Source organism: Citrus clementina, unplaced genomic scaffold, assembly GCF_000493195.1.
Source record: "Citrus clementina cultivar Clemenules unplaced genomic scaffold, Citrus_clementina_v1.0 scaffold_2, whole genome shotgun sequence".
NCBI classification, from domain to species: Eukaryota; Viridiplantae; Streptophyta; class Magnoliopsida; order Sapindales; family Rutaceae; genus Citrus; species Citrus x clementina.
The window spans coordinates 11,555,635-11,663,044 of record NW_006262688.1 but is presented as its reverse complement, the minus strand read 5'-3'; the positions used below and the strand labels follow the sequence as shown (position 1 = coordinate 11,663,044).

Here is a 107,410-nt window from a genome sequence, read left to right as displayed (position 1 = left end):
AGGAAAAAATAATTAGATTTAATCAGATTATTTTTGGTAATTTGTAGGGTGAAATTATAATTTTCATTTTGGGGGGTAAAATTGTCATTTTTTTAAGTTTCCGTTAGTTTTCTTAACGGATTCCAAACGGAAGTGGAAAAGTGAAACAAAACGCAATTTTAGGTGGATTCCAGCAAAAAAAAAAAAAAAAAAGAATTGTGTATTTTTAAAAAAGTTGAAAAAAACTAGTGGATGATGGATATTTTCCCTCATCAGTATGAATTTACAGGCAAATATGTACACGTAACTGGATCAATTATGAATTCTATAATTTGAGAATCACAATGTAGAGTTCTCCAACCTTGATATCTTCATTCATAGTAAACTCTAAGCTCACACCATTCTCTCTATATAAAGATAGTTCACAATATATTTTTGCTGATAACTCACACTTAAATTCTTTAAATTTTGCAATTGTACAAACATCTTGAAATTGTTTTTCAATGGCATAATGACTCATACAAGTAATCTCAGAATTGAAAGAATTAAAATCAACTTGATTCTCCTTTTCCACCTTATCCTTCAATGCGATCTCATATCGTTCTATAAATTATTTCAAGGTCGTTCTGGAATTTACATAGTTGTCAAAAAATGCATGAATGCTTTCACTATGTGGAGTTGTAGACATTCATGCCTAAAAAGAATTTCTCAAAAATGATGGCGCCCAATGTCTTCTTTCATTGTACAACCCAATCAACCACTCATAACTTCTCATATTATACGTTTTAATGAATTGATCCAACGTTCTTCAAATGCAGCAAGCATTAATGAATCATACATAACATTTTGTAGAATATGCTTTATTGAATCATATTCCTTGTAAGCTCTTAATTTTTTAGGTAGTTTCTTCATTATATGCCACAAGCACCAACTATACTGTGTATTTGAAAAGACAACCTCACTTACTTTCTACATAGCATTAACTGGATCAATAATTATTGTTTCTGGGGCAATACACATCATACATTTATGCCAAAACTCAAAAAGTCATATGAAAGTATTAGTATCCTCATTGGAGATCAATCCACAATCTAATAACGTTGATCGTCCATAATGATTCACCACCACAAAGGTAGCAAAAGGCGTATCATATCTGTTAGTTAAATATGTTGTATCAAATGTAATAACGTCGCCAAACTCCTTATAGCAGCCCTACTCCTTGCATCAATCCATAAAAACATTTTTTAATCACCCTCTTCATTTAAATCTATAGCATAAGAGAAATTTGAATTGTTGCCTTGCATTTTTATAAAGTACTTTTGAATTGCAATGGCATCTCCAACTCCAAGTTGTAAACGTTTTACTTTATTAACATGATTTCTACGGTCTCTCTTTAAAATAGATAAATTCTCCCGTCCTGCTTCAATTGCTAAAGAATTAAAACTCTTATTCATTCTTATCCCAACTCTATCATTTAACTCTAGCTTCCTCTTTACATACGTCTTCAATATTATGTTGGTCTTTAAAAATCGAGTTTTCTCAAGAGTAGTAAGTTCATGATTGTGGTCAAATATAATAAAACACACTTGCCACTTTCTATCATGTCATATAGACGCACCAAGTTTTTCTTTGCAATCAATACTTTTCAATGGAGGCATTTTGAAGGCATTTGCAGACTTCAACCTTGGTTTGCCATAACGCGAACAACACATTGTCACAAATTTCAGTTGCCCGTCATCTCCCTTTCTTGAAGATCTAATAACACTTTCTAACCTTATACTTTTTTCATATTACTTGTGAAAATAAAAAACACCCTCAAAAGAATCAAAAACCATTCCAACCTTAGGTAACTCAATTTTTTATTTGGACTTATTGTATCTTTCATTTCCTCATCATTATTGTCCTAATATACATGGTATAAAATCTAAATAAAAATTAAATTGATAAACAGTAAAAAATATAATAATATAAATTTATCTCAACAAGATGAGAGTTTGAGAGAATGTCTTTGACAGGTTTCAACTCAGAGTCCTACAACTCTAGTATTCAGTAATCAATAACTATATTTTAAAAGGAAAAGTATCGTAAATAGTTTAAAAACTTAAAAAAAAATGTTACATGAATTTTGTTTAAACAAAAATTTTCTTCAAAATCATGTGTTATTTTTCCCGTTATTTTGTTATAAACTAATCCTGAAATTTTTCCCATAATTGTTGTAATAAATATATGATTGAACCTAAAACTCCAGATTGTTCAACTACAAATTTCCGGATCAATTACTAAGCAAAACTCTATTTTTGTTCATAAAGATGAGGAAAAAAAAAATTAATTGACAAAGTCTTTGTTGTAGTAAATATATTATTCAAATTGATTCTATTTGACTTACATGCTAAAAGGAATTGATTGATTTTCAAATAGCAAAAGTGAATTCAACCAAAAAAAAAAAAAATCACTTTGAACAAAATTGAAAAGAATAATGATAGGACATGGAAGATTGTAAAGAAAATACTCTCAATCAACTTGTCAGTGGTATGGTTTTAACATCATTAACTTTGAGCCACTTAACTTAGTGATGTGGCTAATGCCACATCAGCCGCCAACTCGCGTTGTATAAAAGAGTTTGTACAATAATTTGTGGTTATATCACTATTGATAATAAAATGATGGGGAATGAATTTATTACATAATTTTAAAAATTTCAAGTAAAGTGGGAACATAAAGGGAAGCAAAAAGATTCTCATTGAAAAAGTACTAAGAAAGTTTTGTACATTTAAATTAAGAAAAAATAAAATTTAATCAAACTTTTTTAAAAGAGAAAAAATTTATAGTTATAAATATTTTTATATCACATGATGCTTTTAATTTAAATATGCAACATAATTTGCAAGATATCATTTATATAAAAGTACTTGTAATTGGATCAACATAAAAAAAAAAATTTTTAAAAAAAAGCTTTAACATGGGAACAATGTTTACGCTTTTTTAATACAAAATTATTTAAATAATATTCTTTCAATTGTTTGTGGGCCTTCCAAACAAGGCGGGAGTTGCCTAGCGTTGCGCCGCCTCATGCCAAGTGTGCGGCACGGTCCAAGTCGTCAACCGTTGAAGAGTCCATATTGAACAAGTGAAAATTCATGGAACGAGGAACCAAATTTATTTTTTTAATATTTTCACATGAAAAATTATATATATATATATATATATTCCTTCCCTAGGTTAGTGTTGAAAAAAAGTATCTATCCGTTGACCTTTTAATTCGATTATGAGGCCGAAGTAATCGGACTATCCCTCTTAAAGAATAGAAGACCATCTAAGTAAATTACTTAAACATTTTATGTTACTATTATTATTGTTTTTGTTGATAAATCTAATTTTTTAAAAAATAGAACGCCTCAACATTTACTCTAATAAACAATTAGCCTCTCTATTAAAAAAAAGGATCATTAAATTCTACCATTTAAAAAATAGATAAGATATTCAAATTGATTCTTTTAGGTAAAAGTAAAACTCGCTACTAGTATGAAGGGTGCGTTTGGAAGTGAGATGATCAGCTGCTATGAAAAAAAAATTATAATTATGAAATAAAAATTAATAATATATAATAAATATAATTTTTAATTAATAATTTTAATAAAATTATTAAAGATATACTAGTTTCTCTATTATATAAGTGAAAAATCATATCAACATATCTTTCAAGATACAACAGATAATATTTTCTAAATATTTTACTACTGTAACTTTTAAAGTACAACTGTTCAATCTCAATTCTAAACGCACCCAAAATAATAGATTTAAAAAATGGTTGGATCTTATTATACAACGTGGCATACTTCAAGGCCTTAATTTTTACTGCTAAAATAAACAATTAATTAATAATTTAGAATAATAATAATAGTATAAATCAATCAATCTATCTATCTATCTATCCCGGCCAAAGCCAAAATTCAGGAGATGGAATACTACAGAGGCGACACGTGGACACAGACAAGTCATAGATAGCACTCCCGGTCCCGTAAGAGGGAGGGCATTAGGACTCATGCCTTCGAGAAGACTGCAGTTCTCCTTAAATTAGACCCACCCGTACAGGATCATTTCCCCCGGCTGCAGTTGAGTACGGAGGTAATGGTGGTCGGTGAAGTATCACGCCTTCGTTATTGACCAGACAACTCCTTTCTTTCCTTCTCTCTTCTTCTTCTTCTTCCCGATCGCTGTCAATATTCCCTCTATTTTTCTCTTCATTTTCCTTCAGACCCCGTACCTTGCATTATAATAAATACCGAAAAATTTGAAAAAGTGTTCATCTTTGGATCCTCTGTAGGCTTTCAAGTTTCCATCTTTACAAGCTCCACAAGGTAAAGTTTTGATTTTTGTTTTCCTTTTGACCGGCATTAAACACTCTTGTGATTTGGTCTGACTTTAACGATTCAAGCTCGATTCTTTCCTTCTTTTTGGGGTTCATTAATTAGTTTCTGAATCTGGGTCGTTTAGATCCACTGTTTTTTTAATGAGATTTTGACTTTTTTTTTCCACTTTCCTTATGTAAGGTATGAACAATTTGTGATCAATTTGTGCTGGGGAAATCCATCAGGTGGGGTTTTGTGACCCTTTCTCTTGCATTGCGCATCTGGGCTGTTTGAGAATTGGTGAATAATTGAAGGAAAGCTCTAGAAGATTTCAGCTGTATGTGCGGATCTCTTTCACGGCTTTACAGTTGTTAAGCCATGGGAGAGTGGGTCATTGGAGCGTTCATCAACCTCGTTGGTAGCATCGCCATCAACTTTGGAACTAACCTTCTTAAATTGGGTCACATTGAGGTGTGTGGATGCCGGGAATGTTCTTACATTTTCCTTTTTTCCTTTTTATGCTTGGTCAATCATTTTGTTAGGCATCTTAAACGTTCCTTACATGTTTGATATTAAATGTATGCCATTTCTGGCAATGTTGCATTGGTACTTATTGCTGCTTGAGGGGCTTGTTTGTAGAATAAAACCAAAGTATGAACTTCTATCTTGAATAAAAAATTCTTAATTACCTTGATTGGATAAAGGCATCAATTATACTGGACATATTACTTGTTTGAATTCTGCTACTAGCCTGCCACAGTCCCTTTGTTTGAGATTTGTGTAAAGATTAGCATATTTTAGTTTCCTTCCTCACCCTGGAGTAATTTGTTACTGGTCTATGTTTTTGGTTCAGGCACAAGGAATCTAGAGATACTAGTTATTTTAGGATGGCACTTTTTTTACATATTTACACCATGCTGCCAGTTTTGTTGAGTCTGGCTGAATTGTTTGCAGAGAGAAAAGCATTCTACGCTAGATAGTGATGGAACAAATGGAAAACATTCGTTGAAGCCTATTGTACACTATCATTCTTGGAGAGTTGGTATATTCATGTCTCATGTGATTGATTCATAGTGAGGTTTTGATCTAGTGTTACTCCTCATGCTTTATATTCGTTATTAATGCAGGTATTCTAGTTTTCCTTCTTGGTAATTGCCTTAATTTCATTTCCTTTGGATATGCTGCTCAGGTCAGTAGTATGAATAAACCCTTCATTTTTTTCATCACTTTAATCAGAACAGAGGATTTTTTAAATTTTATTTATTTCTAATCTGTATTACATTTTTTCTACTGATGAACAATGCTTATTTCCTAATTTGATCAATTTGGTCTCTCTTTCTTTTTGCAGTCTCTTCTTGCGGCCCTTGGCTCTGTTCAGTTTGTCTCCAACATTGCATTTTCTTACTTCGTATTCAACAAAATGGTGACTGTCAAGTATGTTAAGATCTGAACCATGAGCTAGTTTTCAGAACTAAATTGGAAGTCATATTTTTTATTTTCACATTGTTTTGTCAAAGTAAGGATGAAAATTGGAAGTAATGCTGCTGTTGCAGGGTACTGGTTGCAACAGCCTTTATTGTTCTTGGGAACATTTTTCTAGTTTCCTTTGGAAATCACCAGTCACCTGGTACCTTACTTGCTTTTGATACTTTTTATGATCAAATATGACTAGCTTGCTGATTTGCAACTGTTCTTTATGGTTAATTAGTTTAATCTCTTTCCTTCCAGTTTACACACCGGAACAGTTGGCAGAAAAATACAGCAACATCACATTCCTTGTTTACTGTCTAATTTTGATCTTTATCGTTGCTATATATCACTACATCTACAGGTGAGCTACATGATTCTGTTTATTTAACTAAGGATCTGGAGCTAGATATTCATTCATATAATATATCTTTCTTATAATCAACATGTATTATATGCAGGAAAGGAGAGAATCTACTTGCTGTTTCTGGACAGGACAATAGATATTGGCGTATGCTGCTTCCTTTTTCATATGCCATAGTTTCAGGTGCTGTGGGATCATTCTCAGTGTTGTTTGCAAAATCTCTGTAAGTTATAACTCTCTTGATGTTGTTGCCCTTTGAGATGCAACCGGATGTTTTGCTGTTGTAATCTGGTTTGAACATCAACTCTCTCATTTTGCAGCTCTAACCTCCTGAGGTTGGCCATGTCTAATGGGTATCAGTTGCACAGTTGGTTCACATACTCGATGCTCCTGTTGTTTTTTAGCACAGCTGGGTTTTGGGTAAAGATTATAAAAGAACTCTAACTATCATTTTTTTGCATGGTTTGTTATATGTTCCAATGACACTATTTCATGGCTGTAGTGAGTTAATCTGACATCCATTGAATTCACTCTTTCTACTTTTGCAGATGGCAAGGTTGAATGAAGGACTGTCGCTGTTTGATGCAATCCTTATAGTGCCTATGTTTCAGATTGCTTGGACTTCTTTCTCTATCTGTACAGGATTTGTATACTTTCAAGAGTATCAGGTGCTCTGTCTATCTCCCTTTCTTAAATTTGGTGCAACATTGAGCTCTAGATTCATAATTTTAGATCTAATGTGATACATGTACCTGTATTTTGTATTGGGTCAAGAAAGAAATACCTAAGTCTATTCTACTAAGATTTTGGATTGAGGGTGAACCGGGCAGAATGGGTTTACAATTAACTCTATTAACCTTGCAACTAATGCGAGTCAAATTAGTTTGAAGCCAGTTTCAGCTCAATTATATCTTGTATTATATAATACAATAGGAAAGTCATTTATCTTGGTTTTGTTATAACATGTTATGTGTCCTGGATGCTCATAGCCTTATCGGCTTTTTTAACTGGTTGCTTCAAGCCTGGTATGAACAATGAATTTAGATTGTAGGGAGTGCTGATTCATTGTTCCTAAAAACAGGTATTCGATGCATTGAGGGCAACAATGTTCATACTAGGAACGGCATCTGTGTTCATAGGGATTTCTTTGCTTGCGCCTGATGAGTCTAAAGGTATTTTGATGTCATCTCTTTTAAGATCAATCATATCGGAGATAATATATGGACAGGAACTTATTCTTTAAATTTTCAGGTGGTGAGGTTAAAGACGATTCATCTTTAGTTTCGGTAATGTCTTCAAGTATTTCAACTGAAGTGGACAGGTGCAGTACATTCGATCATGTTGTTAAAACTTCTTAAGACTGACCATTGCTATAATAACATCTAACCATGCTATTTTCATCTCTTTCTGTCAATGACGTGTCTTACAACAGATTGATCCTGCCATCTGAGGATGCACAAAGTAAAGAGCCAAAACCATTTGTGCAAGGAATGTCGATGAAGATTTCAGATATGATGGCCAAGGCAAAGGTGCTTCTTCAATGAACAAAGCTGTTGAGAATGATTAGCTTTGTCGAATCAAATAGCTAACAGTGCGGACTTTTGTTTTCTTGCAGACTGCTTGTTCAATGTCATTAGGCCTCGGAGAGGACTCAATCAATGCATCTGCAGTTCTTGTTATGCCTATGGTATCCTCAAAGATAAACGGTTTTAGAGGAAACAGGTTTGACAGGGCTAAGCTTTTCAACGTGAAAAATTCTGGTTCCGATTGGAGTGGCATTTCAATAGATGAAGACGGGGCAAAATTATTAGAAACGAGCGCAGGGCTACCCCCAAGCCCTTGATAGGGGTTGTCAATGAGTACTGAAAATATTTGCAGGCATGATTCTTTTTTTTTTTTTTTTTTAATTGTTTGTTCATCACTCTGTTGTAGATTCAAAAAATTATCACACGCTATACACCATCACCATTGTATATATAAATATATTCTTTTTCACCTGATTCCAAGTAAAGGATTTTTTTTTGTTTTTAATATTTTGCTGATTTATTTGAAATTAAAAAAAAAAAAATCTTTCCACACAAACATTCACTCTAATCTCGTGTTATATACAGATTCGTAAATTTGAAAAAAAGAAAAAAGAAATAGAAAAATTGCAGTTCAAACATTTTATTTTATTACGATGGCGCGTGTTGTGGTGACGCAAATGGTCATGCAGCAGAAGCTGACCAAGTTCTGCCATTTGCGCCAGCAGTGGCGTCTCTTCTTCTCAGCATCATCACCGCAGCAGCAGACGGAATTCTTCGACCCAGAGACATGCATTTCATCAATCAAGCAATGCCAAACCCTCCAATCCTTGAAGACCCTTCACGCTTTCACGTTAAGGTCTCGCTTTTACCATCATCACGACCTCTTTCTCGTCACCAACCTCGTCTCCCAGTACGCCTCTCTCTGTTCCATCTCCCACGCTTTCTCGCTCTTCTCTTCCGTCTCCGACTCTTGCGATCTCTTCCTCTGGAACGTCATGATCCGGGCCTTTGTCGATAACCGCCAGTTTGATCGTTCTTTGCAATTGTACGCCCAAATGCGTGAACTAGATATTAATCCTGATAAATTCACGTTCCCTTTTGTTCTCAAGGCCTGTGGATACTTACGGGATATTGAATTTGGTGTTAAGGTTCATAAAGATGTTGTGGACTCTGGGTATTGGTCTGATGTTTTTGTGGGGAATTCTCTTATTGCTATGTATGGAAAGTGTGGGCGTGTTGATGTTTGTCGACAATTGTTTGATGAAATGCCTGAGAGAAATGTGGTTACATGGAGCTCGTTGACTGGTGCTTATGCACAGAATGGTGGTTATGAGGAAGGATTGTTGTTATTTAAGCGGGTGATGGATGAGGGGATTAGACCCAACAGGGTTGTTATTTTGAATGTGATGGCGTGCGTTCGTAAAGTTAGTGAGGCTGATGATGTTTGTAGAGTTGTTGTAGATAATGGACTTGATCTTGATCAGTCTTTACAAAATGCTGCAATGGTGATGTATGCGCGATGTGGGAGAATGGATATGGCGAGAAGATTCTTTGAGGGGATTTTGAACAAGGATTTAGTGTCTTGGACATCTATGATTGAGGCTTATGCTCAGGCTGATTTGCCTCTTGAAGCATTGGAGGTATATAGACAGATGATATTGCGAAGGGTCCTCCCTGATTCTGTAACATTTCTTGGTGTGATCCGAGCTTGTTCAAGTTTAGCATCTTTTCAGCAAGCACGTACGGTTCATGGAATCATAATTCATTGTTTCTTAGGGAATCAATTAGCATTAGATACTGCTGTAGTTGATCTATATGTGAAATGCGGAAGCTTGATGTATGCAAGAAAGGTTTTTGATAGGATGAAGCAAAAAAATGTGATCTCATGGAGCACCATGATTTCGGGTTATGGAATGCATGGCCATGGTAGAGAAGCACTCTTCCTCTTTGATCAGATGAAGGCTTTAATAAAGCCAGACCATATCACATTCGTGTCAGTGTTGTCAGCCTGCAGCCATGCTGGCTTGATTGACGAAGGATGGGAGTGTTTTAACTCCATGTTAAGAGATTTTGGGGTCGCACCAAGGCCTGAGCATTATGCATGTATGGTCGATATGTTAGGTAGAGCTGGAAAACTAAATGAAGCCCGGGAATTCATTGAAAGGATGCCAATAAGGCCAGATGCTGGTGTCTGGGGCTCACTGTTAGGAGCCTGTAGAATTCATTCAAATGTAGAACTGGCTGAAATGGCAGCAAAGGCCTTGTTTGATCTGGATGCAGAGAACCCTGGTCGATATGTGATCTTGTCCAACATATATGCGTCATCTGGTAAAAGAATAGAGGCTGATAGGATTAGAGCTCTGATGAAGCGGAGGGGTGTGAAAAAAATTACAGGCCACACAGTTATAGAGATAAAAAACAAAGTCCATACATTTGTTGCTGGAGATAGATCACAGCCTCAAACAGAACTCATCTATTCAGAGTTGGCGAAATTGATGGACAGGATCCGGCGAGAGGGCTACACACCAGATTTGAACTTTGCATTGCATGATGTGGAGGAAGAAACAAAGGAGAAGATGCTGTATGTGCACAGTGAGAAGCTAGCCATTGTTTTTGGGCTTCTAAATTCAGGACCGGGGAGCGCGATTAGGATTAAGAAAAATCTCAGAGTGTGTGGGGATTGTCACACTGCTACCAAGTTCATCTCTAAGGTTACAGGCAGAGAAATCGTAGTGAGAGATGCTCATAGATTCCACCATTTTAAGGATGGAACTTGCTCTTGTGGGGATTATTGGTAAATTTGGTTTCGGTACGTGGGATTGAAGTTGGTTGGATTTTGAACGTTTGTTGGTTATTGTTAGTTTCGTAATTTACCCAAATTGGCCAAATGATGATGCAAGACTGTGTTAGATAATTACACAGCGCTTAATGCCTTATTGGCCTGCTTTCAAACATTAGGCCCTTGTGGGGCCAACCAAGTAAATATCTAAATTTTTTTTTTCATACATCAAACTTCTGGAATATTCAGATTACTCCAAAATTATCTTTTGCGGGCGAGAGCAACACTGCACCGGTCAATACCTCGTTGAGAATTGAGATTGCTTAATTGGGGGTATTCATCTGATGCAGGATTTAGAAACAACATCAGAAGATGGAATCAAGCTCCTTAGAAATCAAAGTAATGTTTGGGAAGGATCTGAAAGCATTCAATTTCTTTCAGAAACTCACGCTCTATGTTCTGGTTTCGATAGTCAGCGATGATCCTGCTAAAACGTTGGAGCAGAAGCAGAAACACAGGACTCCTACAGACAAAGAGGGAGATGGGAATCCGGAATGGAATCATGGGATGCAATTTGATTTGAAGGGAATCCTATTTCACGATGGTGGTCACATATTCGTTCAATTCGAATTGAAACACGAAGGAGTGATGTTTGGGGACAAAACCATTGGTGAAGTTCGTGTTCCAATCAAAGATCTTATCTCAGAGTTCAATGGAGTTGTCAGATTTGTTGACTATGAAGTCCGGAATCCCGACGGTAAACCCAATGGGGTATTGACTTTTTCTTATAAGGTAAATGGAATGAATTCAGCTATAGGCACTGATTATCCAGGAACCACCCAGATCACAGGCTTCTCAATAGTTAATGATTCACAGCGGCCAGGGTATGAGATTCAGTATCCGCAAGCAGAGTATCCTGCTTATAGCTCACCACCAGGAGGATCTCTTTATCCGCGGCTGGAAATTGAGACTACAGTAATGCACCCAGCGTACTGCACACAACAAGATGTTCAATATGCATCACCTGGAACGCCACATGTACCACAAGAAAGTTATTATCCCCCACCAAATGCCTGTTATCCACCACCACCACAACCTCCACCTCCAGCACAGCCATTTTATCCGCAACAACCGCCTCCGCCATCACCAATGGCACATGGGGCGTATTACCCTGCTCCTGCAAATCCATATGGGTTCAGTAATCCTTGGCCAGATGCTGGATCTCAGACGGGTGATCATAGTTACAGCATGCCAGGGACTTGGGGTCAATCTGGTGGACATGTACATTCATTTGGCCACGGAGAGACGTCACCAAATGGCCACCTTTATGGCGATTATTGCCGTTCATCTTCTTGGAGTGGGAGGTGAGAACTTTGAGCTAAAACTTAGCAATTTGTTAGAGCTTTGAGCTGTTGTTACCTAATTTTTAGAGTTTTCAATTAATATAGCTCCTCTATTAAGATAAAGTCCCTCCCCCCCCCCCCCCAACAAAAAAAATCCCCTTCCTTTTTCGATATTTTGTTGTTATCGGTGGAAATTTTAATAATAAGAAAAAAAAAGGAAAAGAAAAGAAGGTTCTACCAATGATTAATTTCAGCTTATGAATCATGCTTAAAAAAGTTTGTGACTTTACCAAATCATCGCCACCCAATTTTGATAGTGTTAGAAGCTTTCAAATTTTGATTGGAACTTTTTTTATTAGCTAACATGATGCTATATATAATATTTCTTATTCGTGCGTTGAAATTTACGGTTGAATTATTATTTTTGTGTCATATATATTATGATCAATAATAAGTTGACTGAAAACCCTTTGTAAAACTCTAATACAACTATCATTACTCGGAACCATTGCTCAATTTTTATTTTTTTTTGTTTTATAGTGATTTAAATGTCAGTAACATAAAATAAAGGTTACATTAAGCTTTTCATGTGGTGTACATATTACCATCTTAACATAATATTTACGTAAACTAACTTTGTAATGCCTCAAGAGAGTTGCCTTGGACTTGGAGGAGGCAGGGGCCGACATAGGGGACATTGGTTTGAGCCTTTGCGGGGAGCCAAAATGTCGAAGTCATAAATTTAAGTTGGCTACAACATAAAATTGGTAAAATTGAGGGAGCCAACGGTATTACAATAAGTACCATAATGCAGAAACTATAAAATTGATGACTTTAGCAAAACAAATTATATTTAAAGAGGCCAAATGTAAAATATCCATAGAACCTTTTTTTTTTCCCCTAATTTCATTGCTTATATTTTCTGGCCAGGGCCATCTCAGGCCCTCGGTTCCACCACTGCTTATAGGTGCTTAAAAATATAATCGAACTCCTGAAATATACGCATAGAAAAGGTATTATGATCCAAACATAGAAGGCTTAAACCTCAAGACTTGGTTGTTGGAAAATTGACATTGCACCAACTTTGGATTCTGGATCCCTATAAGCCAACCAAGAGATAGAAGTAATCATATATTATATGTATATAATAAAGCTGAAAAATCAAATAAGAAGGCATAACAAAACTGGCTCACCTCACAAATATAAAATAAAGCTAAAAAAATCCAATTAATAAAAATCCATAACAAACATGGCTCACCATTGGGTCTTCACTTTTATTTAAACATAATGTTTTAGACACCAGCTCATGTTGGGGCACAGGTGTACTGTACTTATAAACAAATTCATAGATTCTCGTGGTTCTCTTTTGCTACCCCGACGTGGGGCTGGGACTTGGAATGTATTGGACATGGAAATAAAAATATTTGTAGTGGAACCCATTTTCTAGATCTGCTTTTTCCTCTTTTTTTTTTTTTTTTTGAATTTTACAAAATTGGAGGGCTTCAAATTGTGTACTTGTAACTAATTGGAATAAAAAAAAGCACCTAGACTTGATGGTCACCTTGTTGCCAATTTTTAGAAAAGAAAATTGCTTTCCATATATGTTGCTAGGTTCTTCTTCATCTCTAATTCTATTTGGTTATGGTTACAATAGCTTGCAAACATAAACAATTATTCTTGCTGCTACCATCCAAGTCTGCTCTTCTTAATCAAGTCATTCCCTCCTTCAATTTCAAGCAAAAGAAAAGGCCATTGCGTCTGCAATGTAATGTAACTAATCCACTTCAAAGCAAACAATTTCCATAAAGCTATGGCATATTTATTTTAGTGCCTTCTTACTACCCAATTCAGAGCGGCCATTGAGCTGTAATTTACACATGCCTAATTGTTATATCATAAACATAGTCAATAGTTCAAAAGCAGCCTAAAGTGAAAAAGCATAGCAATTGGCATGTGAGTTTTCTTTTTGTTCTTTTTTTTCCCTAATGTTGGAAGAGGGGCGTGATGTTATCATATAAAGTGAAAGTGGAGTGGATGAAATTATGGGCAATAGTTGGCCTTACAAAGGAAAAAAGCAAAAGCAGAAGCAAATATCATTTCAAAAGCCCACCGTCCACCAACATCAAACACATTCAAACCAAACATCAGGCTGATGCCTTACCACACCATCAAGCGAAAAAAGAAAGCAAAAAAAAAAAGAACCCTACTATACATATACGATATATCAACATTATCATATTATTCAATCAGTATTATTCCTTATCACAAACCAATGTTTCACAATCCAATAGAAAAACTTTTAAGCATAAAATTTTTAAAGAAAATATTTTTAAAAAATATGGAAATATTCAGAAAATAAATTTACATAATGCAGATAATAGAGCACAAAACAATATCCATCTTCACATTGAAAATGATTCAAGATTGTCCAAGCTGGCAACAATGGCAAACACAGCATGGATATTTGATGATAATGCGAAGATGATGGTGATGCTCTTGTAATTGGTTACTGCAATAGCTGCATACGCCTTTGACTCCTTAATTGCTCATAAAACCTTCTAATGAACTCCTCAGCATCATCATCAACATGCTGGTTTCCGGTATCATTCTCATCTTCCGATGAATAATTAGACACCCTCACAGAGAACGGAGAGCGAAGTGGGCTACTCCGCTTCTCTCCGGGGGCTAAATCGGCGGTGTCAAATCGGAAGTTGAATGTGTATTCGGGTGTCTTGGGCACCAAGGCAACTGCCTTGGGCTCCACTTCATATTCTTCTTCTTCTTCAATGACTTCAGGAGGGTTGATGCACGGAAAGTAATGGTGTTTGCGCTTTGACACGTGGAAAAAAACAGGATTAGGGCTATTGCTGCAAGAGAACTCATACTCCTGTATGCCGAAGCTGCCACGTGTCACGTGCTTAGAGTGGTGGTGGTGGTGGTGAGACATGAGATTGCTCAAAGATTTTCTAAGCAACTTGCCTCTCTTCATCATCAAATTCATGTCCATTAACAACTTTCTCTTTGACACCAATCCCTTTCTTACCATAAAGAAAGTGATCCTCACAACATTCCATAGCCTCTTGGCTATGACTGAGTTTACATTAGAATGTACCTCCATTATTAGGGCAAAACAACAACAATAATATTCTCTTTTTTTTTTTTAATTTTTAAAAGGAATATGAAGCTAGGGTTTTCTTATTTTTCTGCGAGGTTTTGAAATGACCTCGCAGAAGAAAAAAGAAAACCCTTCTGAGAAAACAAGGTAGGAGAATGACAAGAAATATATAGGGAGCTGGGGGAGGTGATGGGGCTAAGGGTTAATTTTTTTATTAAAAAGTGTTTTAATGGAAATAAAAAAACAATAATAATATATTAATTTGTTGGAAGAAGAGTGGAAAGGGGGACCTAATTAATAAAGGCAATATTGGGGAAGAAAACAAGTACCTGTCTATATATTCAAATGGACCCAACAACCGCTCCCCCGCGTTTATGTGACAAGCAAAATGAGAAAACGAAAGCAGAGAAAGTGTTTATTATGTCTTGAAAACCATAGATTTTGGGTTATTTAAAAGAAGTGGGGACTGTTTCTGGTCGGAGGGAGAAAATGTAATAATGTTTTTTCAACGGATCACAGTATGAACTGGCTGATCGAAGAGCGTGTGTCTTATTATGTGAAAATAAATAAACAAAATGAAATATGAAAGATTTGTTCAAATAGATCGAGTGGCTTAATGGCTGCTGCCCTCTTTAAGAATTGATTTGGATGATATTATGTCTATAAGTAAGTATATTTACTTTTCATGTGGCATAATATTTTATATGTTATATGATATCTGACTTTGGTTGAATTAGAGATTTTTTTTTTTTTGGCTTGATTTTCTCATTAAGAAAAATGATTAATTATTACAGTTTATGAATTTATTACTAATGTAATAAATAAAATAGTTAATTCAATTATTATTTTTTGCCTAAAAGAAACCATTTGACCCAAAATTCAAGCTGATGAATAAATTAACGCCGGATAATAATATTAAAGACGAAATTAACATTTTGAATTAAATTGAATTGTGTGGTGGTTGAAGGTTTTATCAATTTTAAAATTAAAAAGCCATTTTTCTTTTTCTAATGTGTTGAGGACATGACAAAAATATTTTAAAAAATTAGTTAAAGAAAATATGTTTTCAATTATGCTTTCTAGATAGCTAACATTTTATTTGAAAAATGTAATTTCTACAAATTAAATTAAGTTTTTTTTTTGTTGTTGGGGGGAGGGGGAAGAAAAGTATGGTGTATTATTGCCTTCGATTGGAAGCAATTCGCAAATGAAAACAATTTCTACAAAAATTCTACCAAACGGACTATAAAATTGTTGATTTGTTCAAATATTATTTTCCACAGCTGCTTAGTTATTTCATATATGCTAGAATTATGGTACTAGAAAATGAAGGAGCCATACAAAGGGACACCTAAAATACTCTAGTGCTATCTCATCATTTTTTTTCTCCTCTTTCATGAATTATTTAAGGTGCATGATTATTGATGTATATAATGGCCACTTAATTAAGCTAAACTTGAATTAGGACAAGTTGGGTAGCCACATTTGGATAAGGACCCATTTAATTATATAAACTTGTCATCCAAAATTAGTTTCTGGGATGAATCATCACTGGGAAAATTAGGGAGAGAAATGAATTGTGTCCTAACTACTAAACAATCTTGAATGAAGTTTCAAGATAATGCAACTTCATCAATCGATTGTAGGTTATAATTAGGAATGTAAAAGGATGATATAAAAACTTTCAGTAAAAATTACATGACAAAGTCAATTGAGTACTCAAAAAATGTATACGCATTCAATCTATTGAGTACTCCAATTATATACACTTTCATCCGTTGGATTCTTGTCAGAACCTCATAAAGGCCTATATGTAGCTTACACTATACTGAAAGCGAAATTTCTAGGATGCCAAGGAGTGAAAAAGAGCACATGAAATAGGGGCAAGTTGCATTGTTTAATGTTTTTGCTTATTTATATATTCATGGGCACGTAAATGAATTATCAAAATAATGCTGATGTGATTATGAATGAAGTATGGCAAAAGTTAAGTTTCTTTTCTTTGTTTGTTTCATGTCTGAAGCTATTAGAAATTAAGTTGCCAGTTGCCACAAAACGATAGTTAAAATGAGACATCTAGCTTTTCTTTTCTATTCCATAACCATACCTTCAAAGGGAATAGCTGGATGAGTGCTCATCTTCCTTCATTTCTGCCTAAGCAAACCAATTATTAATGGAGTAATTCCATTTTGTGCGAGTAAATAGTTAAAAAGAATATTATGATATCATTACGTTAATCTAAATACTATTATTTAATTTTTTTACAACTACCTCTTGCCTGAGACATAGGCAATGCTTGTGTTGGGTTTGTATTTGAATTGTTGTGCTCATATGTTGGGCACCATAACATGAATCCCATGACCTATATATTTGTTATACTAAATTTCTTTCTTCTTCTCTTATATATATATATATATATATATATTAAACATATTGATTCTTTTCTTGAGGATACTGTCAAAGTGTCAATGCCAGCTTACATGCATCTTACAATATCTAGCTGATTAACTATCCTTAAATTAGTAATGGTCATACTCAATCTCGGTTCATTAGCCTGTCAATTAATTATCTAATTATATTTGCAATGATTAGATGATAAATCATTTTTATTCCCTCCATTTGAGTCTCTTGCATTAGTAAAGAATCATTTTCATTCAAGTACTTAAAAATAAATGTGATCTGTTCTGAGCTCAAATATTAAAACTTTGTCCTATCAATAGATTAGTGTAACCAAATTAAGGATCATGCTTAGCAGTTAGTATGTGTGTGTGTGTGTGTGTGTGTGTGTGTATAAACCAAAAATTACTACTTTATGAAGATTATTTAATAAGTTTATTTAGGCAGGGTATCAAATTAACACTGTAGTAAAGTCTTAAATCGTCAATCCCACCAATATAAAGCTAACATAAAGCAAAAAAGGTGAGTTACGTGGAATTGTTCAAATTATTTAACATAAACTAGCAGATTTCACCTTGATTTGATGGTGTATATATATATTACAAGACTAAAGATTCAGATTGTTCAAAACTCTGCTGACTTTTCGGAAGGGTGAAACTTGAAAGCAACATGAATAGGCCTGTCATGTCATTTTCTTGCAAATAAATAGTTATTTCATCATCATTTTTTTTTTCTTTTTGACAATTAATGGTCAAGTTGCATAGGGATACAATCGTTTTCGAATCTTTTGAATGCATGCATGCAGACAGCAGATTTCCATTACTAGTTAAATAGAAGTTAAATCTCCATTGTAATAAAAACTATTTTATCAAAACTCTATGTGTACATGGAAATTAAGTGCACTTATCCACCAATAATTCTTGTGCTAAAAATACAATGGTTGTGAGATTAATTTTAATTGATTACAACACAAACTGACGATACTAATTAAGTTTCTATTTTTCTAAAATTTAATTTTTTTATCTCTGGGGTGGGGTTTGGGACAATTGGACGTCTTAGTTCATAGTTCATAGTTTATAGTTCATACAATTACTGAATCCGAAAGTTATGGGATACATGCATGTGAGAGTAAAATTATTAAGACTTAAGAGCACATGAATTACGGGACAAGTTACTTGCATTTTTCTCTTCTTCATTTGTATTTTTATCTTCAAGAGTTAGCTGTGACTAGGAATTATTGCCCTGTACTCCTTAACAATATATTAAAAAAGGGACCCTAAGGGTGCGTTTGGTATTGTTTTTTAATTGGTGTTTTTTATGTTTGTTTTAATAATTATTATTTTATTAAAAATTAATTTAATAAATTAATCCTAAAAGTAAAATAATGATATAAAATTTGTGTATATTTTTATGTTACTTTTAAAGGTTATTTGATAGATTATCATTTTTTTAATTAACATAAAACTCAAGAATATTATTGCACTGGTATTATTACTATAAAAGAAAATATAAAATAAGGGTAGAAGTTTAACATATCTAACAATAAGGGTATCTTGAGATGTTTTTTTAAATATAAGGACTAAACAAATACTTAATTTAAAATATAAAATATATGGATTAAAAGAGTATTTTCCTATTTTAACCGATAATAATGAAAGTGCTAAATAAGAACAAAGGAATAGAGATTTATAATAACTACCAAATTTTATTTAATGTATATGATGCATGTTGAGATAGATAAATGATTAGTTAAGAAAGAATCGTACATATTATTTTCACGACTTGAATCTTGCTTATATCAGATTTAGAGAGTATTGTTTTTCCTTTTTTTTTTTTAATTTACAAAAGATTCATGTCAACTTAATTATTTGGTATATGATGATGATGATCAATCAAACGAGACTGTTTCGAACTGATTAAATTGATTTACATAATTAAATTACCTATCAACTTCTATGTTTGTCGATCCATAAATTATCCTATTTTCCAAATGAGTAATGATACAGCCACAAACTCTTGTACAAACTTATTTTGTACAAACTGACGTGGAATTAATTCATTGGTTGAATGAAAATATAAATTAATAAAAACAAATCATGTGGGCCAAGTGATATTTAATTCAACCAATCTTATTATGCCACATCAGTTTGTACAAAATAAGTTTGTACAAGAGTTTGTGGCTGTATCATTACTCTTTCCAAATATACAAAAGCATATGCAACACGACTCAAGTATGAATAATTTGATTAACGTAATTAATTGTGTAAATAGTGAATTAAAGTGAGTAGTTGGGACAAAAAGAACTAATATTTTAGCCGGCCAAAGACTTCAAACAACAGACAACTTGATTCTTTAATTTCTTCAATATGTTTGCCATGAATAATCATGTTAATTAATTACTTTCAGCAAAAGAATCTCCTCGCACTTCCACTTAAGAAAATGAGAAATCATCTGGTATAGTTGTTAGATTCCTATTTGAAATTAAATCACACGATGGTGCATGCCATGTGTTCGCTCTCAAATTGTTTCCGATTTCTTCTTTTACTTTTTGACATGATCAATTTTACTTTTAATAATATCTTAGTAAAGGCCAATACAGATTTTAATAACTCCAATTGATTGGTAATATATGGTGATTCTATGAATCTGTAAAAAAATCTCCACGATCGAATGCGATTACTTTTGAATGCATGCATGCAGACAGCAGATCTCCATTACTATTTAAATAAAAGTTAAATCTCCATCATAATAAGAACTATTATATCAAAACTCCAATTGATTCATAGAATCACCATACATGCCTTAAAATATCGCTGCAATTAAATATATTATATTCTTACTCTTACTTTTTCTTTCCTTTTATTCAACAACTAGGAAATAGAACCGCACTTAGTGCGGCTTTAAAAAAAGAATTTAGTATTATTTTTTATTACTTTATACTTGATAAAACTGATAAAAAATATAAATTGATTTTTTTTAAAGATGACGCAACCTTATAAAACTAATGTTATTTATAAAAGTTAATTATTTTTTTGTTAACTTTAAAAATATATATTAATGTGTATAGTTAAGTGTACACAACCTTTTCATCAATAAAAAATATGTTCACACTAATCAACTCTCCATTCTTCTTGATATTAACAGACTCTCACATTTTACAAAGTCTAACCCTTATCATCCAACTATCTTTATCATTGTTTAACTCATGAAAAAAAGAATACTCCATGAAGTACACAATACAAAAAATGTAAATAAGTCAAAAAATAAAAACACAAGAACATTTCTATAAAGGATGTTGGTTAAATAATAAAAAAAAACCCAAACATAATAAATCTTAAATACTTAATATTTATATAGTTTGAAGAAGCCAAAAGACACTAAATAAAAGGTTGCATAATTAAATATGAAATTATGACATTAAAATTAGGTTCTAGTGGTATTGGTGAGGGAAGATGAAAGAATCGTCCTTCCTATATTAATTAGTTGATGTATTTTAAACCACTTAAGTTTAGTTGTTGGCTTAATAAAATAAATGAATGTTTCAAAACTATAATTAATTTATTATTAATGGTTACATATTGTTGAATTTAAATAGAAAGAAGAAGAGACATATAATCTTTTATAATCTACTAATTATTTTCTATTTTTAATATTTTGTAATGTAATTATTTTTTAATCTCAACCAATATATTATATTATAGAGAATATAAAAAGATGAGAAATAATAATGTCACAAATCTTAACTACTTAATATTTATAGAGTTTGAAGAAGCCAAAAGGCACTAAACAAAAGATTGCATAATTAAATATGAGATTATAGCATTAAAATTAGACCCTAATGGCTTTATTGAGGGAAGATGAAGGAACATTCCTTCCTATATTAATTAATTGATATATTTAAGCCACTAAAGTTTAATTGTTGGCATAATAAAATAAATTAATGTTTGAAGACTTATAATTAATTATTATTAACGGTTACATATTATTGAATTTAAATAGAAAGAGGAAGAGACATATAATCATTTATAATCTAATAATTATTTTCTATTTTAATATTTTGTAATGTAATTATTTTTTAATTTCAACCAATTTATTAGATAATAGAGAATATGAGATGATGAGAAATGGTGATGCCACATCACTTCCTCAAGTCCCAACTTTATATAGGTATATAGATATTTTCGACATTAATTAATTTATCTATAAAAAAATTAGTTAGTAAATTAATCAATGATTATTTATTATTAAATTAACCAATAAATATATGTGCAAAAGAACAATTATTTTTTTACGTTTGCAATAATCTTACTAATAATTATCTATAAGTGAATTAATATTAGTCAACTTAAGGTAATGTTTAATATCCTTACAAAAATCTTACTAATGATCATTTTATAAAAAATTAATTTAACAAATTAATTCTAAAATTAAAATAATAATATAAAAGTTGGTGTAAATTTTTGTGTTACTTTTAATGTTAATTTGATAAAGGAAAAATATCATTTGTATACCCTTAGTTTACTCCATTATCAAAAATACTACAACACTTTGAGGGTGTATCAATTGTCCACCCTAAGTTGACAAAATGTATCAGCTGACCACCAAACCGTTAGTTGCCGTTTAAGTATGATGATGTCAGAAGGGTAATTTGGTCTTTTCATATGATACAAGTGATAATTTAAGGGCATACAAGTGATAAAAAGAGAATTTAAGGGTATACAAGTGATAATTTTCAAGGGTAAAATCGTCAATTCACTGTAACTCCGTTAACTTTCAAACGACAACTAACGGTTTGGTGGTCGGCTGATACATTTTGTCAACTAAGGGTGGGCGATTGATACACCCTCAAAGTGTTGTAGTATTTTTGATAACAGAGCAAATATAGGGTATATGAATGATAATTTTCCTTTGATAAATTATTATTTTTTTTCTTTTTATTAACATAAAACCCAAGAATATTGTTGCAATGGTATTATTGTAAAAGGAAATAAAAAAAAATAAGAATATAACACTTTTAACATCAGGGGTATCTTGAGATAATTTTTTAATTATAGGAACTAAATAGATACTTGAATTAAAATACAAGAATTAAACAAGCATTTACCCTATTTTAACTAATATTAATGAAACTACTAGAATAAGAAAGAGGGAATAGATATTTATAATAACTATCAAATTTTATTTAATGTACATGATGAAAGTTGAGATAACTGACCAGTTAAAACACAATCATACACATTATTTTCACAGTTTGCTCATATCAAATTTGGAGAGTTCCCCCCCCCCCCCCCCTCCCAAAAAAAAGAGTTGGGTCAACTTAATTATTTTGGCATATGATGATGAACAATCAAACGAGTCTGTTTCTAACTGGTTAAATTGATTCACATAATTCAATTACCAATCAGTTAACTTCTGGGTTAATTAAATTCTAGGTTTTTCCATCCATGAAATTATTCTATTTTCAAATATACAAAAGCATATGCAACATGACTCAGGTGTGAATAATTTGACTAACATAATCAATTATGTAAATAGTGAATTAAAGTGAGTAGTTGGGACAACAAGACTAATATTTTAGTTGGCCAATGACTTCAAACAACAAACAACTTGATTCTTTAATTTCTTCAATATTTTAATTACGTTCAACAAAAGAATCTCCTCGCACTTCCACTTAGGAAAATGAAAAATCATCTAGTATAGTTATTATATTGCTAGTTGAAATCAAATCACGCGATGGTGCATGCCATTCATTCGCACTCAAATTGTTTCCGATTTCTTCTTTTGCTTTTTGATATGATCAAGTTTACTTTTAATAATATCTTAGTAAAGGCCAATACAGATTTTAACAGCTCGAGTTGATTGATAAGATATGGTGATTCTATGAATGTGTACAAAATCTCCACGATCGAATGCAATTACATAGCTAGCTTTACAGCCCTAATGCTCATGCATGTGCGTATGCGATGCCAAATTTTCCTATCACTTTTACAAATCTCTTTTCTTAAAGAGATATTTAAATTGAACCCTTTTCCATGTATATACTGTTGCAGGGCGTGGCAACTATAAAGCTTAAGTTTACAAAACTCATAAAAAAAAAACAAAAAAACGTGCATGCTCAATTAATTGTGTGCCTTTGTGGACCTTGTAATTACAGACGTTTTTAGTTTACACATGCATGCAAACACAATAGACCTAGCTCCATTATTAGTTAAGCAAAAGTAAAAGACGTACGTCCTTTTTATGTTCCTATATAAAGTTTATGTAAAAATTGACAAGTCGATACATCAATGAAAGAAAGTATGTGGGCACCAAATAACTGCTTTTCCCTTAGATATTTGTATATCCATGGGCAATGCACATGGACGGAAAATGATCGATATGATCAAAATCCCTTATCGTTTCCATTTTTTTTTTTTTTTGAAGGTAAGGGGGTAAGTCCAAATACAATTTTTACTCCCTTACCACCCCAAGAATAAAACCTGAGTTTTTGGCAGAGGTTACAACGACACTACAACCAATCCGACCACGTCCATAGGGGCTTATCGTTTCCAATAAGTTAATGGTCACAGACTTGCAGTGTTGGTTTATTTCAAGGCTGCTTTATCTTTGATTATACAAATTTAACTATAATTGCAATTTAACATGTTACTGTGTGTTGGCTTATTATGTGAAGATTTTTTCGAAGATTATTTGAAGGAAGATCCAGTCTATTCTGGGGCTCAAATTAATCAACATCCATTCTACACAATAATATAATTATTATTAGGATCGACGAATTGTAATTATTTTGAAGGTTTCGAATTTAATTAATGTTCCACATTAAGTGTTGCTATTAACGTTACGTTTAATGAGTTTGAAGATTTCAAGTCCAATGTATATCATCAATATATGTATGTATTGGCTACTCTCATTGTAGTTGTATATAATAACCTAACCACTCTAATACAGCAAATATAGATCATTTTAACACTCAAATCGATTACTGGCCACAGATCTACAGCATTTACAAGAAAGGAACGACCTGGCCTGAAATGGAAGAATAGAGGCAAATTCATGAAACTTTTATTATTAATATTGCTCATGCTTGAACATGCATGCTAAAAGTTTCAATGCTCGATCGTGTTATAAAACTTTTCACAACTTTTCAAAAAAAGAAATGACGTAAAATTCTTCTCTTCTTTAGAAATTATGTATGACAACTAAAAAGCAGCATACGATATACTGCGTGCGGGAATTGCGACCTTTATTTGGTTCATAGAAATTAAAAAGAATGTGACTAATTAATTTTGCCCTTTTGACTTTATAATTCATATAAGAGCCAATGCAAGTTGCACGAGATGAGATTGAGAGCTAGCCGTTGTTTTTAGAAACGTTTTACATCTAATTAACTAGTTCATGCTTGCTGACAACAGAGTTCCTGCTTCACTATTAGTTGACCAAAAGTTATTTTTTCTTTGCTATATATAATAGGTTATTATAATGAACTTGGGTTAATTTTGATCATGTGAAAGTTGTCAAGTTGATATATAGTTAAGAAGAAGATGGTCTTTTGATACGTTTGAGTCACCCAATTCTTTTTCTTTCAATCATATTTGTAATTCATGGGTGAATGTATGATTAATAATAATAAAAGTGAATTACTTTAGTTTTGTAAAATGACCAATAGAGCCGATATTTGAACATATGCGTAAATAGTTACAAGAGATGCATCTTGAGATGTAGAGTTGGTAAAATTGAGAGAACTAGTTAGATAATTTAAAACTAATGCATGCAGTGATAAATTTCTGTTATTTAATTTTATTACTAGATAAGGTGTGAATATGTAGGGGGATTAATCGGACAATTAATAATGCTATATATCTTAAAATTTATCTAGAATAGTTCATTTTAAATAAAGTAACATATATTAATTCTATATAATGTAACTAACAGTCACTAGACTGTAAATGATTTGTAGTAATCTTTAAAATGATTTATTATATTCTACAATTGTGATGATCTATGAGTTTATCATACACCTCATTTAAGATGAAAATTTTGGAACATATATTTGTATATATAGCACTACTTTTATATGACTAGCCGGGCCAGCCTTGGATCCCTTCCTAATTTTATGTATGTAAAAGTGAATAGAGAAGGAATAATTAACTCGATTAAATTACATGTAAAATGAGATCAATCCATAACTTCTATATAAAAATGTTTTGGGCATTTTAAATGTATACTCTCTCATTTCTTAAATTCCATCCACAATCTATTCCCCAACCGCCATGAAATCTTCTCTTCATACAACTCTATGGAAATTTGATTTCAATTTAGGTGCATTGATTCGATTTTGATCATCAGGGAAGATTAATTAATTAATGAGCATAGAAACCTCTCTAAAGAGTCAAATATATTTGCAATATAATAATAGTTATGAGGAGAAGATGTATGTTTCGCTTTGGGGAGGAGGAAGCAACGAGTAAGGGGAGGCCAGATTCGAATATCAGAATGATGACAAACGAAATGTGAATAAATTAATTGCAGCAAATGTTGAAAGGTAAAAAACGATATGTGCACGAACAAAAATATCTGCATATCCTTAGAGGCTAAGTATTGAAAAAGCAGATGCGTAACAGAGGCAAGAGTCAAAAGAATTTTTATAGTTGATGAATCAATAAATTAAATTTAAAAAAAAAATGATGAAAGCAGTATTCAAATTCTTTTGAGGATTGAAAAAGCCACGGATTAATGGAAATAGTAGGTAGCTTTTAGGAGCCGTTTGTATTGAAGACTGAACACAACTCCATTAAGCAAAAGAAAGAGAAGAAGGAAAATTTAACAACTGGCTGCTGGGACCAGCTTTCTCATCGTTGTTATTTGGTACAGGCAAGTATAGTTCCGACTGAACTAACAAAAAGTTGCTGTCAAGAAGCCGCTTCTGCTTATTTTTGTCATTTTACAAAACAAACAAACATAAAGCTAAAGTTGCAGAAGCGCTTCTGGTGATGCGTTTGGTAGTGGGTTTGGTGTTGCTCTTTCTTTAATCAACGGTTCTCCCTGCAGATGAAACTCTTATTGGATCTCAGTTCAATAATTTAATAAAATGAACAAATTAAATACCATTATGCATGGCTTTTTCGTGTGCAATAGCGGCCTAATTATTTGCATTAAATTAAAGATGTTTACTGAGAAGTAATTTTTGATATATAGTATGTATATATGTTGTAAGATTGTTGATGATATGTAGAGATTAAAAAAAAAATTATCTAGAAACACATCTAGTATAATATTTACAAATCAATGCATCCAACCAAATTAATACACACAAGTAGATGGGATATTTTGAGAAAGAAATTGTCACAATAATTTAAAAGGAATTTCGCTTTAAAAAAAAATTATGAATAAGAAATGACAAATGAGGGGACCCCTCAAAAATTTTTAAGGACCAATATATCCAAACAACCAAGAAATATCATATAATTTAGGGCATGTATGGGACTAGTTTCTCCTCAGCACTAAGGAAACCTTCCCCACCATAAGTAACTTTTTTATGGCATCTAAATAATATCAGTGTGGCTGTGAAAAATTCCTTAAATCGAAACTAAAATCTTAAAAGTTAAAGGCAGCTCTTCCCTCCTCCACTACTCAATTTTATATAGAGATTTTTTACAGTAATAAGAACATAAACTCTTTATAATTCCACAAACTCTTTACCTTCCTGCCAACTTTAGTTTATCTGCAGCTTCCCCCTCGACAATAATCCTTATACTTAAGATCAAAGCCTAGCCATGGAGCCACGTGTCCCACAACTTTTGTCGCTTTCACTTTCACTTTCCTTGCTTGAATAATTGCTTCCACTTTTGCTTTTGCTTCATGACCACTCTTTCTCTCAAACAATTTTCGCAAAACCCAATAAAGGCACATTAATTTGGCTAATGGCGAATAAGGGTATGGACCCAATCATATAACACAGTCCCCATTATATCCTTTCAACTCCTAGCTCTATATAAAGCCCTAGACCTGTCTTGAGCTTGTCCATGACGAAAAAAACACTCTTTTAAAATTCTCTTTTCAAGAATACTACTACAACTAATATTTTGTACGTACAAACAAACAAACAACACCTCTATCTCGATCTCGATCTCTCTAACTTGTTAATTACAATGAAGAACAAGGCTTCAGGGTTCTTGAAGAAGATAATAACGGTGGTAACGGCAATGGCGAAGGCGAAAAGCCTAGCTCTGAAGACCAAGACTAGGGACATAAGGACTCGTTTGATCATATTCTCGTTGCTTCGAAACAAAAAGATCCTGATGAGCTCTGTTTCTGAGAAGCTCCGGGCTCTGATGGGCCAGCAAGATCATCATCATCATTATCATCACAGCAAGAAGAAAGATGAAGATGAAGACGATGAAGTAGAAGAAGAAAGCAAGGCGATTGTAGTACATGACAACGACGCCGTGTACTCATCAGTACACGAGTCACTTCCCAACCCAACTCACACGGAAGTTGCTGATGATTTTGAGAACCAAGAGGAAGAATGCGGTGAGAATGACGAGAATAAGTATCCGGACTTAACGCACACGTTGTCTGATGATATGGAGCTGGAGAACGGGGGAAGAGGAGGGTCTGTGATTGATTTGGTGAAGAAATCGAAACCACAGGGGGAAGAGTTCAGATTGGAAGATGAAATAGACCACCTTGCTGACTTGTTCATCCAGCGGTTTCATCGTCAGATATTGATGCAGAAGCAACTCTCCTTCAAGAGGTACCAAGATATGCTCGACAGAAGCGCTTAAGTTAATAATTAATTAATTAATTACCCTTCTCCCTCTATTAGGCAGCCTGCGAAATTTTTGGTCGCTAGCTGCTGCTGAATTACCAGCCGGAGAGGAAATAGTACATGCATGGGTGTTGATGTATGTATGTACGTACGTACGTACGTACGTATCAATGAATGTATGTGTAATGCCAGCTTGGTCGCGAGGTGTGAAAGACGACCATGTTCAAGTTGTAATATTTTCTCTACCGATTAATAAAAATAATTCAGCTTTGATTTTGCTCAACCATTATTTCTATATTATTAATATTAATTAATAATCTCAAATAAATGATCATTCGCACGAACATGCATTAAGGAGTACAACAAACATAACATGGGCAATTTGGTAATTGTATTGGGCCTGAAACCCATACCCACCAAAAGAGGTCCAAGTCGACAAGTTAGACATGTGATCATATTTAATAAAATCTCGTGTGTTATCAGTTAGATTATAAAACACAGGAAAAAAATAATTACCTTTTTTTCTTTTGAAAAAAAAAAAATTATTTAAATCTTGCCAACAATTTCTCATTGGGTTGGTAATTACGTTTTTTCGCATAAGTTGTTGTTTAAACCGAATTTTTGCTAGAATCCGATTTGAACCATATAGGGGTGGTTCTCACCAGATTCAAGTCAAATTCGATTAAAACAAATAGATTTATTATTTTTAGGAGGGAGAATGGGCTAGCAAAGATTGGGGTTTAGGCGTATTTAGCTATTTAGGGTAGGAGGAGTAGTTGAGGTGATCTGAAAGGTGCATTAAGGTGATTTGGGAGGTGAGCTGAAGTGATTGGGGAGACGAAGTGAGATGTTTTGAATTTCAAAAAATATGGAGAGCTCTGATGAATTAATTTAGGGAATTGATATAGGGAGTTCAAGAGAGCTTAGTGTATAGCTCTAGTGAACTTGAGTATAGCTCTATGTTAGCCTATATGGCTATAAATATTGATTTTGATGATAACAAACCACATGTATTTATTGAGTAAAGATTTATGAATTGTGCTTTTATAATAAGAAAATGATGTTATGGAATTAAAGTATTTTGGACTAAAATGAAAGTAATTTTAAAATCTTTAATAGTATTTTAAATTTCGGATTTGGACCTATTTGAAACTATTTAAATATTTTTGGATCATTCTATAATTTCACAAAGTTTGGGCAAAGTCATAATTTCAGAAAGTTGTGGGATTGACAAAGCATTATTCTAAAGTTCTGAAATTGGACATTTTTGCAAACTTTCATAATATTTTGGGCCACACTACAGTTTTATAAAGTTTTGGGGTCAAACTATAAATTTAGAAAAATATTCACTGTAGTAGTTACTGTAGCAAGCGGAAATCCGGATTCTGACAAACGGAAGTCCGGATTTTAGGCAGAATCTATCCGAATTAAAAGCGGAATTCCGAATCCTGACAAACGGAAATCCAGTTGTTGGGCAGTAAGCTATTGAGCGTAAGCGGAAATCCGAATGTGACAAAGCGGAAATCCGGATGTTCAGAAATTCAAATTTGTGGCTGTAACGGTAACATTAAGCGGAATTCCGGATGTCCATAACCGGTAATCCGGTTACGACCAAAATGTGCATAACGGCTAGTTTTTGAGCTCAAACTATAAGAACTGAAATCCAACTCATTTTCAAGCTCTCCAACAAGCAAAAACAAAAAGCACACGTGATATCTTGAACTTACAACTTGCAAAACACAAATCATTAAATCATTCATTGTTCTTCATCTTTGAATATCTACTCATTAAGTGAGTTTGATTGTAACTTTCATTTATTCATTTCATTTGTAAGAGTTTGAGTGTGTGAGACACTTGAGTGAAGAGATTAGGAGATAATCTCTTTGTTGTAAAGGTTTATTGACATCTAGAAGTCAATTGTAATCGGTTGAAGCCTCGGAAAGGCTTGGATAGTGAAATCCTCAAGCTTGGATTGCTTGGAGGCGTGGACGTAGGCGGGGATTGCCGAACCACGTAAAAATTCGTGTGTTTGTTTCTCTTCTCCCTCACTCTTTAATTATTGTGCCTTTATTAAACTTATTGCTTTCAATTTTTATTAAGGCATTAGATTGCTTATTGTGTGGATTTGCTAGGTTTATTTTTAAATTTCCAATTCACCCCCCCTCTTGGGTTGCACACTTATATTTCATTTGGTATCAGACCTAGGTGCTCTTATTTAGATTTAACCATCTAGAGTTAAAGATCAATGGCAACTCAAAATGATTCTACATTTAGGGAAGGGCAGTCCATCACTAGACCACCTTACTTTGATGGAAACGATTACCCATATTAGAAAACTAGGATGAGAATTTACTTGCAAGCCTTAGATTATGAGATTTGGGAAATCGTTAATGATGGTCCTTTCATGCCTTTGACTAAAAATGAAGTAGGAGAAGATATTTTAAAACCTTCACAGGATTGGAATGATTTCGAAAAGAGAAAAGCTTCTCTAAATTCCAAGGCCATGAATGCTTTGTTTTGTGCTTTAGATAAGAAAGAGTTTCATAGAGTGTCTAGTTGCGAAAGTGCTAATGAGATTTGGCACAAACTTGAGGTTGTCTATGAAAGCACGAACCAAGTTAAAGAATCCAAAATAAGTAGGTACACTCAACAATATGAATTGTTCCAAATAGAACAAAATGAAAATGTGTACTCTATGTATACTAGATTCACGGACATAGTGAACACTCTAGGAGCCCTATAAAAGACTTTTTCAAATAGCGAAAAAGTCAAGAAAATCATTAGGTCTCTACCTAAGGAATGAAGACCAAAAAGAACTACCATTGAGGAAGCCAAGGATTTAAATGTGTTACCTATTGATGATTTAATTGGCTCTCTTATTTCATATGAAGAAGATTTGGCAGCTGAAAAAGGGCATGAGGAAAAGAAGAAGAACATTGCTCTCAAGGCTTCAAAACGTGAGAGTGATGAGGAAAGCGAAATGGATGATGAAGAGCGCGAAATGGATGATGAGGAGCTGGCTATGTTGGCTAGAAGATTCAGAAAATTTTACAAGAAGAATAATGAGCAGAGAAAGTTTAGAGGCTACAAGAATAAGAAGGAGAAGAAGGAGCCAATCACTTGTTATGAATGCAAGAAGCCCGGACACATACAACCGGAATGTCCTCTTCTCAACAAATTCAAGAAGAATGTTATGATGGCCGCATGGGATGATAGCGATGAGGAAACAAGTGATGATGATGAGCAACAAGAAATGACAAATTTAGCTCTCATGGCCATAGGGGAAGAATCATGTGATGAACTTGATGAGGTAAGTGTTCTTCCTACATATGATGAATTGCATGATGCTTTTAATGATTTGCATGATGAGCTAATGAAGATTGGTAAAAAGAATATTTGTCTTAAAAAGAAGATGATAGAGTTTAAGAATGAAAATGATTCATTTAGTGCAAAGATTACATGCCTTGAATTAGAAAATAAAACATTGCATGATAGTATTGCATTATTTGAGAATTCTAGCACTTCACATGAGCACTTAGAGTCACACATGAATGACTTGAAAAATGAGAATGAAATGCTTAGAAAGAAGAGCAATGAACTAAATGAAATTGTGCTAAAATTCACAAATGGGCAAAAGATGTTGGACAATTTGCTAAACTCACAAAAATGTGTATTTGACAAAAGTGGCATAGGTTATAAACCGAATTTGAAACAAAAATTTTACAAGAGTTATTTTGTGAAGAATACATTTATTAACAATAAAATTGTATGTCATTATTGCAATCAAGATGGCCATATGAAAAATAAATGTGCAGTGAAGAGAAATGCATATTATGGTATGAAATGTGTTTGGGTTCCGAAAGGAACCATTGCTAACTCTCAAGGACCCAAAAATGTTTGGGTACCTAAAACTTGAGATTTTTTCTATATGGCTCAAAGAAGAAGAAGAATAAGTGGTACTTGGACAGCGGTTGTTCAAGACACATGACAGGGAATTATTCTTGGTTTTCAAGCTTTACCAAGATCGAAAATGGTGGAGATGTATCGTTTGGGGATAATTCAAAAGGAAAAATCATTGGAATTGGAAATGTCGGTAATGTATCCTTTACTCTCATTGAGAATGTGTGTTTGGTTGAAAACTTGAAACATAATTTGCTTAGTATTAGTCAATTATGTGATAAAGGATATAGAGTTATCTTTGATGAATCAAAATGTGTTATTGAGAATGCATGTGATGGGAAAGTCTTGTTTGTAGGAAATAGATGTGTTAATGTCTATACCATTAATATAGATTGTGCATCTATATATGAAAAATGTCTCTCCACATTGCATGATGATGGTTGGTTATGGCATAGAAGATTAGGTCATGCAAGCATGGATTTGATTTCAAAAATCGTGAAAAATGATTTAGTTAAAGGTCTTCCAAAAATCAGTTTTCAAAAAGATAGAATTTGTGAAGCATGCCAATTTGGAAAACAAATCAAAACTTCCTTCAAAAGCAAGAATCTTGTCTCTACTTCAAAACCACTTCAATTGCTTCATATAGATTTGTTTGGACCTTCTAGATATGCTAGTTTAAGTGGCAAATTTTATGCATTTGTAATTGTGGATGATTATTCTAGATACACATGGGTATTGTTCTTAGCGAATAAGGATGATGCCATTGATGCATTTCGAATTTTCTATAAAAAGGTTCAAAATGAAAAAGGTTATTCTATTGCTTGTATTAGAAGTGATCATGGTGGAGAATTTGAAAATCATGCATTTGAAAATTTTTGTAATGACTTTGGCATTGAACATCAATTTTCATCACCTAGGACTCCACAACAAAATGGAGTAGTAGAGAGAAAGAATAGGTCTATTCAAGAAATGGCTAGGACCATGTTGAATGAAAATTCTTTGCCTAAGTATTTTTGGGCCGAAGCCGTCAACACCGCTTGTTATGTTTTAAATCGGGTGTTAATTAGACCTAATCTTAATAAAACTCCATATGAGCTTTGGAAAGATAAAAAACCCAACATTGGTTATTTTAAAGTTTTTGGATGCAAATGTTTTGTTTTGAACACAAAAGATAATCTTGGTAAATTTGATCTAAAATCTGATGTTGGTATCTTTCTTGGTTATTCAAATTCAAGCAAATCTTATAGAGTTTATAATAAAAGAACTTTAGTTGTGGAAGAATCTATGCATGTTACATTTGATGAGACTAACCCCTCCTCTACGGAGAAAGTCATTGTTGATGATAATGCAGAAGAAGAACAACAAGAAGAAGCATCAAATGACAATCAAGAAAACGCACCACCTGGAATTCAAAAGGAACATCATGAAGAACCAAATGCAGAGCAAAATGAAGGTACTTCACAAACACTCCCCAAGGAGTCGAGGTATGTATCTTCTCACTCTAAGTATGTAATTTTAGGAGATCTCTCACGAGGTGTTACCACTAGATCATCTCTTAGGAACACATGTGAGCATGTTGCATTTATTTCTCAAATTGAACCAAAATCCTTTGCGGATGCGGAAAATGATGAATCTTGGATTATGGCAATACAAGAGGAGTTGAATCAATTTGAGAGAAATAATGTGTGGGAGTTAGTTCCTAATCCAGAACATCAATCCATTATAGACACTAAATGGGTATTTAGAAATAAAATGGATGAATCTGGTGTGGTTGTAAGAAATAAAGCTAGATTAGTGGCTCAAGGTTACAACCAAGAAGCAGGAATTGATTTTGATGAAACTTTTGCACCTGTAGCAAGATTAGAATCCATTAGGATGTTGTTAGCATATGCATGTCATAAGGATTTTATTTTATATCAAATGGATGTCAAGAGTGCTTTCTTAAATGGATATATTATGGAGGAAGTTTATGTGAAACAACCTCCTGGTTTTGAAAATGAAAAATTTCCAGATCATGTGTATAAGTTATCCAAGGCTTTGAATGGTTTAAAACAAGCATCTAGAGCTTGGTATGATAGGCTTAAAAACTTCTTGTTAGATAACAATTTTTCGATGGGAAAAGCGGACACAACTCTTTTTGTTAAGCATAAGAACCAAGACATACTTATTGTTCAAATTTATGTTGATGATATTATTTTTTGTTCTACTAATGAGTTGTTGTGTAAAGATTTTTCATCATGTATGAGCCAAGAGTTTGAGATGAGTATGATGGGAGAGTTAAAGTACTTCCTTGGACTTCAAATCAAACAAAACGAGGAAGGAATTTTCATAAACCAAGCCAAGTACGTGAAAGATCTACTCAAAAGATTTGGCTATGAAAATGGAACGGCAAAAAGCACTCATATGAGTACTACCATCAAGCTGGACAAAGATGAGAAAGGTAAGGAAGTTGATATCAAGACTTATCGAGGTATGATCGGATCCTTACTCTACTTGACTGCTAGTAGGCCTGATATTATGTTTAGTGTTTGCTTGTGTGCTAGATTTCAATCTTGTCCTAAAGAGTCTCACATGCTTGCTGTCAAACACATTTTTCGATATTTAATTGGCACTATTAATCTTGGCCTTTGGTATCGTAGAGGAACTCATATTGATTTAACTTGTTATTCGGATGCCGATTTTGCTAGGTATAAGATTGATAGAAAAAGTACTAGTGGAACATGTCACTTCCTAGGTCATTCTCTTGTCTCTTGGTTTAATAAGAAACAAAACTCGGTTGCGCTTTCAACCACCGAGGCAGAATATATTGCCGCAGGTAGTTGTTGTGCATAAATTCTTTGGATGAAACAAACCCTTAGAGACTATGGTATTAAGCTTGATCAAATACCTATTTTATGTGACAATACTAGTGCTATTAATCTTTCCAAGAATCCCATTCAACATTCTAGGACTAAACATATAGAAATTAGACATCATTTCCTTAGAGATCATGTTCAAAAAGGAGATGTTGTGATTAAATTTGTTTCCACTGAAAATCAACTTGCGGATATCTTTACAAAACCTCTTAGCGAAGAGCATTTTATAAAGATAAGACATGAGCTTGGAATGATGAATGTTGAATCTTAATTCATGTTTTACTATATAGCTTGATATGTTTGTTATTATATGGATTTATGGTTCATAAATTAGATAGCTTGATATGCTTGTAATTTTATGATTTTATGATTTTATGATTTTATGATTTTATGTTGCATGCATTAAATGGCTTATTGAAAGGTTTTAAATCTTAAAATGATTTAAAATTAACCAATTTTTAAGGCCGGAAATAAAATGGTGTGTGTAATACAAGTTTAAGAGCTAGCAAATATTCCCTTTCTATTCATTTGGAAAATCATTTTTCCTTATTGATTTCTCTCGAGACAAATTCCGGATAATCGGATTTTCAATCCGGAAAAACCGGATTAGTTTTGGTTGCTCTCGGGACAACATTCGGATAACCGGATCTTCAATCCGGAAAACCGGATTTCCTAAGCTTCATTTCTGCTTCAAATCGGACTACCGGTTATAAAAACCGAAAAGCCGAATTCGTAAGCAAAGCTTGCTGGACCAAACCAGATTTCCGGTTATGTCAATCCAGAAATCCGATTTCGAGACTTTGGCAAACCGGCATTGCTATCCTCTGGATCCAACCGGCAAGTCGGTTCATGTTATCCGGAAAACCGTTTTTTGCGTGGAACCTTGCTGGTCACAACCGGAATTCCGGTTAGTGAAAACCGAAAATCCGGTTTCGGATTTCAAGCTTCTGGTCACAACCGGACTTCCGGTTAGTGCAAACCGGAATTCTGATTTCGGAAGCTATTTCAACTGTTCCTCTTCCCTCTTCAAACGGAAATCCGGTTCTTGCTCTCTCTCTAAAACCCGGTTTCTCTCTCTCATTTTTCACTCCAAAATCCATCTTTTTCTTCCCTTTTCACATCAAATTGAATCAAGAAGATCATTCCCCATCACTTCATTCACTCAAAAGCATCTTTAAACTTCATTTTCATCATCCAAAACTCTAGATCTCAAATTCAACCTAGGGTTTATCCGAATTTTTCTCTCTCTAGATTTCTCATTCTCAAGCCGTTTTTGATTCAAATTGTTTCTCAAAATCACTTTCAATCCTCATTATCTTCATTCTCCTTACCATTTTCAATCTCAAATCAACCATATCATAATGTCTAGTTCACGGCCGGTTTGAAGAAAAGGCAAAGAACCGGTTCAACAAACCGATCAGCCACGAGAATCAAGGAGCACCACCAATCAATCCAATTTCGAGTCTACACATTTTCAGAACAAGAAACATCTAGCCAAACATTTTCATCAACAGTTCAGGACTCGTGAGGTACTCCAAACCTTTTTTATTTTACCGGATTGGTTGAATCATCTTAGTATTAGTAATAGAACTTTATTGCAATTGTTGGAAGATGTTGGTTGGCTTAATGCATTATTGATTGAGGAGAATGTGTATCCCGACTTGGTGAAAGTATTTTACTCGAATATGGATTGTTCCGCGGAGAAAGAGAATCGAGTAATCACCACAGTTGGAGGAGTTTTGATTGAGTTTGATGATTCGGACTTGAACAACATCCTAGGATCCTCCGATGATGGCCTAGAAATGTTTTCACCTAGGAAACCTCCTGACATTGATGACTATGCTTATATTGATGCTGTTAAGAATATATGTCGTCGTGTCGACCTTTCCGATGAAGATTGTACTATCCATTTTCGCAACCTTTGTCTTTGTCTTCAAACTCGGATATTACTTCGTTTTATTCAGAGTATTGTTCTTCGTAGATCAGGCCATTTGGATGAGGTCTCTCATATGGATGTTGCCTTGATTGATTGTATTCTTAGACATCGTCCAGTCGACTTAGGATATACCATTGTCCGAAACATGCTCAGCATACCTAAGTTGATTACCCGCTCCATTCCATATGGTCATTTCATTACCCGAATCCTGAAATTTTTTGATGTACCGATTAAAGAACCGTCATGTAGACTGTCTAACGGTATCGGAGATGAAGCTATTGTCGGCTTAGGCTTTGAGTGGAAGAATGACACTTGGGTCAAATACTCTGAAAACAAGTTTACCTTCCTTGCTCCAAGTGATGATCGGCCACTTAATGATGTGGTTCCAGCCGATCAGCTACCCATTTTCTCACTCTCATTTTGGGGGCAGCGTAGACGCCGTGATCCTCCCGTGATTGCTTCAGATCCTGTTGTCTCTGCATCCATTTCATCACCTCCACAGCCTCCTACCTCTGGAGATGTTACTCTTCAGCAGCTTATGGATGAGGTGTGGACACTTTCGGTGCGGCAGACTGAGTTTCAGCAGGAGCAGCAGCAGCAGCTCATTCATGGGCAGCGCCTCCTCTTTGAGCACTTCGGCATTCCATATCCATTTCCACCTCCATCACCTCCATCCTCACCACCTGAGTAATATCTTATGCTTGTATTTGGACACACCTACATTTCATTTACTGCATTGTGTGTTCTTTCATTTTCGACTCTAAGGATGGTTATTATGATTTTCGGTTTATGGTTTTGTTTTTTTTGGATGATATGAATTTGTTGTGACTATTTATGTTGGATGTTATGGATTTGTTTTTGAGTGATTATTATGGATTATATGGATTTTCTTATGCTTATGGATATTTTTTTTACTAATGTGCTTATGTTGCGATTTTGATGATTGATAGGGGGAGCCTTTTATTCTTTTTGATGATGAAGGGGGAGAATGATTTCATATGTGTTATGAAAATATGCATGTATCTAGGGGGAGCATGTATGCAGGGGAAGTTTTTGTTAAACTATTTTCAAATCATTTTTTAACTTGCATTGATTAAGGGGGAGCGTTTTCATAACAAGATTAAAGATTTGAATGTGCTTTGTCATCATAAAAAAGAGGGAGATTGTTAACCTATATAGCTATAAATATTGATTTTGATGATAACAAACCACATGTATTTATTGAGTAAAGATTTATGAATTGTGCTTTTATAATAAGAAAATGATGTTATGGAATTAAAGCATTTTGGACTAAAATGAAAGTAATTTTAAAATCTTTAATAGTATTTTAAATTTCGGATTTGGACCTATTTGAAACTATTTAAATGTTTTTAGATCATTCTATAATTTCACAAAGTTTGGGCAAAGTCATAATTTCAAAAAGTTGTGGGATTGACAAAGCATTATTCTAAAGTTTTGAAATTGGACCTTTTTGCAAACTTTCATAACATTTTGGGTCACACTACAGTTTTATAAAGTTTTGGGGTCAAACAGTAAATTTGGAAAAATATTCACTGTAGCAGTTACTGTAGCAAGCGGAAATCCGGATTCTGACAAACGGAAGTCCGGATTTTAGGCAGAATCTATCCGAATTAAAAGCGAAATTCCGAATCCTGACAAACGGAAATCCAGTTGTTAGGCAGTAAGCTACTGAGCGTAAGCGGAAATCCGGATGTGACAAAGCGGAAATCCGGATGTTCAGAAATTCAAATTTGTGGCTGTAACGGTAACATTAAGCGGAATTCCGGATGTCCATAACCGGTAATCCGGTTACGACCAAAATGTGCATAACGGCTAGTTTTTGAGCTCAAACTATAAGAACTGAAATCCAACTCATTTTCAAGCTCTCCAACAAGCAAAAACAAAAAGCACACGTGATATCTTGAACTTACAACTTGCAAAACACAAATCATTAAATCATTCATTGTTCTTCATCTTTGAATATCTACTCATTAAGTGAGTTTGATTGTAACTTTCATTTATTCATTTCATTTGTAAGAGTTTGAGTGTGTGAGACACTTGAGTGAAGAGATTAGGAGATAATCTCTTTGTTGTAAAGGTTTATTGACATCTAGAAGTCAATTGTAATCGGTTGAAGCCTCGGAAAGGCTTGGATAGTGAAATCCTCAAGCTTGGATTGCTTGGAGGCGTGGACGTAGGCGGGGATTGCCGAACCACGTAAAAATTCGTGTGTTTGTTTCTCTTCTCCCTCACTCTTTAATTATTGTGCCTTTATTAAACTTATTGCTTTCAATTTTTATTAAGGCATTAGATTGCTTGTTGTGTGGATTTGCTAGGTTTATTTTTAAATTTCCAATTCACCCCCCCTCTTGGGTTGCACACTTATATTTCACTCTAGAGAGTTTATCCAAGATTCGTGGTATAACTCAGGTGAATTCATAAAGGAAATGCAATTTGGGTAACAGAACCGTTATAGTAAGTAGAAAATAAGTATAAATAATAAAGAACACACAAGATTTTATATGGTTCGGCCTTTTGGCCTACATTTACGGAGTAATAATCTCTAATCAACTGTGTATGTGAAGCATTACATTGTTTTACATTATTTACTTTACAATATTAGCAAAACCTTATTAAAGGTTGGTGATAATGAATAATAACACGAGGGAGACGTGAGTCTTATGGAGATTATAGAGTTTTAGAGTAAGGGAAAAGTTTTTCTGAGAAATAAGATGGCCAAAATCTTCTATGGAGGTGTAAAAATAGAGGAAGAAGAAGATGAAGCAACCCCTCAAGAAATTAGATTTGAAAAAGATCCTCCTTATCTTGTGTTTTAAGTTGAACTTATAGGGTTGGTGCCCTAGGGGTATTTTTGTGTTTTCTGTCATATGGAGATTTTTTATTAGTGTTGCCTTCCTCAAGTTGGGCTATTATTGTCTTTTTCTTTTATTCACTTGATAGTAATTAAATAAGCTTGGTGAGCAAGTAATTTTTCTATCCCTTATGTGGTCCTTACTCTTTGCAACATGGCGGAAGCTAGTTCAGTGGTCTTATTGCTTTTCAGGAGAGTAGCAAAGGACAGCTGATGTGGTCCCCTCATATTGATTTGCTCAAAGAATTTTTATTTTTATTGACTCTTTATTCTTAGCAAAAAAAAAAAAGATATTTTATTCTTTCTCATGATGGCGTGCATTGTTCACATGTTGTCTCTAATAAACAAAATTTGAGTTATGATAATACCCTTTAATGCTAGGCATATTTTCAAAAACTGTCATTTTTCTCAAGGAGCTTGCCTCTTGACCATTGAGAGTTATACTGTCATTCGATCAACACGAGTTAACTTCATTTCACTGACTTTCTTTGCTAGCTCATGTCAACATTCAAATCCCCCCCCCCCCCTCAAAACAGTTGATATTTCATCATAATCTAATAATTGCATTAGAATGAACCAAAGATGAGATTAAACTAATTTGATGGGTAAAAAATTAATTCAATCCAAGGTATGTTTGGCTGTGAAAACTAGTAAATTAGTCTACATTTTAGTCCCAAATTTATGGGATTGCTAGTGCTAATTCTCACATGGGTTTAGGTTGGAGTCAATATTTTGTTTTAATTCAAATTTACTACCAATATCAACAATTTATTTTAACTTGAATTTTTAATCTAAGATTAAGTATAAAGATTTTAATCCAACAATTTAAATATAAATAATTATTTAATTATTTATTAATAGTAATATTGAATATAAATATTAAATTTAACAATCAGAAGTATAATTTAAAAATATTTATTTTATTTTATTTTATTTTTATTAAATTATATTTAATAGTCCTATCCAAAATTATACTAAACAAATGATATTATTGTATCTAATCTAACTAATCCAATAAAATCTTAAGATTTAATCCGGTTCAATCCTGCTTTCCAACTATACAATGCATTGAGCACATCTTAGGAAATGAATATCTGTTACGTTTTTCATATATTGAACAATTTTCTCTTTTTCCTTTAAAATTTTTTTTAAGAAATGGAAAAAGAAAACTTTTAAATTAAATTGACTTCTCTTCTCAAAAAAAAGAAAAAAGAAAAAAGAAAAAAGAAAAAAGAAATTGACTTCTATTATCCCTGTACGCTGTCGTTTCAGTGGCAAAGCCAATAAGTAAGTAAAATGAAAACAATTAAGGCGGCGTTTGGATTGTAAATTTTTAGCATCTGAAAGGGAGGCCCGAGCCTTTCAGTTTTTGCCTGGCTTGAGCAAAAATATGTTCTTTCGTCTTTGTTTGTATCTACTCCACGAAGCAATTGCGGGGGAAAGGTTCGTTTAGGTTTTAGCAGATTTGTAAATGACTAATTGCAATTAATTGATCAATTTTATTTCTTGTTATTTCGACGAATTAACATATCCAATTACATAACCGATACTATTTTCTTGTTCGATTTTTTTTTCTTTTTTCAGAATTTATTTGATTTCAACTTGAAATTCGATTTTAATCATGGCGAATAATCAAAATATGGCAATCCCTCATGGGGATGGAGTCGATGGTAACTTCCCACAAAACTCTTTATTAGTCTTAAAATTTTGCTGCTTTATAATATTACTTGCCAATGCCATTTTCATCTTCTTGTTGCTTCAATTTTTTCTTGTATTTTTTTTTCTCCTCATGCTTTTTCACTGACGTTTGTACCATGCATGTGTTTTTTCATTCCATCAGATTCACAAAGTGATGTGAAAGAGTGGAGTAAGGATCAGAGAGAAGCTCTGCCGGAGGAGCCAAAATGTGTGATATGTGGCCGCTATGGTGAGTATATTTGTGATGAGACGGACGACGATGTCTGCAGTTTGGAATGTAAACAAAAGCTGTTATGCAGGGTTGCAAATGCCAACAGGGGGATGCGGGTTGTGCCTCCCCCGCCTCCTGAAAGATTACCTGCTACAGATGAGTGTTTCTACGTTAGAGAATCTGATGAAAACTCAGGATTTCAATCGTTGACTATTGGTCAGACTGATTCGCTGAGGAAGAGACTGGAAATCAATGTGAAGGGAGATGCAGTTCCGGCACCTATTTTGTCGTTCTCCTCTTGCAGCTTATCTCAGAAGCTCCTCCAAAATATTGAAGCTGCTGGTTATGACATGCCCACACCTGTCCAAATGCAAGCAATCCCATCTGCTTTGAGTGGTAAAAGCCTGCTTGTTTCTGCCAATACAGGCTCAGGGAAAACTGCTTCCTTTCTTGTTCCTGTTATTTCTCAATGTGCAAATATTCGGCTTCACCACTCGCAGAACCAGAAAAATCCATTAGCCATGGTTTTAACTCCAACCAGGGAGCTCTGTATCCAAGTTGAGGAACAAGCTAAGTTGCTTGGAAAAGGTTTGCCTTTCAAAACTGCACTTGTGGTTGGTGGTGATGCTATGGCCAGACAGGTCTACCGTATTCAGCAAGGAGTAGAACTGATTGTAGGAACTCCAGGCAGGCTCATTGACCTTCTAATGAAGCATGATATAGAACTAGATGACATAAGGATGTTTGTTTTGGATGAGGTTGACTGCATGCTTCAAAGGGGCTTTCGAGACCAGGTGATGCAGATTTTCAGGGCCCTTTCGCTACCCCAAATCTTAATGTATTCTGCGACGATATCACAAGAGGTGGAGAAAATGTCGAGCTCCATATCAAAGGATATCGTTGTTGTCTCTGTTGGCAAGCCTAACATGCCAAATAAGGCTGTTAAGCAACTTGCTATCTGGGTTGAGTCAAATAAAAAGAAGCAAAAACTTTTTGACATATTGATGAGCAAGCAGCATTTTACTCCACCGGCTGTAGTCTATGTGGGTTCAAGACTTGGGGCTGATCTCCTGTCTAATGCAATTTCAGTCACTACAGGGATGAAAGCCTTATCAATTCATGGGGAGAAGCCCATGAAGGAGAGAAGAGAAATAATGAGGTCACTTTTAGTGGGAGAAGTCCCTGTGATTGTGGCCACGGGGATTTTGGGTCGAGGAGTTGAACTCTTGGGTGTGAGGCAGGTTATAATATTTGACATGCCCAATTCTATCAAGGAGTATGTCCATCAAATAGGTAGGGCTTCTCAAATGGGAGACGAGGGTACAGCAATTGTATTTGTGAATGAGGAGAATAAGAATTTGTTTCAGGAGTTGGTTGATATTTTAAAATCTTCTGGAGCAGGTATACCTCGAGAACTTATTAATTCACGATATACAGTTGGTTCATTCTCATCTGGCAAGGGCTTTAAAAAGAGGAAACGCTGAAGTTTTAGGAGAGATGCCGGTTTCCCTATTTTTCAATTCAGCCTCTTGAAAAATGGCAAATATTAAGTTTTAGGAAATGCTGAATGAGGATTCCTTCTGTACCTTCATGCATTGATAGATTGATTGTTGCTAACCAGAACAGTTGCTTGCCCACAACTAACACATGGTTGACATGGCGGCATATTAAAATGGTGGAATGCCCCCGTCATAGATTCAGATGGTTTTCAATTGAGCTAGGCTTGTGCCTGACTGCCTGTCATTAATTTTTTTCAGCAGTTAATTGTTCTACTGGATTTGCAGTTCGGTTAATGACGTTTTGCTATATCCTTGGGTAGAGAATTTACCAAGTCACCGCAGATGGATGGGTACTGGGTGCAGAGATGAATGACAAGTTAATGCAATATTCAATAGCATGTGAAAAAAGGCTTGGTTGATACACTGATCGTGATGATTGCCGTCTGTAAAGAATGAAATGACGTCTTATGATCCAGCTGCCATGTTCTCACTGACCTGTAAGATTTTGTTATTTTGTTTGCTCAGGCTAGATATTTTAAGTGATTAAGTTGGGGTTTTGTGTGTTTTATTTGCAGAAATTGATCTAGATTTGCATATGCTGCTTTTTGTGTGTTTTATGCCTGATTTTATGCATGAAAGTTTTCAATTTCCAGATTTGCATTTGCATCTGCTGCTTTTTCATGAGTTTTATCTGCAGAGATTTTTTGTTTGTTTTAATTGTTAAATTTGTTTACCTTTCGGATAGGGTTTTTCTTTCAATCTGCTGCTTTTTGCATAATAACAATATTCTATTTCTTAGCCAAAAAAAAAAAAAAATAGTAATAGTGAGGGCAGTCGACCTGCATACTACTGATTTGTTTTGTGTTAAGAAGTGATTTGTTAACTTATCAAGCTGCATTATTTATGAGCCCTTTACATCTGAGCTTGTAGGAGTTTTTTACTTTCTTCTGACTCTGTCAATCCTTATGTTATCTCTCTTTCTGATGTCTCTACTTTGTGACTGCTGTCACTTCACATCCTCCAGCTAGTTTTTTGCAATTTTTTTTAACAGTTATTTGTATTCTCTTCATTTCTGCTATGCTCAGCAGCCTTGCTTCTTGAATTTTTTTCGAAGACTAGATCAGGTTGTTGATTTTGCCTAGAAAAGCTGTCCAATCTGTCCAACAGTCATTCTTGTCCCGTAACGAGTGCACAATCTGTACACTGTTGGTATATACATCATGGCAGAGCTTGCAAATCATGTGGTTAGTTATTTTTAGATCTAAACTATATATAAGGTATGTAAGCTATTTTTTGCTAACATGATGTATCATAATGTAGGCAAGTATTAACTGCTTCATGAACAACCTGATCAAATGGAGGCTGAATGCCGTCATCAAGGAAAAAATTCGACATATGTGCTTTTCGCCATTTTTGAAAACAAAAGATAAAGTGGACAAGGATAGAGACTTAATAGCGTATCTCGTAAGGTCATATGATGTAGAGTCTGGTTGCTTTGTATTTCCTAGCTTCTCTTTATTTTTAGTCTGCCAATAGATGGCCTCCCGGTTACAGGAAAAGAGATAAGTAGAGTGCAAGCTGTGCAGTACTTGGGGATTGGAGAAGATGTTTTTGGGAAACTTGGAAATCACTTCCAAGATATGCCAATTGATGGTGGAGAACAGTTCTGTATGCTGCTCGAGCATACATTTTATATTTACCTTGGTCAATTTTTATCGGGAGTACTGCTTCATATGTTTACCGTCCTTTCGTTAGAAGATTTTGGTAAGATAAATCAATATGCATGGGGGCAGCAGTTTTAGCCTACCTTCATGCATCCTTGAAGAATTTCAAAAGAAAACTCGAACAGATCAGTTTGTGGGTTTTTGTATTTAGTCATGGTGAGTACTGACATCATGTTCTTGGAAGTTGCTAAACCTGATAAGTAATTTGTTTTAGTTTATTTTTATACCTTTTTTGTGTTTGAGAGGATTCCTAAGGTTAGAGGTGCTTATTTATTTCCTAAGGTTAGAGGTGCTTATTTAGTATTTACGTTCTCTGTACTGTACTTTGCCAACCAAATGTGCGTTAATTATAGAGTGGACATATGTTTTGGGCTTTCTGCATAAAATCAGGCATAAAACACGCGAAAAGTAGCAAATGCAAATCTAGAATTTGGTTTTATCAATTCCTGCGCATGAAACGCACAAAAAATCCCAAACCCAAACTTGATCACTTAAAAAATCTAGCCTGAGTGGACGAGATAACAAAATGTTTCCGGTGGATTTTATTTTGGTTTTCTCGTTTTTGTCTTTTGGTAGGATGCTTGTAGGTCCTAAAATACAGGATTTTGGCAATACATGAACGTGTGCGCATGAAACTTATCTAAAGTGTTATTGATCACATTCTTCGGTTACGTTGCTTAAGTGGTAAAATTTGACACGATCTGATTATTTGATACAAATGTATTACGAACAAATGATTATAAATAGTTAAATTTGACACAATTGTTAAATGGATCGAATTTTGGGTCAACACAAATTTTTTTTTTCATGTCAAGTTAAGGTTAAAATTCTTAACCTATTTACCCGATTAATAATTTAATATATTTTTTAATTTTAAATCAGTATGTAGGTTTTCATCATCAAAACTCAAATATTATACATTATTTTCTTTTTCTTTTTTTCTTAAGGAAGAATGAAGATATTTATGGTATTTTATTTCTATAATTCCATGCAAATTTAGAATTTAAATAGTATAAATATGTAAAATATTAATAAACATGCATATCTTATAACATAGATATATAATATTATTTAAATATATAAAATTAAATTTTCAATAGTTAAATGTGTAATAATTTTTGTAGATATGTATATTTATAATATCGATAAATGATATTATATATATGTGTGTGTACATATAAATTTTGTTAAATATATCGATTTTAAGTGAATTATTAAATAATTTAATTATATTTTGTGTTGGTTAGAGTCTTCATATTTTAATACGATTATTAAATAGATCGTGTCAACTTATACGATTTACACACTACTTGGTAGAGTTTTTGCCTATACTTTGAATCTTCACAAAAATGCTCTGTTCTCTATCATACTAATCATAAACGCGGAAAGAAAACAAGATTATTATACAATCAAAAACAAAAGAAAATTTTTATGGCATCATAATTCAAACGTGGGTCCAAGTAAGTCGACTTTGCCATGATTGAGGATATTATACATTATTTTGAAATATTCTAAATATTCATTTGTATATTTCCAATTAAGATAAAGGAAATATAATTCAAACGTGGGTTCAAGTATGTAGATTCTCATCATCAAAACTCAAATATTATACATTATTTTTTTATTTTTCCTTAAGGAAGAATGAAGATATTTATGGTATTTTATTTCTATAATTCCATGCAAATTTAAAATTTAAATAGTATAAATATGTAAAATATTAATAAACATGCATATCTTATAACATCGATATTTAATATTATTTACATATATATAAAATTAGAATTTTAATAGTTAAATGTGTAATAATTTTTATCGATATGTATATTTATAATATCGATAAATAATATTTTATATATATGTGTGTGCATATAAATTTTGTTAAATATATCGATATTAAGTGAATTATTAAATAATTTAATTATATTTTGTGTTAGTTAGAGTCTTTATATTTTCAAACGATTATTAAATGAATCGTGTCAATCTATACCATGTACACACGACTCGGTACAGTTTTTGCCAATACTTTGAATCTTTCACAAAAATGCTCTGTTCTCTATCATATTAATCATAGACGCGTAAAGAAAACAAGATTATTATACAATCAAAAACAAAAGAAAATTTTTATGGCATCATAATTCAAATGTGGGCCCAAGTAAGTCGATTTTGCATGATTGAGGATATGATGAACAGAGACAAACAAAGAAACAAACGCACGGTTTCGGGCCGACAAAACAAAACAGCACACGTGTCCAGAAAGGAAAGAACCTGTCTCATTACCGTGAAACCGCGGAAGCCTAACTACCAACGCCTCCCAATGTCAACTCGGTTTCGGCGGACTGTCGAAAATCTAAACATAATAAACAAACCAAATATCTATCTTTATTAATTTTTCTTTTTTTCTTTTCTTTTTTAATCTCAACTCCTGCCATAACCAACCAACCTATTCATCACGAGAATAAGCAAAGGCTTTCTGGGGTTTCTTTTTCTTCTACTTTTTCATCTTCTGTTTATTTGAGATAAATCATCCATCTCATTCCCAGGTAGCAAGACTTAATCGTTTTCTTGAATTCTCTCAATGTATGTAATTAAATCTTATTCATTTTGATTGGTTTCTTATATTCTCTTGAATCTTGATGATCAGTTTTTTTTTTTTTTTTGCTTTTTATTCTTAGTTCCATCCAATGATTAGCCTCGTTCTTGTTTTGGATTTCAATCATAGAAATGGAATGATTAACATTCTCTGGACAGAATGAGTGTGCAACTGTTCATTGTTTGGACAGATTGATTCATTTTCATGGACGGCCATCTGCCTGTTGCTTTTACATATTACATAAATACTGTGTTTATGTGTTGATATAATTCAGCCACTGGCATTTGAGCTTCTTTTGTCGTAATGGGTGGCTTCATATTGATTGAAATCTTTATTGGGTCGTGTCATGTTCATCACATTTGCATATTGATGATTGTAGTCTATTAATTGGTTCATTTTATCTTCATCTTTATGATTGTAGTCTATTATAACATATTGATGTGTTACGTTGCTTTTACATTTTACATAAATACTGTGTTCATTTGTTGATATAATTCAGCCACTGGCATTTGAGCTTCTTTTGTTGTAATGGATGGCTTCATATTGATCGAAATCTTTATTGGGTTGTGTCATGTTCGTCACATTTGCATATTGATGATTGTAGTCTATTAATTGGTTCATTTTATCTTTATGCAGTGTTGATTGATATGAATGTATCAAGCATGTCAAATGTGTTATATCTTTATTTTCATTGTAATGGTAGTGATTCATTTAAGTTTTTATCTTAAGCAGTTCTGTGGCAAAGGGCTGTTTACTTGGTGTGATCACTTGATTAAGTTGGTAGTACTTTGCGGGGTTACGTGATGAGGAATGGCACTGAAAGTGTTGGTGCTAGTTCTAGCTCATCTTTGAGCAGTCAGCAGGATACTGAGGATGACCGGATGATTGCTTTAGTACTTTCAGAAGAGTATGCAAATTTAGATGGTGCAGTTGCTAGACGCCTTTCCAACTTGGCACCTGTTCCAGTAAGATACCTCCTTTTCATTTTGGCTCACGGATTATAATCTCAGTTTAAAAGGTCCAAACGTCAGAAAGCTTAATAATATCAGAGGTTTTCCTAACTTGAGATTCTGCACCTTGAATCCTAGGGAACAATATTTACAACAGTGTGAGAATCACTAGAAGTGCTAAATGGTTCCTCCTTTTCCTCTGTCCATACTTGTACTTGAGGGCAGACCAAGTTAGCCTTGCCTTTTAATTTTTTTTTCCAGTGCAGTTAAACTCATCTCTTTGTAGGCATTGTGCTTCTAACTGATTTCTGCTGATGATTATTACCTCGCAATATGTCTCCCCTTGAATTTCTTTTGCCTGCTGCCCTCTCCTGCACTTATTGACTCTTTATAAGACGCAAAGAATTTATTGTTTGGAAAGGTTTCATTACACTTTGTTCTTTATCTTAACTTGCTCATTCTTTCTGACTCTTGCATGATAAATACTAAAGGCATTGATTATTTGTTGCATCTTTGATCTGCACTCCCTTCCCTCTTCTGTCTTTCGCCAAAGGAAAGATGCCTTTCTAGATTCTTATCTTGCACTTCTTGAACTTTCAGCATGTCCCAAAGATAAACTCCTATATCCCCAACATGAATGATGCCAGTTTGGATCACCAGCGGCTTCTCCAGAGGTATGTCTTATACTTAGCCACTAAAGTGGGCCTAATAGTTTTTTATTATTTTTGTTTTTTAGAACTAAACTTTTGTTCAAATTTATTTATTAATGAGCTAAAGAACTAAAGTTTTGCTCAAAATGTATTTATTAATGAAATACATAGTTCTTTAGGAAACAATTGTATAAGAGGATAGTTATATGAGAATTACATGCTAGTAAAATGTGCTCGTCAGTTCTTCTTTGTAATCTGGGAAGGAAGATCTGAGAATGACTCTTGACCTGAAAAGCCTCACGGTGAGAAGCCACCGAGTTATTGGCCATCTTTATGTGGATTTATCATGACATGGGAATTGTATGGGCAAATGAAATCTCACCAAGTAATATTGGAATTTTATGATGTGAGGAAGCTCCCTCTTCTGCATGGATGAAAAGGTGTATGAAGTTATCTGGTTGTCCATCTAATCATGTTAAGAGAACCTTAAATATGATAATTTGAAAAGAATCCACTTTGGTGGTTTTACATTTCTCAACATATAGAAAGTATTTCTGGCCATCCCCACATGATTCACTAATTTTTTCTCTGTATAATTTCTGAATTTACCCCTTTCTTCCAAACTTATGCATGTTCCTTGCCTCCTTGGTCTGTGCTGGACAGAGTATTTGCTAGAAGTTTTTAACAGGAAGGTCTTTGGATGCTGCTGCTTTTGTCTTAGAGTTTTTTCTTTGGTGAAGGTATTGAGTAAATTTTTTATTATTGTTCGCCCAGGCTAAATGTTTATAGTCTATATGAGGTGAAAGTCTCTGGGGATGGAAATTGTCAGGTACTTTTGATGGCAGTGAAATTTGAAAATGTTTACTCCCTCTCTGTATCTATCTAATCTGTATTAGTATTTGAGATCCTGTTTTACATTTTCAACATTGTGTTGCAGTTTCGTGCACTTTCAGATCAGATGTACAAGTCACCTGAGTATCACAAGCATGTCCGGAAAGAGGTTGTAAAACAGGTATATTGTCTTTGAAGTGCCCATCAAATGTTACAAATGATGGATATGAATTGAGAAACTTGATGCCTTTAATTTGGGTTGATTTGTCTTACTGAAAGCCAAGTTGATCAAGTATCGCATGAAGGACTCCCTGTACAAAGCTTTTTAGGATAAAAGGCCCTTGATTAGATTTTCTTGCTTTATGTTGTTATACGATCTCCAGTTTAATTAAATTTTGTGGAGTCTGATACAAGATTACTGACATTTTCTGGATGATTAAGTGTTTATGTTAATTCAAATAATTATGATTAACTGTTTATCCCACTAAGTCTGATTATGAAAGAACTAATGAACACAAACAGAAAACTAAATCTCTATGTTAAAAGGGAATGAGGGTAGATAGAGAGATAGAGAGAAAGGCTTTGCCAATTACTTTGCTTACAAACTAAAATTCTTTCTTGTTCCAGCTCAAAGACTGCCGCTCTATGTATGAAGGCTATGTCCCGATGAAATATAAACGCTATTACAAAAACATGGCAAAGTATGTTGGTTGATGAAGTCTCACCCCTTCTATTTTTTGATGCTATTAGCCTTTACTCATTGCTTTCATATTCTGTTTCACTCTTTTATAAATGCTGTTACATAACATTGTTTTTCTCTCCCTTGATTTACTGTATGATGCAGAGTTGGTGAATGGGGGGACCACGTTACATTACAAGCAGCAGCCGATAAGGTCTGTCATTTGGTCAAACAGATATAAGTTTTTTCTGTCTGCTGTATTGCTAGTTAATGATGATAGTATATATTAGTGTCCTTTCATTTTTTTAGTTCTCTTTTTCTTATACATTGATGCGTTCAGTACAATGAGAGCATGTATTTGTTATGCATAATTAATCTTTCATTGTGTAGGTGTATAATTCTATTTCTTGTATTCTTCTAATAGTAGTGCTTGACAGTACTGCTTTTTTTTGGCAGTATGCTGCAAAGATATGTCTTTTGACATCATTCAGAGATACTTGTTTTATTGAAATTATGCCACAACACCAGGCTCCTAAACGCGGTAAGACTGGAAAAGTCAATATTATCTGCCATATCAAATTTTATTGAGCTTTTAGAAACTACTAGATGCATTTCTAGAAGCTGCAAACCGCTACACATTCTCTTATTTCCTTATAGAGCTTACTTGCATAATCAGCCAGTAGTTTTTTTTCCCCGGATAGAGAATTGAGCTTGCATATGGAGCTTCTGCACTCTGCAGGATGTAAATAGAATGATTGTTTTCCCTATTAAGTCACAAAAACCTGTCAAATGTGAATGGGATTGAGTATTTAATTGTTGAGCCTACTCAAATAACTTCTATTGGAAATAGCATTACCCAATAGCATTCCTTTCTAGAAACCATGAGAGTGTTATTTGTGTTGTAAAAGTTTTTGAGTGAAGGATATGTGGCTCTTTGAGGTTTTAGGTAAGCTGGTAGGCCCACATTCAATTTAAAACGGGGATTTCCACAAAACTTTATATTAGCAACAAATAACATGGGATCCTTCTTGTCAAATACCTGCTTTATCTATTACTTTTCAGTAGTCTTTGTGAGAACATATTCTTATATTTCTTCCTTTTCTCTTGAAATGCTGCAGAGTTGTGGTTAAGCTTCTGGTCAGAGGTACATTATAACTCGCTATACGATATTCGAGGTTTGTTTTTATCTTTTTGTCAAGGTTTTTCGTTGAGTTACAATGTTGCGCCAAGTACAATATACAACAAATTTTCATGTTCTTTTACAGATGCACCAGTTCCAAAGAAACCGAGGAAGAAACATTGGTTGTTCTAGTGGAAGCAGATAGTTTTATACTCTGTATATTTGTCATTTGCTGTCATGCTATATCTTCTATTTTTTAATTTTTTAAAAATACATTTTTGCTTCTATTTTTTGGCGATAGTTACTTTACCAATATAGATGGGTCCAGATCCATCAAGATGTATCATATTAATCATTTTATATTCTATAGAAGTGATTTTGCCCTCATTAAGCAGGAGTCGATTCAGTTTATCACCTCATATGATTCCGCAAACAATAGAATGTTATAATGTTAAAATTTAACTGAGCATCTCGGATTGTTACTAACTTGCTATTTGCACCATTAGGGTAATTTTTAGGGACCTCCCTTGAGGTTTGGTGTATTAACACTTAGATGAAATGTATCCATGTAATTACATAAACCTCCCCTGCCGTTAGTTACCAATTAAGTTGACCGTTAGTAGACATTAGAAATTACTAAAATATCCTTCTTACTGAAATAATAAATTATTAAATATAGTTTTCAGAATTCCGCAATGAGGATTCCGTTGAAAATCCATTTCAACAAAATGACTGTTGGTGGTGTGAAAAAGCGTGCTACCTGGTTTGGGGTTGTTTGATGGAATGGACGGCAACGATATGGAACCATCACTGTCCTCTGGTTGTTGCTTCGCTGGCCTCCTCGAAAGTGAACGAAAATGGTTCAACGTCTCACACACCGCACACACCACAACTATGCCACCAAGTCCAACCAGCACCGCGTCGTCAAAACCCTTGGGGGGAAGCTGCTGTACCAGAGAACCAAGAAGAGAGCAAGTGGGCCTAAGTGTCCTGTCACTGGAAAAAGGATCCAAGGAATTCCTCACTTGAAATAAATTATTAATTTTCTTATAAAATTTTGACTTGTATGAATTATTTACAATGGCATTTTGTGTCGTTCTATTTAAATGTGAATGGGCATTTGGTTTTTGGTTGGAAGTTTCTTTACCCAAAAAAAAAAATTGTAACCATCACCGTCGACAGAAATTGTGGCTGTGGCATGTGGCGTGACAAGCGGCAAGTGAGGGTTTTGTGATTTGTGTGCAGTTGGGTTTTGGGATGTCAGAGGTTGCGGCGTGGTATCAGGATGGTTCAAGGGTGATGGTAGCTGTTGTTGGGTGGCGTCGGCGATGGCCAAAGGGGCGGCAACGGTTTGGGATTGTTGTGAGACAAAAGCCGTGTACTTGGGTTAATATGTATTGGTGGACACAGTTGATTCAAAGGCTGCCGTGAATGGGGTTGGTCGCCAGCGTGAGGAGGGAACACCAGCACTAGAAAAGCACCACCACCAGCCACCGGTGGAGCTATGATTGGCTGGTCAAGGTTGGGTCAACAGGGGCAAGTGGTGGTAAAAAATTTATTGATCTAGTAAAAGCATACATTTTATTTTTTAATATGTTTTTACACATTTACCCTTATATACTGATGTTATACGTATTTTTATACTAACGGCAAGGGAGGTATATGTAATTACATTGATACATTCCATCTAAGTGTTAATACACCAAACCTCAGGGGAGGTCCCTAAAAATTACCCTATTCGCATACATATTTAGCATATTCTGGACATTGATCTAATAATTTCAAGGATCCAAATCACGGATTCTCGTTTAACTGATGAATTCATTTGCCTGATGCATCTTACAGATCTTGCGCTTCATATTCTGGAGTAAGGACTACACCATGGATTATGATAATGTTATAGCCAGTTCTATGTATTTTCAGTCTGTCAGCTGTCTCAAAACATTAATTAATATTGATGTCCCATAAGAGTTTAAAGATTCAAAATACTGGGATTTTCTAAAAATGCATTGGCATACATGTGAGGATGGATTTTATTATTGAGAGTTCATAGAATTATATATATTCTTGTCTCCCATCCTCCGGGTTACATAATTTTCTTCGTACTTTATAATAATGGATCAAGTTACTGTAAGTATATTTTTTGATGCCTTGCCCTTGTTGGGTTTTTGATTCATCTGAATTGAACAAAGTGAAAACTTTTTGTCTCCATCATGCATGGGTGGGAATGAGATTAGATCGCTTTGCATTTTGATTGCAATTACTGAATGGTTGTTGTGTTGTTCTGATATTTGTTGCTGATGCAATAAGCCAAACCAACTCAACTTTTAATGCTATTTACACCACTAAACTGCCTAGAGATTGCGATTATTATAGACTCAACTGATTGGAGCCAGTTGTTGGTTTCTACTTTCACTTATTTTCATGGCTCTTTTTTTGTTGGTTGACTCTAGTCTCTGGGTTTAAGCAATCTCTTGGGACTTTCTATGCTTAGCCATAAATAGCAGTGCAGCCTTCTCATGTGTGTGCTTGTAGGAATTTAATTCATTAGTGACACGCTTGATATATAAATTATTAGTTATGGGATCCAAAGCCTTGTAAAGAATGGTATTTTAGGAATATCATTCATTACCTGATTACAAAAGAAATAAAAATAAAATTATAAAAGGTACTCAAAATATGCTAAACTGTCTCATTTATTGATTATTTTGAAAGATTTTGAAAGATGATAACGATCTGTGACAGCATAGATCATGTTGATTAACTAATTCACCTGTGCCTGACAATCATATACTTTATAACTGCATAATCTGCATTTGTTATTTAATTTGATTAACGACAGGCTTGATGAAGATTATCAGATCCAAAGCTGCTTTTAAATTTTAATATTACACAATGGAAGGTATTTATAGATCATTCATTACTCTATGAAACTCACAGTTAAAAACTAAACCAACTTTATCTTACAGAGCTTTGGCCAAAATTCCAAAACATCAGATTAATTTAGCAACTCATAGTTATAAGTTTATTTGATCAAGAGATCTTGTGTTTACACTTTGTGTACAAAGCTATTTAACTTAATTAACATAAATTTACATAATTACATTCCTGTTTTGGCCTTAGAAAACCCCTTCACAGCTTCACTAGCATCCATAATTTTCTGCAACTCCTGGTGTTGGACGGCAGGACTGCAGCTGCTTTATTGTGGAGCCAAAAATATTTAACAAAAAGCACACCACACGTGGTTGGGTAGCATACAAAGCACATGCCTTGCTGGGTTTTTTGCTGCCTCATTAGGACAATTCCCCAAAACATTTAACCAAAAGCCCTTTTTCTCTTCTTTATTCTGAACTTTCCACAAATGCATGGCTATAGCCTATCTTGAAGTTTTTAAATCACATTGATACTGGCACCTCCTAAATCAAGTCCTGACCCAAAAAATCTACCCATATTCATTGAACAACTTGCTTTTTGTTTCTGTTGTATAGACAATATTATATATATATATATATATATATATAAAATATTAGGTATCATCACTTCTAAGTTAATTTTTATACATTGTAACTTGTGAGTGGTTTGATTTTGGGTTACCTATCTTAAAATAATAAATTTTGAAATATTGTTTAAATTATTATAAACCTCATCTTATCTTAGAAAATAAAAGAATATTTATATAATGTGTTCTTATTTTTTTTTTTTATCTTTTAAATAAAAATGGAGGTAAATTAAAATTTATAATAATTTAGAGATATTTAAAAGATTGTCAAATTACAAGAAGGTAAGTTGAATTTTACTAGTTACAAGTTCTAGGTAGTTTAGTTTGTAGAACTTAAATGATAAAAGAGGTCAAAACTAAAGTTCATACTCTCGCACGTATGGTTGATGACAGCATTTAATCTTCAACTAAGCTATGTTGTCGGTAGTATGATTGGGACATCTGTAGCATAAGAAATTCATTAAATTGGTCCAACTTGTAGACAAAATTGTGAATCGAAAGTTGTCATTTCTCTTGATAACCAATTGGTGATCAAAATGCTCTAGAGTCTCTGGTGTGGTCGTGAACCCTAGAAGATCAACATCTATCATATAGGATGAGCCAAAGTCCCCCAATAAATCAAAATAGGATAACTGGAACTGAACACTGATGGTAGCTACTGGGAAGGAGCTGCAGCTGTTAAGGCTCTTGTTTAAATGCAGAACCAAAATTTGGTTCCTTGTCATGACTTTGTGTATTCAAGAAGTCCTTTAATAGCGGCACAACAACCGGTGCCAGAAGTAAACAAAATAATGGGAACATGGTTTATGCAAACCTAAGCCAGTCCATGTGCCCTAACTTCCTTTTCATTGATCAAAGCGTATCACAACCAACCCACATGCAACTCCCAATCTGCTGTCTCTTTATTCTTGCATTTTTTTATGCATTCCCACAAACCGGTTTTTAAGTTCTAACCCTTTTTAGAAAATAGAAACAGAAGCAAAAAGTATTGAAATCAGGGGAGCCAATACATGGAACCTGCAACCATTAAAGTTTGTTTGAAGTCATGTTGCAACGCATCATGTCTCTTACTTGCTGAACTATTGAGATGAGATGCAAATAATAAACTCTGAATGAAAATTGGCATGGCCTCAATATCTTTATTGTTTAATAACCAAAAACTAGCTATAAGCTTACTGTTAGTGGTTTCAACATGAGATTGGGCCCTTTGTTTCAAATATTTGCATGTGCTTACTCGGTGGATGAAGCAGATGAAACCCCACCAAACTAGCATCGGAGATCAGTTAGTATATTGCATTCATTGATTGATTACATAATCAGGTTGGCATAGCCCAATAATTCTTCATGAGACAGATTTCACTCTTATGTTTCCCTCTGTTGGCCGGCCCTTCTATTTCCTAGAAGAAAACAATCCAATACAATGAATATTATGAAAATGCAGTGAAATATCTTATCAAAATATACCCGTGAAGTATTATTTTAATCTTACGGTACTGTCACACTTCAGCTTACTACTCTCACCTAAGAGTGAAGCAAAAAGGGTGTCTTGCATATACTATAAATAAAGGAGTCTGGGCACTGGAACATCATAGGTAACAGCTTGTTACAAGGAAAGATCAGAGATGGCTTCTTTTCTATGGACTCTTTGCCTGAGTGCTCTGTTTTTGGCTTCTGGAGTTATAAGTGCCCCACCAAAGAGGCCTATAGATGTACCATTTGGCCGAAATTATGTGCCAACATGGGCATTTGATCACATCAAATACTTTAATGGAGGTTCTGAGATTCAGCTTGTCCTGGATAAATACACAGGTTGGTTATTTCTTTTGTCTTTTGGACTTGTAAGTTACAGCACTTCTTCTTAGTGATCTCACTGTCTTGTGTTATTTGTGATCAGGGACTGGCTTCCAATCAAAAGGTTCGTATCTGTTTGGTCACTTCAGCATGCACATAAAGATGGTTCCTGGTGATTCTGCCGGAACTGTGACTGCTTTTTACGTAAGTGCTTTGCTTGCTACGGCAGTCATCTGCTACACTGTTTGTTGTTTGTTTGAATGAATAAATTGAAGCTTTGGAGTGTTTGTTGTGCAGTTATCTTCTCAAAATTCGGAACATGATGAGATAGACTTTGAGTTCTTGGGGAACAGAACCGGGCAGCCATACATTTTGCAGACAAATGTGTACACTGGAGGAAAGGGAGACAAAGAGCAGAGAATTTATCTTTGGTTTGATCCAACCAAAGAGTTTCACACTTACTCAGTTCTCTGGAACATGTATCAGATTGTGTAAGTTCTTCAGATATCCATAACAAATTAACAACAATCAATCCTCTTAAATTCCCACCTCATGCTTATGTTGTTTATTGCAGTTTCTTAGTGGACGATGTGCCGATTAGAGTGTTCAAGAACAGCAAAGATTTGGGAGTGAGGTTTCCATTCAACCAACCCATGAAGATATACTCAAGCCTGTGGAATGCAGATGACTGGGCAACGAGGGGCGGTTTGGAGAAGACGGACTGGTCGAAGGCTCCTTTCATAGCCTCCTACAAGGGGTTCCACGTTGATGGGTGTGAGGTATCTGTGAACGCCAAGTTCTGTGAGACACAGGGCAAGAGATGGTGGGATCAGAAGGCGTTCCAAGACCTTGACGCCTACCAGTACAGGAGACTCAGATGGGTTCGCCAGAAATACACCATCTATAACTACTGCAACGATCGTGCCCGCTTCCCTACGCCTTCACCAGAATGCAAACGAGACCGTGACATTTAAGCGTCAATCGGAGATTCGCTCTGTGTGTGTACCAAGTATCTTAGTATGCCTTTACCATTTATATTTATCAGACGTATTGAAACAGGGCATGGGAGAGTGTATGTATCCATTTTACTTGCGTTCTTCATTCATATTGTTGCTGCTTATTCTTATATGTATTTTTTATCAAACCCTATTCGGGATGCATGGCAATAGAAAGTTTATGGGTAAGGGTTGATGTCGTGGGCGATGATTCTCTTTCAGTATCCTCTTTTATTATTTTTTTCATTGGGACAAGCCTGTCATTCCTGTGATCTGATAGCTGAACCCAAGTCACGGGACAATGGTTACTATGACTAATAACTTGCATCTTTTACTTAACTTCTGAAGAAACGGCATAACTGCTGAAAAGAAAGGGTATCCGCCCAACCGTGCAAGAGTATCAAGTAACAGAAAAAAGAAAAAAAGAAAAATGAGGTTTGAAATCGGAAGTTCCGCAAAGTTGATTTACAATCTGAAACCTCCATTTCTGAAGTTAGATCCTAATTCTTATTTTCTGGAGTTACCAAACAGACAATCAGCCACTTTACTTTCCTGGAGAAAAGAAGGAACAGGGCCTGAATCCAAGAGGCCTACAATAAGACATAGTGGCTCTTTGTCATGTGCTGCGAAGCTGCATTACACCTTCAAATATCAGGAACTTTTTTACCACACTGGGTAAAGGGTCAATTGCTAAAAGGATCAGCAGAAGTATGTATGACTCAAAAAGTAAACTAGAAAAAAGGAGAAACGTTCTTAATGCATAATGTTGTCAATATGTTGGACCATTACAGGCAACAGCATGTGCAAGCAATGAAAAAATTACTCATACTCTCAGTTGAGTACAACGCTTGATACCGTCAAACTTAAAAAGAGTCCTACACAAATTCAACTTGTGAAGCCTATTTCCATCGGAATAATGGAGAATAAGCTTCAAATATCAAAGTAATTAGGCCTGGCAACAAGGGAAAGTCATCTAACTAGAATTGCTGTCCGCAGTCTGATATATGTGTCCCACCAGGAGAACTACATGCATTAGCCATTAGAAAATCTGGCATCCAGTTGCTAAAATGTTAGTATACTATAACCACATAAATGCAAAATGAAGTCTAATTTCAAAAACTATTGTAACTTATTTGTGAAAAGTTTGTTACTCTGAAAACTCCAGACATAACTTCAACTATGAAACTCCCTATGAAGATCCAACCATGTACAATAAGTCTCAAATTCTATAAGGCTTCCTCATCTATTTCTGTGCTCTTTCTTTCCGGAAAGCCCAGGATTGAAAGCTCTCTGTTTTATTATGTCAAAGTGAAAAATTCTGCCTTGTTTCAAATCCAGCTTCGACCACCACAGGTTATAGTATCGATCTTGAAGTTCTATTTTATCCACAATCAAAGTCTGAAGAAATCCTTGGGTACTTCATCATTTACCCAGTAATCAATGTTCAGGATTCAATATCCTGCTATAAGCAAGTTATCCTTTAACATAATTTTGCAGAGGAGTGAATGAGGTAACTCAAAAGCTTTGAAATTAAGAAACTTTTGAATAATCATTTCATAAATTGCTTCTTATATGTTTTCTTCGAGGAGAGTAAAATATAAAGTTTATTTATCAAATAAATGGCACAAATTTCTAATAAACAACCAGCTACCAAATAAAAGAGGGATCAAGCTATTCGTACAACCACCTTGTTCTTTTTACCAGCAGATAACAAAAGAACTTTGTCATCCACAATGTCTTGAGGCTCAATCCTCTTACTCTCACTATCCACTCTGTTATTGTTCAAGTAAACCCCGCCTTGTTTCAACAGACGCCGGGCAGCTGATTTACTCTCAAACAAACCAGCAGAAACTGAAAGATCAACAAGCGAAACATTTAGAACTTGATCATAAGCCAATGAGCATGAAGGTACATCCTCAGCAATAGCCTCAATGGTCTTCCAATCCAACTTAGTCTCAGCTCCAGGCCTCAAAGCTTCAGTAGCCTTAACAGCCTCATTCAAACCATCTTCACCGTGAACAAAATGAGTCACTTCTTCAGCAAGTCTCCGCTGAGCTGTGTTAGGAACATAACTGGGTCTCTTCATATCCTTCTCCAGCTCATCAATCTCCTCCAAGTCCAAGAAAGTAAGAATCCTCAAAAACCTAATCACATCAGCATCCGGGACAGAGAAGAAATACTGATAAAACTTGTAAGGAGACAGCATCGATGGAGAAAGCCAAATGGCACCATCCTCTGATTTGCCAAACTTAGAGCCATCGCTCTTCAACAAAAGAGGAAATGTCAATCCATAAGCCTCATTATCACTATCCGGTTGTAAAATCTTACGAATAAGCTCAGTCCCAGCAGTAATGTTACCCCACTGATCACTCCCCCCAATCTGAACATTAACACCCTTATTTTGAAACAAGTAAAGAAAATCATATCCCTGCAACAACTGATAACTAAACTCAGTAAAGCTCAATCCTTGCTCAGATTCCAACCTCTTCTTCACACTCTCCTTAGCAATCATAGTCCCAATTCTCGCAAATCGACCCACTTGTTTAAGAAAATCCAGGAAGCTAAAATCTTTCCACCAATCATAATTATTCAAAATAACAACATTACTAGAACCAAAAATGGTTGAAAAAGTCTTACGAATTCCAAGAATGTTCTTTTCTAACGTATCAATGTCGAGTTCAGGCCTTTCTATTGATTTCCCAGATGGGTCACCAACACGAGCGGTGGCGCCACCGATCAAGGCGACAGCTTGGTGGCCGCAACGGAGGAACCAAGACAGAACAATAATACCCAAGAGGTTACCCAAGTGTAAGGACTCGGCAGTTGGGTCAAACCCGCAGTAGACTTTGAGGGTTTTCTCATTGGATGAAGCGAGTGAGCGGAGATTGTCACTGGTGATAGATTCAAGCAAGCCTCTTCTCTCGAAAGTGTCGACGACATTCGGGTGACGGCCGTGGGTTTGTGTCTGTGGGTCGGATTGGAGTTGTTGAACGCAGCTGATCGAAGAGAAGAAAGCAGAGTTTTTAATGCGGTGAAGAAATGGGTGGGTGATTTTTGAGGTGGTGGTGCTGTAAATGGATGAGATTATGAGTTTTTGGTGGGAGCAGAGGAGAGTTCTCGACGCAGCGGCAGCGGCTGCGGCTGCCATTTGCGTTTGATGTCAGCAGCACTTGCTATGCCTTCTGGTGGATAAGTTAAGTGGTGTAACCGGCTTGTACTGTGAAGTTATAAACTTTAAACCCAATATTTATTTTTTAAAGTAAGAAATTTATATTTAATATTTTAAAATTAAAAAAATGCATATGATAAATATTTACAATTAACTTTTCAAATTCCTGTTGTGTTTTTCAGTTTCTTTAACGACTCTCCAGTATCCAGACTTTTTTTTTCCCCAATTGATTTTGAATTTAGCAATAATTATTAGAAGCAAACCCATTTTTCTTTAATCATTGTTTTTCTTTATATTTTGGTCCTTCTAGCAGGTCTCTTTATATATAAAAGAAAGGATACTAATAAAATGTTAGCTCCATTAGTAATGGAATTTCTTTAAGTGGCTTGATTAGATTTATTCTCCAGTTTAAATCGTAAAAAAATCACATTTATTGAAAAAATCTGTACCTCCCGATTCTAGTGGAGACATCTAATCTAAATTATAATAAGAATTTAAAAATACTTTCTACAGTTGCTGCCCTTCCCAAAAGTTAAGAAAAAGCAAAAAAAGGTCATATTTTAGCTGTCTCATCACAACTGACATACACTGAGATTGAGCTTTTGATGCTTGAACTGCAGCATTTGCTTCCTCTTTTCTAAAGTAATTTTTATGCGCATGTAAAGACTTAAAACAGGGATCATCAACTTTAATGTAAGAATTTTATTGCATAATGATTAATGACAGGCAAAGGAAAAAGGTTCCATAATAAGATAGTGTTATACATTCTACAAATTCTAAGACGCAGAACAATAAATGAGGGAACCAAAAATGAAAAACAAGAACATCGTTGTGCCGATTACAGCCGAGTTCCGATTTTAGTATTTACTTCACTTCCAGTTGTTGGCAACAATGTCGGCCAAATCCACAACCCTTTGAGAGTAACCCCATTCATTGTCATACCATGCAATCACCTTAACCATGTCGTCTCCCATGACAAGTGTGAGAGATGAATCAACGGTTGAGGATACATCAGAGCACCTGAAGTCGACCGAAACGAGGGGCTCGTCGCACACGGAGAGGATCCCTTTCAGTTCATTGTCAGCGCTTTCTCTGAAAGCGGCGTTCACCTCTTCTGCGAAGGTTTTCTTCGACACCTGAACGACAAGATCAACAACCGAGACGTTTGGTGTTGGCACACGAAGGGCAATGCCGTTTAGTTTGCCTTTGAGTGCTGGGAGGACAAGGGCCACAGCTTTTGCCGCACCAGTTGATGTTGGGACAATGTTGAGTGCAGCTGCTCTTGCACGCCTGAGGTCACGGTGGCTAGCATCGAGTAGCCTTTGGTCGCCAGTGTACGAGTGTGTGGTGGTCATGGTTCCCTTGATAATGCCTGCGCACATGGGAAAAATTCTATCATTCAATTGGGTGACTTTTTGCGTTTTACGAAGCTGAATTATATCGGAACAAAGGGAGAGTGAAGATTTCTGAAGGTGTTTTTGGTATTTACCAAACTTCTGGTCAAGAACCTTGACGAATGGGGCAAGGCAGTTGGTTGTGCAAGAAGCATTGCTGATGATGGGCTCATCTGGCTTGTAAGCATCCGCATTGACACCAACAACGTAGGTTGGGATGTCACCCTTGCCGGGGGCTGTAATAAGTACTTTCTTGGCACCAGCCTGAATGTGCTTGCCCGCACCCTCTCTGTCTACAAACACTCCTGTCCCTTCAATCACAAGGTCGATGCCCAAGTCCCTGAATCACCATATAGTCATTTGAAATCAAACAATATAAAAATTAAAAAATGTTCTTTTAAATCAAACAACATAAAAGTGTGTTAAGCATTGAAATTAATGACTTACCCCCAGGGGAGATTGACGGGGTTGCGGTTAGAAACAACCTGGATGACCTTGCCATCAACAGAGATGCCATCAGTACCAACTGGTTTAACATCGGCTTCAAAGATGCCAAGGGTGGAGTCGTACTTGAGGAGGTGAGAGGCCTGCTTGACACCTCCGGTGTCATTGATGGCAACGACTTCAAGTGGAGAGTCCTTGCGGCCGTGCCAGCACCTCAAGAAGTTCCTACCAATTCTACCAAACCCATTGATTGCAACCTTCAGCTTTGCCTGAGCAGCAACCTTCCTGTACCCGCTGCTGCTGCTTCCTAACTGCAGAGTAATTAAGATTTAAACACATGCCCAAAAGCCCATTTTAAGTAAACAAAGCCCAAAATTACAAATTGCATGCAAGCACATGTTCATGTGCCATTGAAGTCGATACACTCAATTGTCATGATGTAAGCATCTTATGAACTTGTATATAGAGACCCCAATCAATGGACGATGCAAAAGCATAAAAATAACACGTGTGCAAGCTAACATTATTGTATTATATATCTGAATGGATATAAAATATCCCTTCAGGTGACACTGACAGTAAACTCTTTTACTGAAGAAAGCTGAATGACAGTTAAGTTATTAAGGAATTGAACTCACAGCAGAGGTCTGGAGAGCAATGACTGAATGGAAGTCATCAGAAGATTTCCTGCCAAAAGGAAGGCTTGCAGAGTTGCGTAGACCTGAGAATTCTGAGAATCCCTTACCATTTCCCTGAAAGATCAAACAAATAATTAATATTCACTTAACTAAAAAAGAGTGAAACTAAAACAAGAAACTGGCTAGTGACAGGAGAAGCTTAAGAAGCTGTGATGAATGAACCTGAAGAGTTGATTTGGCTACAGAGAGAGTGGCCGAAGCCATGATAGGTATTTGCTGGATGATGCAAGCAAGAGCAAGCAGTGGTCGCTAAGCTGAGCTAAGCCAAGACAAGATGCTTGAAAATGTTATATGTGATCAAGTACTAATGAATAATGGGGGGGATGATGCAGGGAGGGAAACTGGTGGCTGCTTTTGGGATTACGCTGAGGCTAATGAGAGGATGAGATTTTGGATAGCCTCTTACTCGATTGTATGGTTGTGGTTTCTGCTTTTATTTTAGTGTCTCTTAACCAATCTCCCGACTACATGATATACTATTACTACTACTACTCTTCCACATTTTCCATCATATGACTCCCAACTCTTTTTCAATGCTTATTTGGCCTTATGGGGCCATCCCCTTCTATACGCCATTTCACTCTGTGGATACAATTTCTTCTCAATTTTTGACCTATCTCAAGTTTTGTTTGGATATAAACGGATATGCAAAGTTTATTCTTTTTATTTACCATAATCATTCATACAAAGGGTTTGATATTTCAATTTTGAGACGAGTAATTAGAGATTATAAAACACAATGTCACATCCCACAATGCTAACATGTATTACAAAGAGTATGGGGTCCTTCTAACCAAAGTAAAAATTACGTGCCATTATGAATTTTACATGTACAATATAAAATGTGGAAAAAAAATAAAAAGAAAACATGCGAAGGGTATGTAGTGATATGGATGGATGCATGGCCTCTCTGTATATTTGCCTTTGTTATGAGCTTTTGGCTTCTTTATCCTTCTTCATAACCACTTAAATCATCAGCTTCTTGCTTCTTTCTGTGTCTCAGCTCTCAGGCCACAACCTACACTCGCCGACGATTTTATCATATCATGTGGCTATTCTTCAGTTTAGATATGTATAAATTTTTATATCATACAACCAAATAATTTAAATAGTTAACATGTTAGTTCCTAAACTGGTTCACACAAGACATAGGTTCTCCAATTTAATAAACGTGTTTTGGATTTAAAATTTAAAAAATAAATAAATAAAAACAAAACAAAATTGTAATGGGCTGTTTGTGCAAAACAAAAAATATCAACTTTTAGGTCTGGGATCTTTCAAATAATCCCCACATCTTTTGGCTGTTGGAAATAATCTGTGTATAGAATCTTTATTTTTCCTACACAAAGCAAATTCATTTTTTTTTTTTAAAGGGTAGTTAGAGTACTATTTTGTTGAAATATATTCTACAGATATACATATGAATCAAAAAGTCTATTTCCTATATATATATATATAAACCATCAATGAAATTGAAACTTTATCATGAGAAGAAAATTCTAAAAATACATCGTACGTACTATGTTTGATTCTTCATTCCTTTCCGCCATATTGGTCGTTTAAAGCGATACAATCATATTGGTTTTTGCAAGTAGATCAATATCATAATGATTGGTGTAACAGAATCAAGAATTATATAAGAGGTTGTTAAAGCTTTCAGATGTTCATACGCCGGTTGTATTAAAGAAACGCAGCTTCAAGAGCAAGCAGTATAATTTTAATTGATTATAATTTTATTATGGAAGCTTATAGTTATTTAAATTATTCATTTGTAAAAACTCAGGACTGGTCAAAGTCTAACTCCTGTTTGAACAAGTAATCAAGATATTGCAGTTGGTATAAATGATGCTCAATTGATGATAAGCTCGCTGATGCCTTAATTGTTTGTGTGTTCAAATTTTGTTATATTATAAGCCAATTTTGACGATAAAAGCAAGCCACATGCAACTGTATTTAGAGTGTGTTTGAGATTGAGGTGTTATAACTTTTAAGCTACAGCTACTGTGGAAAAAAAATTGTAACTATGAAACAAAAGTTAGTAATATGTAATAAATATAAATTTTAAATAATAATTTTGATAAAATTATTGAAGATATAAAAGATTTTCCATAATACAAGTGAAAAACCACATTAACATAGCTTCTAACATAGCTTCTAAGCTACAGCAGTTAGTATTTACCAAACACTTTAGTGCTGTAACTTGGAAGCTACAACTGCCCAACCTCAATTCCAAACGCACCCTTACTTGAGAAATTTACAAAAAATAACTTTAAAACTTTTTGTATTTTTTGAATTTAACCGCTAAAATTTTTCCATATCATAAGTAGCTAAAAATTTTTTTTTTCTTGAAAATTACTCTCATTTCCACACTCCAAACTTTTGCTCTTGAACATCGAACGGTGACAGCGAACTAAAATCTAGCTGAATCTACAGTAAACTATGCGAATCGGAAACCAATCCAATAAATTGAAAAGAGTCCAAATCCTAGGTAAACAAAATTCAACATTTTTTTAATGATTTGAGCGAATTTGATTGGGATTCTAGATGATTGTAGGTTGTTGGAGTGATATAATGAAACAAAATTTAGCTAAATTGATGAGTTATAACTATTGCATATTAGGTGTTTGATAAAATTCCTCTTAAATAATTTATGTTTAGTTTTTGTATAATGAAAATGTGATGGGGAGTTTGTTGAGTTGTGTGCATTGTTTTACATATATCAAGTGCGATGGAGAGTAAATTTGGTGATCGATGAAAGAATGAAAGGCTCAGCTATCGCACGCAGCATGTGTAGGCACACCTGTCTAAGCTCTAGATGATGACCAGGTGGGTAGTGCTTCGACCGATGTGTTAACCTTCATGTCTTGGCCAGAATTTCTCAATCTGACATGTTGTCAACTAGCTCTACTAGTTGTGCAAATGCCATGACCAATGATTTCTTGGAGTAAAAATTTGAACAAAGACTTATATAATTCACTCGAACAGTCAAATCAAACAGAAATTGCTTACGCATAGACAAGCTGATCAAGCTAGAATACTCTACAGGGGCAAGTCTTGTTATGTATGTTAACTATCCATTCCTTAATACCACCACCTAAAACATGGAATCGATGCTGAGACACAAGATGAACGGTCATACTTTTGGCCAAAATTCTCCTCTCAACGACTATCTCGTCCACCCATGTTGTTAGACGAGTACTCATTGATTTAACCATAATTTTTCTATAATAAACTATTGCTATAATATTTTTTTAAAGTGATCAACAAGATGAGTAATAGAAAAATTTCATGGTTCCTTCATGAAAGAATTCACACTCTTCATGATGTTGGTGGTAAGTATATTGTACCTCCTACCTTCAAACTGAGACCTTACCCAATTACATGTATCCACATTATTCTCTAAATAATCAGCCGCGCCCGAGTGAAACATCCACAACCCTTCAAGTTGTTTTTAAAATTTTTCGTGTCTATATACTTTTGCTGCATTAATAAAAGCAGGCTCAAATTCATCTTAAACAGCTTTGGACATCATGAATTTTGACTTTATGTTACCTTTGACATGTCAAAAACAAACGCCATGGACAGTAGTACGAAATACTTTCGAAACAACTCTCTTAATGACAGTGCATCGATTAGAGATAATTACTAACTCTGACCTATCGCCAATCACTCAATGTAACTTCCTCATAAATCATTGTCAAGCATCATTGTTTTCCAAATCCATGACCCCAATGCCTAACAGATACAGTTGATTATTTCCATCCACATATGTTGCCACAAACATGCTTCCACAATATAACACTTTTAGATGAGTACCATCTACAACAATCATTAGCTTGATGTATTGCATGAAACCCTTGATGGAAGATCCAAGAGCTAGAAAGTAGTATAAGAAATTATTGTTTACATCCCGCTCGAGGTGAGTAACTGTACCCTCATTTGTTTTGGTCAAAACGTGAGATTATTTGGGAAGTAAGTTGTATGACTCTGCAGGATTCTTTTATACTATTTCAAGACCAACTTATTTAGCCCAATATATCTGTTGATATATTAACTGGATACTGTACTCCTGTTGCATGTTTGCTCTGATGTCCTTCGGAGTGTATATCTATTTATCCTGGATAAATTTATTAGCGATAATATAACCAACACTCCGACTCTCTACTTGACAAGGATCATCAAGCAATACCTTATTAGAACAAATGCGTACATTATCAACTCCTCACTACCTAAGGAATATTTTGCTCATTTGAACCTCTTGTTACTCAAATATATTATTTACATGATTTCGAGGAATAATGGGCTTTAAACCGTGTTGTTGTGAATTGTATAATCTTAGAATCAAACTTATCCCTCAAAGCAACTTTGCACAGTTTCAGTATCAACCATTTTTCTCAGCGAACAACTTATCAACACCAATGTTAGCATAATTACAACTTCTAATTAAGTTTAGAGCGACCAAGTTTGAAGGTAAAACTAGAGCAAGACTCACGAGGGGATCAACTATTGTCGTCTTCCTCGAACGGGTCATTGGAGGAATAGGTCGACTGCCTATATTATTAATAGGAATATCATATTGATGTTCATCCTCATCATTAATAGGAATATCGGAATGATCGATGCCCCGATCATCAACTGGACTATTAGAGTGAGTGCTCCTCGTACTATTATACGGTTCCACACAAGTATTATCTGCTTTTGTGTTATTGGTGTCATCAACAAGATCATCATTGCTATAGAAATCATTGTTGTGAAATGGCGAGTAATGTTACTCTAACGATGTCGTTAGTGGTAACACCTCTTTTTAACATTCGCTATCGTAATGCCATTTTCATCAATGGTGTCATTGTTTTCGTGGATTAAAGAGTAACATTGTTACAATGACATTGGCTATGGTAACACTTCTTCTTCAATTCAATATCGGGGATAGAGTCATTTGATCTAAAAGAAGTTTTAGTCTCAACAAGTGGCTTATGATCTTGGGCCGGAACTCGAGGAGAATGTAGTAAAAAAATATAAGGATGCATCCATAGTCGACCGCATCAGAAGCCATATGTAATACAACCTTGACTATTTCATCATTAAATATATCTACATGTAGTGAACATGTATGCTAGATTGTGTTACTAGACCTTAAAGTTGTATTTATCGTCATACTATATTCATTAGAATTTATCTATAAAACTTCATACACACTTGCCAGAAACTAATCAAATATACAATTTTTCCAAACAAAAAAAGTTGTGTTCTTGGCATTCATGTGCTTTATACTGCCATCTGCCAATATCTCCCGCCAACAATTACAACACAATTGAAGCACAATTGAATCCATTAAGCCTGAAAATCATTAAAAAAAAAGAAATAAGATTACAAAATATGATAAAATGAATATGCGACATATTTATATAGATGTTGCACATACTGAGATTATGCACGGTAATGCAATATGTGTCTATCGCACTTAAATTCAGGGAAATTTGTGGTTTGACCATGTGATAGAATCGAGTACACCATTTTAGATTTGATTCGTCTTGTTGCAAGCTTCAAAACGATATATTATACGCTCAAAACATACATATGTAGCCAATTTATGACTTTCGAAAAATATATGAAATTTAGTATGACATGCAGTGGGACATGTACCAATCGTACATAATCAGCTCTAAGTTTATGTGAGATAGACACTTGTCCCACTGTCTATCTCACTAAATTTGGGTTTCGTTTTTACTTCGAATTTATGACGTTTTCAATTATTTTTTTTTTTTGGATTTCTCTACTCAAACTAAGTAATTTAACAAATTACATTGTTTTATGAATGAAAGACAACAACATTTACAACGAAACCATATCAATTTCAAATATAAACACAAATCTTTATATAAAAAGTTCATATTGTGCAACAATATACAATAACCTTAAGAAGTTTCTCAATTCTCAATTGATGATTATATCTTCAATTATATTACACTTATTTAATAGGATTTGGTGATTTGTTAAGAGTGTTGAGAGTGTGAGTGGATTGCAAGAATGACATTTGTTTGTAAATTTGTTTAAAGTAATGAGGACTATTTGGTCCAAAAAACTAGTAATTGGCTAGTTATGATAGGAAAATGTCTGGGGCTAAATTTTAAAAATTGAAAAGTTTTAGGGTTATTTTTATAAATTTCTCTATTTACTTGTGCAATGCAAGTCCTTAATTAGAAGGTGATCTAGTAATTTTATAAGTTTTAAAATTTATCATTTAATAAATGAGTGACATATGATATTGGAACTCAAATGTTGAGATTTATAACATTATTGAATTTATATTGGTAACATGTTTATTATATTTTTAACTACTTAAAGTAAGAATTTAAAGTTAGACAACATTATCTAAAGGTGTATGTAAGATTGGGATGTCACGATTTGACATAAAAAAAATTGTGAGTGGACAACATGATACGCGAGCCCAATTGGGTTCATATTAAGCTCACATTTTAAGCAGAAACATTCAACAGATTGGCAAACAATTAAGCATGAATAAGTAATTATTTATTTTTTAAGTAATTATACAAGCAAAATATTTATATAACTATTTGTGGTATATTTTAATAATTTTAACAAATAAAAGAAAAATAAAAACTTGAAGCCCAACACGACACAACAAGAGTAATAATAAGCTAATGGGGGTCATGCCAAGGTTAGGGTTGGCAATGGAATGGGATGGGATGAGATGAGATTTACCAATCCCAGTCCCATCCCGTATATGCAAATGGGATGAAAAAACGTCTCAATCCCGTCCCAAAAGAGATGGGATCCTGCAGGATCCCATCCCAATTGGAAAAATTTCCATTCTTAATCGGTAATGAGACGGGATGGGACGTAATTTGTCAATCCCACTCCCGTCCCGCATATGTAATTGGGATAAAAAAATGTCCCAATCCAGTCCCTAAATTTTTTTATGGAACAAAAATATGTCCCAATCCCGTCCCAAATGGGATGGGATCCCGCAGGATCCCATCTCATCGGGAAAAATTGCCAAACCTTGGCCCAAGGTTAACATTTTAAAAGTTGAGTCCGACAATCGCATGACAGGAAACACTAACGAGCAAAAGTTTTTCATAAATGGGCCAATACATGCACACTTGTAGTATTATCTAGCTGTAACTTGCCCTAATATTATAGTTAGATGATTAACTTGGGTAAAGTTTATTTTTATCTGAAATCTGAATAATCTGAATTTGGCTGAAGTTTGAATTAATCTTAATACATATATCTGAAAAAACATGTTTGTTTTTGTTTTTTCAAAATTTAAATATAAGTGTTAAGTTTTTTTTTTCAAGAAAACATCTTAGACATGGCATTTTGACATATAGAACCTTATAAGTATTAACAATACTTATATTTATTTGTTAAACACATGACAATTTATAAACAAATTATTTGATTAGTTAAAAATTTTGATAATGTGTACCTTAGCAAAGCATGAAAAAATAAAAAAATATATCTAACACATGTATTTTTTGACATTAATATTTGATACATAAAAAATGTTATTTTTAAGTATATTATATGATATTTTTCTTGTTAATTACGTAAGCCAACCAAGAGTTGTTTAATCATTTGAATTAAAATTAATGCATTAAATAATATTCAAAATCTATTAGAAAAATAGTAATTATAAATACAAAAAGATAGACCAATTATAAAACACACTCACGTGACAAGTTACAAACGTCCCTTTAGTTTAGATTCAAATCTACATTTTAAATGTAAGATTAAGAAAATGACTTTTTATCAAAATATTCTAAAGAAAACCCAACTCAAACTTAGGAATGACTATAGTGTAGAACAAAGAAGAGACTAGAGAGTTGAATGTAGTCAAGAGAGTATCTTTTCAAACAAGAGGTGTTGCAAGCACATAAATAATAACCCAGATAACAGATCGAACAATATCCCCATTTCTATACAAATTTTCTGGTGGTTGATCTTCGTACCAATCCCATGCACAGCACTATCTTTAGTTTTTGATTTGATGTAATGCATATGATGTGATTCAAAGCTAAAATGTGTTTTGTCATGGAGAGCAGGCATAGCATGTTCAGTGCTAATTAATATATAATATGGAATCAACACAAATAATATTGCTTCAAATCATCCTGTATTAATTTATTCACCGTTTGGCGTTCAAAGATGAGACTGAATATGGTCTGTGCATATCTTGCTTTTAATTTTCCAGGAAATATTTTATGTAAGATGAATCCACATGGACGGTTCTCATTTTCCTTGCAGTTCCAACACAGAAATATCAGAGTAAAGCATTCTTTTTCCCTGTTAAAGAAAGGTATTTAATAAAGTTAAAGGGTGTAATTTTAATTAAATATATAATAGGTTACATGATTATGGGGTCCTTGTTGTCATTACGAAGCCGCCAACCAATCAATGAGAATAATTGAACTCACAGCCTTGAGAAAAATTCCCTACAAAGATTGCATGCATGGTTGGTTTATTCAACCAAACATAATGTTTATCATGAATATAATTAGTATCTCTTTCTTCAATATTTTATTTTTTAAGCTAAAATGACTCAAGTATGATAAGAAGTTTGGGGTTTCAATCCTGCTCCGATGGGTAAAAAGAAAAAAGAGAAAAGAATAAAAAAAAACCCAGAAGATATGCGGTAGTAAAAGATAGACTAAAAAATATTAACTGATGTGCTTTCAAAAATTAAACCGCACTTGACTCTCCACTTGATAGATATCCTCACTGATTCTTAGAGCAATTTGAAGTTTTCGGTTGATTAACAAGCAAGTGGAAAATATTGATGGTACTTAAAGGTGAAACTATTGTTTAAAGTTACATGAGGTGTTAGTTGTTACAGCAAAGCTAAAACAAAGCATTTATGAAAATTCAAAGAGGAGAGAGTGAGAGGTTGCATTTTTTTGCTTACATAGAAAGCAGACCCTTTTCTTTTGCGTTGGAACAACAACATTTTTTTTAAACAAAAGCAGAGGCTATTAAACAAATTCTACCCTTGTGTTGACCTAACATTTCTAATGCATATAAATACCTGCCATTGGCCCTACGAGTATTTGCAAGACAAAAAATTGGCCTTTTGTTTTCTTTCTTCTCCTCCTACGTAGTAGTACTTCCAGCCCTTTGACCTTAGTAGAAGCATGGCTAAGGAAGCTGACACAAAGGTGCAAAATCCTGACAAAGCCTCGTAGCTTTTCATTTCCCTTTTCTTGTCTTTCTTGTTTGATACTAAAGTTGCATTGATCTTTTGTTGCAGAAGATTGAATTGAGAGTTTTTGTCAACTGCTGTGATGGTTGCAAGAGGAAAGTTAAGAAGGCGTTACGAGGCGTTGAAGGTAATGAACCAAGGCTTTCGGTTTCTCTAGTTGACCACTACTTCGGATGGAGCTTCTTTTTGGTTCCTTGCTAATTTTACCTGGAAACAAATTTTGAACAGGAGTGTTGAAGATAGAGATTGATCCTTTGCAGCCAAAAGTAACAGCTACAGGAAATGTGGACCCGAAAGTTTTGATCAAGAAGCTACTGAAAGCCGGGAAACAGGCAGAACTCTGGGACAATGGGAATCAAAGTGCTGTTAAGGAACTGAAAGGGGACATGCCAGTGACGACAAATGAGAAAGAAAAATCAAAACCCGAGTGTGACAAAGCAAAAACCTCGGATTCTTGTGGCAAAGAAACTGACAAAGAAAAAGAGAGCAAAAATGGCAGGGATGGAAATGGAGATAAAGCTGCCAAAAAGGAAGATAAAGTAAAGGAAAGTGCCGCCAATTCATCCATTCCAGAAGTAATTAAAAATGAAAATCCTCTGCCCCTCCAACCAGAAATGAATTACATGTATCCAAAAACATTACCAGAAGTAGGCAACATCAAGACTCAGACTCAGTACTGCTACATGGTTGAACCTTGCCCGATCACAGTACCCTATTATGCAATACCTTCATATGCGACTCATCTTCTTCCTCCTCCTACATTTTATGGCCAGCCACACTACTGCCATGAAAGACCGGTATTTCAGCCGATGTATCAGGCACCGGTGACAAGGGTCGGGGATTATTTCAGTGACGAGAATACCGTAGGATGCTCAGTGATGTGAGTGTGGCTGTGGCTGTATATTGGCCATTCCAACCTCATCACATGGCCTGAAAGCAAGGAGAAGGGATAATTCAATTTCAGTGGTGATCCTAATTTTTTTTCTTAATTTTTCTGCTATTTTTTTTTCTTTTAATTGAAGAGAGAGATTGTTAGCTAATCTTTTGTACTCTCAGTACCGAATTTTTGTTCCTTCTTTTCTTCAGTGGGTTCAAAGATAATGGAATCGAGACCATCTAGATTAGTGTTATTTAACCGATCCTCGATTAACGTACACAATATGCTTGAGCGGCATGTTTTACAAAAGTTGTAGGGTCCAAATAGTGCCCAACTTTAAACTAAGTAAACACGCAAAATGTAATTGGGTATTTAAAACAACGTTCACGGATCAGGGCATCTTATTTTAGTCCAAGCAATTTAAAGAGATGCACCCAGACAGCTCATCAATCAATTGGGTGCTTTTAACACAAAAGGCAATTGGGTATTTAAAACAACATTCACGGGTCAGGGCATTGAAAGAGATGCACCCAGACAAGTCTGAAAAAACAACCATCATCTATCATTGAAAGAGATGCACCCAGACAGTCCATCAATCAATTGGGAGCTTTTAACACAAAAGCAAATGAGGAGTTTAATACAAAAGCCTAATTGTTTGGTTTTAACATCGCTCATCTTAGATCCCCAATCCATGCCTAGGTAGGTATACTCAAGCTGCAGGACTGGAGGTAAACGGGTGCAATAGCTTAAATATTGTGCAGGAAAAGACCATAAAAGATGCAAGTCCAGAATAAAAACATTCCCAGTTATGCCTCAAGGAGAATTTTCAACATCAAGCCTCATTGGCTCAAGCTATCAAATAGTGGACAAGCCAAACCTTCAAATAATCATCTAAAACTGTGGAAATATGCAGAAGAATACTATAAATGATCTATTTAAGAGAAAATAAACAGAAGATGAACCCATAAAAATAAATATATGAAAAAAGAAAAATTGTCCCTCTACTTAAAAGAAATGAGAACGTACACGAATCAGTACCATATGCGTGATAGTTTAAAAAGCATTAAAAATTACACAAAGTATGTTTACCAGAAAAAAGGATGACAAATAGTACAAATAGTGCCATTAGTAGTACTCTGGTATCTCTTTCTTTCTTTATTCCAGTTGCTGGTTTCCTAAGTTATCATATCACCACTTGGAAATTTCACGATCGCTACATTTTCTTGACTGCTACAGGATGCATGGAATTACAAGACACCATAAATGATAGATAAGTGTGGTCAAATATAAGACAGGGTCCTAAGGTCATCAAAATGAATATCCAGTGCCAAGACCTATCGATATTTTATTGCTTTAGCCATTGATAACTAAAGAAAATGGGAAGCTTGAGCGATCAGGTAATTTGTCTAAGCCAATAAAATTAACATAAACAAGTTTGGTGTCCAATTATATCACTCATTGAGTAAGTGCACATGCCAAATATGCATTGCTTTTAAGATCAATTATCATGGACTAAGGCAGCATTCAAAGCAACATGTTCTACACAGTTCTCTTAAGCTTTATCCAACCCAACAAGGATCAGCATACAATCAAACTAAGGACAAGTGCTAGTGCAATTTTTTAACAGTATCAGATTAAAGTTTCAGCCATAAAAGGTAAGCCAGACATCCACCATGGCATTATTCAAATATATAACTCTGCACTTTTCGAAGCAGATATGTCTTGAAACTTCAGTAATTATAACCATAACAACCAAAAGAAGCCATAGACCTATATTGAATTAACGTAACCCATTTAACCAAACCTCATGTTCTCCTGGAATTGGCATAAGAAAACCATCATTAATCTTACATGCAAATGGTCAACAATGCCACTTGAAACTTCTAATTCCAACTGATTTATCTAATTTTCAATCTCTCATTACTGCATTTTTTTTTTTCCTTTTTCCTTTTTCATTGACAAAAGTTGGCCAATCCAGACGTTCTAAATCATTCTTTAGCCAGTGATCCTAGGTAAACCAATCAGTCCACTACTGTTACAAACAAGAAGTGTAGAACTAACACCATTTTGCAATGTTAGAATCTAAATCCCAATCATCGATAAGATATTAATCATACAAATCCTTTAAAGTTAGAATCTGTTCATCAGAAGCTCCCAAGCCACCTAAGCAACAGCGAGGTTTACTTTCTCACACTAAGTATCAAATAAGAAAACTTAAAAAAGCAAAACAAAATATAAGAGATAACATGCAGGAAAGTAGATCAATTATATTGATCACCGAGTCTTCGACTCTAATCAATTAAGATCAACAACAATAATCACTAGAAAGGTGTTACACGGTTTGTTCAGACAACACATTTTTCTTCATCAACAAAGAAATCAGTTTCTACATGAGCTAGTCATCATTATCATTTATCATACCCTGAGAATCTGAAGCTTAGTGGAGAATGCAATGGCAACCCAGTCAGGCTGTGAAGACGACCACTGCAGCTGCTCAATCTCCGCCCCAGCTGTGTATGCCAGAATAGGATCCAACCCGCCTTCCACCGGCTGACCCATCGACGACAAGTCCCATATCAACGCCTGTGAGTCATCCCCAGCCGTGCATATGTGGCAAGAACTGTGAGGGGCCCACGCAATGGCGTTCACACTCGCCTGGTGCCTCTGCAGCTCCACAACTGGGAGCGTCGGGAAGCGAATGTCGAGAACCACCACCTTCGCGCTGTCCATTATTATCGTCGCCATATATCTCGGGTCCTGCTTGTTCCAACCCAACCGAACCAACGGCGTGTCCGGTTCGGAGCTCTCGTAAATGATCGTCGAGTGTTCCTTGTCGCGCAAATCGAAAACTCTAACGGACCCATCAGCGGAGACGGAGGCGAAAACACCGACACCGCCCCACGCGATGTCGTAAACCTCTTTATCGTGAGCGATAAGCTGCGTATCGACGGCTTCTCTCTCGATATCCCAAATCGTACACGTCGTGTCGATACTAGACGTCCCAATTCGCCTCGGTTCCGCTTCGTTCCAGTCAAACGAGGTCAGCGGGCCGCAGTATTCGCTGTTCTTGTTACCATTCAACAAACTCTTGAGCTCCACGCGCCGGTCCTCGTCGGAGATTCTCCACACGCGGAGGAAATCGCTGGAGGTGGCCAAAAGGTCGGGTTTTTGGCACTCCTTGTCGGGTATGAAAATGGTTTTGGTAGGTGGGTACGGGTGTTCGAAAGAGAGGTTGGGGTCGGCACGGATCTCGCCAGTGGAATCATCCAGCTGAACAATTTCGACCCGGTTCGGATACTGCTCGAGGAGGCTGGCGATAGCGAGTCGGTACTTCTTGTCGCGACGGACGCTCCAGTTCATGGCGTAGATGTGCCACGGTGACTCATAGGTATAGATCTCCGATCTTTTTTGCTGCTCGTCCGACCCGTCGAGATTCGGGTCACTACTCACGCCCATTACTTTCACTTCAACTCAACAACTACGAAATGGGTTGTGAATATTATTGATTGAAGAGAGGCTTAGGGCTGAGGAGAAGTCAAAAGATCGAACGCTATAAATGATTTCGGCTGAGTCAAGCTTTAATGTAAACAACTTGCTAAAGGGACCCAATTGGATCCCACGTGTGAAACCGAAACTTTTGATTCCGTGAAATTGTAGAATTGAAAATGATGTTTGTTCCGGGTCAAATTCCGAAACGACTCAAAACGGCATCGTTTCGTTCTATTTTTTTTTTTTTATACACTTTGAAACGACGACGTTTCGGCACTAGCACGCTTGCATTAGGAGTCAAGGGGACTAAACTTGGGTCTGAGCTAAAGTTTAAGCTTGCAGAGCTCATGAAGCTAATAGGAACACCAAATATTTCGGACATCTCTCTGGTACTTTCATGGTTTAATTCAAGGTGAAGAAAGGAGAACAAAGAAGATTTCTCTATGGTTTTAGGTAGTGTTTATTTGCTGGAGTAGGAGTATGGAGTGTGGATTCCTCCCACTCCAGTGTTTACTTACCTTAAAAAAAGAGGAAGTGGGAGTGGGAATCCGTGGGTCCCACTCAATTTTGGAGTAGGGAGTGGGATTCCCACTCCCATGGGGGAAAGTGGGAGTGGGAATCCACTCCCCCCTCTTCCCATTTTATCCTTATAATTAAAATTAAAATAAATAAATAATATTTAATAAAATAAATAATATCATATTTATTAAAAATAATAATTATATCATATTTATTTTATTAAATTTAATAAAATAAAAATAAATAAATATTATATTTAAATTAATAATATTAAACATTAATTTTAATAAAATATTAATTATTTATTTAATTAATAATAATAAATATTTTATTCTAAAAAAATATTAATTTTGTACTATATTATCAATAATAATATTTCATTTGTGTTGCTATTATTAATAATTTTTATTCACATAATTTAAATTTAAATTAATAAAAAATTATGATTTACATAATTAAGAATATTAGTAATTATTATTAATTTATAAATATAATAAAATATTTATTTTATTTTTCAAATATATTTTTTATTAATTTTTTAATTACAAATTATGATTCTGTACATAAGGATAAAATTGTAATTTAAAACAATTTACTCTCAATCTAAGACAAAGTAAACAAATAATTGGGATTCTGATTGACAATCCATACTTTCATTTAGTCTAAGTAAACACCTTATTCCCACTCTTACTCCACACTCCTAATCCAATGATTCCCACTCCTCAGGATTCCCACTTCAATCCAAAAAGTAAACGCAGCATTAATATATTATAAGTTCTACTGTTGAAAGTGTAGAAACGAAGTTTGTTGTTAATGGTGAAGAAGCAGCAGCAGGGAACAATACTGAAGGAAGTAATGATGACTTCTTGCAGTTACTCTTGGAGCATCAAGAAAATGAAGACAACGCTTCATTAGCTTGATCCACTATATTGGAAGTTTTTTTCTTTTTTTTCCAAGCTATTTATATGCAAAATTTGTTTCAACGATGAGAGAGCTCATAAAGTACTTGTTTAAGCAAATGAAAGTGCCCAATAATTCAAATTTTCTAAAGCAGGACTTCTAACATTCAACATACATTTTCACAAGCATCTGGAAGGCACAATCTAAACGGCTAAAGAAAAATTCAGTACATTACATAAGATTTCCAAAATGACCCATTACATATCAACATCTCAAAAATAAATTCAAGCTTCGAAAATTCAAGCTTTCAGGGACAATGTTAATCTTGTTATGTCGAAACTTCGCAGCTGCTGTTGGTCTTGTTCCGTCGAAACTCAGCTTTCAAGGACAAATTTTGCAGCTACTGTTAATCACTTTCTTCACTAAATGGGTGTGTTCTTTGTTAATCACTTTCTTCAGCTTAAGACGAAGAGGATGAAGCGTTCTGTTGTAGATCCCGAATGGCTGGACCTCAGTCGAGGAAGGAAAGTAACGAATTTTTTGGTAAGGAAGAAACGAAGAAAAGAAGAAACGAATGGCTGGATTCTATCTATCTCGTTCACAGGTTTTGGAAATGATAAGTGAAACGGCAGCGTTTTCGAGAAACCAAAAAATAAAAAATAAAAAACAAAACGACGCCGTTTTGTTTAGTTTCGGGGTTTGATCCGGGGCAAATATCAGAACTCTTGTAGAATATATTCTAAAATTTCTCTTTAATTCCACGTCCATTTGGGTGTTTTTAGCACACTATTATTGTATTGTATTATATTATATTATTTTAATATAAATATATTATATATGTTGTATTATAATAATATTGTCTAACATTTAGTACTATATTATTATTATTATTATTATTATTATTATTATTATTATTATTATTATGTTTGATACAGCACAACACTGTATTAATTTTTTTATAAATAATTTAAATTATATATTTAGAAAATAAAATTTATTAATATTTAGAAAAATACTAATTATAGAATTCTTAAATTTTAAAAATTTGATGTTAATTTTTTAGTATAAACGTTAAAAACCATAATTCTTCGTAAAAATCAAAACTTATGACTTTAAATTTTCGACAACATAATATTTATTTTTTAATATTTTTTAAGTATATAACCTGTGAAAAAAAGATCCAAACAAATAATTTAATTAAATAACCTTTAAATAATATCATAACATAAATAAATAATAAAAACATACAAGATTAAATCAAAAGTTATTTTAAGATAATAGAATAAAAATTTATACATATTATAAAAGAATACAATAATTGTAATATAATAACCAATAAAATAGATTGTAATAAATAATCCAAAGTTATACAACAATATTTACAAGTACCGTTTTTGCTTTCTCTTTTAAAGGCCCCTTTTTTTGTTTTATTCTCAGAACTTCCTAGTTCTTTTTTTTTTCTTTTTCTTTTTCTTTGCCTCTGTTTTCTTGTTCTTTCTTTTCCTTTCTTTTCCTTTCTTTTCTTTTCTTTTCTTCTGTTTTCTTTTTCGTTCTTTTCCTTTTCCTTTGTTTTTTTATCTTTCTTTTTCTTATAAGTTCCCTTTGGGTGATTTGTCGGAGAGTTGTGTGGCTTTGATTATTGGGTCTTTGAGATCGCCTTCAATGGTTTTGGCGGCTGGGTTCCTTTGCATGCCTTCGTAGCCGACGCCATAGTATGCAAAAGAATATGACAATTTTCCAGCGCTTGTATAGGTTTTTTTTTTTTATTTTTGGTGGTGGAATCGGCACCTGCGGCGGCGGGATGAGGTCACGTTCGTCAGAGATGGTAGTTATGGACATCTCGTTCTTGTTGCTTTAAAAACAAAAAAAAAAGTAAAAATATTTTAAAAACAAAAAAAAGTAAGAGATTGAGCAAAATCCAAAAAAATGATTGAGATTGCAGTAAAAATATTGATCACAAATTTCACGTGATTAATCTTTAGTATGCTTATGAATAAAACATTCTGTTAAAGGATTTTATCTTTGCTCATCACGTATTCATTTGTTAAATTGCATATAAATTTTAATAAAATAAATAAGCAAATAACATTGGACTATTGTAGAAAATTAAATATAAGAAATTTCCAACTTTATTTATTATGGCAAACAAAAAAGTTTCATCTCACAGATCGAGTTATGGAAATTTGACTCTCATGTTGAAATAGAGTGAAAAAAAGAATAAATAGAGGGAAAAAAAGAATTAAACGGAACAAGAACATTTTCAAAAGAGATCATTGGTCAATAATTACAAATTTTCTTTTAACAAATTTACAACTCTCAAATTACTTTCCCTAAAGTTAGATTCGGCAATAAATTAGTGTTTTTTGACATTTTTTTATTGAATAAAAACTCTTTTGTCAGCTAAACTTCTTGGCAAAATATGGAGTAATAATCTTTAATATTCGTTAAGACTGGATAGCTCCACTTTGATGCCATTCTTGTAATTACTAAGGGCCCGTTTGGTATCATTTTCAAGGGCTTATTTTCATTTTCGTTTTTGGAGTTTAAATGTAATACCCGTTTGGTACGCTGAATTCAAAAATAAACTGTAAAACAAATAATTCAAATTTCCATTTACAGTTATAAAATTGAGAACGTGTTTAACACGTTCTCAGTGAATCACGAACCAAATTTTAGAATAAATCGCAAAACAAAACCCGATCAAAATACACCTCTCTCTCTCATCTCTCTCATCCACAGCTCTCTTTCTCTCTCATCTCTCTCATCCATAGCTCTCGTTCTCTCAGTGACAGTTCTCCAACCAAAATCAGCTACTACTATTGCGTCTCAGCTCCATCTCGACTAGTGGTGGTGGTGGTGGTGCGTCTCTGCTCTGCTTCGGCCATGGTGGATCGACTGATACTGCTGCATCTCTGTTGAGGATTGATTGGTGCTGCTGCTGCTGCGTCTCGGCTCCGTCCCGACTGGTGGTGGTGCGGCCGTTGCTGCTGCATCTCTGCTCTGCTTTAGGGAGGGCTTAATTTCATTTTCTGCTTAACCGATCGAATCTATTTTTCGTTTTGAATGATTGCTCGAAGCATGCCGTCGATTTTGCATTTAATTGGGCGAACAAAACAAAAAAAAAATTCTGGATTCATCCGTCATTTTCACATGGATTGAGATTGACCATTACATTTCTTATTATTTGTTGGCAGTACATTATAATGATGACACATATATAAATCATATAATTAACATTATATTAATAATAAATTTATACCTAATAATAATATTGATACCAATTAACATTTTATATCAATTTTTAAAAATTTAAAATTAACAATTTTTGGGCAAGCTAACAATTGTTAAAAAAAGAACAAAAAGTTACTGATTAGATAGAGTTGCTTAATGCGCATGGTATGTTTGTGTATGTATTAGTTAAATTTTTTAGTAAAAATTGTTTTTGAAAAAAGCATTACCAAACGCATATTTTCTGTTTTTATCATTTTCAATTGTGCCTACCAAACGCATATTACTGTTTTCAATTTTAAAATATAGGATATAGAAAATGATACCAAACGCATATTTAAATTCAAAATACAATAACTGTAAAACGTCATTTTTATTTTCATTTTTATTCTCAAAAAATACAGATTCAAAAATAATACCAAACAGGCCCTAATTTGTGGTAAAATACTAAAATTCTTAGTTGGGAACGATGAATTAATGAGGGATGAATGAAAATTTAATTTTTAATTTTCTCTAATATTTTAATTTATACACTTAGTTAAAATTATATAAAGATGGTGCATTTTGACTCTAAAAAAAAAAGAGAGAAATAGACCATAATAGTAAAAAAAAAACTTTTAAAAAATGTGAATTTTTTTGGGTAAAACAATATGATGCCATATGACCTAAACCTAGAAGTTGTGTAAAAATGTGTAGAAAATTACTATTATATTTATACACACACACACATGCATCTACATGTATTTATATATTTCAATACATAGTATTTTTCTAATGAAAGATAAAATGGTATGAAGCTGCCTTCTAATTACTAATTTTGACATCTATGGGCAAAAATAACAACGAAAAAATATCAATTTAAGCCAAAAAAGTAAAATAGAAACAAAAAAAATTTATATTAATTTTTTTGAATACTCCACGAGGAGTTAATATATTAATTTTTTTATTAATGTCCAAAAAATTAGTAGTTAAATTTTTTTACAATATTTATTTTTTTGACATAGCTTTCACAAAGATTAATATATATATATATATATATATATATCCTTCTGGTATATAGGACGTGCTTTGGCTCTGATGCCAGAAGGATATATGATCGAAGGATGGATGTGTTTTAGGAAGATTAGCAAATTCAGATAATGTGGATGTGCTTTGATACGCGGTTGATTGCTTTTAAATATAATTAAATTGGTATGTGGCTTTGTTCTACCTGATCAATGCAGAGACTAGTCTGCCTTAGGGACCAGATCTGACTTAGAACAGATTAATATCCCGCATATTCTGGTTTCCAGCCGATATACCCATTTAATTAATTCTTTACCAAATATGGATTAGATTCTTTATCAAGCCTAGCAACAGATCTAAAGGCTCATAGATAGTACTAGATATGGATCCCAGAAATAGCACTCTGATTGGAAAGAGGGAGAAGAGAAGATATAACTGAGGATTGAGATCTGGTCTCGTTGCCTTAGAGGAACGTAGCAGTTATATGGCAGATCTGATACAGATCAGTCTGCAAAGTATGCATAAAATTTAAATGACTGAAATTTAAATGCTTTAAAATAAATTGCGGAAATTAAAATGCTTTAAGATAAATTGCAGAAATTTAAATATACAGAACTTTAAAATTACAAACTTTCAAAGAAATTATAAATCTTACATTTGATTTTTCTTGCTTTATTTATCTTTAAAGGGAAGTATTACAGAAGAAATGGGAAATTAATCTGAAGACAGGAAAATTCTTTGTTGTCTTCCGATTCCTGATTCCCAGAGAGAGAGAGAGAGAGAAGAAGAAGAAGAGAGAAAGAAAATAGAATTCTAAAAATCTGAGGAGTCTAAGTCTTCCTCCCGATTTAAATACAAAATGGGTCTTTTAACTGTAGCGAGTCTGTAGCTTCTCAACTGTAGCGAAACTGTAGTATTTGGAGATGTCTTTAAAATACAAGGATAATTCGGGTGAAGAGACATATGCGCTCTCACTTGTGTCCAGGGGACCACTCGAGGATACAATTATACAAAAGAAAGGAAAATGCTGGAAATATAATTACAATGGTAGTGCAGAATAAAATTTACAAAATGAAAAATTACCTTTTTTTTTCAAATGATAACTTATTTACAATGCTTTATTGGAGAGAAGATTCCGAAATAGTCATCTTCATTTTCGTCTCCAAGAGAAATAAATGGCTCTTCATTTTCTTCATCATCTTCAGAGGAGTCGGCAACTAAAGACTTTGATCTTGAGGTGAGGAGCTGCTCCATAAATTTAAAATATTCTTCTTCAGTTTTGGCGCTGGCCAAAAGAGATTGGGCTTTGGATTTTTGGGTAAGAAAAGTTTCTTGGGCTTTGACCTCTTTAATGGTAGGGGGTAAGAAGCCTTTAGAACAGAGCCAATTTTGGATCAAAGTGTCAGTTAATTTAGTCTGTTCGTCAAACTATATATATATATATATATATATATATATATATATATATATATATATATATTATTTTTGGGGTTAAATTGGCAATTTTATTTTTTATTAATGTCCAAAAAAATAAACAATATTGCAAAAAAGATAATATTGTAAAAGTAAGTTAAAAGGAATAAAAGTAACGGCAGAGGTGTCAATAGTTTAACGGGATGGATGTTTTGAAGTATTTTTAAAAATATAGGAATTAAACAAATACTAACATCAAAATATAGGGACTAAACGAGAGGGTGAGAATATTATGTACTCATGTTTTAAAAGTCCTTAGAGATTCCTTAGATATAAAAGAATCAATCCCCAGTGAATATATCTTAAAAAGGTTGATAGAGCAAGTTAGATATGAAAGTGTACAAGACATGAATGGACGTGAGATTCAAGCAGATCCAAAGTTGCAAAAAACGATCCATCTTCACTAGGATATCAAGTAGGGCTTTTAAGAGTGAAAAGGCCTATAATTTAACAAATCTGCATGGATGTAATCTAGCTGAATTGGTCGAAAATATTTTACAATTACAAAGGGAGGGTGACAAGGAAAAAGAATATGAATTATCATCTCCCATAGAACAAACAAGCAACAACAAGATGGAAAGTGCAAAAGACTAATTATTCTTTAGCCGAAGGACTGAAGAAGAGAGAGACATCACGCGGAAGACGTAGATTTAATAGCAATTTAGAGAAAGCTTTAGCCAAAAGAAAAAAAGAAGGCCAACAATCCATCACAATCTGAGGTGCTTCCAGTGAGTTTTATATGTCTTTTAACTAATCTTGTTATTTTTAATATCAATGTTTGTTTGTTAAAGTGTCAAATAAAGTAGTTTATATTATAATGGTTTATAATCTAGGAACTCCAATTGAGTCAGTTGATGACTGTATTCCTTATGTATCAACGAGTTTCCGTAATCCTAATCTTGTCAATATTTTTCAATTCATAAAACAACTGAAGAATTTATGGTCATTTTGTAGTATTTGCTTTCATCGCTCATTCTGAATTACGAATGTAAAAAATATGAGTGTGGGTACAAACTTTTATATATGAGATAATGGATAAAATTGTAGTGCAACTGTGGTACCGTGCCACAGTTGCATCCAACCGTTAGATTTCCACTTATTCAAGTGGACTCCACTCATTTGAGTGGATCCAACGGCTGGTGCAACTGTGGTACGGTACCACAGTTGCACTGTAGCCTGACCCTGAGATAATTATTATTTTTATGTCCAATGTTCATATTTTGAATACTTGTCAAATTGTTAAATATGGTGTCCAAATGACGACGTCTATGCCTTTTTTGTTTTTCATTCTTAGTTAGAATTGCAATTACAAGGTAACAATATGCCTGCTTTAATGCCATGGCCACTATATCAACAATTTCAACAAACAAGTTTCCGAGAGTTGCTTCAACAAAATAGTTTTTTTGGAATTCCGCATACATTTCAAGACTCTCAAGCATCAAACAACAACACTTCTAGTAATGGGAAATTTTAGTTTAATTTGTGATACTTCTTTTGACATCTTATTTATTTATTTATTTTTTGGTTTTGACCATGAGGTATCCTGGGGAGGGCCCCAACTGTAGGAGGCACCTTTAAGCCCGTACCACAACTCAGACTAGAAGTCCTCACTCGAACCGAGAGGCACATGTTCTCCCAACAAAGGTGACTTCCCTGCGACTCGAACTGGAGAGCAAACCCAATCAAGCCACTTAAGGGGGCTCCATTGCTAGCGAAGCCAACACTTTGTTGGTGACATCTTATTTTATTTTATCGTTAGTGTACTCTAATTAGATGTTTTTATCTTTTGATTTGCAAGTTTTTCATCTTTGGAGTAGAAATTTTGTGTCTGTTACAATCTTAATCTTTTAAAATAAAAAATGTTACTTACTGAATTTTTTTTGAAGGTTGGCAGCTTTTCTTAAAGAGTTTGGAGGAGAATCCAAAAGGAAAGTAAAAATAACGACTGAAGAAAAGGGGGAAAAAAAAAAAGAAAAGAGACCAAAGAACAATCAAAGAAAATGAAAAAAAAAAACTAACGGCATTTTATTTGTTTGTTAGTTTTGAATTTTAATTAGTCAAAAACGGTGAGTTTAGATTTTAGTTAGTAAAAAATTATAATTTTTATGATTATTAAAGAAAGTTAAGAATAAATCTAATATTGTTAATAGAATGATTTAATTTTCATGTGTCAAAATTCCCTATAAATTAGATTAGGATAGAATCCAAATCCAATTAATCTTCACGTCTTCAGAAATCTTCGTCGAATTCTATAGTTAATAAATCGAGTATTCTATTCGTGTAATCTTCAACTTCTAATTGATTTCTTCAATATGCATGCAGGCTATAGAATAAGACCATTCATATTGTGGCATGCCACGTATCATTAGTATAAAGCATTCATATATCCCAAATGAATTAGAATTAAACACCAATTAGAGTTTATTACAAATTTTAACTCCTATCTGGATTAGGTAACTACGTACGTTTATAAACTGCTATATTATTTCAACTACCGGAGGAGAAACAGCACGGGGAAAAGCAAAGGGCAGAGCTTCGAGCGAGGGAATAAGTTTGCATTTTCGTCTTCACAGCCATGGTAGGGTTTGGCTTATTCAAGAAGAAAAAGATTTCGATTTCCAAAACACCGGCGTCATCGATTCAGGACTTGGAGAGAATCATCCCGGAGATGCGGATGGTTCTTTTCGGTGATGATGATGATGAAGCACCAGTTTCAGAGAGAGCCTGCGACCAATTGACGAACACGTTCTTCAGCGAAGGCCGGCTCCGTGTTCTAATCCTGTCTCTCCCAAAGCTCGAGTCCGGCCTCCAGTTGGACGCCATTCACGTTATTTCAGGCTTGCAGAGACGAAGGGTCGCGGCGAATCCGTATATCGCTTCCGATTATATGGAAAATAATTTGGACTTGATAGACATTCTTTTATCTGGGTACCAAGTTGATGATCTTGCTCTCACTTATGGCGCTATTGCCAGAGGTTGTATTCGTCATCAGTGCGTGGCCAAGTACGTGTTGGAATCGGATCATATGAAGAAGTTCTTTGTATATTTGCAGAACCCGAGTTTCAAAATTGCCTCAGACGCTCAAGCAACGTTTAGAGAACTCCTGACAAGACACAAGTCTACAGTTTCCGAGTTTCTTTCCAAGAATCAAGATTGGTTCTTTCAAGAATACAATTCCCAGTTGCTCGAATCCCCTAATTACATCACAAGAAGGCATGCTGTTAAACTACTGGGAGATATATTGCAGTGCAGTTCAAATTCTGCTGTGAGAGACAAATATGTTAGCTCATTGAATAACTTGAGGGTCGTGATGAATCTTCTCAGAGATTCCAACAGACACATTCAGTTCGAGTGCTTCCATGTGTTCAAGCTGTTTGTTGGGAATCAGAGTAAGCCTCAGGAGATCATCCGTGTTCTGCTGGCGAATCAGAGCAAGCTTCTTCAGTTCTTTGGGGAGTTTTATCTTGATCGGGTGAATGATGAGCAGTTCGAAGCTGACAAGTCTCTAGTTATGAGGGAGATTATCAATGCCACCAGTGTTACTGTTAAAAGCTAAATTGTTGTTATTTATTTACTTGTTAATTCCATGGATGTAAAATGACTAAATTGTTCATCAATGAAAAGCTATTTTATTTTATTTTTTGACATTTATGCCAAAATTTCCCACATCACTGAAATGGAAAACATATCAAGCTTATCAACTACAGCGAGCCAGCCCACAGTTCTTATTTAACAAGGGAGGTGAGGTGACATCTTGTATATGATATGTTCAAAGCCTCTGAAACTGTACCATGGTGGTATGTCTTTCATACACACCTGACCCGCTTGCCCACAAAACCCCATTACTCAATTCCTCCACCACAAGATTGAAGTTTGGTTATCAGGACGCTCTGGTTTTACTCAGAAAGTGTAGAAATTTCGGTCAGCTGAAGCTTATCCATGCAAAAATCATTCGCCATGGTCTCTCTAATGATCAGTTACTAGTAAGAAAACTTCTTGACCTTTGCTCTTTTTATGGCAAAACGGATCATGCCCTTCTTGTTTTTAGTCAAATTCATTGCCCACGTGTGTTTACTTGGAATCTTATGATTCGGGCACTGACTATTAATGGCAGCTCCCTGCAACTGCTCTTGCTGTCTAACCTTATGATTTACAATGGCTTTAAACCCCAAGTTTACTATCCCGTTTGTTATTAAAGCTTGTATTGCATCTTTGGCTATTGAGAAGGGGAAAGAGGTTCACGGGCTAGCCGTTAAAGCTAGGTTTTTGCGAGATATGTTCGTGCAAAACACTTTGATGGAGTTTTATTTCATGTGCAGGGATGTAGACGGTGGGCGTAAGGTGTTTGATAAAATGCGATGTTAAAAGTGTGGTTTCGTGGACGACGATGATCTCTGGCCTTGCTACCTCTGGGGATTTGGATGCTGCCCGAAGGGTTTTTGAGCAAATGCAAACGAGAAATGTTGTTTCGTGGACAGCTATGATTAATGCGTATGTTAGGAATGAGAGAGCTCAAGAGGCTTTTGAGTTGTTTCAAAGAATGCACCTTGATAATGTCAGGCCGAATGAGTCTACACTTGTTAGCTTGTTACAAGCTTTTAAGAACTGGGAAGCCTAAAATTGGGCGGCTAGATTCATGGTTTGAGTCCCATAATTATTTTATGGGACTTAATTCCTTGCCATAGTAGTGGAGGTAGATTTTTCTTCTCATAATTATGGGTAGAGTACACATATTTTCTTAATTAGGGTTAATTTAGATTTATTCTCTTGTGAAGTGACAATTTTTAAATTGCTCCCTTACTATTGAACGTATCAAGTTATCCTCCAAAACTTGTTATCTTTAACCATTGACCGTCGTTGACTCATAAAAGTACAAAAATACCCCTACCTTAACAGAATGTTTTTGTAACGTCATTGTAAAACTAAAAAAAAATGGTTGATGTATGACTAGTCTTTAAAAAAAAAAATAGTTAATGAATGATTAATTATTGAAAAATAAATTAAAAAATAAAGTATTGAAATGACTTAGTATGCCTAAATAATTTGATAGTTTTCCTTAATTAGACATGTTAGTTAAATAAATTACAATACATGCCATCGTATATAAGTTACGATAATGCCATCTCCGTCTTTTTTCTTTCATTTCTCTTCATCTTTTCTTTCATTTTTTTAATCCTTACTCCTTCGTCTTTTTCTTCATTTTTTTTCTTTTCTTTCATGTACATGACTCCAGTACCTTTTTTCTTTCCTTTCATTTTTCTCATCCTTACTCCTTCATCTTTTCCTTTCATTTGTTTTTTTTTTTCTCATCCTTACTCCTTCTTCGTCTTTTTCTTTAATTTTTTTCTTTCATGTACATGACTCCAGTAGCATTTTTTTTCTTTGCTTTCATTTTTCTCATCCTTACTCCTTTAATTTGTTCGGTGAAACTCCAGTAACAATTTTCTTTTGTTCTTTGATTTTTTTTTATATCTATATTTTCTTTAAGTACCTTTAGAAAATGAAAAAAGAATAATAATGATAATAATAAAAAATATGAAAAAAGGTAAAATATTATTCTTTTTCCATTTGTAGCATTTAATTAATTCCTATATTTATTTTTTAAAATAAAATTTTTAAATATAAAAAGGTAAAATTTAATCCGTTCAAAAAAATTAGTCATATAGGCACAAAATAAAAAATATTTTAAAGTATTAGGGAACATACTATAAATATTTGAAATATTTATGTGTCTTTTGAAAAACCTCGAGAGATTTGGACCCATGAAAAATAGTCTACCTAGGTTTGACCTTTTTCTATTAATTGACTATTAGGAAATTGTGCAAATACTATTTTAACCTTTAAGGCATTAAAAATAATAGAGAGATAACAAGTTTTGGGGGGTAACATGAGGTTTTTAATAGTAACGGGGGCAATTTGAATATTGTCACTTTACGAGGGGGTAGGCCGAAATTAACCCTCGTAATTATGAATGGGGCAGAAATATGGATGGTGATATAATAAGAATTAATCTTGATCTAAATTTTTCTTTTTAAAATATGATCTAGATTTGTCTTAGTAGATAGATGTCTATAAGATTTGATCTTAACCTAAATTAGTCTTGATAGATATCTAATTGTAACATTAACAAATTACTTGTTATAAATAATCGATTAGTCTATTAAAAGAAAAAGCCAATTACGTATATAGTAAGCTTAATTCAAGTTTTTTTTTTCCCTTTTGAAATAAAATATTTGGTATATATATATAAGCTTAATTCATTTATATAGAGAGCTTTTCATTTCATGATGCACAAAATTAGTTCGCAATGATGTCCAAAAGGAGTAATATAAATTTTTGGAGAAAATGCATAATCCATTGAAATTGAATAATTAGCATCAACCTAAGCAGCAAAATAATAGGAAAAGTAGTTATGGGCCAAATGAGGCACGATGACCATTAAGAAAATTTGTGCTTCAAGGAGTTGCGGATGCAGCATCGAGTATCATCTCAAAGGCATTTTCGATGCATGACTTCAGCTTTGGAGAATCAATGAAGCCTTCTTCTGTTCCTAATGAAACCCTTAGATTTCCCATGTAGGTCACAATCGTCACCACAAGACTCTGTAAACCCATAAATGGACAAATATAATCAATCAAATTCCAAATTTTTTTTATTTTTTATTTTTTTTTTAATTTTAGCTGAAATATCAATTAACCTATACCTGAGGTGAACCAGCCACCATAAAGTACAAGCCTTTGATGGGATGATTGGCCAAAGCCATCTTTTCCACCGGTCCCATCATATTGGTAATCGCTAAACTGGAGTTATTCAGCGAGCCATGGATAAATTTAGCTGCTGTCTGCATTACAACTGGACCTAATAAGTATAATCGCACACATGGCACAATTTTTGTAGTACTTAAGAAAAATGCTGAAATTCTGGACAATATGACGTGGCAGTATTGCTCCACATATTTAGTAAAAGCTTAATAAATTTTTAACAATCCTACCTCATGGCCTCTCAATTTCTTCACAGTCTCCAAAAGCTTGGCAGTAAGGTAAGCACCGAAAGAACTGCGCTTACTCTGGATGATCTCTTGAGCTTTCTGGATGAATTTCAGTGGGTTTTGGACCTCCGCATTGGTTAATTGAGGAACTGATATGTGCAAAAATGAAAAATGGTTTCCCCAAGGTGCCTTACTGCCAGGCTTAACCATCTCCTTGATGGAACTGATGCTTTTGAACATCCTGGTGTTGAGCAGTACCACTGCTGTTGAATGTAGATTAGTTGACTCCTGGTTCACTGCTTGCATGTATAATCGAATCCCCAAAAATATAGTTCCCGTAATAACATCGTTTAGTGTCTGTATATTGTCATTTGACATTACATAACGGTTAAAATATAGACAAATATCTTTTAAATAGTTAAGCTAATTTAATTTAATTAGTTGATTGTGGGTGTTGATTAGTCCAGTTAACAAAATATAAAACCTCATATTGCCCTAAGAGCCACTCCTAGAATCCTTCAGTAATCAGTAATCCATTTTATTTTTAACTATCTGAGGCCAGACACATAAAGGGGTCCATAAAAATCGTCCTTTCAATTTATGAGCTGGAATTGTCGACACCTAAGGACGGCAATTGTGCTCGCAAATCCGCAAACCTGTCCAAACCCACCCGTCAAAACCTGTCTACTACGAATAATTTTACGGGTTGCAGGTGGGTTTAACATTACAAATTGAGACCCGCACTTGAATGCAGGTGGATTTGGCATTATTAAGGAAAAATAATGCAATTTTTTTAAATATTTTTAATTTAATTTTACTTAAAAAAAGTGATAAATGAAATGAACGACGTGATTTCATAGCATACCAAGAAGTACGGTGTTGAATATAAATGACAATAAGCAACAAGAAAGCTGTGGAATAATTTATTTTTATTTTCTTATTTCTTAGTTAGAAATTTTTTTTCCTAAATATTATTTAAACTTCTAGTGTATCTATTTTTCGCTGACCTTTCAACGAAAATGAAAGCCTTTTGTTGTAATCACGTGGCTATGTTTTGTCAAACGAATTGTGTTCCAAGTTTATTACAACATTTCACTGCACCTACGAAATATAATTCTATAATTTACAGAAAGGGGATGTGAGAGGTGAAACATGCCGACCCCTCTGCAAATTTTCATTGACAATAAATTGTCCTGGAAATAGTGAAGCTTATGTCGGCACTGAGTATTTTTCTGGCTCGGTTATTAATTAAAGCTTTTGATGATCTTTGTCACCGGGTCATTATCAATATTCATCATCACATTCTGTGAGTTCAAAATACATAAAAACCAAAATCACAAGATCATGTGATGTTCACTCTCATTTTGAGAAGTCAATATTAGCGGAAAAAAATGTTTTATTCTCTCTTGTGAAGAAAAATGTTCTACTATATGTTTCATGTGTAATGACAATACCTAAGAGAAGTGCTCCCACAATCTTAGATATGTGGGCCATCAAAGGGCCGAAGAGTTGATGGGGTATTTTATTTTTAGAAATGGCTAGATCAATGGCCAAGCTAACAACATTTTTTAGGTGGAAATGATATAGACATCCTACCACTTCTTTCTAACTATAAAAAAATTGGAATAATTTATTTTTATTTTCTTATTTCTTACTGTTAAAAATTTTTATATCTAAGATTGTTTTTATATTAAATTCAAAATATGTGTAATTAACTTAACAACTTGTCACGTTCTCCCAAAATACTACTCGTATGTGGACACACAATATATGTGATCCACATATTGTGTTCAGGCGGTGTCTTCAAAACTACATGCAACAAGAATATTATTGATGTTAATTTAATGTCATCGTGATTAAGATACTTACCGCTCCAAGATTGTCCTTAATTTGCTTGATTTGATGGAGAGGGAATGTCATTGTTGTTATAGTAATTGGCAACCAGCCCGCCGCAGCACTACCAGATCTTATTGGCGTTTTATCGTCTTCAATCAAGCTGCTTTTGATCATGCTCCAACAAAAATCTGAAGCTGTATTGAACACAGTATTGAAAAACTTAGGTACATTCTTGAATATACTACTGCCATTAATGTCTGGTCTCATTCGAACACTAGGAAATGTCAAGGGGCGAGAAGGATCATCGGCTCTTTGAAGACATGAAAGAAGAGCTCCCATCAATGAGAAGCCGTCGCCAAGTGCATGATGAAGCTTGAATATCACACTACTTGCTGCATTGCTCGTTGGATATTTTACTATGTGAACTTCCCACAATGGTTGGCTTTGAGGCATTTGTTCCGCGGATAATTTTGATAAGTAATCTTGCAGGCACTTGTCGTAGAATTGTTGTGACATGCCAACGGGAAAATTTGGAACATAGACGTGGTTTTTGAGCTTCACTTCAACGCTTTTCCAATGTTTCACTCCATTTTTTTCCACAACCTGTTTCAATAAAAGCACTTTTCAATATATTAAGATCCGTTTGATATATTTTTTTAAATAGAGGTTATTTAAATAAAATTTTTGTTAGTAAAGTTTTTTTAAGAACACATACAGCATCGTAGACACAACCTTTAATATATTTAAAGGCTAAACAGCTTGGTGTAACTACAGAATAATTCTATATATAGAGTAATCAGACAGAACAATTTAACCTTAAATGAGCATTTTAAAACATGTAAAAATATGCGGGAAGAGAAAGAGAAAAGAGAAATGATAGGAATATAACTAATTACCATGATGGAGGAGAAGCGAGGGTTGATGGGAAGGAAAATATCCTTTAGCAACGGAATAGCCAGCGAATCATCAAAGGGCACTTCTAATTCCAAAACAGCAAGAATAGAGATTGATAGAATAGTGCTATTGAAATATTGCCCAATTGGGCTCACAGGCTCTGCTACCACTTCATCAGCTTTCTCACACTCCATTTCCAGTTTTGTGTTAGATCCTGAACCTTTCTTTTTTTTTTCCTTCTTTTGAGTACGAGCTTCTCTTTCTCTTGGTTAAATATAAATGGCAAGCAAGTTAGCTAGCCATCTTTGTCAAGCATTAAATTTTCCCAGCTCATATAGTAAATACATTTCTTTCCCATTTATTTATTTTACCGGACAATAAATGTCACAGGGAAAGAATCAGGGGTTCCATTTCTACTGATTTTCTGATATTGCTATCAAAGAAAGTTCCGTAAGCACATGATGATAAATGTCATTTTTCAAGGTAGCAAAGTTACTATTGAATTCATTAGATATTTTAACATGGTACTCGTTGAAAATTAACCTCTGTCCTAGTATTTGGAACTTGTATTCTTAATTTAATGTAGATCAATGTAGATCAAATTTTATTAGCAAAAGTGTTAACATATATATTCTAAAACTTATATTCATAATTTAATATTTATCACGCTAATTATATGTAATCTTTCGATGAATTTCGAGATAGAAAGCTCCTCTCTCATACGGATACGCTTGGTGGGGAAGGAGGTATGCGTGCATTGAATTTGAACCATGAGATTAGTCCAATGGCAGATTGGCAACAATCAATTGCTTCAAGTTAAAACGTTTTCTAAAGTAATTTTTTTTTCTTTGTCTTATATGGTACATTAAAATTCTAGAAAGACCAAATAAAATAATCTCTTTCCTTTATAATCTTTAAACAACGACAAGATCAGGTTAAGTTGTTTTATTTAATTAATCATTTGAGTTCAAATGGTAGGGAAATGAAAAAAATAATTTGTGGGATTCAGCTAGTTCAAATCTCCTCACATAAATTTTTTGTTTACTATTAGACTAAATAAAAAAAAAGGAGATAAATGGTTTATAGTGTATAATTTGCCCCAAGGCATGGTTGAGTGCTTTTCAAGTTTATTTTTTTGGCCCACGTGAGTTTGAATTTTCAGGGCGATAGTGACCAACAAATTAATTTGAACTTTGTCTATACCTACCTTTTAAAGAAAATAATAATAATAACTACAAGTTTGTAATTATCTTCTTAGTACTAAAAATATAGGAAATTTAAGAAAAATAACAAAAAAATAATAAAGTAATTGATGGTGTTGTTAGCCTATATGGCTATAAATATTGATTTTGATGATAACAAATCACATGTATTTATTAAGCAAAGATTTATGAATTATGCTTTTATAATAAGAAAATGATGTTATGGAATTAAAGCATTTTGGACTAAAATGAAAGCATTGTTAAAATCTTTGATAGAGTTTTTAAATTTCAGATTTGGACCTATCTGAAACTATCTAAATGTTTTTGGGTCATTATATAATTTTACAAAGTTTGGGCGAAATCATAATTTTAAAAAGTTTTGGGATTGACAAAGCATTACTTAGAAATTCTGAAATTGGACATATTTGCAAAGTCTCATAACGTTTTGGGCCATACTATAGTTTTATAAAGTTTTGGGGTCAAACTAAAAATTTAGGAAAATTTTCACTGTAGCAGGTTACTGTAGCAAGCGGCTATCCAGATTCTGAAAACCAGAAATCCGGATACGGGCAGCAAGCGTCCAGAACGAAAACGGCAAGCCGGTTAGGCAAAATTTTGAATTTTGCCTTAACGGTAACATAAATCCGGCTTACCGGATTCCATAAACGGCAAACCGGATACGCCTGGAATGTGAGTAACGGCTAGTTTTTGAGCTCAAACTATAAGAACTCAAATCCAACTCATTTTGAATCTCTCCAATAAGCAAAAACAAAAAGCACACGTAATATCTTGAGCCTTCAACTTGCAAAACACAAATTATTGAATCATTCATTGTTCTTCATCTTTGAATATCTACTCATTGAGTGAGTTTGATTGTAACTTTCATTTCTTCATTTCATTTGTAAGAGTTTGAGTGTGTGAGACACTTGAGTGAAGAGATTGGGAGATAATCTCTTTGTTGTAAAGGTTTATTGACACCTCGAAGTCAATTGTAATCGGTTGAAGCCTCGGAAAGGCTTGGATAGTGAAATCCTCAAGCTTGGATTGTTTGGAGGCGTGGATGTAGGCAGAGATTGCCGAACCACGTAAAAATTCGTGTGTTTGTTTCTCTTCTCCCTTACTCTTTAATTATTGTGCCTTTATTAAACTTATTGCTTTCAATTTTTATTAAGGCATTAGATTGCTTGTTGTGTGGATTTGCTAAGTTAATTTTTAAATTTCCAATTCACCCCCCTCTTGGGTTGCACACTTATATTTCATTTGATATCAGAGCGATGTGCTCTTATTTAGATTTAACCATCTAGAGCTAAAGATCAATGGCAACTCAAAATGATTCCACATTTAGGGAAGGGCAGTCCACCACTAGACCACCTTACTTTGATGGAAACGATTACCCATATTGGAAAACTAGGATGAGAATTTACTTGCAAGCCTTAGATTATGAGATTTGGGAAATCGTTAATGATGGTCCTTTCATGCCTTTGACTAAAAATGAAGTAGGAGAAGATATTCCAAAACCTTCACGGGATTGGAATGATTTCAAAAAGAGAAAAGCTTCTCTAAACTCCAAGGTCACGAATGCCTTGTTTTGTGCTTTAGATAAGAAAGAGTTTCATAGAGTGTCTAGTTGCGAAAGTGCTAATGAGATTTAGCACAAACTTGAGGTTGTCTATGAAGGCACGAACCAAGTGAAAGAATCTAAAATAAGTAGGTACACTTGACAATACGAATTGTTCCAAATGGAACAAAATGAAAATGTGTACTCTATGTATACTAGATTCACGGACATAGTGAACACTCTAGGAGCCCTAGGAAAGACTTTTTCAAATAGCGAAAAAGTCAAGAAAATCATTAGGTCACTTCCTAAGGAGTGGAGACCAAAAAGGACTGCCATTGAGGAAGCCAAAGATTTAAATGTATTACTTATTGATGATTTAATTGGCTCTCTTATTTCATATGAAGAAGATTTGGCAGCTGAAAAAGAGCATGGGGAAAAGAAGAAAAACGTTGCTCTCAAGGCTTCAAAACATGAGAGTGGTGAGGAAAGCGAAATGGATGATAAGAAGCTGGCTATGTTGGCTAGAAGATTCAGAAAATTTTACAAAAAGAACAATGAGCAGAGAAAGTTCAGGGGCTACAAGAATAAGAAGGAGAAGAAGGAGCCAATCACTTGTTATGAATGCAAGAAGCCTGGACACATACGACCGGAATGTCCTCTTCTCAACAAATTCAAGAAGAAGGCTATGGTGGCCACATGGGATGGTAGCGATGAGGAAACAAGTGATGATGATGAGCAACAAGAAATGACAAACTTAGCTCTCATGGCTATTGGGGAAGAATCATGTGATGAACTTGATGAGGTAAGTGTTCTTCCTACATATGATGAATTGCATGATGCTTTTAAGGATTTGCATGATGAGCTAATGAAGATTGGTAAAAAGAATATATGTCTTAAAAAGAAGATGATAGAGCTTAAGAATGAAAACGATTCATTTAGTGCAAAGATTACATGCCTAGAATTAGAAAATAAAATATTGCGTGATAGTATTGCATTATTTGAGAATTCTAGCACCTCACATGAGCACTTAGAGTCACACATGAATGACTTGAAAAATGAGAATGAAATGCTTAGAAAGAAGAGCAATGAACTAAATGAAATTATGCTAAAATTCACAAATGGGCAAAAGATGTTGGACAATTTGCTAAACTCACAAAAATGTGTATTTGACAAAAGTGGCATAGGTTATAAACCGAATTTGAAACAAAAATTTTACAAGAGTTATTTTATGAAGAATACATCTATTAACAATAAAATTGTATGTCATTATTGCAATCAAGATGTCCATATGAAAAATAGATGTGCAGTGAAGAGAAATGCATATTATGGTATGAAATGTGTTTGGGTTCCGAAAGGAACCATTGCTAACTCTCAAGGACCCAAAAAGGTTTGGGTACCTAAAACTTGAGATTTTTTCTACAGGGCTCAAAGAAGAAGAAGAATAAGTGGTACTTGGACAGCAGTTGTTCAAGACACATGACAGGGAATTATTCTTGGTTTTCAAGCTTTACCAAGATCGAAAATGGAGGAGATGTTTCGTTTGAGGATAATTCAAAAGGAAAAATCATTGAGATTGGAAATGTCGGTAATGTATCCTCTACTCTCATTGAAAATGTATGTTTGGTTGAAAACTTGAAACACAATTTGCTTAGTATTAGTCAATTATGTGATAAAGGATATAGAGTTATTTTTGATGAATCAAAGTGTGTTATTGAGAATGCATGTGATGGGAAAGTCTTGTTTGTAGGAAATAGATGTGTTAATGTCTATACCATTAATATAGATTGTGCATCAACAAATGAGAAATGTCTCTTCGCATTGCATGATGATGGTTGGTTGTGGCATAGAAGATTAGGTCATGTAAGCATGGATTTGATTTCAAAAATCGTGAAAAATGATTTAGTAAAAGGTCTTCCAAAAATCAATTTTAAAAAAGATAGAACTTGTGAAGCATGCCAATTTGGAAAACAAATCAAAACTTCCTTTAAAAGCAAGAATCATGTCTCCACTTCAAAACCACTTCAATTGCTTCATATAGATTTATTTGGACCTTCTAGATATGCTAGTTTAAGTGGAAAATTTTATGCATTTGTAATTGTGGATGATTATTCTAAATACACATGGGTATTGTTCTTAGCTAATAAGGATGATGCCATTGATGCATTTCGAATTTTCTATAAAAAGGTTCAAAATGAAAAAGGTTATTCTATTTCTTGTATTCGAAGTGATCATGGTGGAGAATTTGAAAATCATGCATTTGAAAATTTTTGTAATGACTTTGGCATTGAACATCAATTTTCATCACCTAGGACTCCACAACAAAATAGAGTAGTAGAGAGAAAGAATAGGTCTATTCAAGAAATGGCTAGGACCATGTTGAATGAAAATTCTTTGCCTAAGTATTTTTGGGCCGAAGCCGTCAACACCGCTTGTTATGTTTTAAATCGTGTGTTGATTAGACCTAATCTTAATAAAACTCCATATGAGCTTTGGAAAGATAGAAAACCAACATTGGTTATTTTAAAGTTTTTGGATGCAAATGTTTTGTTTTGAACACAAAAGATAATCTTGGTAAATTTGATCCAAAATCTGATGTTGGTATCTTTCTTGGTTATTCAAATTCAAGCAAAACTTATAGAGTTTATAACAAAAGAACTTTAGTTGTGGAAGAATCTATGCATGTTACATTTGATGAGTCTAACCCCTCTTCTACGGAGAAAGTCTTTGTTGATGATAATGCAGAAGAAGAACAACAACAAGAAGCATCAAATGACAGCCAAGAATACGCACCACCTGGAATTCAAGAGGAACATCATGAAGAACCAAATGCAGAGCAAAATGAAGGTACTTCACAAACACTCCCCAAGGAGTGGAGGTATGTATCCTCTCACCCTAAGGATGTAATTTTAGGAGATCCCTCACGAGATGTTACCACTAGATCATCTCTTAGGAACACATGTGAGCATGCTGCATTTATTTCTCAAATTGAACTAAAATCCTTTGCGGATGCGGAAAATAATGAATCTTGGATTATGGCAATGCAAGAGGAGTTGAATCAATTTGAGAGAAACAATGTGTGGGAGTTAGTTCCTAATCCGGAACATCAATCCATTATAGGTACTAAGTGGGTATTTAGAAACAAAATGGATTAATTCGGTGTGGTTGTAAGAAATAAAGCTAAATTAGTGGCTCAAGGTTACAACCAAGAAGAATGAATTGATTTTGATGAAACTTTTGCATCTGTAGCAAGGTTAGAATCCATTAGGATGTTGTTAGCATATGCATGTCATAAGGATTTTATTTTATATCAAATGGATGTTAAGAGTGCTTTCTTAAATGGATATATTATGGAGGAAGTTTATGTGAAACAACCTCCTGGTTTTGAAAATGAAAAATTTCTAGATCATGTGTATAAGTTATCCAAGGCTTTGTATGGTTTAAAACAAGCACCTAGAGCTTGGTATGATAGGCTTAAAAATTTCTTGTTGCATAACGATTTTTCAATGGGAAAAGCGGACACAACTCTTTTTGTTAAGCATAAGAACCAAGACATACTTATTGTTCAAATTTATGTTGATGATATTATTTTTGGTTCTACTAATAAGTTGTTGTGTAAAGACTTTTCATCATGTATGAGCCAAGTGTTTGAGATGAGTATGATGGGAGAGTTGAAGTACTTCCTTGGACTTCAAATCAAACAAAACGATGAAGGAATTTTCATAAACCAAGCCAAGTACGTGAAAGATCTACTCAAAAGATTTGGCTATGAAAATGGAACGGCAAAAAGCACTCCTATGAGTACTACCATCAAGCTGGACAAAGATGAGAAAGGTAAGGAAGTTGATATCAAGACATATCGAGGTATGATCGGATCCTTACTCTACTTGACTGCTAGTAGGCCTAATATTATGTTTAGTGTTTGCTTGTGTGCTAGATTTCAATCTTGTCCTAAAGAGTCTCACATGCTTGCTGTCAAACGCATTTTTCGATATTTAATTAGCACTATTAATCTTGGCCTTTGGTATCTTAGAGGAACTCATATTGATTTAACTTGTTATTCGGATGCCGATTTTGCTGGGTATAAGGTTGATAGAAAAAGTATTAGTGGGACATGTCACTTCCTAGGCCATTCTCTTGTCTCTTGGTTTAATAAGAAACAAAACTCGGTTGCGCTTTCAACCACCGAGGCAGAATATATTGCCTCAGGTAGTTGTTGTGCACAAATTCTATGGATGAAACAAACCCTTAGAGACTATGGTATTAAGCTTGATCAAATTCCTATCTTATGTGACAATACTAGTGCTATAAATCTTTCTAAGAATCCTATTCAACATTCTAGGACTAAGCATATAGAAATTAGACATTATTTCCTTAGAGATCATGTTCAAAAAGGAGATGTCGTAATTAAATTTGTTTCCACTGAAAATCAACTTGCGGATTTCTTTACAAAACCTCTTTGCGAAGAGCTTTTTATAAAGATAAGACATGAGCTTGGAATGATGAATGTTGAATCTTAATTCTATGTTTTAATACATGGCTTGATATGCTTGTTATCATATGGATTTATGCTTCATGAATTAGATAACTTGATATGCTTGTAAACTTATGATTTTATAATTTTGTGTTTCATGCATTAAATGGCTTATTGAAAAGTTTTAAATTTCAAAATGATTTAGAATTAATCAATTTTTAAGGCCGGAAATAAAATGGTGTGTGTAGTACAAGTATAGGAGCTAGCAAATATTCCCTTTTTATTCTTCCAGAAAAACTTTTTTTTATTAATCTCTCTCGGGACAAATTCCGGACAACCGGATTTTCAATCCGGAAAACCAGATTAGCTTTGGTTGGTCTCTGCCTCATAACCGATCTACCGGTTCTTCAATCCGGAAAACCGAATTCGCGTGCATGCTTTGCTGGAACAAAACCGGATTTCCGGTTCAAGACATCCAGAAAACTGATTATTTTTTGAAGCACTCAAAACCGGCCAACCGGTTAAAGAAACCGGCAAGCCGAATTTTCCTCATGATGCTCTCGGGTACTTATCCGGCCAACCGAATCTCAAAACCGGCAGACCGGTTTCGGGTGCTTGGTTTCTGCCCAATAACCGGCTTGCCGGTTAGGAAATCCGGCAAGCCGGATTCGTGAGTATTTGTGCTGTTCATCATTTTCTCCTCATTCGGCAAACCGTTCTTATTCTCTCTCTAGAAGCCGCTTTCTTCTCTCTTGATTTCACTCTAAAATCCATCTTTTTCTTCCATTTCCACATCAAATTGAATCAAGAAAATCATTCCCCATCTCATTAAGAACCCTCACGAGTCCGAAAGTTTTGTTGGAACCTTTTGATCAAGTGTTGCTTGTTCTGAAAATGAATGGACTCAAAGGTGGATTGACTAGAGGTGCCCCTTGCTTCCCGTGGTCGTGTGGATGGTTGAACTGGTTCTTTGCCTTTTCTTCGAACCGGCCTAGAGCTTGACATGATGATTTTGTTGGATTTGAAGATTAAAACACCAAATAGAATGAAGATGATGAAGATTGAAAGTGAGTTGGTGAAATAAATTGAAGCAAAAACGGCTTGAGAGTGAGAAATCTAGAGAGAGAAAACTCGGCCTAAAATCTAGGTAGGAATTGGGATCTAAGGATTTAGATGTTGAAAATGGGTTTCAAGGATGGTCAGTTGGAGGAGTTTTGATTGAGTTTGATGATTCGGACTTGAACAACATCTTAGGATCTTCCGATGATGGCCTAGACATTTTTTCTCTTAGGAAACCTCCTGATATTGATGACTATGTTCATGTTGATGCCGTTCGTAATATTTGTCGGCGTAATGATCTTTCTGTTGAAGACTGTACCATTCATTTCCGTACTCAGTGTCTTTGTCTTCAAACTCGTTTTTTGTTTCGTATCATCCAGTCCATTGTACTTCCTAGATCAGGACATTTGGATGAGGTTTCTCACATGGATGTCGCCATGATTGACTGTATTCTTAGAGGTCGCCCAGTTAACTTGGGTTATTCCATCGTTCGCACCATGTTGAGCATTCCAGCCTTGATTACCCGCTCTCTTCCTTATAGTCATTTCATTACCCGAATTCTTAAATTCTTTGAAGTGCCGATTCTAGAACCATCTTGTAGGCCGTCCAAGGGTATTGGGGATGAGGTTATTGTTGGGTTAGGCTTTGAGTGGAAGGATGGCACTTGGGTCAAATACATCGATAACAAGTTTACCTTTCTAGCCCCAAGTGATGATCGGCCACTAAATGCTGTGATTCCAGCAGATCAGCTTCCAGTATTCTCATTCTCATTTCGAGGGCAGCGTAGACGCCGAGTTTCTTCCACGGTTGCTTCAGCTCCTAGTGTATCTGCATCCGTTTCATCACCTCCGCGACCTCCTACCTCTGGAGATGTTACTCTTCAGCAACTTATAGATGAGGTGCGGACACTTTCGGTGTGGTAGACTGAGCTTCAACAGAAGCAGCAGCAGTAGCGGCAGCTGCAGCAGCAGCTCATTCATGGACAGCGCCTCCTCTTCGAGCACTTCAGCATTCTATATCCATTTCCACCTCCTTCACCTCCATCCTCACCACCTGAGTAGTATCTTATGCTTGTACTTGGACACACCTACATTTCATTTACTGCATTGTGTGTTCTTTTATTTTCGACTCTATAAATGGTTATTATGCTTTTCGGTTTATGTATTTGTTTTGGATGATATGGATTTGTTGTGACTATTTATGTTGGATGTTATGGATTTGTTTTGGTTTATCATTATGGATTATATGGATTTTCTTATGCTTATGGATATATATATATATTTTTTTTTACTAATGAGCTTGTGTTGCTATTTTGATGATTGATAGGGGAAGCTTTTATTCTTTTATTCTTTTATTCTTTTTTATGATGAAGGGGGAGAATGATTTAATAAGTGTTATGAAAATATGCATATATCTAGGGGGAGCATGTATGTAGGGGGAGTTTTTGGTCAAACAATTTTCAAATCATTTTTTAACTTGCATTGATTAAGGGGGAGCTTTTTCATAACAAGATTAAAGTTTTTAATGTGTTTTGTCATCATCAAAAAGGGGGAGATTGTTAGCCTATATGGCTATAAAAATTGATTTTGATGATAACAAATCACATGTATTTATTAAGCAAAGATTTATGAATTATGCTTTTATAATAAAAAAATGATGTTATGAAATTAAAGCATTTTGGACTAAAATAAAAGCATTGTTAAAATCTTTGATAGAGTTTTTAAATTTCGAATTTGGACCTATATGAAACTATTTAAATGTTTTTGGGCCATTATATAATTTTACAAAGTTTGGGCAAAATCATAATTTCAAAAAGTTTTGGGATTGACAAAGTATTACTTAGAAATTCTGAAATTGAACCTATTTGCAAAGTCTCATAACGTTTTGGGTCATACTACAGTTTTATACAGTTTTGGGGTCAAACTAAAAATTTGGGAAAATTTTCACTGTAGCAGGTTACTGTAGCAAGCGGCTATCCGGATTCTGAAAACTGAAAACCCGGATACGGGCAGCAAGCGTCCAGAACAAAAACGGCAAGCCGGTTAGGCAAAATTTTAAATTTTGCCTTAACGGTAACATAAATCCGGCTTACCGGATTCCATAAACGACAAACCGGATACGCCTGGAATGTGAGTAACGGCTAGTTTTTGAGCTCAAACTACAAGAACTCAAATCCAACTCATTTTGAATCTCTCCAACAAGCAAAAACAAAAAGCACACGTAATATCTTGAGCCTTCAACTTGCAAAACACAAATCATTGAATCATTCATTGTTCTTCATCTTTGAATATCTACTCATTGAGTGAGTTTGATTGTAACTTTCATTTCTTCATTTCATTTGTAAGAGTTTGAGTGTGTGAGACACTTGAGTGAAGAGATTGGGAGATAATCTCTTTGTTGTAAAGGTTTATTGACACCTCGAAGTCAATTGTAATCGGTTGAAGCCTCGGAAAGGCTTGGATAGTGAAATCCTCTAGCTTGGATTGCTTGGAGGCGTGGACGTAGGCGGAGATTGCCGAACCACGTAAAAATTCGTGTGTTTGTTTCTCTTCTCCCTTACTCTTTAATTATTGTGCCTTTATTAAACTTATTGCTTTCAATTTTTATTAAGGCATTAGATTGCTTGTTGTGTGGATTTGCTAGGTTAATTTTTAAATTTCCAATTCACCCCCCCTCTTGGGTTGCATACTTATATTTCAGGTGTGTGAAGAGTTAGTAACGAAAAGAAATTATGTTTGATTGTAATTAAATTTATTTTTATCCTTTTACCCAATTCTCAGCTTTAAATATAAAAATGAGACTTCAAAAGAGTTTTTATGAATTAGAATCAAAAGTTTTCTTGATGTTGAAGAGTCAAAAAAGGAACCACATGCAATTGCCGACAAATTTAATGTTTTGGTGACCAAATTTAAAGCATTGGTGGGCAAACGGATGCTATTTGGAGATTTTCTTATTTCATGAAATGATGGTCAAAATGGTTGAAAACAATTGAAGGATTTGGTGCAATAGTGTAGTTGTTTTGCCGATAAATAGAAGGCAACTCTTTCATTCAATGTATCCCAAAACTTAGAGAGCTTAGGTGAAGAGCTCTCTGAGAGAGTGCAGAGAGAGTTCTATATGAGAGAGTTCAGAGAAAGGGATTATCTGCAAGTGAGTTATTCGAAAGTTTGGGAGATTGTTTGCTTGGGTGCTCAGTTGGGTTATTTGTAGTAATGTGAGAGAATGTTTATCTTTAAAAAAATGTTTCCATCAAGATATGTGATAGTAGTGGGTGTATTTAGGTTTTTGGAAAGTGAGGTTTCGTTACTTTAATTTGTAATCTATTAATTGTTTTACTAACAATTATTCTCTCTTGCCTCTGTGAGCGTAGGTTTTATTGTCGAACTACGTAAAATTTTTTTGTCCTTTATTTTTCTATAAATATTTGGTGCGTATTGATTTTGCATTCGCACACAAGTGGTATCAAATCACAACAAATGACGCTTTTGCATCACAACAAGTGGCATTAGAGAACAACAGGTGGTATTAGAGAACAACACGTGGTACCAGAGCCGATGCTTCATATATACTTGCAATATACATCACTGTTCATGTATACGCATTGTTTATAAATATGGTGGAGCAGGCGATTCGTACTTAAGGTATATGATACTATTCACTTGGTAATATTCGTGTATATAGTACTGTTCACATATATGGTACTATTCACAAATACGATGAAGCCAACAATTCCCACTTGGGTATATCAAAAGCCTATAGTATTGTTATGTAGATAAGTGCATGTCCAGGAAATTTTTGTCAACAAGGCTATCATTGTCTAAGGAGTCTAAGTGTTAAGTAATATGGTTGTGACCTCTCCAGTCTTTCCTGGAACTTTGTTGGTGCATTATTCACACGAACATACACAAAATAGATTATTTTTCTTATGTCAGAATTTATTTATTTACATTTGGGACTGTTCATGATAATGTGATGGTACATGATATTTGACAGAACGGGACTAGGACAAATTTTTGTCCCAAAAAAAAAATAAAATAACGAGAATGAAATTTTTTTTTGTAATCTCATTTCCATATACGGAACAGAATTGGGATTGGCAGATCCCATTCCATCCAGTCCCATTGCCAACCCTACCCCAACACCCACATCTAAGGTGGACGAAGTCCTATCCCTTCACACTCAATCCTCTATATGGGCCTTCTTAGCCTATATTTCAAAAGTAATGGTCTCCATATCTGCCTTGTTAGCCTATATTTCGAAAGTAATAGATTCTATAGATGCACTTCAATGCACAACCTAGCATACTTCCCTCATTCCGCCAAGAAGTACTTGTCAACTTTGACAATCCATCCTATTTTGTTTAGTCATCACAATGAAAATGCAAAAAATATATAGTAAAGACATCACATTCATATGTTCAAGGTATTTAATAATGGACATTGAGTTAGTTCTACTTATAAATCTATATATATATATAAAGTTGGGACTACAAGAGGTGATGTGGTATCACCATTTCTCATCTTTGTATATTCTCTATTATCTAATAAATAGATATTTTCTTTTTAGATTTGGATTTTCATCTTCTCATAATTAATTTGACTGTTACTACACAATCAATATATAACAGTTCATCAAAAGACCCATTATCTTCTCCTTTTGTTGTGCTTTTATCAGGTACCAAGCTTCAAAGGATGATTTAACTGTTTATTCGGCGCTTTCTAAACCACCATCATCTGAATATGTGAATGTGTCTCGCTGGTACAACTACATTGATGCGCTTTTAAGGATTTCGTAAGTTTCTCATCTTGTCAGAAGGTCCCAGTGTTTGTGGTTAAATTGTGTAGTAGATTTTGAATAGTCTCATGTTCCATGAAACGTTTTTGCTTACTTCTGAGCATTGCTGATTCAGTGGTGTTTCTGCAGAAGGGTCTGGTGTCATTGTAGAGGGATCTGCCCCTATTGCAACTCTTCCAGTTGACGACATAAAGGCAAGTAGTGTTGTTATGTGTTCATGTCATAGGCACATAACTGCCTTTTGTAGGTTTAATTTATAATGACGATTGAACAAGCATTTTGCTTATTACGGGTTCAGTTTT

At 34.4% G+C, this 107,410-nt stretch overlaps 12 protein-coding genes across 19 annotated transcripts; 7 read left to right on the top strand and 5 right to left on the bottom strand.

Annotated features, from left to right (window-relative positions):
* Nucleotides 1-3,929: 3,929 nt before the first annotated feature.
* LOC18051336 lies at nucleotides 3,930-11,937 on the top strand. Its single transcript, XM_006446814.2, has 17 exons — nucleotides 3,930-4,337; nucleotides 4,530-4,799; nucleotides 5,283-5,370; nucleotides 5,456-5,517; nucleotides 5,677-5,762; nucleotides 5,882-5,955; nucleotides 6,057-6,159; nucleotides 6,257-6,382; nucleotides 6,480-6,579; nucleotides 6,708-6,827; nucleotides 7,241-7,331; nucleotides 7,411-7,480; nucleotides 7,592-7,688; nucleotides 7,775-8,000; nucleotides 8,316-10,479; nucleotides 10,547-10,550; nucleotides 10,822-11,937. Exons 2-17 carry the CDS (start codon nucleotides 4,707-4,709, stop codon nucleotides 11,830-11,832), a joined length of 4,515 nt encoding a protein of 1,504 aa, XP_006446877.2. The 5' UTR covers nucleotides 3,930-4,337; nucleotides 4,530-4,706; the 3' UTR covers nucleotides 11,833-11,937.
* A 2,247-nt stretch (nucleotides 11,938-14,184) lies between these two features.
* On the bottom strand, nucleotides 14,185-15,046 carry LOC18051333. Its single transcript, XM_006446811.2, has one exon. The coding sequence runs from the start codon at nucleotides 14,923-14,925 to the stop codon at nucleotides 14,314-14,316; it is 612 nt and encodes a 203-aa protein (XP_006446874.1). The 5' UTR covers nucleotides 14,926-15,046; the 3' UTR covers nucleotides 14,185-14,313.
* Nucleotides 15,047-27,347: 12,301 nt separating this feature from the next.
* LOC18051332 lies at nucleotides 27,348-28,344 on the top strand. Its single transcript, XM_006446810.2, has one exon. The coding sequence runs from the start codon at nucleotides 27,468-27,470 to the stop codon at nucleotides 28,101-28,103; it is 636 nt and encodes a 211-aa protein (XP_006446873.1). The 5' UTR covers nucleotides 27,348-27,467; the 3' UTR covers nucleotides 28,104-28,344.
* A 12,637-nt stretch (nucleotides 28,345-40,981) lies between these two features.
* Nucleotides 40,982-48,149, top strand: LOC18051555 (DEAD-box ATP-dependent RNA helicase 41). 7 transcript variants are annotated; one of them, XR_002907061.1, is made up of 5 exons: nucleotides 40,982-41,093; nucleotides 41,235-41,320; nucleotides 41,491-43,555; nucleotides 44,173-44,302; nucleotides 44,379-45,027. XR_002907061.1 is itself a non-coding variant. In XM_006446809.2 (3 exons), the coding sequence occupies exons 2-3, from the start codon at nucleotides 41,272-41,274 to the stop codon at nucleotides 43,041-43,043; spliced, it is 1,602 nt and encodes a 533-aa protein (XP_006446872.1). In that variant the 5' UTR covers nucleotides 40,982-41,093; nucleotides 41,235-41,271; the 3' UTR covers nucleotides 43,044-43,704. The 7 variants fall into 7 exon arrangements, 1 of the variants encoding a protein (XP_006446872.1); XR_002907060.1 differs by having other exon boundaries at nucleotides 44,147-44,302; XR_002907059.1 differs by having other exon boundaries at nucleotides 44,144-44,302.
* Nucleotides 47,077-52,018, top strand: LOC18051553 (OTU domain-containing protein DDB_G0284757). Of its 2 annotated transcripts, none has more exons than XM_006446807.2 (10): nucleotides 47,077-47,322; nucleotides 48,105-48,337; nucleotides 48,923-48,996; nucleotides 49,747-49,801; nucleotides 49,910-49,984; nucleotides 50,431-50,504; nucleotides 50,648-50,696; nucleotides 50,939-51,023; nucleotides 51,601-51,657; nucleotides 51,748-52,018. In XM_006446807.2, exons 2-10 carry the CDS (start codon nucleotides 48,176-48,178, stop codon nucleotides 51,792-51,794), a joined length of 678 nt encoding a protein of 225 aa, XP_006446870.1. In that variant the 5' UTR covers nucleotides 47,077-47,322; nucleotides 48,105-48,175; the 3' UTR covers nucleotides 51,795-52,018. The 2 variants fall into 2 exon arrangements, with proteins under 2 accessions (XP_006446870.1, XP_006446869.1); XM_006446806.2 differs by having other exon boundaries at nucleotides 47,077-47,359.
* Nucleotides 52,019-56,399: 4,381 nt separating this feature from the next.
* LOC18051551 (probable xyloglucan endotransglucosylase/hydrolase protein 5) lies at nucleotides 56,400-58,083 on the top strand. Its single transcript, XM_006446804.2, has 4 exons — nucleotides 56,400-56,910; nucleotides 56,996-57,096; nucleotides 57,190-57,383; nucleotides 57,467-58,083. The coding sequence occupies exons 1-4, from the start codon at nucleotides 56,724-56,726 to the stop codon at nucleotides 57,864-57,866; spliced, it is 882 nt and encodes a 293-aa protein (XP_006446867.1). The 5' UTR covers nucleotides 56,400-56,723; the 3' UTR covers nucleotides 57,867-58,083.
* A 1,373-nt stretch (nucleotides 58,084-59,456) lies between these two features.
* LOC18051550 (tyrosine--tRNA ligase, chloroplastic/mitochondrial) lies at nucleotides 59,457-61,114 on the bottom strand. The gene has a single exon (XM_006446803.2). It carries the CDS (start codon nucleotides 61,033-61,035, stop codon nucleotides 59,554-59,556), a length of 1,482 nt encoding a protein of 493 aa, XP_006446866.1. The 5' UTR covers nucleotides 61,036-61,114; the 3' UTR covers nucleotides 59,457-59,553.
* A 624-nt stretch (nucleotides 61,115-61,738) lies between these two features.
* Nucleotides 61,739-64,093, bottom strand: LOC18051549 (glyceraldehyde-3-phosphate dehydrogenase A, chloroplastic). The gene is made up of 5 exons (XM_006446802.2): nucleotides 63,755-64,093; nucleotides 63,533-63,646; nucleotides 62,898-63,205; nucleotides 62,546-62,790; nucleotides 61,739-62,428 (listed from the first exon to the last, which is right to left on the bottom strand). Exons 1-5 carry the CDS (start codon nucleotides 63,794-63,796, stop codon nucleotides 61,926-61,928), a joined length of 1,212 nt encoding a protein of 403 aa, XP_006446865.1. The 5' UTR covers nucleotides 63,797-64,093; the 3' UTR covers nucleotides 61,739-61,925.
* Nucleotides 64,094-72,747: 8,654 nt separating this feature from the next.
* Nucleotides 72,748-73,699, top strand: LOC18051548 (heavy metal-associated isoprenylated plant protein 35). The gene is made up of 3 exons (XM_006446801.1): nucleotides 72,748-72,771; nucleotides 72,864-72,942; nucleotides 73,044-73,699. Exons 1-3 carry the CDS (start codon nucleotides 72,748-72,750, stop codon nucleotides 73,697-73,699), a joined length of 759 nt encoding a protein of 252 aa, XP_006446864.1.
* A 2,076-nt stretch (nucleotides 73,700-75,775) lies between these two features.
* LOC18051547 (WD repeat-containing protein LWD1) lies at nucleotides 75,776-77,269 on the bottom strand. Its single transcript, XM_006446800.2, has one exon. It carries the CDS (start codon nucleotides 77,146-77,148, stop codon nucleotides 76,108-76,110), a length of 1,041 nt encoding a protein of 346 aa, XP_006446863.1. The 5' UTR covers nucleotides 77,149-77,269; the 3' UTR covers nucleotides 75,776-76,107.
* A 9,557-nt stretch (nucleotides 77,270-86,826) lies between these two features.
* On the top strand, nucleotides 86,827-87,862 carry LOC18051546 (putative MO25-like protein At5g47540). The gene has a single exon (XM_006446799.2). The coding sequence runs from the start codon at nucleotides 86,882-86,884 to the stop codon at nucleotides 87,860-87,862; it is 981 nt and encodes a 326-aa protein (XP_006446862.1). The 5' UTR covers nucleotides 86,827-86,881.
* Nucleotides 87,863-90,602: 2,740 nt separating this feature from the next.
* LOC18051544 (O-acyltransferase WSD1) lies at nucleotides 90,603-94,268 on the bottom strand. Its single transcript, XM_006446797.2, has 5 exons — nucleotides 94,027-94,268; nucleotides 93,164-93,733; nucleotides 91,298-91,651; nucleotides 91,010-91,147; nucleotides 90,603-90,908 (listed from the first exon to the last, which is right to left on the bottom strand). Exons 1-5 carry the CDS (start codon nucleotides 94,216-94,218, stop codon nucleotides 90,762-90,764), a joined length of 1,401 nt encoding a protein of 466 aa, XP_006446860.2. The 5' UTR covers nucleotides 94,219-94,268; the 3' UTR covers nucleotides 90,603-90,761.
* Nucleotides 94,269-107,410: the final 13,142 nt, after the last annotated feature.

Coding starts and splice junctions, on each gene's coding strand:
- LOC18051332 (XM_006446810.2), top strand. CDS start 27,468: ATGAAGAACAAGGCTTCAGGGTTCTTGAAGAAGATAATAACGGTGGTA.
- LOC18051544 (XM_006446797.2), bottom strand. CDS start 94,218: ATGGAGTGTGAGAAAGCTGATGAAGTGGTAGCAGAGCCTGTGAGCCCA. Junction 93,734..94,026: donor CTCGCTTCTCCTCCATCATG/GTAATTAGTTAT, acceptor TTATTGAAACAG/GTTGTGGAAAAAAATGGAGT. Junction 90,909..91,009: donor TGGTGGCTGGTTCACCTCAG/GTATAGGTTAAT, acceptor ATGGGTTTACAG/AGTCTTGTGGTGACGATTGT.
- LOC18051548 (XM_006446801.1), top strand. CDS start 72,748: ATGGCTAAGGAAGCTGACACAAAG. Junction 72,772..72,863: donor CTAAGGAAGCTGACACAAAG/GTGCAAAATCCT, acceptor CTTTTGTTGCAG/AAGATTGAATTGAGAGTTTT. Junction 72,943..73,043: donor GGCGTTACGAGGCGTTGAAG/GTAATGAACCAA, acceptor AATTTTGAACAG/GAGTGTTGAAGATAGAGATT.
- LOC18051336 (XM_006446814.2), top strand. CDS start 4,707: ATGGGAGAGTGGGTCATTGGAGCGTTCATCAACCTCGTTGGTAGCATC. Junction 5,956..6,056: donor TGGAAATCACCAGTCACCTG/GTACCTTACTTG, acceptor CTTTCCTTCCAG/TTTACACACCGGAACAGTTG. Junction 6,580..6,707: donor TTAGCACAGCTGGGTTTTGG/GTAAAGATTATA, acceptor CTACTTTTGCAG/ATGGCAAGGTTGAATGAAGG.
- LOC18051551 (XM_006446804.2), top strand. CDS start 56,724: ATGGCTTCTTTTCTATGGACTCTTTGCCTGAGTGCTCTGTTTTTGGCT. Junction 56,911..56,995: donor TGTCCTGGATAAATACACAG/GTTGGTTATTTC, acceptor ATTTGTGATCAG/GGACTGGCTTCCAATCAAAA. Junction 57,384..57,466: donor TGGAACATGTATCAGATTGT/GTAAGTTCTTCA, acceptor TGTTTATTGCAG/TTTCTTAGTGGACGATGTGC.
- LOC18051549 (XM_006446802.2), bottom strand. CDS start 63,796: ATGGCTTCGGCCACTCTCTCTGTAGCCAAATCAACTCTTCAG. Junction 63,647..63,754: donor TAGCCAAATCAACTCTTCAG/GTTCATTCATCA, acceptor TTGATCTTTCAG/GGAAATGGTAAGGGATTCTC. Junction 63,206..63,532: donor TTGCTCTCCAGACCTCTGCT/GTGAGTTCAATT, acceptor ATTACTCTGCAG/TTAGGAAGCAGCAGCAGCGG.
- LOC18051546 (XM_006446799.2), top strand. CDS start 86,882: ATGGTAGGGTTTGGCTTATTCAAGAAGAAAAAGATTTCGATTTCCAAA.
- LOC18051547 (XM_006446800.2), bottom strand. CDS start 77,148: ATGGGCGTGAGTAGTGACCCGAATCTCGACGGGTCGGACGAGCAGCAA.
- LOC18051550 (XM_006446803.2), bottom strand. CDS start 61,035: ATGGCAGCCGCAGCCGCTGCCGCTGCGTCGAGAACTCTCCTCTGCTCC.
- LOC18051333 (XM_006446811.2), bottom strand. CDS start 14,925: ATGGAGGTACATTCTAATGTAAACTCAGTCATAGCCAAGAGGCTATGG.
- LOC18051553 (XM_006446807.2), top strand. CDS start 48,176: ATGAGGAATGGCACTGAAAGTGTTGGTGCTAGTTCTAGCTCATCTTTG. Junction 49,802..49,909: donor CTGGGGATGGAAATTGTCAG/GTACTTTTGATG, acceptor ATTGTGTTGCAG/TTTCGTGCACTTTCAGATCA. Junction 50,697..50,938: donor TACAAGCAGCAGCCGATAAG/GTCTGTCATTTG, acceptor TTTTTTTGGCAG/TATGCTGCAAAGATATGTCT.
- LOC18051555 (XM_006446809.2), top strand. CDS start 41,272: ATGGCGAATAATCAAAATATGGCAATCCCTCATGGGGATGGAGTCGAT. Junction 41,321..41,490: donor TCATGGGGATGGAGTCGATG/GTAACTTCCCAC, acceptor TCATTCCATCAG/ATTCACAAAGTGATGTGAAA.